Source organism: Octopus bimaculoides, chromosome 14 (genome assembly GCF_046866305.1).
Source record: "Octopus bimaculoides isolate indiv1 chromosome 14, ASM4686630v1, whole genome shotgun sequence".
Lineage (NCBI taxonomy): Eukaryota > Metazoa > Mollusca > Cephalopoda > Octopoda > Octopodidae > Octopus > Octopus bimaculoides.
This window is the reverse complement of record NC_142941.1, coordinates 4,389,376-4,514,375: the sequence shown is the minus strand read 5'-3', so window position 1 is coordinate 4,514,375 and position 125,000 is coordinate 4,389,376. Positions and strand designations below refer to the sequence as shown.

Genomic DNA, 125,000 nt, shown 5'->3' with positions numbered 1-125,000 from the left:
TGTATGTATATATGTAGCTACATGTCAGTGTTTGCGAAAGTTGATGTGTGTGTGTGTTTCTATTGTCACTTCTGTGAATGTACGCGGTTGTCCGTCTGGTCGCGTGTGTGACATGACTTTGCATGTCTTCAACTTTATATATATACATACATATATATATTTGTGTGTATAGATACATACATACACGCATATTTGACACACATGTTCGTGGGTGTATATACGTGTGTGTGTGTGTGTGCGTGCTCTTTACTCTATTTCTCCATCCGGCCAATCTTGTCTCTGTTTACCTGGCTGTGTGTGTGTGGGCAGATTTTAAGCTTGATGTTGCCTACACAACTACTTGTGCGGGTGTATGCATGCTAGCATACATATATACATAATAGTGTAGAAGTCTTCCCATATATACTTATCTATCTATCTATATATTTATATTTATTTATATATATATATATATATATATATACACATACACATTTGTGTATATGGTTTACCTGTGTGTGTTGCTATACACGTACAGGAATTAGTATACGTCTGTGAGTGGGTGTACATGTATATCAGATGTGTGGGTGTAGTTACACATATACAGATGAGTGTGTGTGTGTGTGTAGTAATTTCTTTAAAAGTTTTTTTTTTTCAACGTATGGTTGTAGATGGTGAAGTGCATGACCATCAAAACCTGGGATGTAGGATCTGTTCACACCTGAAACATTTTCTTTAAACACTGTATGTATGAGAGAGAGACAGGGTTAATCTTTCTATTCTGATATAAATCCACATATCCTATATTTTTCACACATTATACAACAGCTTGTATGTGTGTGTAAAAATGTACTCAATACCTGAAACAGAGTGTGTGTGTGTAAAGTGTATATATTGTGAAAATTGATGGATTTTCATGGTTCCGATTGTTCAGGCTCTCAGAAAGGCTTTATTTTTTAATTTTTTTATAGAAGACCTGGTCTTCATGCCTTCACAGACCCATTATAAGTTAAAAAGTGGTTATTTCTATTGAAAAATAGGAACTGTAAACTAGCCAGAAAAGTGGTTGGGTACCTTGGTTCAAACAGCTCATCCTACAGATCCAACGAGGGAGAAATTGTGCGGGGTCGATTTAACCCAACATCATTATCATCATCATCGTCATTATTATTATTATTATTATTATTGTTGTTGTTGTTAAGGCTGTGAGCTGGCAGAGTCGTTAGCATGCTGCACTAGATGCTAAGCGGTATTTCGCCCGTCGCTACGTTCTGAGTTCAAATTCCGCCGAGGTCAACTTTGCCTTCCATCCTTTCGCGGTCGATAAATTAAGTACCAGTGAAATCCTGGAAATTGATGTAATTTCAGGCCTCGTGCCTATAATAGAAAGGATTATTATTATTAATAGATGGAATCGACTTGCTCCCTTCCCTTCATTGTTAGGTCTTGTAGCTCTCTTAGAAAATTATTATCTTGGAGAAGGCACAGTATCCGTGGAACTTTTCTAGGGGTTTCGTTCTGATAAGAAGTTAGGGTCTTAGATGAGAAGGGCCGTAGCTTAAACTTTTATTCTCTTTTTGGAGCTTAAAAATCGGCAGGGTTTTTTGAATAACTGATCCTCCAAGTTCCCTACCTCGTGGGAACGGAAAACAGGGTTTTTTCTGATTTCTTTGTAAGGAATTACGATTACGAACGGATTTGTTTTTGGTTTTTTTTTTTTTGGTTTTTTTTTTATTTCCTTTTTCTTTTTCATGATTTTCGTTTTGCCTCTTTTTCTCTTTTCCATGGCGTATAAGACTTTAAGGGACTGCTATTCTAAAACGCCGTCGATTAATCTTACGGGAGTGGAAGGGCTCGTATAAAGATATTTATGTTGAAATACTAGGGAGTGGGGACTGCACGCGCTTCTCAGGAGTGCCTAAGCCACCCCGATTACGGCTCTGGTCTTACAATTTCCGTCTCTCGTGATATCCCTTACAAGGATGTGGTAGAAGACTGCTAAGGTGTCCCTCAGGAGAAGCGAACTTCTTAACCACAGGGTCATACCTGCACCCGTTCCTGCTAGAAATAGCAGCCAAATCTTTTCTAAACCCTACCGCATTAAATAAATACGGATTCGTTGAACAATGCAAGTGCTTGATACACAAAAAGACGGGATGGTCACGGCTGGAACATCTTTGATCAAAGGTCTGCTGGATCAGAGCTGACCTAGGGCTAAAAAAAACAATACTAGTTTCCTTTGTGTTTAAAGGACACATTGGATAATGTATTCCTAGGTACACAAAACTTGTTTATAAGATGGACCGACTGCGTCTACTGCTGACCTGCGGTTAAACAACAACCAGGGACCCCTATATGGTTGTTCGACTTGCTAGAAATAGTACGTAAATCTGTAAACACTAGACAATGTACTGCCGGTTGTGCAAGAAGCCGGGGGTGGCCTTGGGGGAAGAGCTGAAGGTAAAAACCCACAGCGGGAGTGTTAGGGAGTGTACCTGGTTTCTCGACCTGCTAGAAATAGCCACCGAATTACCGTCGAATCATAATACTGTATTGTATTAAATAAGGACAATGTAGTTGTGAATATCCGTGAAGCGGAGTGGTCGCGGTAGGAAACTCCTCAGAGTTTGTCTTGAAACCAAACAAGTAAAGAAGGGGATTATGTAATCCTAGAGACATTACGAGATGGCCACGGCCGGAATGCCTTGCTTTTTTGTCCAACAGCGTTCGTACACGCATAAATACACGTACAAATAGACATACATACGCACGTACACACACACATAGATAGATAGATACGTACGTACGTAAAGATATTGCCCTATTTTCTCTCCTCCCACCTCCACTTCCTTTAATACTGACCATTTCCACTTACAGGTCATATCACACACACACATACACGCGCAATATACTGCCACGCACACACGCAGTTTCATGTCTCTGCTTTCGCTTTAACAAAGGACAGCGTGTGTGTGTGTGCGCGCTCCTACAGAAGGGACTGTCTTTCTGTGCTGCCAGATGCTTATTGTGGTCTTTACACGCATAATACATATGTATGTTTACACGTGCATTTATATATATCTACATGTTTACGTGTGTATGTACATATAAATATATTTTGTAAACATAATAAATATATTTTGTTATGTACATTACACACACGTATGTATTTTATACATTCATATATATTCTTTTACTTGTTTCAGTCATTTGACTGCGGCCATGCTGGAGCACCGCCTTTAGTCGAATCAAATCGACCCCAGGACTTATTCTTTGTAAGCCTAGTACTTATTCTATCGGTCTCTTTTGCCGAACCGCTAAGTTACGGGGACCTAAGCACACCAGCATCGGTTGTCAAGCGATGTTGGGGGGACAAACACAGATACACAACATATACACACATACATATATATATATATATATACATATATACGACGGGCTTCTTTCAGTTTCCGTCTACCAAATCCACTCACAAGGCTTTGGTCGGCCCGAGGCTATAGTAGAAGACACTTGCCCAAGGTGTCACGCAGTGGGACTGAACCTGGAACCATATGGTTCGTAAGCAAGCTACTTACCACACAGCCACTCCTACGTCTATATATATAATATATATATATAATCCTTTAAGGTTTACTTTTCCATGCTTGCATGGGACCGAGGACTGGTGAAACCGGATGGCTACACCAGGCTCCAATCTGATTTGGCAGAGTTTCTACTGCTTGATGCCCTTCCTAACGCCAACCACTCAGAGAGTGTAGTGGGTGCTTTTAACCCTAACCCTAACCACTCAGAGAGTGTAGTGGGTGCTTTTAACCCTAACCCTAACCACTCAGAGAGTGTAGTGGGTGCTTTTACGTGTCGCCCCACCCGCACGAAGGCCAGTCAGGAGGTACTGGCAACGGCCACGCTCGAAATGGTGTATTTCACGTGCCACCTGCACAGGAACCAGTCCAGGGGCACCGGCAATGATCGGTCTTATTGTTGTCGTATCCCTTAAAGGAGTCAATGAAGTGTAAATGGCATGATCAACATTTGATCGGGCAAGCTTATCAACAGTGGAACCCTCTCTCTGGATATTGGCCAATTTCCAAGGAAAGAGAACTGTGGATGTTAATGAGACTTGCTTAAGGATTATATTGACCTTGATATGGTGTGGAACTCTAAGGTTAGAATCTAAGTAGCGATACACTGGATTGTTTAACCCTAGGTCATTCCCAGTCCATTAGATTTATGATCAAAAACAGTCCAGTCCTGGACATCAAATCTTTTATTTAAGCAGTGTTCAAGAAACGCATTATTCAAAGTTGATATTGTCATTTAGCCCCAGGTCATTGAGGATCCACCAGATGGTCACAAGTGAAGCATCTTTGATTAGAGATGAAACACTTTACATCTACGTCAGTCTCCCTTTAATCACTTATGTGTGTGTATATAGGACCCTGTTGTCCAGTATGTTCTTAGTTTTCTTTGGCTCTTTCTGTATTGTAATCTGAAGAAAGATTTGGCTGTTATTTCCAGCAAGTCCCTCTTCCTCTTTCATGGCAAAGGGTGTGGTATTTATGATTAGGCTTATTTTCAAAAGCTTTCTCTCCACATTTTTTTTTTTTTACTTTTCTTTTGTTTCATTTCCCTTGTATTGAACCTGTGGCTGACTGTTTAGTATTTAGGTGCAAGTGTCATGACCCAGAGGTCATAAGGTCAACATCCCTGTTTGCCATAGCATGATAGCTTGGGACAAACAATATTTTGTAACCCCACCACCACCCACTTTCAAACAGGTGTTTATGTGTCTCTTCCTTGTGTGTGTGTGTCTGACAGATAATCCACTGAGGTTTCAAAAACAGCTCTAAGCAACAATAATAGTACAATGTCCCAAACAAGCCAGGAGTAAATGTGTCAAGCAGCTCTGTCCTGCTAGAAATAGCAATGAAATCTCTCTCGAAAGTCACACCATGGCTCTGTAGCATTCAGATTACTCTTGTCAAATGTGATGGCTTATTTGTTCACATCATTTTAAATCAATCATGCATTAAATATATTGTAGCTGAGGGGATTTCCATGATGAGATTCTTTGTATGTAGAATGAGTTTGTAGGGGAGGTGTGACTGGGGTTGATCTCTGTTAGGGCATCATGTGATAAGCTGTAAATGAGTGGCACTGTCATACAAGCGGTGTTGTCATTCATTTCTAGTGTTCTATGCAAACATGTCCTGCCAAGGAAAAAAATATAAAGCTTATCTTGAAAACAAGGGAGGAATGAGAGTCGGACGAGCATCCTACTGTGAAACATCTGCTTCGATAATCTCCGACCCATGCAGGCATGGAAAAGTGGTCGTTAAAACGATGATGATGATGATGATGATATACTTATAATGTATGTTATGTATATGTTAATTATAACAATAGAAAACTCATCAAGAAGATAAATTTACACACACATGTATGTGTGTATATACTTGTATACACACTGACACACTCTTAAGATTAAAAAGCTAAAGTTAAAGCCAGCCAGAGGCCATATATATACATGTGTGTGTGTGTGTGTGTATATATATATAGATATATTATATATAAGATTTTATATATATATATATACGCACACACTAACATGTATATACATACATGCACACACACATTGTAAAGCTGGCTGAGGAAGGGTGTGTGGGTTGGCATGTGGTGGGGTGGGGTGAGTGCTTTGTGATTATCTTTACTGACCTGGCAGTAAATGTGATTATTTGATGTGTGTGTGTGTGTGTGTGCCTTCCCAACTGACTTGCCTGTAAATGTGGCTGTGGTGTGTTTGCATGGCTGTCTACAAATGAGTATGTGCTTAAGACCGTCTGTCTGTGTGTGTGTGTGTGTGTGTGTGTGTGTGCCTTGCTGTGGTCTGATCTACTCATAAATATGTCTGTCTGTGTGTATATGCTTATATGTATAATGCTGAAGGTCTTGTTTCTCAGGAAATGTGTATGACTATATGTATGTATGTATATGTGATATTTTGGACATTATATTTCATATAACACATTTTTTATAACACACACACTTAAATATGAATCCTATGTGTGTGATTATATATATATGTGTGTGTGTGTGTGTATGCGTTTTCCACGATATTTATGTATATATGTCTATATGTGTGTGTGGGTGGGTGTTATGTGAATGCTGTCTTATTGACTGATATGCCACCCTCAACAGTATATAAGGTTGTGTGTTTATATATATATATATATACACAGTGGGTGTGTGTATGTTCCCATATGAGATCAACCAGGCCATAATGTGTGTGGGGGTTGGGTTGTATTCAGTAGTGGTAGTAGTGGTGGTGGTAACAGCAGTGGTTATAAGTATTGATTGATTTGTCAATAAAAGACATATGTGGGGGGGGGGGGTGGAAGTCTGTGTGTGCACGCGCATGTGCTTCATCCATAAGAGGGGGAAGGTCGTGAAGGTCTTGGAAGCATTATTGATGGACTTGGGAACTTTACTATTCCAAACAAACCATAAAGAAGAGAAATTGAGGAACAAAAATAAAGAAAAATGATAAAATCAAAGCACAATCTTCCAAGTGAAAATATATATATATATATATATATATATATATATATATATATATATATATATATATATGGGGTCGATTTGCTCAACTAAAGGCGGTGCTCCAGCATGGCCGCAATCAAATGACCGAAACAAGTAAAAGAGTTTTTATATATATATATATATATATTGTTACAGGCGTAACTAATAAGTCTGCTTCCCAACCACATGGTTCTGGGTTCAGTCTTACGGCATGGCACTTCAGATAAGTGTCTTCTTCTATAGCTTTGGGTCAACCAAAGACTTGTGGCTGGATTTCATAGACAGAAACTGAGAGAAGCCCATCGTGTGTGTGTGTGTGTGTGTGTTTGTATGTATAGACAGCCAAACAGTCAGACGAGCAGCCAGGCATATTTGAGTTAATCCAACTTGTAACAAGGAAGACTGTGCTTTTGAGGAGCCTTTGCATGGTCACTTAAGATGCTAGAAATAGAAGCAAAATTTCCTTAAAATTACATCCTGCTACTTTGGTAAAATGCAGTTTGAGGTGCCATGCGATGAGACTGAACCCAGAAGTATAACCAATTTATTGCACAAATTTTAATAGCAAAATCTTATCTGGACCCCCAAGGGTCATGTGGACGCTGGTTTTGAAGTGTTGGATTAAACAAACTAAAATGCGATTGTCGTCATTTGTTGAGGTGACCCTTGTATCGAGGTTGTAATATCAAAGTTGAAACTGATGTAACGATGAATCATTGTGAAGAAGAAAACGAATTAAAATATAACAAAAAACATATAAAACAGCATAGTTTAATGTGGTTTAGATTAGATTGTTGAGATTAAAGAAAGACAGGAAGACTTTGTATGCCATTTACCAAACACACAAAGACTTTTTCATCATCTCCAAAATTTAAAACACATGATAGATATACGTGTTTTCACTGGACTAGGAATGTATGCATGTAGAAGCCATCCTTAAACTTCAATGTGAGCTAATGAAGAGGGCCATGACATGGTTACTCACATTGCTAAGAATAGCAGCTAAATGTACAAGGAATGTATGTAAAAGCCAGCCCTTTGCGTCAATGTGTCTTGATTGAAGGGGTCCTCAACATGGTTGCTCAAATTTTTAGAAATAGCAGCTAAATGTGTAAGAAATGTATATATGTAGAAGCAAGCCCTAGGCTTCGATGTGAGCCAGTGAAAGTGTGTTTCTCTACTTAGTTGCTCAGATTGTTAAGAATAGCAGCTAAATGTACAAAGAATGTATCTACAGGCCTCTACATGGTTACTTAAGCTGCTTGGAATAGCAGCTAATCACCCCAGTTTTTTCACTGCCTTTTCAAAAGAAGGACATGTTGGGTAGATACGATGTGTCTGGTGAATAGAATCCAAAGTTTTCCTATCTCTATAATCTCAAAAATCTAATCTAGATCCACCATGCCTGAAATAAATGATTGCATGGTCATGCTGTGAGGCTTCTTATCATGTCTGCTTAATCAGGCCTGAAGAAGAAGGATTAACCCTTTAGGCTTCAGATGATTCTGTAAAATGTAAAGTTTATTAATTCACATTGCTTTGAATTAATCATGTATTATCTTGTGTCTTCAAGATTTCAATGGTGTGCTTGTATATATTTAGAATGACATTGTAGGGTAGGTGTGTGAGGCTGGGTCTGGTCAGTTCCAAAACAGGTGGAATATTTGGGCCGGATATGGCCAGATTAAGTGCTAAAGGGTTAAAACAACATCGGTTTGAGCAAAGACAGTCTACTGAGGTAACTTAACCTCCAAGAATGGTAGCCACATCTCCCTCATTGAAACAAACTGTCTTGAAGACCAGTAAGAACACATTAGCTAATGCAGTCTTAGATGCACAATGCCCCCAAATAGACAGAATCGTTGTGTCTGAAACACTTGAATGTAGGCCATCTATGTATGTATATACAAATCGTTTGTTTGAAAAACAGTAAGGGTGAGTAACAGGAAAGGCATGCTGCTGTAAAATGATCCTGCTCAGTTATCTCCCTTCTAAGCCATGCAATCATGGGGGGAAAAAATAGAAAAAAAACTCAGAAACATGTCCTTGAATGCAGGCTAGGCTGGGTGGAGGTGCTTGTCTCCCCCACGTAGACATAAGGACACAGGAAATGTGTCACGGCCGACAGGAAGCGGTGCAGCTTCCTAGGGCTAAATAGCAGTAGTATGATTCCCTTATTGGGACTGTCACGTTAAGTTGACAGTATACAACTACTTTACATATATATATATATATATATATATATATATATATATATATATATATATATATATATATATACACACACACACACACACAAGCGCAAATCAGTCATTAGACTGTGACCATACTGGGGCACCACCTTGAATTTTTAGTCAAATGAATTCATCCTAGTACTTAGTTTGTTTTAAGCCCAGGACTTACTCTTTTGGTGAACTGCTAAGTTACGCAGCATTAATACACCAAAACCAATTGTCAAGCAGTGGCAAAGGGACACACACATATATATATATATATATATCACGGGCTTCTTTCAGTTTCCATCTACCAAATCCACTCACAAGGCTTGTCATCATGGTTGGCCTGAGGTTATAGTAGAAGACACTTGGCCTTGCCAAAGGTACCACACAGTTTAGTTCTTTTTGTTAGAAAAAAGGGGAAAAAAGGACTTAGAAGTACGCAACACAACTTTGTGTCGGAAGCAATGGAGAGTCTTGGATATGTGTTTCTTGATGCCAGAGATAAACGGTGGATCGCATTCCTCAGACTCTTCGTGATTTCTGCCACTGACAGCCATTCCGTATCTTTGGCTTCCATCCCTCTGATGTGAACGGTGAAGGGTCAACAGGATGAAACCCAGGGTCCGGTAATGCAATCCCAGTTTATCTCTGATAAACAAACTTACACAGATGTTATAAGTATGTGTGTGTAGAACATGGATATATGTATGTGTGTGTATGTGTATATATATGAAATGTACTTGTGTGTGTGTGTATAAACATGTGGATATTTACAAATGTATATGTGTGTATATATATATATATATATATATATATATATATATATCTGTGTGTGTGTGTGTGTGTATATATGCGTGTGTGTATATAGTATATACATGTGTTTGTCATAGCTAATAAGGTGGCAGTGGTAATTTGGTCGGCTTCCGAGGGATGGTCCGTAGCCTAGAGAAAAAGATGAGTGTGTGCTGCACCGTGCCCATGGCCAGTCACCAGGGAGGGGTGAGAAGTGCACGGGAAGGGAGTGGGGGGGGGGGGTGTTGGAGGTGGTCTTCACATACATTAATTAACTTTGACACAGTTCTCCTGCCAGACCTCTACGCCAGTACCGCCACTGCCGAACCCAGCCCCTCTCCTTCCTGTGGCTAGTTTCTCTCCCTTAGCTTTTCATCAGGAACACACACCTCCGCCCCTACCTGCGACCCACCGCAATTCTGCTTGCGTTCTCTCTCTCTCTCTCTCTGTTCCCCACCCCCTGCCCTCTGTGCCCCCACGCCACACACTCCATCCTGCCACTCCACTCTTGCACATGCAGCCTCCCCCTCCGCCACCAACACCTGCCCCTTTTAACATCTCACCCCTCCGCCTTGGCCCCCCCCCATCCCACTGCGAACCTCTGTCTGATAGAACCTATTTGGTGCGGTGTTGTGGTGGTGGGCGTGGAGGGATTGTAGTGGTGTGAAACGGGAGGGGCGTGGTGTAGATTGGATGTTGTGGCGCTGGGGTGCAGAGCACGACTTGGAACGGAGTGGGAGAGGGGTGTTATTGTGGTATAGTAATTGAAGTGGTGGTGGTGGTGGTGTTGGCAAGAAAAGGAAGTGGTGTGGTCGTATATATATTACACACACACAGATAGATATATATATGACATATGTACATGTATCTAAGTGTATGTATGCATATATATTTGTGTATGTATGTATGCATATATATATCTATATATATATATGTGTGTGTGTGTGTGTATGTGTTTGTATATATCATATATTAGATGTGTGTGTATATATATCTTTATCTGTATTCTGTGGCAGTAAAGGTGTGGTGTGGTTCCGAGGTGCATTTACAGCTGGAGGTAGTGGTGTGGTGATGTGGGTGGGTGGGTGGGGTGAGATGGTAGGGTTCTGTAATGGGTGTTCACCAGTGCCGTCACCCCCACCACTCCCAACCCCCAGCCTTCCCCCCCCCCCCGCTTGCTCACACACGCACGCGCCATGTCTATGGGAGGCAGCATTTAGGCAATTTTGGAACCTTGCCCATCTTACCGGGCTAAACTTGTTCTGTGTGTGTGTGTGTGTGGTTAAGGTGGATATAAGGGTGGGTGTGGTGTATGTGTGTTTGTGTGCATATATGCAGGTGGTAGGGTAGCTGTGTAGGGTTAATGTAAAGCAGGGGGGAGGTGAGTGGGTGCTGGGTGTTTGGGGGAAGAAGGTAGGAGTAGGGGAGCAGATGGTTGGTGGTGGCATGGTTGTGGGTGTGGTGGTGGTGGTAGAGAAGGTGGGGTGAGGAGGGGGTTGCTCTGTTTTGGGTGTGTGTGTGTGTGTGTGTGTGTTTCTGATTTCATTTGTGTGCCTGTGTGTGTGTGTGTGCAAACAAGGACACCTACTCACATAGTCTCTTCCATATGCTTTCACAAAATATTTTACTAATGAATCTACATTCTTGTTGATGATGATGATCATCATCATCATGGCAGTGGTAATGGTATATATATATATATATGTATATATATATATATATATATATATATATATATATATTTATAAAATAGTAAGTTTGATTCATAACCACATAGTTCTTGGTTCAGTCCCACACTGTGACACCATGGCCAAGTGTCTGCTATGATGGCCCCAGGCCAACCAAAGCCTCGTAAGTGGATTTGGTTGACTGAAACTGAAAGAAACCCATCGTATGTATATATATATATATATATATATATGACCAGTGTTGGCTTGTTTACATCCCTGTAACTCAATCAGGACCCCCACCCTCCCATTGCTGCAAATGTGTAGACAAGACTAAGCTGGACAGTCTGGTTTGTTGTGGTCAAGTGTTCCATGCTGCACTCAACTAAGTGGTCTTATGGCTGCCAGTTACACCAGGTCTGCCCCAATCAAGCAGATCTGTAATGAAACATTTCATTCAATGTTTATTTTAATTGTGCACTTAACTCAAAGTTGCCCAATGTTCTAGTTCTGGCTAACAATCCCTCAAATTGTTATTAAAGATTGAGTTGAGAAAAAGACAAGCATGTCTCCATCATCATCATTTAATGTCTGGTTTTCCATGCTGGAGCTTGCAAGCAGGGTTAGACCTGGATTTGGCATGACCTTTACAGCTTGATGCCTTTCCTAACACCAACCACTTTACAGAGTGTGCTGGGCGCTTTTTACATGGTGCCAACACCAGAGTTTTTTTTTTTTTTTAACACTAACACATGTGAGTTCATAAGACAAAGACCTCTCAGTTGAAAAGTGGAACGAAGAGAAGTGGCTGTATGCCATCACATCATGGATTACAATTGTATTGTTGATGCCAAACTATACAATAACTTGGTAGAAAACGTGCAGAGTTCTAATCGTGTCTATGTTATGTATTGTATACATCTGGAGATGACTCACTGCCACTTGAGAAACTATAAACTTAACCCTTTGACATTCAGATAACTCTGCCTGGGTTAATGATTGTTTATTCTCATTGCTTTGAATTAATCATGCATTATCTCATAACTTCATGATTTTGATGATGTGATTCTCTATTTTTAGAATGACATTGTAGGGTTGGTGTAAGAGGTGAGATCTAGCCTATTTGGACCAAAAAGAAAACGCATAAAATATTTGGGCCAAATATGGCCAGTTTTATATGCTAAAGGGTTAAAGAAATCTCCACTTTCTCTATAAACATGATCAATGCAAAACATGGTTAAAAACCTGGTTCCCCAGGCTCTGTTGTATAAATTTGAAGAACTATCAAACCCACTCTAAGCTAAATGGGTATACAAAAAATGTCAGCTGTGGCCTGACAGTAGATGCAGGCGGGGGGGGGGGGGAGCAGGGACCAAGGATTGTTTAGTTCAGATTTGGAAGTAAGAGGAACTGTCGTCATAATCATCATTGTTATCATCATCATTAGTGCCAATAAAGAAACTTTTATGCTAGAAATGACAGTCAAATATCCTTCAGGATTCATTCTACAGCCTCAAAGCAAAATGAAAACTAAAAAAGACTTATTTGAATTGTGCAGACCGAGGTAAACTGTGGCTGGAAAAAAAAAACGAAGGGTTAGTCATAGTTGGAAGTTTTTGATCAGAATTGTGCTTCATCATGGTTGACATCATCATCATCATCATCGTTGTCATCATCATCATCGTCTTCCTCATTATCATTATAATTGTTGCCAACACCAAGATAACCAATTCTATGATCAACCACCACTACCACCACCGTCTCCATCACCATCATACCACCACCACTACTCCCTTCATACCATTACTAACAGATAAAGCTATAAATAGATTCACTGCTACCATCACTAATGAGAGAATATTGTATTTCCAAATTTGTTGTTGTTGTTGTTGTTGCTGCTGCTGCTGCTGCTACAGTTGTGGAGATGGTGGGGTGGGGTAGTAGCAAGGGTGGGTGGTGTACATCCTTGACAACCTCTCTTATTAATGTGACCAAATATTTCCCTCTCCTACTTTGGCTCTGCATTGGGTGGCTGCAGCGGTGGTGGTGGCAGTTATGATGATGATGGTGCTGGTAATGGTTATGGCTATGATGATGATGATGATGATAGTAACGGTGGTGGTGGTGGTGGTGTTTATTGTACTGTTTGTCATAGTAGTGGTAGTAGTATTGGTGGTAGTTGTCAGGATGGTGGGGAGGGGTTGTTGTAGAGAGAATGGTTGGCACCAAACTACTGCTTCATTGTGTTTACAAAGCACACTGCTGCACACACACACACACACACATGCATAACACCACCACAAGCACACAACACACAATATATTCCCCCACCACCACCACACCGCCGCCAACACTGCCACCGCGACACCCACTAACACCTTAACATACTTCGCACCATACTGCATTGCCACCCCACCCGCCCTCCGCTGCAACTTGTCACATTGCTGCACCTGCAACCCAGAACACTGCACCTCCAACACCATCACCACATTGCATGACCACCATTGCACCAAGACAAACGCCATCGTCTGCACTACCACTCTGATGTATATATGTGTGTGTATATATATATGTATATATATATATATATATATATATATATATATATATATATATATATATGTAGAGAGAGAGAGAGAGACTATACACCCAGCCCATTTGAAAGAAATAACAGTCAGAACTCCCTCAAATTATCCCCTACTGACAAGGAGCATTAAATAATGCAGTTACTCCGAGGTACATTTATACAGATGGGATGGTCGTGGTTGGGATTTGTGTGATTATAAGTCCACCTTGTCGAGTCCTGCTTAGGCTTGAATGAACAGCTACACTGCTTCACACCTGCAAGAAACAGCAGCCAAATTTACCTGAATACATACTCAGCTGAGCTGGAAATAGCAACCAAATCTCCCTCAATTTATATACTTGACCAAACTAGAAATAGCAGCTGAATTTTCCTCAATTCACACTCAATTGAGCATTTAATAGTAGCAACATCTTCATACTTGACCAAACTAGAAATAACAGCCAAATCTCCCTCAATTCGCATTCTATGAAGTCCCTCAATCGACGCTCAACCAAACTAGTAATAGCAACTAAATCTCCCTCAATTCACACTATAACTGTCTGAGAAAGCAGACACATTGGCTAACAACTCCACTATGCATTGACAGCTGATGAGGTGGTCATGTATGGAACCGTTTTGATCTTAGGTCTGGTCGACCAAGGCTGGTTTGGGGCTATACAACAGCAAGATAATTAGCACTCCCCTCCCCCCACCGCCCAGAACCTCACCTTCTGGAGTTAAGTAATGTAAATCTCATTAGTCTCAACATTCACCATGACCACCACCACCTAGTGCTTCCCCCCACCCCACCCCAGCCCTATCACACTGCCATCACCATTTCTCCTCCATGCTCAGTCACTCGCTCCCCCACCCGTCCCTCTTCCCCCTCCCCACAACACCTCTGATCCTCGAGTCCCCCCCACCCCTACCACCACCATCGCTACCACCTACCAACACATACACAAAACACACCCACACTCATCACCACCACCACCACTGCTGCCAGCACAGATACATTTTTTTTTTTACTCCACTGGCAATCCACCCCCTTCCACCGCCACCACCACTACAAAAGCATATCAGGAAAACACTCCACTACCACCACCATCACCAGCACATCACTGACAACACATTTACCAGAGCACTGTCACCACTACCACGACCGCCGCCTCCACCACCACCATTACTGCACTCCACTGTCTCTGCCACCGCCACTGTCACCACCAAGGAACAAACCACTAGCAACCCCCACCGCCTCTTCCTCCTCTGCCAGCACACAAACACACCACCACCACTGCTACTGCTGCCACAGGTCCCTTCCCCTTTCTCTTCCCCCCCCCCTGACGCTTCTTACCAACAACACAATATACCACCACCACCAACAACAAACTACACCAACCAGTGCTTCATCTCCACCGCCAACGCCGCCCAGAACTGTTCACCTCACTTAATAGCACTCCCTCCCCCTGCACTTCTTTTCCCCCCCACACACACAGAGACTACACTACCACCACCTCCACCACTAAATTTCTGTCACCCCTCCCTCCTTTTTCTCTCTCTAGTCCTCCAAGGAGGTCTCTCTCTCCCTATACTGTGTTGTGGCAGTGAGTCACACAGTTATACACACACATACACAGCAGACTGCTGTCTGTATGTGTGTGTGTATGGTGATGGTATGATGGTTAGGTTAGTGGTGAGTGTTTCACTGGTTGACAGAAAAGGAAGGAGAGGCAGAGGTAGGAGGAGGAGAGAGAATGGTGAAGGTTTGTGGGTTGGCTGGCAGGCTGGCTGGTGACTTGCTAAGGTCCACTGGGATAGGCCAGAGGCAACAAGAGCACCACCACACATAGCCAGGCATAATATTCATATATATATATATGTATTTATAATGATGATGATATATAAATATATGTACGCACACACTATATATATAAATATACAATGTATATGCGTGTGTGTATATACATACATATATATAATATATATATATATGTATATGTAATCTAAACTTGCAGATATATATATAGCTTCCCATGTATGTATGAGTATACACATATATTTTATCAACACATTCTACACACTTTCTCTCTCTATGTGTGGTGACGAAAGTTTGTAGAGGTGGTTCAAAACTCAGGAGCAGTGTGCATATATATATATATATATATATATATATATATACCGGAGTAAGCACATGAAATGTTATATTTCTGCTGCTTTTAAATAAAGTATATATATACATATATATATATATATATATATATATATATATATATATATATACACATGTAAGATAGTCTAGATGTATGTATAAACATGTGTGGAGTACATAGAAAGATAGATAGACAGATATAGATAGATATTATTAGAGAGAGAGAGAGGGAACAGGAGAGTTATACATACAAACTGTGTATGTTAAACTTCTGTAACCTTTACTGTGAAGGTCAGACTGACTTGTGAAACTCTGTGTGTGTGTGTGTGCATGAGCAGAGATAACATAGACAGAGTATTGAGAGGTGTTTCAGGAGACAGGGCAACCCAGCTAATGCTGGTGCTACAACAAAGTACACCCAGTAGTACTCTCTCTGTATAATGGTAAGTTACAGGAACATATATAATTATACTGGTCATCAACATTTGACATCTGTCTTTCCCCACGTGCTGGGCATGGCTTGAGCAGTTTGGCAGAGAATGGCAAGATTGCTTCAAGCACCACTGACCATCTTGGCATGGTTACTATGGCTGCATGTTTTTTACATGTCACCAGCACCGGCAAGGTCTGCATAAGCATGTTTGTGTGTAAGTGTGTGTGTGTGTGTGTATATATATATATATATATATGCATTCACACACACACAATGTAAAGGTGTAGGCATGACTGTGCGATAGGAAATTAGCTTAAAAAGTCTGTGGTCTTGGTTTCAATTTCAGTTCCACTGTGTGGAACCTTGAGCTTTTTTTTTTTTTAACTATAATCTTGGGCTGAGCAAAACACCAGATTTGGCTGGTAGAAACTGTAGAGAAGCCCATTGGGTTGATTGCAATTTAAAAAGATGACCGGCTTCTCTTGTCACAGACTGTGAGTTGTGTTAAAGGTACACATGTCTATAGAAATACTCAGCCAGTTAGACGTTAATTCTAGGGCGGGTAATTCAGTTGAGCTCAAACAACTGAATCCTTGTCGTCAGACAACAGAAACCCACCACCACCACTATCACTGCCAGCACTATCAACAAATACCTTATTTGACACTTGCATGGAAATGCACAGTAGTGCATCAGGTGTGCTAGTTTGTGAGCAAGTATGCACAGTGAATCAGTGGTATGCAGTAGATTTAATAATCCCCCGCCGTCACCGTCATTATCATCATATGATTGCAAACTGCACGTTTACCGTGCACTGTCTGTGCACCTCCTGCAATGTTCATAAGTCATGAATGTACTGTTGTACAGGAAGCTGCTGCATGAGGCTAGTCATATGCACACGTACGCATGCATGCGTGCATACACACGTTTATATACGCATTTATCATCTAGAGATATATCTGTGGTTAGAACTTAATGTGTCGCCAACAGATGCCGTCTGTTTGTGTGTGTGTGTGTGTTTGCTCCTTTTATGTATACGCTTGTTTTTCTATCTAACTGTATGTATGGTTTGTATTTATGTCTGTCTCAACCTGTCTTGTCTGTTTCTCAGTATATATATATATATATATATATTTATACATACATGTGTGTGTATACAGACACATACACATACATCTGTATCACCATCATAATATATAAATGTGTGTGTGTAAATATATATATATATATATATATATATACACATACACACACAGCACACACGAGTGTGTATGTTCATTTCCATTACAACTCAAAATATCTCCTGATGAATGTTTTTCCATTTATAATATTTAAAAAGAAAAAGAATTTAATTAGATATTTCGCTGGGGCATATTTTATCATAATTAATTGTGTAAACGAACTATTGTTAATTAAGCTGATGTAAATTACTGCACTAAAGTTGCTGTATACTATTTAGGAATGAGACAAAGTGAAACTGCTCACTGCCTTGCCCATACCATCAGAGCAATTTATATCCCTGTCTGAGAGTCGGGATCTGAGCCTCTATGTGGACACTTAACATGCTAAAAATAGCAGCCAGGTCTTTTTTGATCGAAGCCTGCCATCAGAAAATGATAAGGAAGGAGTAAACACACATTGGTTGATGTCGATGTGGAATTCTCTGCCTTTGTGTGTCAATTAATTTTAAAATAATGAAAAATTTAGTCAAATACCTTTCTGTTATTAAGCTGATGCTCAGAACGTAAATTAACATGGAATTTTGATGGATGGTTTTAATTTAGATCACTTTAACCCTTTTGTTACCATATTTGTGTTGAAATGTACTGCTTTTGTTTCAATTACTAATGAAAAAAATGCATCACACATTGAGCCACGTAGCAAGTCTTAGGGAAGCAGACTTAACCAAAAGGGTTAAGCCAGTTTCCTCAGTCAGCCCCAGCCTGGGACTAAACCATTGCAGTATTTCTCATTGCTTTGATCTTTCTTACATTCATTTGATCCAAATTCTAGATTAAATGGTGGTACGTATTTTTGCATGTAAAATTTAGTATCCTTGTAAACTGATAAGACAAAAAAAGTATGTTGTGATATGTTTTGTCAAATACATTTATATGCAGATGTGTGTGTATGTATGTATGTATATATATATATATATATATATATATATATATATATATATATATATATATATATATATATATATATATATATGTATATATATATATATATATATATGTATATATATATATATATATATGTGAATACCCGTCAGAGTGTAAGTATCTTGGATGTGTAATGTCAATGTGAATACCCGTCAGAGTGTAAGTATCTTGAGAGAAAAGCTGAACATTAGAAGCATCAGTTGTGGCGTGCAAGAGAGACGATTGCGCTGGTATGGACATGTGGTGAGAATGGAGGAGGATAGCTGCGTGAAAAAGTGCCACACCCTAACAGTTGAGGGAACCCGTGGAAGAGGTAGGCCCAGGAAGACCTGGGCTGAGGTGGTGAGGCAAGACCTTCGTACATTGGGCCTCACCGAGGCGATGACTACGGACCGAGACCTTTGGAAATGGGCTGTGCGTGAGAAGACCCGGCAAGCCAAGTAAGATCGTTGCCAGTGCCCCTGGACTGGTTCTTGTGCGGGTGGCACATGAGATGCACCATTTTGAGCGTGGCCGTTGCCAGTACCGCCTGACTGGCTCCTGTAGGATTTTCGAGCGAGATCGTTGCCAGTGCCCCTGGACTGGCTTGTGCGGGTGGCACATAAAAGACACCATTTCGAGCGTGGCCGTTTTCGTGCGGGTGACACGTAAAAGCACCCACTACACTCTCTGAGTGGTTGGCGTTAGGAAGGGCATCCAGCTGTAGAAACTCTGCCAAATCAGACTGGAGCCTGGTGTTGCCATCCGGTTTCACCAGTCCTCAGTCAAATCGTCCAACCCATGCTAGCATGGAAAGCGGACGTTAAACGATGATGATGATGATGATGATATATATATATATCTCCATGAATGTTAATGTGTTTTTTTTTTCTATTTTCAGGTATCTCCCTTTTATAACAAGTTAAATGGATCAGTTGCTGAAGTTCCTGTTAAAATAGAGAATTCAAATATTTATTTTTCCCTGTGAAGAGTATTGAATCCTGTTCTGTTGTTGTTCATCCATCTTTGAGTCAATTCGAGGTGAAATTCTCTAGAAACATGATGGATAAAACTAACCTGTCAAAAATAACCGAGGAAGCAATCATTAAGAAAAGTAACGAGGTAGCAACATCTGACCGACCTCCTTCACATGCCATTGCATATGAAAGACAATTTGCTCAACCCTACACAATACCAGCAGCTCATCGGAGACCACCGGCTACAAGCCCCAAACCACCACCACCCCACTTTACACATCAGATCTTGAGTAACCAATTCCTTCAGCGTTGTTACTTAAAGACACATGGATTATTTCCAACAAATCAGAAAATCTCTATTGATGATATTTACGGAAAACAGTTTATGCCGAACTGTTTCTTAACCCCGTCGTCATTACAAGAGTGTACTGGAGAGAACGGCTGCGCCATTACTAATGGAGTTCTTGAGAAACAACCGTCACTTGCTGCTGATGTCGCAGAGAAACGGAACAATGACTGCAATGCAATTGCTGGCAAGGAGAACAACTGCAGCGATACTTACTGTAATGCTGACCCCATCCATATTCAACACAAACCCATGGCCCTCTTCAAGAAGGACCTGACGTCTACCAGTATGGTGAGTCGTATTTCTACATCGGGTCACCTTCTGTTGTCATCGCAAACAGTGCCAGATAAACCATTCCATTGTGATCTGTGTCCCAAGAAGTTCACAAGAAGGAATACGTTGCAGATCCATAAACGGATTCACACGGGTGAGAAGTTGTTCCAGTGTAACTATTGTGCCAAACAGTTTGTTCACCGAGACAAGTTGCAGATTCACGAGAGGACACACACAGGAGAGAAACCATTCCACTGCAGTTATTGTCCGAAGCAGTTCTCCCGCAAAGATAAGCTGAAGATTCACGAGACTGTCCATACCGGTGCAAAACCCTATCACTGCGAGTTTTGTTTGAAACAGTTTTCACGAGGAGATAAACTCCAAATACATCGAAGGATTCACACTGGAGAAAGACCGTTTCCTTGCACCTATTGTGGCAAAAGATTCATTCAAAGAGAGAAACTGAAGATTCATGAGAGAATTCACACCGGAGAGCGTCCTTTCTCTTGCGATATTTGTTGTAAGCAGTTCTCTCGTGGGGACAAACTCCAGGTTCATCGTAGGACACATACTGGGGAGAAACCCTTTGCCTGTGACATTTGTCCCAAATCTTTTGCCCAAAAGGACAACTTGGTCATCCACAGACGTACTCACACAGGTGAGAAACCATTTGCTTGTGAGATCTGTACAAAATGCTTTTCCCGCCGTGATAAGCTGCAACTGCATCGGAAAATCCACACAGGGGACAGACCTTTTCAGTGTAATTATTGCCCGAAACAGTTCATCCAGAGAGATAAGCTTATGATACACGAAAGGACACATACTGGAGAGAAACCTTTCCACTGTGATCTTTGCAGCCGGCAGTTTGCCAGAAAGGACAAGCTTCAGGTCCATCGTCGGATTCACACTGGAGAGAAACCTTTCCACTGTGAATTCTGTTCCCGTGATTTTAATCGCAGTGACAAATTACAGATACACAGACGTATCCACTTAAATAATCTCAACAGCAACAACACACCTGACAAGAGCCACACCGAACCCTGTGATATCTGCATGAAGAAAGACTTGCTTGTGCAACAGCAGAGAATGCAGGTCAGCAACGGCACCGAGGACGCCCACATATTGGCCATGAATAACCACGAGAGCATCATTACGGTTCCTGCTGTTGCTCATCAGCACAACGAAGATCATTCAGCACTACACGAGTGCCATGTTTGTCTGCAGAAGTTCCCGGACAAGGAAGCTGTCCTGCTGCACATGAAGATACACACTGAACCTCTGTTGCAATGCGACATGTGCCCACGGCAATTTGCGTCTGCACTCAAGCTGCAGAGTCATCAGAAGAGTCATGGCTCTGTGAAAAACAATTTCTTGAAGCCAAATTCTTGCAAAAGTTTAAGAGAGTATACTCCGGTTAGCTCTATCCTCTGTCCCTGGTGATTGTACACTCTCTTCAATATATAGATTTATTATGTGTCTCCACACACACACACATATACAAACAAAAGATATATATATAAACTTGTATACACTCTTACATTTATACATGTATGCGTGTATAACCTTAAATATATATATATATATATATATATATATATATATATATATATAGATATATATATATATATATAAAATGAAAACTTGTTAAGACATTCACACTTGTGCACCACAGAGTCTGAAGCTCTCAGCTGTAGGAAGTCTTTTAGGGGTGGTTGTCACATGTTTTAGGGGTGGATGTCATATTTAGATTTGATCTCTGACTCAGACACCTGGTGATGTTTTTTTTTTTTTTCACTTTTTTTGTTGTTGTTTCTAGTTTATTATTGATATTATTATTATTATTATTGACGCCTCCTTCAACATCTTGCCACACTGACTGTTGTTGTATACACTGGGCCATGCCAGGATATATATATATATATATATATGTATGTATGTGTGTATAGATATATATATATATATATATATATATATATATATACATACATACAAACCTGTGCACACAAGGACAAAGGGCTCTGCTCTACTTCTTCAGACTTAAGAAAAACTGTAAATAGAAAGACTAAAAAAAAAATATATATACATATGTACACAAGCATACATAATATACACACAAACCCATATATATACACACACACACACACACTTTCCCCAATGCTGTTTCTACTCCTTGCTTACTCAACTACTAACAACGGCTATTCTATCTCTGGCCTGCTTTATATTAGTCCAACCCCTACATCCCCCATCACACACACACATATGTCCCCTTTTCTAAACCCCTTTACACCCCACCACCATCTGTATTAACCCTTTTTGATACCAGCCTATTTGAAGCCGCCTCCAGTTCTATGATACAAGTATCTCTCTTGTATGATCCCCCACCCCAGCACACATTTTGAGGCCTTCTACCAGTGTTAGAAACTGCTATGTTTGATACATATCCCAATTAACACAAACACACACAAACACACACACACACACACACTACACATGCTTTGACCACCTCAAGTCTTGAAGGAGCCAACTTTAGACTGTCTACTTGTACATTAGCACATTAAATTTAACCATTTAATTCCAAATGTTCTTCACATTTTACCAAAATTAAAAACAAACAGAGAAACTCAATGGTTTCTTGGAACCATAATTCGTTGTTTTTGTTCTTTATTTTTGTCATTGTTGTTTTTGTTGCCTGCTCCCATTCTAGAAGCTGTTTGCGAAGGCTGAACCCTCTTGGGCCGGGGCCTCTGTGGCCAACTTGACTCTACCTGAAAAAACAAAAGAAAAAAAAACAAATAGTTACATATACAGGAGTAACAACTGTAGGGAAGTGGCTGTGTGGTAAATAGCTTGCTTTCCAACCACATGGTTCCAGGTTCAGTCCCACTGCATGGCACATTGGGCAAGTGTCTTCTACTATAGCCTCGGGCCAACCAAAGCCTTGTGAGTGGATTTGGTAGACGGAAACTGAAAGAAGCCTGTCATATGTATGTGTTTGCCCCCCCCCCCCCCCCATCGCTTGACAACCGATGGTGGTGTCTTTATGTCCCCGTAACTTAGCGATTCGGCAAAAGAGACCGATGGAATAAGTACTAGGCTTACAAAGAACAAGTCCTGGGGTCGTTTTGTTTGACTAAAGGCAGTGCTCCAGCATGGCCGCAGTCAAATGACTGAAACAAGTAAAAGAGTAAAGAGCAAATAACAATAATAAGTATTGTTATATTTTGGGATGGTCATGTCTTTTTTTTGTTTGTTTTGTTTTTCCTTAACAACAATAGGCCTTTCTCTCAACTGCTGTATTTGTTCAATTGCTCTTGTCGCTGGTGTCAGTGCAAACCTTTCATCCAGAGATTAAATATCCTTGATGATTTCCTCAACTGCAAAGAGTCTCAGCCTTGCTTGTGTTACAAGACCCAAGTGCTAGGTTCATCACTAAAATTCTTTTTTTTTTTTTTTTGTTCTGTTTAAAAAAGTAAACAACAGCAATGGAGGGAACGAATGACTCATAAACACTTATAATTACAAAGCTACAATGTGACCAGTTGTCTATTTTTAGTCCACCAGGGATGACATTTTAAGCTGTTCCTCATACAGCAGGAACCTGGTGAGACAGTGTTAAAAATTCCTACCTCCAACTTGTTGATTTGGGTGACGTGTGTTGAATGAAGAAGAGTAATTTGAACCAGGATTTTTCAACCAGAGGTCACTTCCTGTTGCAAATTCCTTCTTGTTTTTATTTCTCAAGCCTGGGTCTCTCTAGCATTATTGGAAACTGCAGAGTAACCATTTGTAACGTCAGCAAGGAATGTAAACACATCTCTCTCTATATATATATATATGTCATCATCATCATTTAATGTCCACTTTCCATGCTGGCATGGGTTGGAAGGTTTGACTGATGACTGGCAAGCCAGAAGGCTGCATCAGACTCCAATCTGATCTGGCAAGATTTCTACATCTGGATGCCCTTCCTGATGCCAACCACTACAAGAATGTAGTAGGTACTTTTTACATGCTACCGGCATGGGAGCCAGTTGTGGGGGGGGGGGGGGGTACTGGCATCAACCACGTTCGGATGGTGCTTTTTACGTACCACTACCATGGGAGCCAGTCAAGGTCCTCACACGCCCACATGTACGTATCTGTCAGTGACATTTCTTTACAGAAGATGGCATTCAACTGGGATTCTTCTAGAATATATACAACACACAGGAGGGAGCCTCTGTGAATGGAATGGAACATTTTTGATTGTAAGATTGCTTGGTCAGAGATACATACTAGGTGCAGAGTGCTCCAGTATGGTCATGGCATTGTTGGGTAGGTGTTAAAAGCTGGATCTAGCCAGTTTGAATGCAAGATAGGTAGAAATTTGAGTTGCATATATTGCTGGCTTAAAATCTAAAGGGTTTGTTTACATCCCTGTAACATTAGCAGTTCAGTAAAAGGGACCAACCAAATAAATACCATGTTTACGAAAAAAAAAAAAAAATTCCTACTGCAGTCTATTCAACTAGAAATTCTTCAAGGTGGTGCCCCAGCATGGTCGCAGACTAATGACAGAAACAAGTAAATGATAAAGGATAATAAATCAACCTTGAATTTATTATCATTCCAAGTTGTCGGCTTCGGTTTCATAATGGGAATGCTTCAGACCTTGGGGTAAGCGAGTTACTTGCTATCGAACAATATCTGTAATCTTTGAACTCTCAATCACACCACTGCCACCACCTCTTTCGTCCCATCCCCCCCTCGTGATTTGCTATTTTGTTTCATTGTTGCTTTGGATATAATTAATCAACCTTTGATTCAGTAACTTTAATTAGTCAATGGTGATTGTTTGTTTCTGTCGTTTTAAGTATATCACAATCTGAAACAAGTTCAAACTACGTGAAGCGAGAACACTGTGAACCTGGTGAGATGACAGAAAATCATGGCTGAACTTAATTTACTTCATTCAGTGTGTTTTTGTTTTTGATTTTGTTTTGAACAGGAGGAGGAGGAGGAGGCATCATAGGTCTTTGAAGTCTGCATAGCACTGGCTACGATCTCGCTCAAATGTCTTTACATGTGCCACTGGCACAAGTGCCAGTAAGGTGACGCTGGGCACAGGTGCCGTCACGATTTCGCTTTCGCTTGCCCCAACAGGTCTTTGCAAGCTGAGTTTCGTGTCCAATGAAGGAGACGATGTTGGCATGGGTGCCAGTCGTATTTAGTTCGATTTCGATTTCACTTGCCTCAACAAAGAATTTAGTAAAATAACTTAGTTATCATTCAGCTAGTGTTAGGAACATAAATTGTGACTAAGGTTTGGTGGAAGATTTTAATTCAAAACTTATGAAAACAAGACAGTTGTACTCAGAGCCAGAGGCAGTTTCAGCCGGATTCGTAACGAAAGGGTTAAACAATGAAATTGCAGCAGTGAGCTGGCGGAACCATTGGTATGTTGGATAAAATGCCTAGCAGTATTTTTTCAAGCTTTTTATGTTCTGAGTTCAAATGTGGCTGGAGTCGACTTTGCCTTTTTGTCATTTCAGGGTCAATAAAATATGTACCAGTTGAACATCAGGGTGGATGTAATCAACCTATCTCCTCCCACAAATTTGCTGGCCTTGTGCTGAAAATTGGAAACCAGCATTAAATAATGTAATCCAAATGACTGGAATATCTTTGGTCATTGGTCTACTCAGCCTTGGTTGACCCAGGGCTAAACAACAACAACAGCATCTTTAATTAAGATCAGGTCTTTCGCCGTTGAAATTATTGGAAAAATTTCTGTGCTCTTGTCAGAATATTGAATTTGAGTGGACTGTTGTAGAATGTAGTAATGGTCGTGGGTGGGTTGGAGGTTTTTTTTTTATCGTATGTACTGGGGTGGAGAAAATGAGAAAGGTGTCCCCTGGAGGGAGAAAAGATGTCATCTCAACAATTTGTGGCCATGACATGTTCTGCTTTTTTTTTTTTTAAGTTTAGTTTTCCCAATGGAAACTGTGGCAACTCTGCTGTTGTTGTCGTTTTCATTAATAACATTATTAGGGAAATGCATGAACGTGACAAACTCTTGTATCATCTGCTTCTTCTCTCCCTCCCCCCTGCATCTCTTAAATATGGCTACCTTTGTGGTTAGTCAGGAAAGAAAGAAGGAAGGCAGTATTCTTACATTCCTGAGCTGGAAGTGCTGTTGTTGTTCTTGGTGGTGAAGGCATTGGCAGTGGTGGTGGTGGTAGTTGTGGTACCCATAGCAGTGGCAGTGACATGGTCTGGATGGGGGGTGGAGGTATGTTTGTTGGAAAGAAGAACAAGTGGGAAGTGTGTGAGGGTAAGGAAGAGATATTGATTAGGAGAGAGAGGGGGAGTAAGAGATTGAATGAGAGAGAGAGAGATTGTTTGGTTACATGAAAAAGGGGGGAACGTTGTGAGTGAAGGAAGAGGAGGAGGGGAGCAAATTGATTAGCAACGGTGGGAGGGGGAGAAGTGAAGGAGTGAACAAAGGAGAAGTTGGTTGATTGGAAAGTAAGAGGTGGGGAAGGAGAAGAGAGAGAAGTAGAATAGGAAGTGGGGAAGGGGGAGAGATGTTGCTTAATTGGAGGGGAAAAGGAGGACTGATTGGCAGAAAAGGTGAGTGTAAAGGATAGACAGACAGATAGATAGATAGGTAGGTAGCTAGAAAGATAGATAGATAGCAAGACAGACAAATAGATAGATAGACATATATACACATATGCATATATATATATGTGTGTGTGTGTACATAGAGATAAATAGTTAGGTATGTAGGTAGATAAGTAGATATATGCATATATACACACATGTATATAATATATATAGAGAGAGAGGGGGGAGTACATAGGTGAGTAGACAGAGAGAGTGAGATTGGAGGAAGGAGAGGAAGAAGAGATAATTTGGTTGAGGAAGAAAGAAGCAGGATGGAGAAGATGGTATTGGAAAATGTGGCAAAGGAATGGTTCGGGGTATGGAAGTGGGGCAGGGGACGGGGATTGGAGTAATTAAAATGTCTGAAAGTGTGAGAGTGTCAACCATGGAAGATAAAAATCTGGCAGAGTCTAAAGTGTGCAAGGAATGATTAATCTGAAGTGACTGCAAGACATAACTAACAGAGTAATAGTTGCTGTTATTGTTGTTGTACCCAGACAAAACTAATGCCACGGTGGTGGAAATTCCTGGACAAAACCCATAGCATGTTGGTTGAAATTGCCAGACATAACTAATGGAATATGGATGAATGTTCTCAGTGAAATTAATGACATAGAAATTACAGTTCCCAGACAAAACTAATGTCATAACTGTAAGAGTTCTCAGACATAACTAATACCATTTTGGTAACATTCCCTATAAAAAAATGTTTTGGCATAATAGTAGCAATAACCAGATATATCTAATGGAATGGTCATGGCAGTTACCAGACAAAACTAATGTATTAATCACAAGGCAAAACTAATGTCATGATGGTACTAAATTCAGACAGAACTATTTTACATATTGGTAAGAAATCCCAGACAAATCTGATGCCACAGTGAAATTGCCTACCAGACAAAACTAATGTTATAGTGGTAGCAATTACCAGACAAAACTAATGCAATAGTGGTGACAATTACCAGACAAGACTAATGTTATAATGGTTGCATGTACCAGGCTAAACTAATGTTATAGTGGTAACAAGCTACTCCAGACTGATGATGAGCAATGACTCTGAGACTAGGCTCTGGATGCTGGCTTTGCTGGGTGGAGGTGCTTATCTCCCCTGTTTGAGGACATACGGACCCAGATTTTCACCACTTACTTCTCCATACTCTCTAAACATGCTTCTTTGGCAATGTCCTACCACTTATATTATGGTGTTTGAACCTCAACGGTATGCCCTAGAACTTGCCATCATCTATATTTCTCTCTCTGTTCTTATATGACCATCCCATTTATATTCTGATCTGCGTCCCTTGTCAGTATGCCCGTGGTGAAAATCTGGGTATATGGATGGGGGGGAGTCTAACGGATAGCCATGATACAGAGAAACGGCCGTGGCTGTGTGCTAAGAAGATTTGCCTCACAACCACATGTTTCCAAATTCGGTCCCACTGCATGGCACCTTGGGCGAGTGCCTCCTACTGTCATCATCATCGTTTAACGTCCGCCTTCCATGCTAGCATGGGTTGGACGATTTGACTGAGGACTGGCGAAACCAGATGGCTACACCAGGCTCCAATCTGATTTGGCAGAGTTTCTACAGCTGGATGCCCTTCCTAATGCTAACCACTCAGAGTGTAGTGGGTGCTTTTATGTGCCACCAGCACGAGGGCCAGTCAGGCGGTACTGGCAACGGCCATATATATTATGTGTGTGTGTATGTATATGTATATATATATATATATATATGTATATGTATATATATATATATATATATGTATATGTATATATATATATATATATATATGTATATATATATACATATAAAGATGTGCATAGACGCGTATGTGTGGAAGAACTAAAAATGTTCATTTTGAAACTGATCTGCCAATCCTATTATGATCCTCCCTCACCGTGTATTTCAGTGAAAATAAGGCTGTGAAATAATCCAGTGTGTTCTAGAATTTTTAAAGCTAGCAGGATATGATCGGCATCTATGGTGGTGGTCGTGGTGGGGGTGGGGGAGATGTTTGGCTGGGTTTTTTTCTAATTTAAGGGTGATTGATGTCATTTCTACTTTATGATGGATGGATATACAAACAGTGTGAGAGGAAGCTAAACGTTCTATATTAGTTGACATATATACATATATATATATATATATATAAGTATATATATATATATATATATATATATATATATATATATATATATATATATTTGTGTGTGTAATATATTATATATGTATATATTGTGTGTGTGTGTGTGTGTGTTTTATGTGCATATATGCATGAATGTGGTGATTCTATTGAGTTTTATGCAAATGTGTGAAGATAGATGGTGTGTTTAGGTATCAAGCAGCATAGCATTTGAATATATATATGTGTACACATACACATATATATCATCATCATCATCATCGTTTAATGTTCGCTTTCGATGGTGGCATGGGATGGGCAGTTTGACCGGAGATGGCCAGCCAGAAGATTGTACCAGACACCTGTGTCAGTTCACGCATGAGTTTTACAGCTGGATGCTCTGCCTCACACCCACCACTCTATAATGTGGAGTGGATTCTTCTTATGCGGCACCAGCACTGGCAGAGTCACCAAGTAACTTGCAAGACAAAGATCCTTTGAAGGGAGGGGCATTGGAGGAGGAGGAGGAGGTCATCTTGTGTTGGATGATGAAAAGGTTATAGTGAGACAGAGAGACAGAAACAGGTGTCTTGCTGTTGAGGAGGTTCAAGGTTACCTGGTCGGAGGGAGAGAGAGAAAGAGAGTGAGACAGAGACAGACAGAGAAAGAGAGAGAGAGAGGGAGAGGAAATACAAAATTATGCAGGATGGCCACAATGATCCACCAGTACTGATCGTAGGTCTGCTTAATCAGAGTTAACCTGGGGTTAAACAACAACAACAACTTGCATAACAAGACTAAAGTGAAGTATTGAGACGGTGGGGGAGGGGAATGATCCTGTGTGTAGACACCTGTAGATTACTAAATCCTCGCTAAACTGACTGTTAATCCTGCCACTACTTAAAGAGCTCATTCACACACCACGACCCATAAGCTATTTATCTCCATGTACATTTCTGCCACACCACAACTTATGTGTGTGTGTATGAGAGAGAGGGGGGGGGTGATTGGGAAGGGGAAGAGAGAGTAGTAGAGAGGGAGAGATAGAGGTACAGCTGAGGGCCATCTTCTATCATCATCGTCGTCGTCATCATTCAACACTCATTTTTCCATGCTGGCATGGGTTGGTCAGTTTGACCGGAGTTAGGAAGCAGGAGAGTTGGACCAGGTTCTACAGTCTGTCTTGGCATGGTTTCTGCAGCCGAATGCCAAGCACTTTACGGAGTGTACTGGGTGCTTTTTTACATGCACCAGCAACAGTACTTCTTATGTGGCACCAGCCCCAATGCTTTTTATGTGGCACCTGCCCCAGTGCCTTTTACGTGGCACCAGCTTTAAAATCAAGTGAAGGCCAAGTCAACTAGAACAGTGATTCTCAACCCTTTTCGTCCAATGGACCGCTTTGATTTCTATTTTATGTATGTTGACCCTCAGCCAATTCTCTGTTAAAAAAAAAGAAAACATTATTGTATTTTTATAATTAAATATTATTAAGAATTGTATTAAAAAATTGTTAAAACATTTTGTGTATAGGTGCAGCAGTGGCTGTGTGGTAAGTAGCTTGCTTACCAACCAAATGGTTCTGGGTTCAGTCCCACTGCATGGCACCTTGCGCAAGTATCTTCTCCTATAGCCTCGGACCGACCAAAGCCTTGTGAATGGGTTTGGTAGACGGAAACTGAAAGAAGCACGTCATATATATGTGTGTCTGTGTCTGTGTTTGACCCCCCAACATTGCTTGATAACCGATGCTGGTGTGTTTACGTCACCATAACTTAGCGGTTCGACAAAACAGACTGTTTTTCCATGTAGGACCTGTTTTTTCCATGTAGGACCTGTTTTTCCATGTAGGACCTGCCCAGTTGTCACCTGGGTCTCCCTAGAATGGGAGAATTGTTTTGCTATATTCCTCTGCAAAATCGTTGCGATTTTCTCTGCTTAATGCCAATAACAAAAAGGGGTCGTATGGTGGACAAGGAGGTTAACGACCGAGTCCAGATCTTCAAACAAAGCGTTCAATAAGGGGAAGGAAAAAGCAACAGGGTTTCAAAACAGCTGAAATCTCTTAGGAAAGGAAAAAAGGATAGTCGTTTTTTTCTTTTTTTCTTTTTGTATTTCTGTGATCCCTGCAACGGAAATTGCGATTCTGAGGTTAACTAAACAAAACAATTTTTTTTTTTTCAACAATTCTAACTTTTTGCATTTTTGTCTCTCCCACCACACATTTCCGTAACCGTTTCCTTGCTCCAAGAGATCTGAGACAGCAGATCCAAAACTCCACCAAAAATCCCTCATATAAATATAGATATAATAAAGAGATTAAATGAGTGTGCGCCAGCATGGATATTAGGGCGATGGATCAACCCTCCCCCAGTTACGTTAACAGGTTAGATCGAAGCGAAAGCAAGGAACCTAACCACAACGAAGTAGTTCGTTTTCTTTCACCTGTCCTAAATTTGCCTGATATTGCTAGTCCACATTTTGGGATTTATCAGCAGATAAATTGACTTACCATATTTTTATAAAACTATATTCTAAATAATCGATATATAAAATATTAAATTTCTTTTTTTAATAAAAATGCTTTTATTTATTATTTATTTTTAAAAATACTGTTCACATTATTTTCTTTTCAACATCGATGCAAGTGTCATTTTGGTACCTCTTGAGGCAAATAGAGAAATCCTTATTTGTGAACACATATTTCGAATAACAATAATAATAATAATAACAACAATAATAATAATAATAATAATAATCATGATTATTTCTAATAAATATTTGCGTGTAGTCGGTTGCTTATCGTTAAAAGTTGCATTAGGGGGCGGAAGAAAAGTATAAGTGGAGGAGGGGGGGCACCGGTGTAAAAGTCCCGGGGAAAATATATCCGACATTTCGGGGCTAAAAGAAAAAAAAAATATAAACTGGCGAGTAGCCTTGAGACACGGGTCGAAGTGAATCGATGGAGGAGGCAAGAAATTAGTGAAATACACCAACGTCAGGTATAAAGTGCTAATTATTTTCGTCTGTTATCCACTGACATTATATTTAAGCGCCAGTGCCTGTGAAATTGTTCGTTGTTCTCGTGCATCCTTTAAATAATCCCTGTGAAATAACGCTTGTACCATGCTAGAAATTCACATAGCCACACAGGCAGACATACATTTAATTCTACATCTATCCTGGCCGTATGTCTGTCTATTGATTTCTCAATGCGTCTCCTTTTTCGTTGAGGTTTCTTCTACTTTGCTATCCACCTATCTGTCCGTCTGCATCCATGAATCTCTCTCTCTCTCTGTACATATATGCTGTTACACAATATACGTTTATTAAGTTCATATACCTAGACACACAGACAAATTAGCACCTGAGGATTTCCCAAATACACACACACACACATAAATGTGCGACACGTACATAGAAGTGTGTATATGTGTGTTTTATCGTATATATATGTGTATATATTAACGTGTTATATATGCACATCCACATATATGTATGCAAACGCATTTTGTATTGTAAAATTAATAGATCAATATGTCCCACAATATTTCTTTTATGCAGTTTTTTTTAATTAAAAACAAACGAGATGAGATTATGTGAGGTTCATCCATATCTGAACAGTATTAGTGACGTAATTTAAATGAAGAATATCCATGCAACCGGCAGTCGAGTCTTATTTATTATTAAACAATATTAAAAGCTTATGCATATAAAAATATACACCTTACATTTTGTATTATGCAAATAATTATTCATACATGATCGTAAAAACTATTGAATTTTATACAGACAGAAACGTTATATGCATGTGCATTTATATATATATATGTGGATGTGTGTATGTATGTATTTGCGTGTCCGTGTGTAAACATTTGAAGGTAGTGCCCCAGCATGGCCATACTGGAAGGCTTCAAATCAAGGAATAGAAATACACGTCAATCAGCATCTATTTATATATATTTATATACTAATAATTTATGCATAATTTATACACTAACTGTTACAGATCTTTCCTTAATTAAGTGCTAAAATTAATTAAACACAAGAGAATTTCTTTGATGCAAAAAAAAAAAAACTTTTTAGTTAATTCTCCCCAACTCGTTCCGAATTATCTCCCTTGCCAATGACCTGTTTCTCCAACCGCACTCCCCCTTCTTTTCCTTTCCCCCCACCACTACCACCCCCTTGTAATAAGGTCTTCGTTCTCTTTCCTCTCCCCCCACCCTTCCCATGACAACTCACAGAACTACCACATCACTCTCTATCTCTCACTATCTATTTATCTCCAAGCTGTTCTCATCCATCCACACTTTTTTCTCTCTCCTCCCCTTCCCCCCAATGCTTTTTTACTGCTGCCTTCGTCCTACACTTTCTCGTGTTTGTGTGTGTGTGTGTGTCTGGTACAAGATGATCTCCAGAGAGAGATAGGATGAGGGCGAGGTTAATCATTCTAGTTGTATATAAATATATTTGTATTTAATATCATACACATATAAGTATACATATACATATATATATATATATATATATATGTATATATGTATATATATACACATACATACATACGTACGTACATATGTACATATATACCTACCTACACATGCACACACAATTGTATGTATAATTTTCATATACATATGCATATAAACATATATGTATATACATATATATACACACAAAAGTATGTACACAAAAGTATGTATACATATTTATGCTTATATGTGTATATATATATATATATACACACACATACATACATACATGTGTGTGTATGTATGTTCATCTCCAGTTTAGATTTTGCTGTGCTGATTTTCTTTTCAAGGGTTGGACTATATGTACCCAACGGCAGTATTCGGCCACCCGCCCACCCTTATTCTACATCAATCCTGTGTAGCAACATCTTGATGATGGGTTTGTCTTTTCAAGGGGTGGTATTGGCTGGGTTTCCTCTGGGAGTGTTAAGTAAAACAGAAATATTAAAGGAAATATTGGTGTGGAAGAATATGGTGGTGGTGGTGGGGCATTTGTAGAAAGGAAGGGATTTGTTGCAAAGATAGGAATCACATTAGGGAAAACAGTGGGGTGGGTTAAGGGATGTTTGTGTACACACTCATACACATGTGGTTGGTGCCACATAGCAGCCAAGTACACTCTGTAATGTGGTTGGCATTAGGAAGGGCATCCCGCTATAGAAATCTTGCCAAAACAGACAATGGAACCCGGGTATGGTTGCCAGTTCCTGTCAAACCATCCGATCCATTCTAGCATGGAAGACAGATATTGAATGATGATGATGATGTATGTGTGTATGAGAGAGACATATATATATATGTGAATATTTGACACCCTTTCTGCTCGAAACACATGTCCACAACTGTCCCCTCATCTCTAGATAATAAGCTTTTCCTTATCCCTAACCACATGTCATCTTTAGAGGATTCTCAATCCTTGGTCTTATCTCCCATTTGTGTATGAAACTCTCTCATTTCCCATTCATTAATTATGATACATCCTCTAGAGATGGGAGGATTTCCATAAATTATGAATTTATGTCAAGTGGTGTATAATATACTTGTATTTGTCTATGTTGTCTAAATTGAAGTCACTGGTCAGTTTGAGTTTTTTCTTGTAACTCATGTTCATTTAATCATCATTATCGTTTATCGTCTGCCTTCTGTGCTGGCATGGGTGGGATGGTTTGGCAGAAACTGGCCAGGCAGAAGACTGCACCAGACTTTTATGTCTGTTTCACATGGTTTTTACAGCGGGATGCCCTTTCTAACACCAACCACTCAGCAGAGTGGACTTAGTGCTTTTTACGTGGCACAAGCACAGGCGAGGTCAGTTTTGGCAAGGTTTTTACAGCTGGATGCCCTAACCCTAACCCAACCACTTTACAGTGTGGGCTGTATGCTTTTTAAGTGGCACCTGCACTGACAGGGTGACCAAGTACTTGCAAGACAAAAAGAAACTCTTTTGCATGGGTGGGGGGCATTGGAGGAAATGATTTTGTGTTGGATGATGATAGGTTATAGTGAGACAGAGAGACAGAAACTGGTGTCTTGCTGCAGAGGAGGTTACCTGGCCAGAGAGAGAGAGAGAGAGATCAGGAATGAGTTCAGAAACAGGTGTGCTGCTGCAAAGGAAATGCATGGTGACCCAACCTGAGGGAAGAGCAGGAAAGAGATGGTGGCAAAGTGTCGGGCATACTCACAAGGGATAGGGATCAGAATATAAATGGGGGATGGTCAAATAAAAGAAGAGAGAGATATAGATGGTGGCAAGTGCCAGGGCATACTCTTGAGGTTCAAAGGTCATAATATAGGTGGCAGGACATTACCAAAGAGCGTGATTATAGAGTGGAGAGTGAAGTGCACGAGTGGTGAAAAACCTGGGTATATAGAGTGGGGGAGGAGCTATCAGACTGCAATGATACAGAGAAACAGAGCCCCATGAAGACAGGATTGGGGAGTGAGAGATAAGTATAGTGCATGAAGGAGGAAATGTGAGGAAGAGAAAAGATGTAGTTTGGCTTGTTGGGGGGGGGGGGGAGAAGTTTTCTTGTTACATGTGGGTGGAACACAGCGCTTCTTTGACATAGTGGTTAGGATGTTGTACTCATGACTGCCAGATCATAGGTTTCATTCCCAGACTGGGCATCGTGTTGTGTTCTTGAGCAAGACACTTCATTTCCACCTTGCTGTAGTGCTGTGTGAGGACTGGCATGACAAAGAATAGACCCAACATTTCCTCTGCTTGTCTTGAGAAGACGAATCATGAAGCAAAGTGAAAACAGTCGTGGCAGATACTGGTGTCACAGAAATGGCACCTATGCCGGTGGCACGTAAAAGGACTCATTACACTCTTGGAGTGGCTAGTGTTAGGAAAGGCATCCAGCTGTAGAAACCATGCCAGATCAGACTGGAATCTGATGTAGCCCCTCATCTGTCCAGCCCATGCCAGCATGGACAACGGATGTTTAATGATGATGATGATGAAATGCATATACATATAAATGTGTGTGTATATATTGAGCAAATTTCACGTTGTTCTTTGTAAGTTTTGCTAAAAGCACTGACGAGGTGCATCAAGAAGATTGTGTGATTTGACCAAATGATTGTGCAATTCTGTCAGCTGATTTACTGAAACATGTGTATGTTTAATAAAGCCTAAAATTAACAAATAGGTTTCTCTATTTTTTTTATTGTATGGGATGAAGTAGAGAAAAACTGAGCTCAAAAGGCTGAACCTCACAAGTTACTGTTACAACTGGCAACAACATGAAGAAAACCCGCTCTCTCTGACAAAAAAAATGTTTGGCAGAAAGAGCATTAACAAGGGGAACATTGATGGCTGAGATACTTATGCTGTTTTTGTTTTCTCAGTGCTCCTCCCATGGTGCTTTCACTGCTTATGTCTTCCAGCTCCATCTCTACAGTCCCTGTTCCCCTGCCAAACCCCTGCTGGCCAGCCTTGTCACGCTGGGTTGCCCTGAGAACTATGTTAAAGGTACATGCGTCTGTGGAGTACTCGGCCACTTGCATGTTAATTTCACAAGCAGGCTGTCCCATTGATCGGATCAGCTGAACTCTCATTATCGTAACTGATGGAGTACCTCTTCTCAAAGCTCTGCCTCTATCAGAACACCCTCTCAGTTCTCCATCTTTGACCCCCCCCCCTCCATGACATTCCCTACATACGCACCTCTCTATTTCTCCATCACTCTTTCTCTTTCCAGATACCAAACCCATCTGTGTCTCCCCCTCTCCCCTACATGTTCATACCCTTATCATGTGGGGTGGCTCCAGTTTCCCCTACATAGCCAATCCTGTCACCTTTATCCCTCTGTCTCTTTCTTTCTCCCTAATTCCTTTCCCACCCCTTCTCCTCTCCTCCCTCCCTCCTGTAGTTTCTATTCTTTTACTCCCTCCACTACCACCCTCTCACAGCTATCAATCTCCTCCTCTCTTCACACTTCACCCCCTCACATCAGCACACACACACACACACACACGCTCTCCCTTCCTCTCTCTAGTACTCTCCTCTTGAGGCCCTCAGTCTTACAAGGCTCAGGGCCACCTCACTGGTGCTGGTGCCACAAGAAAAACACATCCAGCACACTCTGTGAGCTGGTTGACATTAAGAAGGGCATCCAGCCATAGAAACCTATGCCAGTACAGACATGGGAAGAAGATATTGTCCTCTGAATCATCACACCCTGTCAGGTTGTCCAACCCAAGCTAACCTGAGCCACTCCCGCCTCTTCATTTGGCATTCAATTATGATGATGATGATGATGATGATATAAAGGAATATGTGTATGTATATGTATATATGTGTGTGTGTGTATGCGCATTTGTATACATATATACATGTAAGCTTTTATATATAGATGTGTGTGTGTATACAAAGATATGTATGTACACATATATATACACTGGTGTATATGAGTGTTGGATAGGAAGTGGTGTTGAAAGCCTTTTATATTGTGTTTATTCCAACATCACACCACCGCCGCCGCCACCACCTCTTCCCCCCCCCAGCCCGCCTACTTCAGTGCAACCATGGCGACCACCCCTCCACTTCAGTCATTACCACCACTTCCACCACTCCAACCACCTCCTTCATATCACTCCATCATCATCATCATCATGGCTACCAGTCTGAAGGCCACCCCACTCCCACCCCCATGAAACCACCCTTACCCCCTCTCCCTCACTTGCCATATCTTCCATCATTACTAACTTTCCCATCTCCCCTCCCCCCACACACTCGTGTGTGTGTGTACACATATCTGTGTGTGTATATATATATATATATATATATATATATTCTGTATATATACACACACACATACAAACAGCCATACATGTACAAATAGAAAGATATACATCTACACACACATACATACTAGAATCACCACTACTGCTACTACGACCATTGCTACCTTCTCTTCACAGCACATCTCCCACTACCGTTACCTCCTCCCCTTGCCACAGCTGCTTACATGACACGCCCTCCCCCACCCTGTTACCTCAACCAGATTTTTTTTCTCCACCCCACCCTGTATCGCCTGCCACCTTCTTTTTCTCCTTCCGCCACCCCTGTACCTATGGCCAACATCACCACCGCCACCACCACCGGTTCTCCATGCTACCAGCATACACACCCTAACCACCCACCACCTTCGTTTCACTTCCCCCCTTCCCCACTGTTGTATACTAAGACCACCATCGCCACCGCCTCCTTGACTAACTGTGTTGTTTTGTTTAAATCCTGTGAGAGGAGATGGTGGGGGACGTGTGTATGGTTGAGTGAGTGGGTATACACTTTGGGGTGGGAGGGGAGATATAGGCCCGTCCGGGTGGGGGAGGGGGAACATGAGCGTATGTGTGTGTGTGTATATATATATATACACACACCACACACTAGTATATATTAGTGTGTGGTGGTGATGGTGTAGGGAGATGATGTATGTGTGTATGGTGTTAGCGGTGTGTGGTGTGTGTGTGTAGTTGTGATGATGATGATGTATGTGTGTGGGTGTATATAGTAGAAGTGTGTATGTGTGAATAGAGGTCTTTGTAGTTAGTCTGGGTGAATAGCTGGCAGCCGGTGGGGGGGGGATTATTGCGATGGTGGCACTGGTGGTGATGTTCTGGAAAATATTACAGTTGTTGTTGTTAGGGTGGTGGTGGTGGTGGGGATGTATTAGCAGGACGAAGGTATTGGTGGTGGTAGTTGAAGTGGTGTGCTTTGAAAGATTTGTTGTAGGTAGTTTGTGTTGGTAGTAATGGTTGTAGTAGTGGCAAGTGTAGATAGTGGTTGTGATGATGTATGTAGAAGTACTGGTAGTAGTAGTGGTGGAAGTAGATGAAGTGATGTACTGGAGAATGGCAGTAATGCTAATGATGGTAGTGGTGGTGGTAGTAGTCATGGTTAATGGTGGCAGTGGTCATAATGGTTGCAATTGTGGTGTAAGACTGATGGTGGTGGTGGTGGTGGTGGTAGTAAAAGCAGTTAGCAGTTGTGATGATGTATATGGAAGGAAAGAAGGTGTATTTCAATAGTGTGACCATCCCATCGTTTATATTCAGGACTAAACTAATGTTGTCCACTGTATGGAGGGAATTTGGTTGCTATTTTTAGATGTTGCACTGGCCACATAGAAACTCCCTTTATTGGTTCGTGTTGTAGTTGGTCGGTGGTGTTACTCTTAATAGGAAGGTGGGATCTCTTCAGTTTGGCTCACAGATTTTTTAATTATTTTTTTTTAAACTTGACAGTTCAAAACTTTGTATACTGGTGTAATTTCTCATGCCGAACACAGTTAACTTTCAACATTTTTGACAAAATTTCGTATTTTAGAAGTTATTTTGTGTTAAAGTTGCCATATTTGGGTATTTTAACCAATCAACGATGTGCCTTCAGTTGAAGAAACCTACTGCTGTTTGCAAAAGTATTCAAAGAGCAACAACTTCCAGATCATCTCTACTAAATGTAAAGAACTCACCGAATAATCCACACATGGTCAAAAAATACATTTAGTAGAGATGATCCAGAAGTTGTTGCTCTCTGATTACTTTTGCAAACAGCATTAGGTTTCTTCAACTGAATGCACGTCGTCGATTGGTTAAAATTACTCAAAAATGACAACTTTAACACAAAATAACTTCTAAAATACAAAAGGCAATCTGTCCAATACTTAAAAATTCTACCAAATTCTTACTTGAAACACATCTGATACTCACTGGTTGTAATCTATATGGTTTTTGCTCAATGTCTGTTTCTCCATGCTAGCATGGATTAAATGGGAGGACATTGATGGCTGAATGCTTTTTCTGTCACCAACCTTTACATGTTTTTCAAGTAAGAGACTTTTTTTTATTGCAGAGGAATTTGAAAGCTTAGAGCTAGCAGACAATTCTTCTGTTGCCCAATCACAAATGATGACATAGCTTTTTATAGCTTAAATATAAACAATAGCATCACTGCCAGTTGGCATGACTCAGCATAAGTTGTAAACATACAGGCTTACACACACGTATGTATGAAAGTACATATGTATATATGAGATCTTATCAAAAATATCAGGACTGTTGCTACAGTAACGGAGCTAAAGTACACAAAGAGAAGCCGCCTGGCACAGCTTGACTTTGAACTCTAACGTTCTTGCTTTCTTTCTTTGTTCATAGCAGTGGTTGAAAGTAAAGTGTGTCAAATGTGGTTGTCTCAAAAAGAAGATCAGGTTTTCAGCTGCTCATGAACTTCTTGATTGTGTTGAGGAAGAGGAAACCTGTTTGCAAGCAGTTATAACAGGTGACGAATCCTGGGTCTATGGCTATGATCGTGAAACCAAAGCTCGGTCTTTGCAGTGAGAGACCCCAACAAGATTTCAAGACATTGAGGAGATCCAAGAGAATACGACAAGGCAGCTGCTTGCTATCCCCCCAAAACGAGTTCCAGGAATGCTTCCATCAATGAAAACGATGCTGGATCAAGTGTGTGACTTCGGAAGGGGATTGCTTTGAAGGAGATATTCAGAAACAGTACTTTGGAGTAAAGATTATTTGCCAACATAACATGGCAGTCCTGGTTTAGGACAAATGTTGCTGATAGATAGATAGATAGATAAATAGATAGATAGATAGATAGACAGACAGACAGGCAGACAGACAGATGAAGCGATTACCCTACATGTGGCATATGGCCTGTAGAGACCCTTACTGCTAGAAAAGGGGACAGTGAATGATGATGATGATGATGGTGAATGTTAGCTCAGATTGATCAAATACACAGTAAGAAGTGTTACCTTGATTAGACCAGTTTCTTATCCAGGAGAAATCTATCCCTCCTCAATTTAAAACCAGAGAACAGGCCAATGAAGGGATTTCTATATGATCATCTGATCTGCTAGAAATAACAACTAAATCTACCTCTAATCGCATCTTACTATGTCAAAGATGGTACAAATTTGATAACGTAGTGGTAGACATAGCCATAAAAAGGGGTTGATGGCCTGACTGATGATACCATCCGGGGATCAGTATTATCAACCCAGGGTTAAACAAGACAGCCATGAATCTTGAGCCAAGTACTGGTCATTTAAGTTGGTGGTGAAGGAAGGGGTGGCTGCTGGTGATGAGGGTTGAAGTGGTGGTCATAGCAATGATGGCCAAAGGAGGTGAGAAAATGGTGGTGGTGGTGGTTAAAGTGGTAGTCACAGAAGTGGTGGAGCTGGCAGTTCTCATGGTTGAAGTGGTGCTGGCAATAGGGCTGGTGTGTAGGTGTGGTAGTGCTTGTGGCGGCGGTGGCGTTAGTGGTGGTGGTTCAATTGATGATGAGGAAGTGTCCATCCATTAATTGTAGAAGATGAGGTGACTGAGAGTGGCAGATGGTCAAACTGACAGTAAAGAGAGAGAGAGAGGGAGAAGTGGACAATCAATTGCAGTGGGGGTGGGGATGGAGTATCATGGGCGGTGGCCACAGCAGTTTGTGTTTTGCCACCATTGCAGCAATGACCATGGTCAAGATGACCAGATGACCAAGACACTTCCTTCCTTCCTTCCAGTTCAGACCACCTAGCTGTAAGTACCACAGGGTGTCATGTAACTGGAACCATTTCCTCCTACACCTTGCTGCTTCAGTCAGTTTCCTCTGAGGTGGGGGCCTTTCTGATGCCCCCCCCACCGAGAGGGATTCTTGCATTATTTGGCAACAGACTCCCACCCACCCAACCTCCGGTCCTGTCAAGTCACATTTTCTTAATAAGGCCAGGATATGCTCAAACAGGAAGAATCAACCAAACTTTTGTCCTTAAATTATTTCAGTCATTAATTAGACTGTGGCCATGCTGGGGCACCAGTTTTAAGCTTTTAATCAGCACTTACTTTTAAGTCAATTATTCATTCTGTCGATTTCTTTTGCTGCGCTGCTATGTTACATGGGATGTAAACAAACCAACACTGAATGTAAAGTAGTGATGGGAGATGCACAAATGAAAAGACACACGCACACACACACAAACAGGGGCTTCCACACAGTTTCTATGTACCAAATTCACTCCCAAATCATTGATTGGCCTGGAGCCGTAAGTAGAAGACGCTTACCCAATGGTTTCACGTGGTGTTCCGATTTAACTTGGTAGGGAATCTAAGAGCTCAGTGGTTAGGGGTAATCGGCTCACAATTGTGAGGTCATGAGTTCGATTCTGGGCGGCGCATTGTGTCTTTGAGCAAGACACTTTATTTCACGTTGCTCCAGTTCACTCATCTGTAGAAATGAGTAGGACCTGTAACTCAAGAGGCCAGCCTTGTCACGGTGAATCTCCGTGAGAACCACATTAAGGGTACGTGTGTCTGTGGAGTACTCAGCCACTTGCACGTTAATTTCACGAGCAGGTTGTTCTATTGATCAAATCAACTGGAATACTCGTCGTCGTTAGCGACGGAGAACAGGGCCTGTGGGGAAGTATAGTGGTTTAACCGTGGTGGTTGAGGAGATGGCGGTGGGTATACCAGTTTAATGTGGTGTCGATGGTGGAGGTATTATATAGTTTAGTGCGGGGTGTATGAACTGGTTTAATACGATTGTGGCGGCGGCGGTGGTGGTGGTGGTGGTGGTGTGAAGTGGTTTACCATGGCAGCCACGGCGGTGGCTGCGGCTGTTGAACGTGTTTAAGAATGGGGGTTTGTGGTTTAGCGTAGGAGGGCAGCGAGGTTCAGTACGATGATAGTGGTAGTTGTGGGTGGGCAGGGGGAGGGGGAATGGTTTAGGGTTGTGCGCGTATGTGTGTGTATTAGTTAGTCACCTCAGCCTTGCCTCTTCGAAGTGGAAGGAGCTGAGAGAAGAAACCGGCTGCTCTTACCAGCTGCTGCTATGTCCGGAATGTTGTTGTCCTGGCCTGTAAGATAACCACCACACCCACTGGGTATGTCGCCAACTGACAGAGTGCACACAGACAGACATGGGTTGGAGATTGACGCAAGCGTATTTTGTACACACACACACATATATATATATATATATATATATATATATATATATATATATATATATATATATATATATGGTGGTGCTCCAGCATGATCGCAGCCGCATGGCTGAAATGAATAAAAGAGTACAAGAATATATATACACACGCACACACATGATATACAGAGATAAATGTGCCAGGATGTTTAATTACGGGTGGGACAAGTGAAACGATGTCTTAAGGGTGGCTAGCTTATTACTAATTTATATATCATTTCTAATAATCAGATACACATACGTACACATGTACACACACATCTCTCTCTCTCTCTCTCTCTCTCTATCTATATATATATATATATATATATATATGAAATAGGGATCGCTCAGTCGGAATTTGAGAGGCTGAGGGGTCCGATTCTCTGCAGCAGCTTGCTGACCGCTTTTATTCTCAGGCGTGGCTGTATCGTAAGAATCTCGCTTCCCAACGACACGGCTCTGGGTTCAATCGATTGCGTGGTACCTTGGGCCAGCGTCCTCTACTAATAATCTCAGACTGACCAAAGCCTTCTAAGTGGATTTGGGAGACGGAAACCGAAAGAAGCTTGTTTGTCCCCCCACCATTGCTTCTCAGCCGGTGTTGCTGTGCTTACGTACCCATAACTTAGCAGCCGACCGATAGAATAAGTGCGAGGCTTTAAAAAAAAATATGGGCTAAATATTCTTCAAGCTGTGCCCCAGTATGGCCGCAGTTTAAAGCAAAAAAATATATACATAAGCGCGTATATTAGATTATTCTTCAAATGTGTGTATATTTCTCGTATGCTGCCAGTAGTTATGAAGTCCGTCACAAACAGAAAAATATAGTGAACAGCACAACCATTTGTTAGATAGATAGATAGATAAATAAAATGTATGTATACATTCTGTTTAAAGCCTGTATGGGCCGTGGAAAGGTCAGTAGGTTATGTGAGCAATGCTGCATAAATCCATGCTGGGGTCAAATGTCACGTGTACTTTGTTTAAGCTCGTACTTACATGCGTCTACACACACGCTCACACACATTTATATATATATATATATATATATATATATATATATATATATATATATATATATATATATATATATATATATATATATATATATATATGGTAATAGCTAAGTCAATCCATGGATCCAAGTGTAGGAATAATTTATGCAGCTAGTACAGATGACCAAAGGTGGACAATATACAGTAAAACGAGTTTATTAACATCGCACGTTACTTCGTCCCATATCGAAATTAAAGGAATTTCGATAAACAGACGGTCACCATACAACTCATGGTTTAGCGACTAAATTTACAAATATGCGAATAAATTTTTTTTTAATGTACCACTTCCATTCCTTATCTATCTATCTATTTATCTATCTATCTATCTATCTATCTGTCTGTCTGTCTATCTGTCGTCTGCCTTTTTGTCTGTCGTCTGTTTTTCTATCTCTCTCTCTCTCTCTCTCTCTCTCTATATATATATATATATATATATATATATAATGTTTTATTAGGCATACAATTTTAAATGGCTGCGCGTAGACCATAGTCTTGTTAGAAATAGCAGTCGTATCTACATCGAATCCCATTCTACTGTCTTAATAAAAGAAAGACATATTGGACAATGTAGTTCTTATATACACACGAGACAGGTATTATAATACCTTCGATGACAGGCCGACCCAATCAGAGTATGTCGGGGAAGAAATAAGATATTTATTCCCCGACATACTGTAAACCACACATCTCTGCTTGATGTTTACAGCTGTTTTTCATCTCCAATTTTGCTTCTGTAACTCATTCACTGGTTTTATTTTTAACTTTCGTAGTTTTAATTTATTATATTGTTTCACGGTAAAGTTTTTTTTATTAAAAATCTACGTAAATAAATTTCATATCTCCCACCAACAACTCTCTCTGTCTCTCCCTCCCTGTCTCTGTCTTTCTCTTTCTCTCTCTCTCTCTCTTTCTTTCTTTTACAACTTACTGTATAGAAATTCTTATTTCAAGCCGCCGCTAACATCGAAGTTATTTTACTTACAATGTTTGTTTGTAATTTTTTTAGTTGTCTCCCTTACCTGTTTTAACCAGAATACATCGTTAATAATTTTCCTTCTCGTTTGCTTTTAGTTTAAATTAATTAGAATTTTGGTATAAGTATAGTTTGGTGCCTCCTGACTATGTTTCCTCCCGACTTTCTGAAAAAGCATATCTTTTGCGAAATTTCACACGAATACATCTTCGAAGTTCGTAAAATTCTGAGAAAAGAATTCCTGCCTTCATTTCCACAATTCCCGTAACGGTTGAAAGAATTATTATTATCGTTTTTTCCACGTGTAACCTTTCCTTTTTCGAAGCGCTCCCCCTTTGGGAGTTCTACTTATTTATTTATCTATTTATTTATTATATCTTTCTCCGTTTTCTTCCTCTGTTTAGACGAACTTTCCTACCTTTTCGGACAAAACCTTTTGTAACCTTCGTCCTGTCTTTGTCCTTATATGTTTTTAATTGATATTAGCCCTTGTGGCCAATAAAAAGAACGAATTATTATTATTATTATTATTATTATTATTATTATTATTATTATTATTATTATTATTATAAGACGATGAGATGGCAGAATTGTTAGCCTTGCCAGAGAAGATGCTTAGTGACATTTCATCCGTTTTTATGAAGAAATTCCATCTGGGTCAACTTAGCCTTTCATCCTTTCAGGGTTGATGAAATCTGTACCAGTAGAGTACTGGGGGTCAAAAATCATTGCCAGTGGCATTTGAACTCAGAACATCGAGTTTGGAGAAATACGACATAGCGTTTCTCCCTGGACAGTTATGGCTCTGCCGGCTCACTGCCTTAATCTTATCTCTAAATTAAAATCAATCATTATTTTAGTTATCATCATCGTTAATAATGTTATCATTTTCTCCTTTCAGGATATTGGATCAACTTGTATACACTCCGAGAGAATCCATTGCTGACCATCCAGTGCAACAAAAGAACAAGACCTGCTGTCTGTTTATATATTTCCCATGACGGTTCCTGATCCTCTACGGGAAATGGGATAAACTCCAATTATTATTTTGTGCTGATATTACATTCCACTGATTACATTGTGCTAGCATCCAGAAATGACCCTCCCCAACTAATACATATATATACACTAATATATATGCTATGATTTTTATGTTATGTACAGAAATATCTGGTTCTCATCTGTGAACTATATACAGAAATATAAGAATATATACGCTACCATTTTAGTGGGGATATTTGACAAGGGTCTATAACTAGCATGCTTTAATAAAGGAGAAAAAACATTTTGACCCCTGCTATTTCACAAGATAACACTTTTTGCCATTCCAAAATAAAACTGACCCCTTTCGTATAATTTGATCACTCCTTCTCTCCTGTATAATCACTCTGTTAAGAGTTGTTGCCTAACAAGCAGACCTATGATCAAAAGTACTCCAGCCATGACCATCCTGTCTTTTTAGGGGATGTCTAGGACCACATTTTTTAATGCTTCCTTTCCTTATTTAAGACAGTAGGCTGTGGTTTAAGGGATAACTGGCTGTTACTTTTCGCAAGTCAAGTGATTACTTACAGACTTTTGTTAAGGGCATAAAGATGATTGTATATGTAAGGAATAGTTTAGGGGTTAGCTACTCTGTGGAACCCCTATTTTGTGTGTTCCCTAAATGGACTAATCTCCATATCTTTTAATCCTGCATTAACCCTACCGCTTACCCATCTTTTAGTTGGCCCCTTCCCTCACCATGGTCTGCAGTCAGTGCCCTTTCTCTGTGTTTATGTTTGGGCTGACTGCAATTGATCAGCCCCTAATTAAACCTCATCCACAAAATTGTTCAAGAGTTGGTCTTCATGAAAGTATACTGCTCCTGTCTACTTGAATAACTGTCATTCGCGTCTGTCACCCCAGTATATAACTGGTATGGTTTATACATAGTTCCTTCTCCGTAGACCATAGACAGTTATAAGGTCTGTCTAGGCTGTGATTAAACTGAAACTGTGAATGTTTCTAGTCTAATACTCCTCTATTTCGAGTCATAGTGTAGTAAATATATAACTCTATACAATTATATATATATATATTATAACCATATACAGTCACATGTAGTTGTTGATGAAATATAGTCACTCTATGTATGTTAAGATGTCTATTTAATTACGTTATATTTTGGTAACTTTATATGTAAGTCCCTCACCAGACTCATAGTCATCGTCACATCATCATTATCATCAGTGTTATCAATATCGTCATCAAGATCATTGTCAGCATACGTTCGTAGCAATTACGCCTCAGACTCATAAACAGAACACTCAGCATGTATGCAAACCAAGAGGTTCAATTCTCACCCGTTGTCGGAAGCAATCACTCCTATGGCTTTGGTCCATTCACAACCCCGAGCCCATCAACACCACCCTTGTCCACCCCATACACCTACGTCAGCTACCGGCAGTCGTACATCGACAAGAAACCCTACAAATGTAATGTCTGCCGTAAGCGGTTTACCCTCCGTGCATATCTGAAGAAACACGAATTGGCTCCCGAATTAGGGAAGCATTTCATCTGTGTCTTCTGCTGTAAAGCGTTCCCAGAAAGGGACAAACTAAAGATCCATGAAAGGACACACACAGGAGAACGCCCGTTTGCATGTGATATCTGCCCTATGGCTTTTGCTCGTAAAGACAAGCTAAAAAACCATGCCAGAACTCATTCAGGAGAAAAACCATTTGTCTGCCATATTTGCCCAAAAGCTTTTTCTCGAAATGACAAACTGAAAATCCATCAACGAACCCATTCTGGGGAGAAGCCATTTTGTTGTCAGATTTGTACGAAAGCTTTCTCTCGGAAAGACCACCTAAACAAGCATGAACGCACTCATACCAACCATTACAGTTGCTCTCAAACTATTCATCCTCACGACAAAACCAATATGACTTCGGTACTCTCGAATGCAAAGTGTGGCAATCTTTTAAAAAAGGAATTTCTCCATGGAGACAGACATGACATTTCACACCATTTGACCCCGGTTTCTGCTGACGAACTATGTAAAACGATTCCAATTAGTGGTTTGAACACTCCTGTTTTAATGAATGCTGCAGGTGTCAGCGCAGCACAACATCATTCTTATCAAGCTGCATCAGTGTCTTCGTCTTCTCACCAACCAGCATCAGCCACTTCAACATCCAAGACGACGACTCTTCTAAAACAGCCGGTTCTCTCAACCCTGAACCTCGACAACATTGCATCATCCCTGTGTTCCCATCAGAAAAGTGTCTCACAGCCACAGAGGTCCACAACCACCACGGCTTCTATAGCTTCAGCTGCACACCAACAGCCTCCACAACAACAACAGCAACAGCAACAGCAGCAGATGCCCTCACAAGCTCACTACGACTGGAAACGGAACACTTCCCCAGCGTCTTCGTGGACATGGAATGGCTGCCCCAGTACCTTGACCATTCCCTCCTACACAGTTGGTCAGAGAAAAGGTGACAATCAAGGATCCTCTGACAATAACATCCAATCATTGATGTGAAAACAATAAAGAGAACAGCTACACTTTCACACACACACACACGTTTTGTTCACAAGACTCGATTATCTTTCAGTCACATTACAACCACTCTAAAATGCATGCATCCAACAGTCTGGTCAGGGGATGCTGCAAGCTGGACCCCCCACCCCCACCCATGTATTTATGCCTATTCATCTCCAGCAAGAAATTTTCTCCATAACAAAATGCAGTGAATGGCTATCTTAGGGGGTTCAAATAGTCCCCCAGGCGTATTTGAACTGGTAACCAGTTCTTATTACAACTAATAGTTTCACCACAATCTATTCTAATCCACCTTTCTACTTTATTATGACCAAACCATAAAAATGGTTTAGAACGATTTACCTGATGAAGAGATCAGGGTGAAACTATTAGTTGTAATGTGACTAGAGAATAATCCAGCAACTGAATAAAAACATTATACATTTCTCTCTTGAGTTCTCTTTTGAGTTCTCAGTTCTCATTGTTAAAATTATTTTGCCCTCGCCCCCCTTTTATATATATATTTGTTTTGGTAAGTGACTTGATCTGAGATTGTGCATTAAAAAATGAAATAATTACATCATAAAAGAGTCATTTTAGCAATTAAATAAAATACACCAAAAGAAACTGGTATTTTTTTTTTCTTTTATTTGTTTTGGTCATTTTGACTGTGGCCATGCTGGAGCACCGCCTTTAGTCATGCAAATCAACCCCAGGACTTATTCTTTGTAAGCCTAGTACTTATTCTGTCGTTCTCTTTGCTGAACCGCTAAGTTACAGGTATGTAAATACACCAGTATCAATTGTCAAGTGATGGTGGGGGGACAAACATACACACACATATATATATATGCGACGGGCTTCTTTGAGTTTCCATCTACCAGATCCACTCCCAAGGCTATAGTACAAGACCAAGGTGTCACGCAGGAGGTCAACTTTGCTTTTCAATCTTTCGGGGTCAATAAATTAAGTACCAGTGAAACACTGGGATCAGTGTAATCAGCTAGTGCCCTCCGTAACAATATCAAGCCTTATGCCTGTAGTAGAAAGAATTATTATTATTATTATCATTAGTAAGCTGGTAGATTTGTTGGCACATTCAACAGAATGCTTGGTGGCATTTCTTCCTCTTTACATTCTGGAATCAAATTCTGCCAAAGTAGACTTTGCCTTTCATCCTTTTAGGTGCCAATGAATTAAGTACCAGTTGATCACTGGGGTTGTTATAATTAGTTTACCCTCTTCCTTAAAATTGCTGGCCTTACACCAAAATTTTGAAATCATCATCATCATCATCATCATTATTATTATTATTATTATTATTATTATTGAAGGTGGTGAGCTGGTAGTATTGTTAGCACACCGGACGAAATGCTTAGCAGTATTTCGTCTGCCGCTATGTTCTGAGTTCAAATACCACCAAGGTTGACTTTGCCTTTCATCCTTTCAGGGTCGATTAAATTAGTACCAGTTACGCACTGGGGTCGATGTAATCCAGCTACCCAATATTACACCTCGTGATGTCTCCTGTTACATATCAGTCACACCTCCAGCTCTCCCATGTTACATGTCAGTAACACATCAGTCGTACTCCCATAGAGGTCGATGGATTTTTTAAACATTGAATAGTTACGAGGGCCCCATAGATTGGAATAGAAAGGAAAAGCGTCCATAGGTAAAAATTGGTCGAGAAACACTGCATTAGGTTGTTAGTCCCCTGAGGGAGAACACAAGAATCTTACCTGTGTTGTCGATATTTACATCTTCCGTTTTAGCATAGTCCAGGGGGCGTGAAGAGGATGAATGGTCTGTCTCTGTCTACAAAGGAGATAATAGGGCAAGAGACTGTAAGCTAATGGCAGTTCAATCAAGGTTGTCAATATGGTGGGAGGGATGGGGAGGTGGAGTCATTGGCCAGCAACGACTAATTGTTGATGTGTTGTGTGTGAAGTAATATAATTAAACGGCTCATATTTCTAATTAAATTGTCCTTCTTAGAAACATAGAATTATTGAAGAGAGTGTGAGCAATTCATTGATAATAAGTGAATAATCGTGACATATTGGTTCTTTAATTGTTAGCAAGTGTTTAGAAGTGTTTGTCTCCCTCAGTTACCAATTTAAAAGGAGAAATGGCCAGCATAAACAATATGTCTTGTGTGATAGTCTTAATAGTTTTATCAAATTTGTAGCATAATTGAATGCGTCGTGCTCAAAATTAAATTGTCTTTCTTAGAAAGAGAGCCATTTAAGATGGTGAGAACAATATATTGATAATGATAATTGGAGAAATGTAACATGATAGTTCTATAGAACTGCTATGGAGGGCTCAGAGACAGCCACATAGAATACGTGTGTGTGTGTGTATGCGTTTCTCTGTGTGTGTGTGTGTTATTTTGTCAAAAATTGTGATGACTCAAATTAGAATTGTGGAATCACTGCAATAAAATGATATTGCTGAAATAAAGCTGTGCCAGCCATGGCCTTCACCACATCATAGGTAAAATACAAGATAGACAAAGCCAACAGTTAACCATTCTCTGCCTTAGCTGAAAAGTACAGGAAGTTTTTTTTGCTAGAAAACAGCTGATTGGCGAGCTCGTGTTGCAACTTGATATGCCTTATATAGAGAGAACTAACTAGATAAGGAGATACATTGGCTCCTTACTTTTGTATCATTGTGGTGGACCATTGTATGCGCCTTGCACTGGAGAAACACCAGGACTCTGGCTTTACTGTAGCGCTGGCTCAGGGCAGGAGGGACAAGGCTAAAAAGATATCAGATGCTGAATTTGCTGAAGACATAGTTCTCACCAACATAACCAACACATAAAAAAAAAACCCTACAAGGTGAGAAGAAAGACGATCATCATCATCATCATCATTGTCGTCGTTTACCATCCACTTTCCATGCTAGCATGGGTTGGACGATTTGACTGAGGACTAGCAAGCCAGAAGGCTGCACCAGGCTCCAATCTGATCTTTCAATGTTTCTACAGCTGGATGCCCTTCCTAATGCCAACCACTCCGCGAGTGTAGTCGGTGCTTTTACATGCCCCCGGCATAAGGGCCAGTCAGGTGGTACTGGCAACGACTATGCTCAAAAGGTATTTTTATGTGCTACCTGCACAAGGGCCAGTCTGACGGTACTGGCAATGGCCATGCTCAAAATGGTGTTTTTTATGTACAATACTTAACACTATTAATTACAGCTTAAACATGGAATTAGGCATTTGCAAGTGTTGAAGAATTCCCACAGACTTCTAAAGCTGTCAGGACAGAGGAACTCCCAGAACTTTTCGACTTCATTATCTCGTATTTTTATCATTTTGATAATGCAACTGTTTATTTTTGGAATGACGTTGTAGGATTGATGGGCGAGGTTGGATCTGGCCAATTTGGACATAAAATATGTAGAATATTTTGGCCAGAAATGACCAGTTTAAATTCTGAAGGGTTAATGTGGATGTACAGTTTATAAAGGGTGTTACTGATGTAAGATCTTTCAGATTTATTACAAATCCATTTGGTACACTACATAAGCCTGTTGTTGAATCAGTTGGCTAACATACATATATATATATATATATAGAGAGAGAGAGAGAGAATGTTACCATTAGTTCCATGTCAATATTGCCACTAAGCAATATTGGCATTTCTTCAAACCCGGCCAAAGAAGTGGCCATTTGAGAGTGGCCGTTGCCAGTACTGCCTGACTGGCCCTCGTGCTGGTGGCACGTAAAAGCACCCACTGCACGGCCAGATCAGATTGGAGCCTGGTGCAGCCATCTGGCTCACTAGTCCCCAGTCAAACCGTCCAACCCATGCCAGCATGGAAAGCAGACGTTAAACGATGATGATGATACATATACATATATATATATATATATATATATACACACATTATATATATACATATTTCATATATATATATATATATATATATATATATATATATATATATATTTCATATATATATATATATATATGTACATATATGCACACAAACACACGCAAGGTGTACAAGTGATGTGCTTATATTTTCCTGTTTAGTGTTAACGGTTGTCTGGAACAGTACTTAAAATTCGATAAGATTTAACTCGAGTGAAACAGTGACCTGTAGAAACAGAATTCAAACTAAGTCTGCTGTAAAGAGAAATCAGAGGGAGAAAAAAAAAACCATGCAAGACAAACGGTGTTCGTAATAAAAGTCCTTTCATTGAAAAAACACTCCATATGAAATACGTACTACCTCCGTCTGTTCTAATTAGTAGTTCCGATTGATATAAAATATGATATTGTTTTATTTGATAATATGCATTTTCATGAAGGAAAATATGTAAATATAGTTGGTATATGTAAGATATGAGGTATGGAATATTTAATCCGGCTGTCTGTCTGTGTGTCGTATTTCTAACGTTTTTTCTTTATTGTTATTATCTCCCCCTTTGTTTACTTCGATGGTTGTGTAAAAAAACTCTAGCTTCTTCTCTCCCGGTCACATTGTCTGCCTAAATCGGACCCCTATCTGCCGAATATGTGTGCCATTTCATTGATTGACCAATGCCGAAATGTCCAGTGGCGTTACTTGCCAACTGACGCCTGCCGTAGCTGAGATATTCGGACAGATTGGACGAAGGTTCAATCGATGTTGTTCTCGGCTGAGGTGAGTTTTGTGTTCTTAAAGCAATTCTAAAGTCGGTGATCACATTACGTATCGCCACTTCTTTTATTTAATTCTCTACATATCAACTTCCCTTTCAAATATATCCAGTAAGACTTCCTCTTTACACATATAACCTAACACATACACAACACTTGCAGATATATATATATATATATATATATAAAGAGAGAGACACATATATAGGCCAAATGTAATAAAGATAGTGATCAGGTTTCGCTTCTTGCCCTAGAAATATCGACCAGACAAGCCGCTCTTTTCTCACTTCTCCCCACTCCTCCATTTTACAACTTCATTCGTCTGTGAACTCCAGACAATATTTTTCCTAAAATCATTCACAAACCACGTTTCCTTTTTTTCCCCACCACCAACATCTTTCCTCTTAGGTACTCACTCCCTATTAAGTGATTATATATATGTATTTATATGTTATATGTATGTTTCTATGTACCAATATAACCTTATAGTATATAGTTTTTCAGAGTTTACATGTCATGAAAGAAATATAAATATTCAGGCCAGAATAAGTTTTCAGTGGTTATTTTTAATACGTTGGCTCCGCTATTAATAAAACTTGTCCAACTACAATTACACCTATAAATACGTACAGACACACATACATACATATATTGTAAAGTATGAATGTATTGTATCGTTGTGTGCCGTGGCTAATCCAATAATTTAAATATTGACTACTTCATGTACGGATATCGATTTTGACGAAGGCTTTTCCTTAGTTCAAAAATAGTTTGATATTTATTTCCCTCTCTTTTTTTTTTCTTTTTGTCTATTTTGTGTCGTGTAATCGAGGCGGTACATTCCCCACAATCACATTAGTCCTTGATCCACAAATACACTACTAGGACATCGATGTTAATTAGTGAAGTTTTGTGTGGATAATTTTCAGTTTCTCAACAAATTTTTCAAATCAACTCAAGACGACGCGAATATTTATTCAACGATCAATTACGGTGTATATCTGTACCTGAACATATATACTTAAATATATGTATACAACAATCACCATCATCATAGTTTTAACGTCCGCTTTTCCATGCCTGCATGGACCAGGCGAAGTTTATTCAGGTTAAGATTCTATAAGCGGGTGCACTTTCTGTCGCCGACCCTCACCTGTTTTCGAAACAAGGTAATAGTTCTCCATGGCTATACATGTTCTCGCAGAATATTTGAATATGTATAGCTATAGATGTATGTCTGTATTTTTAAAAATTCTTTTGTTTCAGTCAAGTCATTTGACTACTGCCATACTGGAGCACCGCCTTTGGTCGAACAAATCGAGGACTTATTCTTTGTAAGCCTAGTACTTACTCTATCGGTCTCTTTTGCCGAACCGCTAAGTTACGGGGACATAAACACACCGACATCGGTTGTCAAGCGATGGTGGGGGAACAAAATATATATATATATATATATACACGACGGGCTTCTTTCAGTTTCTCTCTACCAAAGCTACTCAAGGCTTTGGTCAGCTCGAGACTATAGTAGGAGACACTTGCCCAAGGTGCCACGCAGTGGGACTGATCATGGAATTATGTGGTTGGGAAGCAAGCTTCTTACCACACAGCCACGCCTACGCCTATGTATATATATATATATATATATATATATATATATATATATATATATATATATATATATATATATATAGGTACTACTAAAGCAGCACGGTCCCGAGCGCGCGGTCGCGCTAGCTAGTCGTGAGTGGTTGATCCTAGCCCTGACCCTGTCCCTAACCCTAACCCTAACCCTATCCCTAACCGGTGTGTGCAAATGAATACGTGTTTAGGGTTGGGGTTGGGATCGACCACTCACAACTGGCTGGCGTGGACGCGCGACTGCGCGTTCGGGACCGTGCTGCTTTAGTAGTACCATATATATATATATATATATATATATATATATATATATATTTCCTTCTTTTTTCCATGTTCTCCTCTCTATCCTTTCTATCAAAGAGCACAGGCTCAAAATGTCGAAGACTTTTCCATTCTTCTTGAGTGTCAAACTAACACACCTGCTTGTAGTTCCCTCACCTGTCTTTGTCTTTTGTTTTCTGTACATTTTAACTATATATTTATAGTTGACAACCAATTTTGGTGTGTTTATGTCCCCATAATGTAGCAGTTCAGCAAAAGAGACTGATGGAATAAGTACCAGGCTTACAAAAAGAATAGATCCTGAGGTCAATTTCTTCAACTGAAAAACCCTATAAGGTGGTGCTCCAGCATGACCACAGTCACATTACTGAAATGAATAAATGTATAAAATATATTTCCAGTATGGCTGCAGTGAAATGATTGAAACAAGTAAAAGAACCGTCCAACCCACGCCAGCATGGAAAACGGACGTTAAACGATGATGATGATGATATACTTATATAAAATAAAGTGAGAGACTCATCAGATTAAAGTAAATTTGTTTTTATTACAACTGAACATAAAAACAAATATTAACATATCTGTCTGTCTGTTATGATCGAGAAGGTGAATCACAATGACCTTTCTGTGTGCCCAGTTTGTGGCAGACGATGCCTTTCTTTTGCTGGGCTCAAATCTAATTTGTGAACCCATGGAAAACGAACCTCTACCAACTATTCTATATGTCTGTGCACACCTTTGAATGCAATGTATGCCAGAAGGTTTGCAAATCTAACGGAGGCCTCAAAAGACATTTTAAGATCCACAAAGATCAGAACTTATCTGCAACTCATGGTGGTCCAAATCAGATATGCAATCTATGTGGGTATCCTTTCAAAACATTGTCTGGTTTAAAAAACCACATCAGATGCCATGATGGTTCTAAGGTGTGGGTACAGGAGATGGTCAGACTCTGTATAAGGAGTAGACCAAACGGGGTCGATGCCAGTACCCCCTGACTGGCCCCTGTGCTGGTGGCACGTAAAAAGCACTATCCGAATGTGATTGATGCCAGTACCCCCTGACTGGCCCCTGTGCCAGTGGAACATAAATAGCACCCACTACACTCTCGGACTGGTTGGCATTAGGAAGTGCATCCAGCTGTAGAAACATTGCTGGATCAGATTGGAGCCTGTTGCAGCCTCCTGGCTTGCCAGCCCTCAGTCAAACTGTCCAACCCATGCCAGCATGGAAAGCGGACATTAAACAATGATGATCATGATGATGATGCTAACTTAGGCTTAGTCCACCTCACCTTGTGTTTTAAGGTCTGTTGTTGGTAAAGGAAAAAGATACAACAAAAATGAAAGTGCATACACAATACAAATGCGGAGACCTTTGGCGATTTGGTTGTTATTTTTACCAGATTAATAACCATGTAGAAGGCCTCTCCACCATTGCCACTCCTCTCTCTCTGTCCAGTGGTTCAACAGTATTTATTTGTGTGAGAGTGGTCAGTTTGGTGATCAACAAACTTCTCTAGACTGTCACTTCATAAGAAGGCGGTAGTGGTAGTGGTGGTGGTAATTAATGTGTCACTCAGTGCACCTCTCTATCAGTCCTTTCTCTCTCGCTCTCTTTCCACTGTTTAGTAACTGATTCACCTCCCCCCCCCCCACACCGTGTCATTAATAGTCACTGAAGTTTTATAACCCGAGGTCAGTCCTATGACAGGCAGGTAGTTGTTGTTGTATAGCTCAATCTTTTATGAATTTGTTTTGCTAGATTCCCGATGTGTAACAGATCTTCTTACATTTGGCGATGGTCAACAATACCTGGGGCAATCCTGATCCACAAAGTCATTTGCTGTGTGTGTGTGTGTGTGTTACCTGGTGTCACCTAATCGTTCAATATGCTAGAAATAGCAGCCAAACTCTCTCTCCCATCAAACCCTGCTATTATTCAGGTGCAGTGTACACAGGCCAACATTATCCAGCATTGTTGTTGTTGTCATTGTTGTTTAACCCCAGGCCAACCTTGATCCAGCTACCCTTTGTCGTGAAGATGGATTGGTCAAACAGTTGGGAGATCCACAGATTTGCCGCTACTGCTATTGTTGTTTAACCCAAGGTCGAACCTAAACCAGCTGACCTGTCGTCAAAGACGTTCCAACCATGATCAGCCCTGTTTCTTTCAGGCATAACATATCTAGGATTACATTGTCTGTTATGTCATTTTTTCACATGCAGAGTATGATTGAACGAAGATCTAACAGGTATTTCTAGCAAAATCGTGTGACCTTGTACATGTTCCCTTGTTAACCGACATTTTATAATAGCTGTTATTGCTGCTGCTGCTACTGCTGCTGTTGAGGCTCAAGCCAACCTTAACTGAACATACCTGTAATCAAACATATTGAAAAATATTTTGGTCAGTTTTTTGGTATTGTTTGTTTTTTGTCTGTATAATTTCTGAGGCAATTTTGCTCGTCTCCCTGTCTTTTCTGGATGGGACGTCCAGCTGGCTGGACGTCATTTCTCTCACCTCCCAATATCTTTTTTTCTCTTCTACTTATTCTGTATCCTTTCAAAATCTCTCCCAGCCGTTACCCATTACAATTCATCTTCGTCTAACAGCCCTAAACATCTGTCTTCATCGATCGTTTCTGTACGTCCACTCTGTTGCTGTTTGTTCGTTCGAAGCCCTAACTCTCCACAAATTTTATAGTTTTAAAATTTCTGGATGCTGCTGTCTTCTGAAGTTTTCCTGTCTTGTCGTTAAAAGCACAAAACAGGTAGTAATAAATAGTTGCCAACTGAGGAGGAGTTAGAGTTCTTTTGGTTTTTTTGTCATGTACTTGTCTCTCGTTGCGTGTTTACGTATTTTTCATTCCTTGATGTTCTGTACTTAATATGTATTTTTTTCATTTTTATTTTATATATATAATACACTCTTGGAGTGGTTGGTGTTAGGAAGGGCATCCAGCTGTAGAAACTGTGTCAGATCAGATTGAAGCCTGGTGCAGCCATCTGGCTCACCAGTCCTCAGTCAAACCATCCAACACATGCCAGCATGGAGAGCAGATGTTAAATGATGATGATGATGACGATGATGTGTTTGTTAACCACATTAAAAAAAAAATTATTTTGATTTTACAAATATCTTTTCTTCTATTTCAGATTGAAAACAGCTAAACTTATATCTAAACTTCACCGAGCTCCATCACAACCAAACAGATTTTTGTATTTGCATATACACCCTGCATAGACTCTTTGGATTAAGGTGTTTATATATATATATATATATATATATATATATATATATATATACACACATATACATCCTGCATTTTACCCTTTGAGAGAAAAGGAGTTTTTGGGGTTTTTTTCCCCTCAGGATTTTTCTGTTTGGAAAGCCTCCTTACAGATTAGTTGAGACCCCTCAGGAAGAGAACTGTGAAACTACACCTGCTACCTGACACATACATCTTTATACATACATACATATTGATTTATAGGACATATTGTGTTGTGTGTCTATATATATAGACAATTATAGATGTTATATGCAGGCATACATATACACATCTATACATACAGATTTTTACATGGAAGACAGTCTCACTCTGTGATCCCAAGAATTCTCACATAGTGCCATCAGATACAGGTTTGTCCAACTCACTTGATTATCATAAGTATTGCCCTTCAATCTACACACACACACAAATACACGTGTATTGACGCTCAACAGCTTCGCATAAAAACACATTTACACACACATGTATATATAGTGAATGGTGATACTGTACTGGCTGATTTTTTTTCAATACTTGAAGAATTCAGAATTGTCTGAAGTGGTTCAACTTTTATTCCACAAGTGTTCTGGTGTCGTTGAGGCACGTGACAATTTATAGATGCTCCATAGTGATTAAGAAACCCAGTTCTTCAATCATTAATCACAGATCACTAAATTATCAGATTATCATTAACATCATCATCATTATTGATACTGATAATCAACAACAGTAATTAAAAGCAAATAACTTTCCAAGAATTTAATCCTACATTGAACTGCCATTTCCTAAGATAATCCATGAATATCTTGGTTCAGTGAAGATTCTTGAGTTGGATTTTGGATGTTAATATCCAAACAACAAAGGAAGAGGAATTAGAAATTGTCTTATTATTGTCTACCATTTTCTTGTTCTTTGTTGTTTAACAACAAAACTAAAGTAAAAAAAGACATCATCCATGTTCTACAAGATGTCGTTTTCTTCCAAGAATCGTTAACTAAATACAACTGAGTCTTTTCTTGAATTACATCCTGACATGGCTGTGTGCAGCCATTAGACTGAACTACGTCTGTTATCTTTCCTGTATGTGTTAGATAGGGAGTTGCGATGGAGGGAAATAGTTGCAATCATATTGGCCATCATCATCACAATCACCATCACCATAACCATCACCATGGACACACTCTTCACAACAGCAGCAGCGGTAATCAACAAGCTGTCGTGCTGGCTGCTGCTAATATTGCAGGGGACAGTGGCATGGCTCTGTCGGTGGCACCGGGGGCAACATCCGACAAGCAGTACAAGTGTGACATCTGTGGCAAGTGCCTGTCGCGAAGAGACCACTTGAAGCTCCACAAGAGGATTCACACCGGTGAGCGCCCTTTCAAGTGTCAGATCTGCGGCTGCGCGTTCTACCGCAGCGACCACCTGGCACGGCACCGAGGCACGCATCAGCTGGAGAAGCGATTCAGCTGCGAGATCTGTCGCAAAACGTTTGTGCACCGGTCGTACCTGAAGGTGCACCAGAGGATCCACACGGGCGAGCGGCCGTTCAGGTGTCAGATCTGTGGGTTCGCCTTCTCCCGCAAAGACCACCTCGTCAAACACAATCGGCCAAACAAGAACGGCATCAAAATAAGCTGCGTGCCGCTACGCAACAACAGCAACAACAACAACAACAACGTTACACTGGCAACAACAACAGCAATCACAACAGAAGCCTCCCCAACACCAATCAGCAGCAGTAACAACAACAACAGCAGTACTGGTGGTGGTGGTGGTGGTAGTAGTAGTAATAGTAACAGTAGTAGTAGTAGTAGTAGTAGTTCTTCAAATACCAATAATAAACCTAACAAAGACAAACAGACTAGCAGCACTACAGTTGCCGCTAACAGTAACTCCGGAGTGAATACCAGTTGTGCTGTCAGTGTGAATACATCACAACACGCAGTGGTTGCTAGCCAACAAGCAAGTGCCTCGGTTGTCGACATCTCCAGCCAACCACAGCACTCGGGAGTGAATGTTAGCCACCACCTCAACTCGAACGTGGTGGCGAGCAGCACTCAAGCCACCTACCCGGCCGGCACTCAAGTCTATCCGCTCTACACCCAGATGAATCCTGTCACACATATCTTTCCGAGCACAATACAGATATCTCCGGCGACCACACAGATCTTCCCTACCATTCAAATGTACCAAGGAGCCGTCACCGTCTCTGCCCCAGCGGCAGCACAGCTTTATCAGACGAAATAAAAATAAAAAACAAAAACAAAAACAGACAGAAAACAAATGAAATTTTAAACCCCCGAGGAAGTTTTCAAAAAAAAGAAACGAAAAAATGTAAAAACTGAAATATAAAACAACAAACTTGGAAATGAAATTTGGAAAACAAAAAAAACAAATTGAATAAAAATTTTCCAATTTTAAACGGAAAATGAAGAAATTAAATATGGTTCGTTGTGTTGAATTGAAAAGAGAATTGATTATTGAAATGTGACAGGGTTTTGTCACAAACCCCTTAAGTAAACAGCCCTCTACACACACACTCACACCCCTACTCGGCACGCACACACTCTGAACTTGTGGTTTCCCATTGTCTGCAAACTGTAGATATTTAATCATCAGTTAATCCAAGTGGATTACCACCATTTCAATAGGTTATGAATTTACAACCTCAACAAACTAGACTTTCATATTCCTTTCTGACAATGTGACTCTTAACCTTCACCCTGCTAAGACGACTCTCATACTCCAGTCTGACAGTGTGACTCTCATACTCCAGTCCGACAGTGTGACTCGCACTCCACTCCAACAGTGTGACTCTGATAGCATGACTCTCATACTCCACTCCACTAGTGTGACTCTCATACTCCACTCCAACAGTGTGACTCTGATATTCCACTCCAACAGTGTGACTCATACTCAAGTCCGACAGTGATTCTCATGTCACTCCAGCAGCATAACTCTCATACTCCACTCCAACAGTGTGACTCTCATACTCCACTCCAACAGTGTGACTCATACTCCACTTGAACAGTGTGGCTCAGTGTGACTTATACTCAAGTCCGACAGAGTGATTCTCATATGTCATTCCAGCAGCATAACTCTCATACTCCACTCCAACAGTGTGACTCTCATATTCAACTCCAACAATTTGATTCTCATACTTGATTCTGACAGGCGTCTGCTTCCAAAACATTGTTACATCAGTCAATTCTGTTGATGTTGGTTTGGTATCAGATGTTGGTGGAGGAGAGATGGAAGAGAGAGAGAGGGACAGAGAGAGAGAAAGAGGGGGTAATGGTAGTTCCATGGTTCACAAAACTTTGCTAATTTTCTCAATATGTTTTTTGTGAGAAAACAAAAGTTCCATTCTACAATTCACCACTTCTGCTAAACATGCAGAGACAGATATGCTTTAAGGTGGTGCCCCTGCATGGCCACAGTCACTGTATGTGTGTGCATGTTTGTATAAGCTAATAATGTATGCATGTATGTATATATGTGTACATATATATATAAATGAAATATATAATACACTTAAAGTATTATACATATAATGTGTATCATGGTAAAATGAACATTTTATACATGTATATATATGCCATGTAAAAAGCACTGGTGCTGGTACCACATGAAATACTCTGGCGATGGTGCCATGTAAAAAACACAGGCAGTGATGCCACATAAAAAGCACCCAGTACACTCTGTAGAGTGGTTGGCGTCAGGAAGGACATCCAGCCATAGAAGCCATGTAAAAATGAACTTTGGGACCTGGTGCAGCTCTTTGGCTTTCCAGCTCTTGTTAAACCATCCAAGTCATGTCAGCATGGAAAACAGATGTTAAATGATGACAACGATATGTGTGTGTGTGTGTGAATATATATATGTATATATATGCAGTGTATGAGGATAAAAAAGCCAGGGTGTTGATCCGCTAAAAACTGATTAACATATTGCAAACAGTCTTCTCATTCCCCACCCCCCTGCTAAATGCTATCTCCCTCCCTCCCTCCTTCCACCTCTCTCTGTCTCTCTTTCGTGGATGTAACTCAACTCTTCTGGGGTCAGTTCTTGCACACTCTTAAAACCTGCTCTAGCCTGGTCACAGATGGGCTGTGAATGACAAGATTGGATTTTGTTATTTTTGGGTTTTTTTTAATCAACCAGGCTTTGTTTCTCTAGTTTTATATTATTATTATTATGTATACATATGGGGTGGGTTTTTTTCCTTCTCTTTCTCGCCATTATTTTGGGTGAGGGGGCAGTCAATGGATAACGTGAGGGTGTGTGGAGCCAATGGACAAGAGTCGGTGTCAGATACTGGACAATATAAATGACTGCTAGGTTTTATTTTATTTTATTTTTTAATGGCAAAAATAAATAATTTGAAAAAGAGAAAAAAAATAACCATTTGCTGTTTGTACATGAATTTCCTGTTGTATATATTTATATGTCTCCTCTTCTTCCTTTTGCATATTTTTCTATGCTTGCATGTATTAGAGAAGCCATCTCGACCATATTATAGTCCTTCATCAGCTTCTTAATGATGTCCGACCTCCTCCACTTCTTCACTCGACTATCATCCTTCATATTCATCTTATAATCCTGTTCAGATGTCTTGTCTTGCAAGGTACTTGACCTTGTTGGTACCACATAAAAATCATTGGTGATGGTACCACATAGAAACCACTGGTGATGGTACCACCTAAAAAGCACTAGCAATGGTACCACATAAGAAGCACTAGTGATGGTACCACATAAAAACCACTGGCGATGGTACCACATAAAAAGTGCTGGTGCTGGGGCCACATAGAAAGCACCCAATACACTCTAAAGTGGTTGACATTAGAAAGAGCATCCAGCTGTAGGAACCTTGCCAAAACAATAGACCCTAGAGTGGCTGTCATCCTTACCAGCTCCTGTCCAAACCATGCCAGCATGGGGAATGGACATTGCAAAAAAAAAAAAAAAAACTTGAATCATACCAACACAATCTTCTCTCATGTTTGGTATTTGATTTCTTTCATACCAAGCTTATTTTTCTTATTCATCTTCCCATCATTCCTCCACCAGAGCACCCATCCCCTTTACACCCCTTCCTCATCTTCTGTATCTTAATGTCCAAAGTTTGTTGTAATGCAGCAACATCACACATCATACAATCTGTTCTTCATTTTAAGAAAGGATTTCCCTCATTACCAGCAGAACTAATTAACTGCCTGAACTTTCTGAAACCCATCTTCTACTCTGCTTTTTGAGGTTACCAAGGTAACAGAAACTACAACGTTACGGTCTTCCACCATATGAAGTAATTTAAAACACGGCTGCCCCTACTGCCATCTACCCCTGTACATCTGCTGCATACAAAGTCCCGCTTCTCTATTAGATTTACTTGTGATTCCTATAGTTTCCATTAAATACTCGGGTATAAAAGTCCCACCAAAATTGTTTCTGTCGATTAAATATGACCGATTCCCAGAGAGCCCTAAAGTTTTTTATTGTTCTTGTTAAATCTTGTCTTTTCTTTTCTAGATTTACTGTTGGATTTTTATTGTAGACCCTGCTTCCATTTCTTAAAGGACTTAATCTCTAAATCTTTTGGCCAACTCAGCTATAACAACCAGGCGTTGATATATAAGAATTCTCAAAGACAGCCAGCCTTGAAGTTTTCTGTCAGGACTTAGAAGAACTACATCAAATAACAGGGGACTGAGAACTGAACTCCCTTCATAGACCTCATTTCTAGCTTCCTCTTTACTTTTAGCACCCCTGTACCTGCTTGATCAACTCTCAAAAACCATTCATATACACCAGTGGTTCTCAAACATTTTGGGGCCACCACCCACTTCATGGCCACATAATACCCTCAGTGCCCCTTATCAGCTGTCATATACTGGACGTGATGCTGGGCCAAAGAATGGGAAAAATCAGTTGAGAGGATGCCTATGTCTACTTGCAACAACATGAACACCTTAAACAGTTAATGAAAATATAAGAGGACGTGTAACCGGCCCACTTCTGAGTACCCCTCATTCATTGGACAATGAATTTTGCTTGTGAAGACCTATTGAGGCAAGTTTAAACAAACTAAAATCGCTGACGTGGTCAATGACAGTGGGCGAGTGGTTAAGAAGCTTGCTTTGTAAGAATATGGTCTCAGGTTCAGACCCACTGGAGCAACTTGGGCAAATGTCTTCTACAATAGCTCTGGGCTAACCAATGCCTTGTCAGTGAATTTGGTAGATGGAAACTATGCAGAAAACCATTGTATGTGTGTGTTTATGCCCTCCAGCTTTTGATAACTGGCACTGATTTGCCTAAATTCCTGTAACTGAGCAGTTCAGCAAAAGACCCCAATTGAATAAGTACCAGACTTTAAAAAATGAGGTCAATTTGTTTAAAAAAAAAAAAAATCCATCGAGATGTTGCTCCAGGTTGGCCACAGTCCAATGGCTTAAACATGTAAAATAAAAAGATAAAACAAAAAACAAAAAAAGAAACAAGATTTTTGATCAGTTATATTTTTATATATATTTTGTTACTGTAAGTTCCAGAAAATTCTCACAGACATTTTGACAATATCTACAATAATAAAATGTTTTTTAATCAGTTTTAAGATGTCACCCAGTCCGATCTAAAGTTCTTCATTATTTTGGATAAGTTTGGCCTTCACCAAACTCCTTTGACAATTTTTCATGTTGGATGGCAGCCCTCATCCTCACTTTATTTCACACTCTCTCTCTCTCTTTCACGATTTTGTTACCTGCTCTGGTCTATAACAAGGTGAATGTGACAGGGGAAGGGGTCGGGGCCAGTGCCTTGTCCAGGGGGAAATCAAAAGCAGCACTAAGGATGAGACATGAGAATCGGGACTCGTTAGCCAAAGTGGTGGTCATATCCATTCCACTACTTCAACTCCTTTATGATTGTATATATATATATATATGTGTGTGTGTCTGTATATATACATGTGTGTGTGTATATATATATATGCATATATATATATATATATATATATATATACACACACACACACACATGCATCTGTTAGGCTTATACACATGGGCGTTTTTATTTAACAGCCCTGCTTTTATTTAAAATTACACATTAGGGAAAAATGTAAAATTTGAGATGGACTTGAATGACTGAAAGCTCGAGAAGAAAAGATTGACATACACAAAGTCCTGAGTTAGAAATATGTGTTTTGGGTTGTCTCAGAAATGGTTTCCAGAGAGTTTTAGAAGGAAACCAGAAAATTTTCGGTTCGTTTTATATATGTGGGGGGATTTTCGTCCTTAGAAGGCCATTCAAGAAACAATATAATAACCACAAGGAGTGATTCAACTGAATGTTCAAGTTTTGTTTTAAAGGATGAATATTTGAAGCTGTTTCACTGGCCTCATCTGTGATATTATTATTGTTGTCTTAATTGATGGCCATGATGAACCAAGAAATATCAGACAAAAACTTTGTTAAACTTAAGTGAAATTTCAGTAATTCCCACTTCAATCTTCTGCAGGTTTCCAGCATGAGGTTATTACTGTTTTTTTTTTTCTTTTTCACTTCTCCCTTCTTTTGCAGTTCTACCAATAATGTACATAGCATTAATCTTAGACAGGTTTTGGTGTCAGACACCAAGTTTAGCCCTGTAGCATTCATGTTATTCTGTCACATGTGATGCTTATTTATTCACATTGTTCTGAATCAATGATGTATTATGTTGTTGCTTTGAGATTTTGATGCTGTAATTCCTTATTTATAGAATGACACTGTAGAATAGGTATGAGAGGTCAGACCTGGCCGTTTTCAACATAAATCACATAAGATATTTGGGCCAGGTATGGGTGGTTTAAACGCTGAAGGTTTAACCTTTTTGTTGCCAAATTTCTGTTGAAATACAGTTTGTGTCAATTAATTATGAAAATTACGAAGAATCTAGTAAAACGACTGTCATTATTCAGTTGGTGTTTGGAACAAATCAACATGGAATTTTGATGGAAGATTTAAATTTAGATCACAATAAGAAAGTTTGTATCATAGAACCAGGTCTGATCTCAGGCAGGTTGGTACCAAAAAAGGTGTCACAAAACTTTTTAACAACTTATCACCATCTTGGTTACATCCAATACTTCACATGTCGTATGAGCCATGCCTGGTAGAAAAACTTCTAAGTTGTACACTTTACACTTGCAACTTTTAAAATGTATGAAATTATTTCACTTTTGTTCTTCACATTTTCAAAATCCCTGTAGCAAGTCCTTGAACTTCCCAAAATTTCGTTTTAAGATTTTATTGATTGATAGATTTAATTATTTTCAATCATAGATAACTATGTCTGGTCTGTTGTCATTAATATCTCCACCAATGTTAATAAGACCATACAAAATCTTTGGCTGAAGGTGGTCTCTGCTGTCAGGATGTGGAAGTAACATTTACCATGAATTTCTCTTGAATGTTGTCCAATAAACATATTCGGTCGGCTCGAATACCACTCATGCCAAGACTGGACATTCAGCAATGATATTGTTAACTGTTTCACCATCAGAACACAGCCGGCACTTTGTGCTATTGGTGGTTTTAATTTAAAAAATTTTTTTTTAATTTTTTTTTATAATGAATCTTGTAGGTAAGGCCAGATCTCATGGCAATCATTTTTATTTGTAATGAATCTTCTAGGTAAAGCCTAGTCTTGTGCCATTGTTTGTGTTTTCTTCAATTATTGTTTAAAACATCCACATGAGAGTCACTCCGACGAGTAAGAAGCTAAAACTTTCTTCTCATGAAATATCCTCACAGATGTCTACAAAAGCCTTCACTTCTTCCTATTCACCTGGAGATACACAACTGCTCCACTCTTTGTTTCTGCATAATATATTCAAAGGTCAGTAAGCAGCTTACTTGTTTTAACAGTTCACCCCACCAAAAACGTTTATTATATAGATCAAGCTTCATTACGTCAACTCTAAAATAATCCGACACCTGAAACACTTTTGATTGTCATCATTTGATTCTGTTTTCTTTGACCATCTTTATTTTCAGCGTCACTGCCATCGACATACCATAGCAACTGTCTTCTGTTTCCTCTCATCCACCATTTATCATGGAAGTTTCTCTTCTGCTTCACTGATTTGTCATGTTAAAACTTTTCATCTTTCAGTGTTGAGCTCTTTGCATATTTGTTAAACACTTATTTCATATCAATGTCTCTTTCTGTCCAGCAGATATGATGTGGCTATTATTATTATTTCACTTAGCCCCAAATCAATTCTGAACCAGCAGACATATAATCAAAGGAGCTCCAGCTGGGACAACCCCATCCTTTTGTGTATTTAAGGATTACACTACCCATTGTGTCCTTTTTTTTTAAGTGTATGTCAGGGAATTTGGCTGTTATTTTAACAGGCTGATGAACTGCATAGATGTACCCCTATTGGATAGGCAGGGCAGATTCAGATTTGTCTCAACATTTTCAGAGCAAGTGATTAATTAAGCAGTTGGATCTCCCTTGTCAATTAATTAACGATGCACTTGCTCCACTGTAAATTTATAATCAATCTCTTGATTTATGTTGTGGATGTTTGACCATTATTTTTAGACATTTCACATGATTACATCCTCTTGATTATCCATACTAGCTAGCATGGGTTGGATAGTTCTGTAAATGCAGACATCTGCAAGTATTTTTTTTTTTTCAAGCATTCATTTTATAGCTGGATCCCAATTACTTTTTAGAATCATAGCCAATACATATTTTTTTCTTTTCTTTTTTCCATCAAACAGGCAAGTAGAACAATGCCAAGTGTTAAGGTGCTAAATTAATCTGTAACAAACCCAATGTATTATCAAAATTAGGGGTAGATAGATTGCCACAGCAATGTACTCATTGGGGTGTATTCCTTGATATTCTTACACGATGTGGGTTTCAGAAAATTATTTCTCACTGGTTTATGTGTCTTTTCATGATTTTGTAACTTCTCGACAGTTGCAAATTCCCGATTACAAACCTGGCAGCATAAATGTGAGGTGTCGTTATTGGTGAGGGGTGGTGGTGGTGGTGGTGGTGGCGGAGGTGGTGGTGGTGCATGATTTAATTGCTGGTGACTCATCAACATTTCTTTTGATTCACATTGCTTGTGGCATATGTCGCAGTTGAACGAAACTTTCTCAATCATGTGAGTTTTCCGATGAATCTGCAATTTGTCCTTTCTGGCAAACTGGCGCGAACAGATTTCGCAGTGGAAAGGCTTCTCGCCGGTATGTATCCTCCGGTGAATTTTCAAGTTGTCTCGCTGTGCAAACTGCTTCGGGCAAAGGTCGCAGTGGAAGGGCTTCTCACCAGTGTGCGTCTTCTTGTGGATTTGCAGCCTGTCTTTACGAGCAAACTTCTTTGAACAAATCTCACAGTGAAACGGCTTCTCGCCTGTGTGAGTTCGTTCATGGATCTGAAGTTTGTCCCTTTGAACAAACTGCTTTGAACAATACTTACAATGGAACAATTTCTCACCCGTGTGAGTCCTGCGATGCAACTGGAGCTTATCACTCCGAGAGAACTGCTTGGGACAGAATTCACAGGAGAAGGGCTTCTCTCCTGTATGGGTTCTTCTATGTATGACTAAATTATCTCTTTGAGCAAAAGTCTTCGGACAGTATTCACAATGGAACGGTTTCTCTCCCGTATGTGTTCTACGATGGATTTGCAACTTATCACCGCGAGCAAATCGCTTTGAACATACTTCACAAGAAAATGGTTTCTCCCCAGTATGGGTCCTTCTGTGTATAACCAAGTTATCACGCTGGACAAAGTTTTTCGGACAGTATTCACAGTGGAATGGTTTCTCTCCTGTGTGAGTTCTACGATGAATTTGAAGCTTATCACCGCGAGCAAATTGCTTGAAACAAATGTCACACGAATATGGACGTTCTCCCGTGTGGATCCTTGTGTGAATCTTAAGTTTTTCTCTTTGGACAAACCGTTTGTCGCAGTAGCTGCAGTGATAAGGTTTTAATCCCGTGTGAGAGCACTCGTGAATCTTTAATTTGTCCTTACGAGAAAACTGTTTCGTGCAGTAAGTGCAATGAAACGGTTTCTCTCCCGTATGAGTCCGCTCATGTATTTGAAGTTTATCTCGGTGCACGAATCGCTTGTCGCAGTAGCTGCAATGGAACAGCTTCTCACCTGTGTGAATGCGTTTGTGCATTTGTAACGTATTCCTACGTGCAAACTGTTTTGGACAAAGGTCACAGTGGAAGGGTTTCTCGATGGGTGGAGGGGGTTGCAGAAGGAGCATGTGATGGGGCTGCTGAAGTGGCACCTTTGTGTTTGGTGAAGAGGGTGGCTGTGTTTTCACAGCATGCTGTACCTGAGCTACTTGCTTTGGATAAACCGATGTGTTGCCGTTACTGCTGCTGGTGTTGTTGTTGTTGTTGTTGTTATTGTTGCTGTTAGTGTTGTTATTGTTGTTGTTGCTGCTGCTGGATACGCTATTGCGATGGTTGGTGTTGCCGCAGCTGCTGTTACTGGTCAGGTTAACACTACAGCTACTACTACCACCACCAACACCACCACAACTACCTCCACCACCACCACCACCACCGCCAATGCTACAGCTGCCACCACCCCCAACACTACAACTACTCCCACCACCACAACCACTACTCACTATGCTATTGTTGTTAGCAGCCTGGCAGTGTTTCGGCTGGTACGTGCCCCCATGCAAGTGTTTCATGTAGTCGTTAACATCCATTGCCTGTTTATCGAAGTTCTGCAGCCGTTCGTGCGTTTGCAGGAAACACCGCTGCGTGAACTGGTTCATGTAGCTGGCGGCGCAGTGGAAAGCCTTCTCGGAGCAACTGCCCGCAGCAGTAGTGCCAGCTGCTGGGAAAATACCATGAGACTGTAAGTAGCAACGCTGAGCAAACTGGTTGCTGTATATCTCACTGCACCACGACTTGTCGGGGACGTGAGGGAAGCGTTGAGCCTGCCATGGATAATGCTGCATGAACTGCTTTGAATGCATGTTGATGGCGGCAGTGACATGGCTCGGACTATTCGCACAGCTGGTACCATTGCTGCTGCTTGCTGAACAAATGCTATGAGGGTGGTTCCGATCGCTGGTGTTGGAGACCAGGTTTTTCCCCGATTTATCAGATGAAGTCTTCTCCATCCTTGTTTTCCAAACTTAAGGTGTTTTCCTTTCACCCAACCCCTAATATATATATATGTGTATATATATATATACGTGTCTCCTGATCCTTTTTTACCTCACGAACACAACAATAACACCAACATCAAGTATTTTGGTAAGAGAGAGAGAGGAAGGGAAAGAGAGAGTTATGTTTTGTTTGAGTTTTTTGAAAAAAAAAAAAAAAAGAAAAAAAAAAGGAATCAGTTTTCTTTCTCTTATGTAAACTCTGAAACGAACATATCTAAGTCAGTTTGGCCAAGGATTTTCCAGTTTTAGCGATCTCTACTGACCTCATGTCAACATATAACTAGAAATATCATTGTTAGTTAAGTAGCAGAAGCTAACATATTATTTAAATGTTCTGGGTCAGAAAAGTGATTTTTTTTTTCTCTTTTAATCAATTGAAACTACACCTGTGACGATAAGAAGAGTAATTAGCATTAGTGACAGTTCTTGTCATGACAGGCAAGGGAGAGAACTCTGCAATTTAAATTGATTAGAAATCAAATGGAGAGGCATGCAGTGTTATTTACAAGTACACGTCTTTGGGAGATATGGATCCATTATCAACATGTACATGAGATGAGTATGGATGAGAAATGAGTGGAGTATGAGTGAAGAGTTCCCTGTGTGAGTTTTGTCGAGTTTACTTGTTTATGTTATAAAGAAATGAAGAAGAGTCAATTAATTAGACAGCTGGGCAAACAGGTACACAAGCAGACTGCTGTACGCACACACACACACACATATATATATATATTTGTGTGTGTATGTGGAACTGGTCAAATGTCCAAAAGTTCAAGTCCAGTCTGCAGAACCTGTAATAAAAATAGAAAAAAAAAACATTATTAAATAAACTGAAAAATAAACTACATTACAAGGTTTATACAGGTTTATACACACATACACACACGTGCGCATACATAACATTTTCATCATTATTTGATGTCTGCTTTCCAATTTGAAGAGGTTGAAGACGTTTGGCAAGTCAAGTTCCAATGTCATTTTTGGCAGATTGTCTATGGTCGGATTCCCTTGCTTATTACCAATCACTTTACAGAGCATTGGGTGGGGGGTGGGGGCAGCACTGTGGATAATACCTTGCAACTTGTAAAACTAAAACAACCCCACCGCCGCCTGGCTTTACCCGAAAGGATGGAAAGTCATGTTGACTTCAGTGGTGTTTGAACTCAGAATGCGACAAGTAGAAGAAAAGAAGTCATTTGTCAGTTACCATAGTGACCCTGCCAGCTCTCTTCTACCCCTTAGCAACAATAATGATAATCCTTTCTACTGTAGGTACAAGGCCTGCAATTTGTGGGGAGGGGTATAGTTGATCACATCGAACCCCAGTACTTGACTGGTACTCAATTTATTGACCCCAAAAAAGATAAAAAGCAAAATCAACCTCAGCAGGATTTGAACTCAGAACGTAGTGGCAAGTGATATACTGCTAAACATTTCGCCCAGTGTGCTAACGATTCTGCCGCCTCACCGCCTTAACAACAACAACAACTATTTCAAAATTTGGTGCAAGGCCAGCAATTTCAAGGGACGCGGTAAAACGATTACATCGACCCCAGTACATAACCGGTACTTATTTTATCAATTCTGAAACGACCCTGGTGACATCTGAACTCTACAACAACAAGAATAATCCTTTCGGTTATAGGCACAGGGTCTGAAATTTTGGGGGATGGGGCCAGTCGATTACAGTGACCGTAGTACGCCTATTTCATCAATCCCGAAAGGATAAAAAGCAAAGTCCCATATTTTAGTCAGCCTATCATTTCTTCCAGGGTCAATAAAATGAAATACCAGTCATGTACTGGGGCCAATATAATCAACTGCACCTTCTCCTTAAATCTCTGATCTTGTTCCTATATATGAAATGAATTTAATTTAATATTACATCATCCTCCTCCTTTGATGTCCATTAAAGGATGATGATGATGACGACGACAATTTTAATTAGATGGAATAGGTTGGTTCTTTATAACGAGTAACTCAATTACAGATAGAGTTTCAGAAAGACACACCCACATGTCATTCTCAATTGACAGCCTTGCAGGAAATTTGTCTTAGGTTATAAAACATTACTGCAAACCTCTATTCACACCAAGAAACACAGACAGAAAGAACAAAAGTGTTGTCCAGACATTTTCCCGACAAAGAAGTCATCTTCAGTTGATTGTGTGTGATTACTTCAAAATTCCAGTGTTTTTTTTCTCTTTTTGCCACAGACTTTGAGTACCCCAAAATTTTCTCTTATATTCTTTTACTTGTTTCAGTCATTTGACTGCAGCCATGCTGGAGCACTGCCTGAAAGGTTTTTAGTCCAAAAAATCGACCCCAGGACTTGTTCTTTGTAAGCCTAGTACTTATTCTATTGGTCTGTTTTACCAAACTGCTAAGTTATAGGGACATAAACACACCCGCATTGGTTGTCAAGTGATGACGGGGTACAAACATAGACACACACATAAATATATACATAAATAGATATATGACAGGCTTCTTTCAGTTTCCGTCTACCAAATCCACTCACAAGACTTTGATTGGCCTGAGGCTAGAGAACTTTGTTGTTGAGGCAAGTGGAATATTTTGTGTCTGATGTTTTGACCTTTTTGTCAAAATATTTCTGTTGAAACACACTGAGTGTTGTTTAAATCAATTTCGAATATGATGAAGAATTTAGCAAAACCACTTTGTCCATCTTAAAAAAGCTGATGTTTTAAACATAAATTAAACATGCAATTGTGATGGAAGGTTTGTAATTTAGATCATTTTAACCCTTTTGTTACAATACCACTGTTGAAATAAACTAACTCTGATTCAATTAATTTTGAACTGTCTAGTAAATGATTAGCGCAAATTAAGGCTAGTGTTTGGAACATAAATTAATACAAAATCCTGATGGAAGAAGGTTAGTTAGATTACTTTAACCCTTTAGTTACCATATTTCTCTTGAAATACCACTGTCTCAGTTAATTTTGAAAATAATGAAGGTATTTTAAAAAAATACTTTTTGTCATCATTATTAATAGTATTTGGAACAAATTAATATGAAATTTTGATGGAAGTTTTTAATTTAGATCACTTTAACCTTGTTTCTGCTGAAATAAACTACTTTTGCTTTCAATTAATTTGGAGAATAATGAAGAATTTAGAAATATAATTTGCCAAAAATTCAGCTGTGTTTTGAACATAAATTAACATGAAATTTTCATGGAAGGTTTTTAATTTAGATCACTGTCACCCTCTTAACATATTTCTATTTAAATACAAGTCTTTGTTACAATAAATTTTGAAAATAATGAACAATTTAGTAGCATAACTTCATTTGGAACATAAATTAACACGAAAATTTTAATGGAAAGAAATTCGTAATAAAGAGGACAGAGGTAGCAGTTTCAAAGAGTTTTGTATCAAAAAGGTTTAAATTAAAACAGTAAATAATTTTACAGCTGGTGTTCACATGACCTTTGAGGGTCCTTATAAGATTTTGTCAGTTAAAATATTATTATTATTATTCTACAATACACAAAATGATATTTTAACATTTTTTAAATACAATTCCTGATAATATTCAATTACAAGAATTCTTTTAAACCTCAAATGGCCATGAAGGTCCACAAGAATAAAATAGGAATCAAAGGGGGGAAAAAACAATTGAGGGGCAATGATTTTGAATCAAGAAGTTTTTATCAAAGAGACAGGGGGCAGTCTCAGAGTTTTGTATTAAAAGCAATATTAAAACAGAAAATAAATAAGCTTGGAAGGGTTTTTTGAAGAGACCCTTGGACAATGTTCTCTTGATGTGTTTGAGCCCCTTGGTCAAGTGTAATTAATAGGGGTTTCTTTTTATTATATTGTTCCAAGATGGCTCTGTATTTTCTTCTGAATCTTGCAAGAATGTGATTTGGCTGCTATGTCTAGCAGAGGTTGTTGGGTGACAAACATAAAGAGATAGTTGTGTGGTGGTGGTGGTGGTCATTCTTGGGTCTCAAGACTAAGGAGCTATTGGCAGAATGTGTGGTAAATGGATGGTGGTGCCAGGGGTGGCTATTGTCAAGGTAAGAAGGGTGAAGACAATGGCAGTGGTGGGCGATGGGGTGGGGGGAATTGGTAGTTATTAGCAGCAGGGTATAAATTATTGGAAAGGATGAAGAGGAGGAAATTGGAGGTAGTGGCTATTGGCAAGGTATATTATGGTAGGAAGGATTGGTGATGACAACAATGGTAGTTAGTAGTGGCTACTGTGTGTGGTGGGGGTGATGATGGCTGTTGGCAAGGTATGTGGTTTGAATGGTAGTGGTAGTGGTGGTGCTGGTGTGGGAGGGGAGCTATTGGCAGGATGTAGAGTGGTGGTGGTGGTGATGGTGATGGTGGTAGAGGAGACTATTGGCATTGATGGAGGTGGTTGTTGGCAGAACGCTATATGATGGTGGCGGCGGCGGCGGCATTGGCAGTGGTGGTGGTAGTGGTGACTATTGGCAGGATGTGCCATAGTGATTGTGGTGTGGTGGTGGGAGTGGAAAAGGGGGGGGGGAAGAGGAGTTGTAGACGGTGAAGGTTGGCAACATAAAACAAGCAAACTGTATGATGATGGCGGCGGGGGTGGTGGTGATGGCGGTGTGGGTTGATGGTGTCCATGGCAACGTAGAGGTGGGGAGGGGAGGTTCGTGGGTGGGTGCTGGCAGCTTCACAAACAGAGAAGTGGATGGAGGTAGCGTTGGATATGTGTGTGTGTGTGTGTGTGTGTGTGTGTTAGTAGTATCAATGGCAACAGGAGGCAATGGACTGGGGTGGGGGGAAGGACTTTTGATGCGGTGGCGGCGGGGGTGGGGTGAGTGGTGATAGAATAGCGTTGGCAATAGTGGTGGTGGTGATGGAAGAAAAGGAGGGGAGTGACGGTGATGACAGCTGTGGTGGTGGCGGTGAAGGGAACAGGGGATGTGTGAAGAATGATGATGCATAATGATGGCAGTAGTTGGCGGTGGTGGAGATGGTGGCAGCGGCGGTGCAGCGTAACGGTTGAGGACTTGATGGTAGAGTGGTGGTGCGTGTGTGTGAAAGAGATGACAAGCAAGATGGAGTGAAGCTATGGCATCAGAGAGAAGAAAAAAAACATCTAGGAATGAGAATAGAGATAATGAGAGAGAGGGAGAGAGAGTTTGAGTAATGTAAAAATCTGGCTTCACAATCAATGATCAATCAATAAAGTATGGAGGTGGAGGAGGAAGCGGTGGAGGTGTTGTGTGAATGGCAGGAATTATAGGTGGTGGTGGCGGTGGTGTTGTACTGTGACATCCCCATCCCGTTGGTAAAGGAGGAAAAATCAATAGACAGACAGCTATGTCCATAGTCAACACAGAGAAAAACAGAGAGAGATTAAGAGATGAAAGCGAGAGAGGGAGAAAATGTGAAGGACAAATGTGAGAAAGAGAAAGATTGGCAAGTGACAGGGGAGGGAGAGAGAGTAGAGGGGAAAGTAAGAAATAGAGAGTGAGGGGAGTAAAGACAGAGTGAAAGCCTGTGCATACACACACGTTAACATACGCATATGTTACAGTAGTGTGTTTATGCGTGTGTTAAACGTACATATAAACTAGGACACGCATACATACATATATATATACATACACACTAGGCTGAGGGAATCCTCAGCAAGGGAGAGTGTGTAGAGGAGAGTAAGAGAGAGAGAGAAACAATTAGCCAGACAGACAGAGTCGTACACCTCCTCCCCTTCTCTCAACCATTCATACACCAACACCTCACAAAGAAAGAGAGTAGTGGTAAGAGAGGAATCAGTCGTCGGCAGTGAGTGAGGGGGAAATAAACGAAGTGGAAGGAAGATCTTACAGAGAACAACAACCTTCCCACCTCTTTCATCTCCCCCAACACCACCACCACATCAACTACTGAAATCTGTCTTCCCCCCCCCCCCCTGCTACGTCCTAATAATAATTATTACTCTCACCACTCCCTTCCTCCTCCCACTCGCGTTCCACTAATTACAAGCTTCTCCGCCGCCGCTACCATCTCCTCTTACTCCCCCCACCGACTCCACTTCATCTTTCCCCCTCCACCTTCCACTGTCTAATTACACCCACAGTCGTCACCACCACCATTCAACCTCTCCTCTTACTCCCACGTACTCTCTTTCTTTCTAATTTCACTCAGGCAATTTTTTTTTCATCTCCAAACACTTCGTTCTGTATATATCTCTCCGCACTCTCCTTATAACATAAACGTGTGTATGTATGTATATACACACATACACAGTTCGTGAACAGCCAGGGGCGAAACTCCAGAGTAGACTGCCAACTTTTGATCTATTTATCTATCTATCTATCTACCTACCTATCAGTATGTCTTTCTTTTCCCCGTTTCCTCCCCCTCTTGCTGTTACCTCACTACACCCCCCGAACTTTCTTCCCCTCTCTATCTACCTACTTACCCACCACCGCCGCCACCACATTAATTATCACCCAAACCAGTGCAGCCTCGTTTCCAATCAGCGTCGTTCTCTGAAGACGGAAAAGACCTCAATGACTCTTCCTTGCTTTCAGTCCACAAACATGTCGAGATGACGGCCAACTGGCTAGCTTTCATATCTGTGCAACACGCCACATATCATGAAGTAAGTTGCTGGACTTTAAAATTCAGTTAAATTTTGCTGCTTTAAATTTTCACATTTTATACACGTTTGTCTGATACCGTTGCCTTTCTGGTCAGGTTTGGAAACTGGCTGCGTTGGAACTTCGCCTCGCAGGTTCGATCCTATTGTGTGACATGTTAGACAATTGGAATAAAGTTCGGTAGACAGGAATTACGCAGACGCCTGTGAGTGTTGAGGATAGAGAAAATATTGTTGACAAAAACTTAAGTACTGTGATTTAGAAATGACGTGCCATTTGAGATGTTTCTGCATTGAGTTAAAAATAGACAGACACTGACTTGTCACTCTAAATGCAAAAGAACTATACTACTGGTTCATAAGAAACCTGTAACCAACGCCACTATTATTCACCATTTCTAATATAAAATAAAAACAGAATAAATGGGCAAAATATGAGAGAGATAGCTTTAAAATTGCTAGATATAGTAACTTAAACAGCTCAAAACGGTATGTATGGGGTAGTTTGACCTTCTAGAAACAGCAACCAAATTTCCCAGTAATCACTATCTCAAAGTTTAGACAAAACAGTCCAACGTGATCCTAAAGGGTTGCTTTGCACAATCAGGGATGGCTGAGAGCTAAACAATTTTATGAACAGATTCAAAAAGCACAAATTTTTCAAGGCAATCAATACATTACATTCAGACCTTCAGCGAGGGACACCACTTCGTGGCCTTGCTAATTCTACCCAGTTCAGTCTCCTTATTTTCAATATAAGTCACAGACCTATTGAGACAAATCTATAATTTACTATGAATGCTTTCAAAAATATATATATATTTAACTATGGCACAGTAGTTGGCTGGTTAACAATAGGACAGCCATTTAGGTATAAAAAACAAAGCAATAAGCAGCAGCAACAACAACAATAAAATCCATATTGGGAAGCTGGGTGTAATATGTATAAAAGTGTTTATTACACATCTGGGTGTTCCCTACTGACCACTGAACTGTGAGGTGAGGGGTGGAAGTTGTTTATATTCTCAGCCAGGTATACTATAGATGCCTTGGTCAAAGTCAAGTTACAATGGCTGTAATGGTGGTCAGAGGTAAAGCCTGAACTTCTGACCTTATTATGATCAAGTAGACCCACATGTAAAGACAAAAAACAAACAAACAATAAATCAGTGTTCTTTTATTTTATGAACAAAAAGTGAAAATGGAAATACTGACATCATCAGATAATCTCCAGAGCTGGCATACATGAATATTTTGTCCCAATTTTTTTCTCCCAGATTCCTGTACCCAACAATGGAAATCGCAGATTTAAAGAAAAAAAAAAAAGAAAAAGTTTTTTAGAACTTTGTTGAAATTTTTCCTAAATACTAAGTTTAGAGTTAAAAATTATAAAAATCATATTTTAAATCCGAAAATTTTTTTTTTAAATTTCAATTTTTTTAATATCGATCAAGAGCTTGCAATTATTGTGATAAAAAGGGGAAAAAATGCCAAGAAATCAGTCACCAATATTCTTTTCTACTCTGCCCAGTCAATTAAATCGACTCCAGTATGCAACTGGTACTTAGTTTATCAATCCCCAAAAGGATAAAAGGCAAAATTGATCTCAGCAGAATTTGACTGACGAAATACTGTTAAGCGTGATGGAGAAGAAATCTGGTGTTTAAGAATACAAAAAGATTTCAGTCAAAAATGTCTCCGGTAGCATAGGAACTTATCCAAACTTCACTGTAACATATTTCGTTCTTACGGATGACCAACAGTTTTTTACAGAACCTGTTTTCTTTTCATATGAATGTGAAAGCTAATGTCATATAACTTCATTGCAATTAAATACTACTGGAGATGATCAGCCATATTATCTAGGGCAAGGTCAACCACTGGAGATGGTTTCATAGATTAGCCATGTCTAAGACTGTGACCTACTAGAGATGGACTTGGGTATCAAATACATTTAGAACAGGTAACCCAGTGGAGATGTGTCTGGTGCGATAGCTACGTCGAGGACAGGGAACCTAATGAAGAGCAGTAATTTCAGGAGAGGGGCCAAGTCAGTTACATCGAACCCCCAGTACACAACAGCTATTTTATTGACCCTGAAAGGATGAAAAGGTAAAGTGGATGTCGGTGGAATTTGAACTCAGAACGTAAAGACAGACAAAATGTTGTTTTTGCCCGGGGTGCTAACGATTCTGCCAGCTTGCAGAATGATGACGATGATGATGATTTCTTTATCCACAAAGGGTTCACACAGGGAATAATAAACTCCTTACATAGTAATAATAATCATTACTGCAAAACGCAAACTGTCAATCAAGAACATATTCTATAATGTAGTCCTAGATAAACAACGGGCTGAATATGTATTTGATTAGGGGTCTGTTTGATCAGGGACGACCTAGGGTTAAACAACAACAGCTCCACCCTACTCTTAACATAAAAATAATTACTTCAACTGACCTGACCTCCAAAATTTAATGACTGCAGTGACCTTCAAGCTGACATCCAAATAAATGCAGTGACCTTTGACCCCAAATCACTCCACCCCAGCTCCTCCATAAATATACTCCCAGCTGGGGTTAAGAAGGAGATGCAGTTCTTCAAACAGACCCAGTCTTAATTGTTTCCCTTCCCCAGGGTCAGAAACCCTAGTTGTGCTCACCCAAACCGAACGGAGCCACTATATGGTTGCATGACCTGCTAGAAATGGCAGTCTACTAAATCACACCACACTATGGAATTTAAGGAGGCAAATTTCCAATGTCCAGATGCCCTTCCTCCTGCCAATCCCCATCAGTTTCTAAGCAAGACAAGCATTTTTTAAAAATTTTTTACCATTGGAAGACTGGAAACAAATAACATCGAATGTGTATGGCAGAGAGTGTGTGTGTGTGTGTGTGTTATCATTCACTTGTATCAGTCATTAGACTGTGGCCATACTGAAAGGATAAAAAGTAAAGTGGACCTTGGTGGAATTTGAACTCAGAACATGAAGACAGACAAAATGGTCTTTTTGCCCGGCGTGCTAACGACTCTGCCAGCTCGCAGAATGATGACAAAGTTTTAGTCAAATGAATCCACCTCAGTATTTTATTTATATTTTGTTTGTTTTACAGCCTGATACTCATTCCATTGGTCCCCTGTGCCGAACTGCTAAGTTACAGGGACATAAGCACAACATTGATTGTCAAACAGTAGTGGAACACACAGATACGATGGGTTTCTTTCAGTTTCTATCGACTAAATCCACTCACAAGGTTTTGGTCAGCATGAGGCTATAAATGATGACATTTGTCCAAGGTGCCACGCAATGGGATTGAACCCAGAACCCAGTGGTTGGGAAGCATGAACTCAGAACATTGAAGACCAAAATAAATACATTTTAACTGACGCTGTAACAGTTCTGTTAGTTTGACGCCATGGCTATCAATGGTCTTCCTTCAAGCATCATAAAAATGAAATTAAAAAATAAAAAACCTTAGGTGAAAATATTAAAGTTAAAAAAAAAAAAATCAAAGTGTGTTTTGGAGAGTAAAGTTAACTAATGATTTGCAGCCTATCCCGGAGACAAGAACTCTGTTGGTTTTCCTTTCTTTCGATTCATTTAACACTATGTAAATCATAGATGCCTCTCAACACATGGACCCCCATCCACCCAACATCACCTACTCCAAGCTCTGTGGTTAATGGAGACATTGATTAGCTAATTAGCTAACTTATTAATTAATTAGTGTTTTCAAGACACACACACACACACAGTCCAGGCACCACCCACCTACCCACACTCACCTACTCCACCTCCTTTACTGGTTGAGTGTCATGGCAACAGGGGGAGGGGAGGGTCCTTCCTGCAGAAGAAGCAACTAATTAGATTAATAATAATAATAATAATAATAATAATATTAACAGTAAGCCACAAGGGCAAATAAATGGATGAGGAGACATTACAAAGCCAGGGTGGATTATTCTTAAATCACAAAAGGGTATATATGTGTATGTGTGTATATGTATGTATGTATATATATGGTGTATATATACATCCACACACTTAGTCAAACAGACATGCACACAAACTAGTACATAAAACATACAGGAACACATACATACATATATATATATATATATATATATATATATATATATATATATACACACACACACACACACACACGTACACAGCACGAAGATGGATGCAATCACACGTGTACACACATATATATACACCCACATAATTACAGACACACACTTGCATGCATTTAAATGTGTGCATCCGTGCACATGTGTGTGTGAGCATAAATATGTCAGTAAGTTTATGTGTGCGCGCGCGTGCATGCGGCTGTCTGTGTGTCCAAAGAGGGGTTAAGTGAAAGGCTACAAAGGCTGCATCTCTCATGGAGGCTGACAGATGGGATGGATGGGGTAGGGGGTGGGGGTGGGCTTCACTGCTGCAGGAGGAGTGATGGTAGGTGGGGAGACATGATGGCTGCTCTGGAGATGGTGGTGGAGGCGGCAGTGGTGGCCCTGATCTTGATGAGGAAGGAAGGAGGGGTGAGGTGGTGGTGTTTGTGGTGATTGTACTTGCCAGGGAAGCAGTGGTGATGGTGGTGGCGGCTGTGTTTATTGGCAAGGGAGTAGTGGTGGTGGTGGCGGTGGTTGGCTGATGCTGGTATTATTTGATAATGAAGGGGGAGGAGTAGTAATCATGGAGATGGTATTAATAATAGGTAGAGGGGGAACAATAGCAGAGATAATGGAGGTGGCGGCGGCGGCGGTGGCGGTGGAATGACAAATGGTGGGAGGCAGGAGTGAAAGTGAGAGAGGCTGCAAGTAACAAACAAGAGTGTATGGAGTTTGATGGATCCTAGGCAGCAAGCAGCATGGTGGTGGTGGATGGGGGGGGAGGAAGATGATGGAGGTGAGGGTGTTGAGTAGAATGGGCCAGGTGTGGTGTGAAGGGTGGTGGGTGGGTGCGGATAGGAAAGAGAATAAGGTTTGGTGGTGGTCAGGTGTGGAGGAGAGTGTGACGGGGGTGGGTGGGTGGGCATGACATGGATGTAGTGGTGATGGCGGTGGTGGTAGCGGTGAGGGGGGGACTGGTTGTTTGGTGTAGTAGGTGGGAGGAGAAGGGGATGAAGGGAAAAGTGGCATCCCTGCTGCTCTGCTACAGTGAGGATGGTGGTGGTGGTGATGGAGGCAGCAAGGGAAGGTGAGAAAGGCAGATGGGACTTGGTGGTGGTGGTCATGGGAAGTAATATGCTGGTGTAGGGAAGGATGGGGGTGGTGGGGGTGACAGTGTTGAGGAGTAAGGAGAGCCAGACAGATGGGATGTGATGATGGTCATGTGGTGTTAACTGTGATAATGAGGATGAGATGTCATGGTGAAGATGATGATGGTGATGATGATGACTGATAATGAGTGAAGATGGCAGTGGTGGTGTCTCAGTAATGGTTGAATGGTGAAGGTGGTATGGTAGTTGTTTACTCCCAAGTCATCCTTGGTCAAACACATTCCAGTTATGGCCACCCCATTTTTTTCCCCATTGTGTGCAGGTACTACTCATTTACCCAACATCTGTTTTCCTAACATAAAGTGTGAGGAAGGAAAATTTTACTGTTATTTCTAGTAGAGACTTCTGATAATGGAATGACAATTATATGCTACTACTATTACTGCTGCTGCTAATGATGATGATGATAATTCTTTTATTCTTTTGTTTCAGTCATTTGACTGCGGCCATGCTGGAGCAAATCGACCCCAGGACTTGTTAGTAAGGCCTAGTACTTATTCTATCAGTCTATTTTGCCGAACCGCTAAGTTACAGGGACAAAAACACACCAACATCGGTTGTCAAGCGATGGTGGGGGGGATAAATATACGACAGGCTTCTTTCAGTTTCCATCAACAAAATCCACTCACAAGGCTTTGGTCTGCCCGAGGCCATAGTAGCAGACACTTGCCCAAGGTGCCACGCAGTGGGACTGAAACCACGGTTGCCTGATCAACAGGGCAAGAGCATTTCTCTCTTTGTATGCTCAGAACTGGTCCTTTCACACTGGCCATTCTTCCAACATTCACCCCATCTTTCAACAAACTTGCTACAAGGAAACACTCCCCTCTCCACCCTCAACTTCCTTGGAAATGATAATAATAATAATGATGATGATGATGGTTTCAAATTTTAGCACAAGGCCAGCAGATTCAGGGATGAGGGTAAGTTGACCTGAGCGGAATTTAAACTCAGAACTTCCAGATGACCAAATTGCGACAAAGCACTTTGTCCAGTGTGCTCACAATTCTGCCAGCTCACTGCCATAATAATGATAACAATAATTAATAATGATAACAATAATTAATAATGATAACAATACTAATGGAAATGTTTCAAATTTTGGCAGAGGGCCATTAGCTTTTGAAAGGGAAGGAATAAGTGGATTATGTTGACCCCCAGAACTTGACTGGTTTTTATTTCATTGACCCTGAAAGGATGAAAGACAAAGTTGACCATGGCAGAATTTGAACCCAGAATGTAAAGACAGACAAAGTGCCACTAAGCATTTGGTCTGGCACAGTAACAATTCTGCCACCACTACCACCAATAATAATAATAATAATAATAATAATAGTAATAATAATAATGGTTTCAAATTTTGCCACAAGGGCAACAATTTGGAGGGAGGAGATGAGTCGATTACATTGTCCCCAGTACTTGACTGCTGCTTATTTTATTGACCTCAAAGCATGAAAAGTGAAGTCGACCTTGGAACTCAGAAGATAAAGATGGCCAAAATGCTGCTAAGCACTCTACCCAGCGTTCTAACGATTCTGCCAGCCAACGGTCTTAATAATAATAATAATAAATAATAATGATGATGATGATGATGATAATGATAGCAAGATGCTAACTGGTGGGTGATGGTATAGGAGTGTTAACATTAGTGACATTGAGTAAGGTGGTGGTGGTGGTGGTGGTCTTGGAGTGGCATGGTAACTAGTGGTAGCCACATGGTAAATTGGCAGTGGTGATGATGGTCATGTGTCAGTGGGAATGTAGTGATGATGGTGGTGGTGGTGGTGGATGGTGCACCTCCACCGTCCCACCCATCCACTGACGGTGACGATGATGACGGAAGTGTATGGATGGCTGGGTAGATGGAGACAGAGAGAAAGTGGGTGGAGGGCGGGGCAGATGCAGACAGGGATGGAAGATGTGTGGTGTGGGGTGGGGATGGAGAACACTAGCCAGACAGATGGCAGTGGTGTGGGGTGGAGAGGAGGAGGGTCAGTGACAGAGGAGACAAGCATATATGCAGATTGTGTCAGCATCACTACTACCAACCGAACTCACTACACTGCCTACCTACCCATCCACCCTTGGTCTTTATACAAAAAAAAAATTATTTTTCTTTCAAACTAAAACAGTTACTGTTAATTTTGTCTTACCTTAACTATGGTCACCACCACCACCCACACCACCCACCATCACCAACAACCTTCTCCCACCACCACCATTAACACCATGTTACTTTTTACTCCCTCCACACACCACCACCACCTTCGCCTACCTCACCTCTCCACTTCCCACCACTTCACTTCAGTCCAAGCTGGCCTCCAGGCAGGGATGATCGGAAAGAAGCGGGGGGGGGGGTGAACACAGACAGATATTTGCATGTGCGCGCGCGCGCAAGTGTCTGTATGAGTAAGTGGGTGTGTGTGGAGGTCTTTTCTCTCTCTCCTGTCTTTCCTAGGACACAACAGAGGGACGGACAGACAGACAGAAGCTGCAATAGAATTAGAAGTATTAGTGGTGATGGTGGTGATATGCAATAATAGTTGCAACAATAGGTGGTTGGGAGGGGGGGGGAGATTACATGTGCATATAACACAACAGCAGACATGTATACCATACGCACAGCAATATATATATATATATATATATACACACACACAAACATATATATATATATATACATACACACGCATATAAATATATATATATATATACATACACACACATACATTCATGCTTTATATATGTATGTATACAGCCATACACACACACACACACATATATATATATGTATATACACAAATACATCCATATATATATACATACACTCACCTCACACACAGGTATACACATATACACAATAATATAATTATGGGTAGGAAGAGTTGGCCTGAAATTTTCCAATAGCAAGGTGAGAGAGAATGAGAGAATATAGAGAGAAAGAGAGAGTATGGAGAAAGAAATAGGGGGGAGTGAACAGAGAGCGACAGATAGAGAAAAGGAGAGAGTAGGTAATGGTGGTGGCGGGGGTAGTAGTGAGGGGAATGGAAGTGGTAAAGAACAACAGAGAAGGAGGGGATTCTTGGCACAAACTATATGAGATGTGTACCTGTGTGTGTGTATATTATGTGAGGGTATGCGTGTATATAAGCAGGTGAGTGAATATATGTGCATGTACGAAGTGGGATGTGATTGTATGAAGTGAAGAAGGATTTGTAACACAAGGAGGAAAGCTTTGCTGAGGAGCAAAGAATGTGTGACTGACCCCATGGAACTGTTGAAATATCAATTGAAGCACAAGGGACCCTTTAAGGACCAGAGGAATACTTTTAGCCCTACATATTTTTCTTCATTAATTATAAGGAATCCGCAACCACTGGGCCACAATCTTCTCGTACCACTTACCCAAATTTGAACCTGTGACCTACAAGTAGCAGGTAGCCCTGTACCTTTGACAACAGGCTGTCAGATCTCATCTGGAAGGTCTTGGTTGACCCTGCACTGGAACTGAACTCAAAACCATGGGTTTTTAGGAGGAGACATTTTCATAGCTAGCACCCCCACCCCTCCGAACGCATCATCACCACTACCACCACCAGGAACACCCCACCCCTGCATCACCTCAGACCCATCCTATCTGTCTGGTCTCTTATTTTCAATGCAGCCACCCATCCCAGCCCCCTTTTTTTCCACCTCCCTCACTCTATTGCCACAGTAGCAGCAGGATAGGAAGGGGTACCTCACAGAGGGGAAAGGAAAAACCCCAACCCTTTTCAGCAAACATCCAACTCCACCCTCCACCACCTCCTCTATACCATACATCCCACCAAACACTCCTCTACACCCAGGGCCTATACTCCTTACTACCATTATCCACCCCCCAAATACAACTTCCAAAGGAGGAGGAAGAGGAGAGAATTAGCAGGGGTAACATGTAATTACTGGGAATTTTACTAAACAGTTGACTGACAGTTTGTTTGTTGTGTAAAGTCCCTGCTTATGTTTATAGTATGGGGTCATTAGGAAGGTATACAACACCATGGGGGGGGGGGTAATAAAGTATATCAATATCATCATCGTTTACTGTCCGTTTTCCATGCTGGCATGGGTTGGACTGCTTGACAAGAAGATGGCCAGCCAGGGAGTTGTCCACTCTCCAATTGTTGGTTTTGACTTGGTTTCTACGGCCAGATGCCCTTCCCAACGCCAACCACTTAACACAGTGTATTGGGTGTTTTTTTTTTACACGCCACCAACACAGGTACACTAACTCAGCACCGGCGCAAGTGTGTTTTACGTGGCACCAACACCTGCAAGGGACAGATCTGTATGGATGGAAGAATGTGATTTTTACTTAGCTTGACACATCTTCTCAACCACAGCAAATCCACACACACACACAGTACAGGGTTGTTACTAATGTATATATAGTGTAGGGGTCATTGAAAACGTCTGTGTATATCTATATGTTATTAAGTTCAAATTTATAGAAAAACAAACACAAAGACAGGTGTATGAACAATAAGCAAGTGTATTAGTTTGACACTCAGGAAAAATGAAAAAAGTGTTTTACATTTCGAGCCTATGCTCTTCATCAGAAAGGAATAAGAAGAAATAACTCCTCTCTCACTAACTAGGGGCTCTTTCAGCTGCCTCTCCCATCCTGTGCACAGCCACCCTTCATTCCAATGGCTGTGTCCTCCATACCTACTGGACAGGGGAACCCCCTACACCCAACCTCAACTGGGAAAAGCCACGACTGCCGTCCCTTTCCCTTGCAATTCTGCAGAAGGCTCTCATACTTGGATCAGTTTCATGGGCTCATAGAGCGAACGTAACTCATCAACCACTTGGCGACATCTAAACATGCCCATGATCAACCAGACCATTATTGAATGTCACACAGCACTAGTCACAATACGCTTTGCATAGTTTTAGCTTTCAAATGATGCCACCCCTCTGGTTAGGCAAGTGGGCCAACATCCGTCCTGATCGGAAGGCTATTCTCTCGCGAGGTTAATCCTTTTGCAGCTGAGTAGACTGCACCAGTGTGAAATGAAGTGCCTTGTTCTAGAACACAACGTGACTATAGACTTGATAAATTAAGGTTATAATGCACCTGGCACATTAAGTAAAGTGGTTGGCATTAGGAAGGGCATCAAGCTGTAGAAAACGGGGCAAAATGAAATGCACAAACGCAAGTCAAAGAGGGCAGACATTGCTTTTAGGAGGGAACTTATAGGAGTGCAACAACCTGTCTAATCCATGCCAGCATGGAAAGCAGACATGATGATGATGATCATCATCATCATCACTATCATGTATGTTAGTGTTTACATCACTTACTACAAAATAATCATGCTGAACCTCCTCAAACAAAAGTGGACCCTTAGTATTTTTTAATTTTTATTTTTCATTTTCATGGCTTAATTAGAGGTGGTGAAGGGAGCCACTTGTAGCGTAATTGAGAGCTTCCGGATCTTGGGGAGGGAAGAGGAAAGTATCCTCTGAGTGAAATCCTGGAGCAAGTTCTTGAAATGCATCAGATTCTATTAAAGGGCTGAAGATTAGAGGACTTGAAAAAAAAATTTTTAATATAAAAATACACAGGCACAGGAATGGCTGTGTGGTAAGTAGCTTGCTTACCAACCACATGGTCCCGGGTTCATTCCCACTGCATGGCACACTGGGCAAGTATTTTCTACTATAGCCTCAGGCATGATCTATGTCCTTATATTTTCGAACAAAGGCATTTAGCACCCCCACTCAGCTCAACACACTATCTGTGTATCACGATTCCCGGGTTATTTCCCTTCATCAGCATAGAATAATTATTCGGCTAGAAGTGGCACTGCCAAATTCCTGTTCCAAATATATAGCTTTCAAAGTGACAATGAGTCACTGATCTATAAAATAGAAAATTAGTATTTGTAAATCTCACAATGAGAGATATTCATTCAACAACAGTACTTTGGAGTAAAGATTATTTGCCAACATAACATGGCTGTCCTGGTTTAGGACGAATGTTACTGTAATTTAGCCCCAGGAGACATCATCTTCAGCTGGCTATACGACACAATCTGTGTCCTTATATTTTCAAACAAGGCAACATTCGTCCTAAACCAGGACTGCCATGTTATGTTGGCAAATAATCTTTACTCCAAAGTACTGTTGCTGAATATCTGTTGTTAAGAGATTTACAAATAGTAATTTTCAAAGTTCAATTATTATTACAATTGTATGTCAGCCATATTTTCTGATATTAACCATGGTAACCAAAGTTAGTCATCATATGATGGATAGCACTCTAGTAATAATGATACAATTAGGAATAATAATAATTCTTTTTTAATTTTGGCACAAGGCCAATAATTTTGAGGGGAGGGGTGAGTTAGAAGGTTGCTCATATGGCAATAGATTTTTTTCTTACAAGTGTACAAATGAAAAACAAAAAAGATAGAAAATCAAAAATATCAAATGATATAAAAAATAATAAAATACAACAGCATGTATGAAAAAAGAAGAAAAAGAAAAGGAAAAAGGTGGAAGACAAAAATTAGTTGAAACTGGTTGGGAGAAGACAGAAAGATTAGTCTACCAAGAATAAAGAGAAAAAAATACTATAGGAGTGGTCAAAACATGTTGAGTTCTTGTCAAAAGATGACCTTTGTGAATCCTTAGATCTGAGGTAGCCTCATCCTTCACAGCTGGCACAGTGTGCCCCCCTCCATAAAAGACTTTCTCACCTCACTTTCCTGAGCTTCAAACTAATACACTTGCTTGTTTATACACCTGTCTTCATCTTTTGTTTTTGTGAAAATTTCAATATATATATATATACATACATACACACACACATATATATACATATACATACAGACATATTTATATAGTGAAAGGCATGTGGCTTAGTGGTTAGGCTGTTGCACTCACAATCCCTCAATTGGGCAGCACATTGTGTTCTTGAACAAAACACTTAATTTCACCTTGCTTAATTTCACCTTGCTCAATCGGCAAGGGGTGAAAGGTTGACCTGCTTGCCTAACCAGCAGGGTGGTGACAATTGAAGGCTAAAACAATGATGATGATGATGATGATTTTAGCACAAGGCCAGCAGTTTCTGGGCAGGAGGTAAGTGACTACATATCAACCCCAGTGCCCCTTTCTGAACCCCAGGAAATAATAATGATAACGATAATAATACATGTGAGTGCACACCCACACACACCTGATTATAATGAAACCCCTAGAATTTGATTGGTAACAAAGCTCAGGGATTTGTTTTTCTTTATCTTTAGATACTCCCCTCCAGCAACTGCTTGAACTTTCTGAGATAAGTAACCCCATTCCCACCCTAAAAGGGCAGTGAAGAATTGAGATAGGGTGGATAGGTAAGCAGGGAGGTAGGCAGGAAACTAAAAATAAAAAACTACACTTCACATAGACACACCATGTGTCAGGTCTTGTATGTAGGTCAGTGAAAATACTTGAGGTCTGTAGAACTAGAGCTGAGGGGGGGAGTAGTAGGAGGTCTCCACACACACACACACATCAAACAATAACAACAAAGCAAAAGTATTCATAAAGCCAGAGATATGTCAGCCTGGCTTTGGTTAACCTCATTGATAATTAAATACCACTCAAGCAAGTATTTCACGCTTGACTTAATCCTAAGGAGCGCTCACCTCTGCACAGGAAAAACCTTTGCTCTCAGCTTAATTCATTATGCCAGTATGTAAATTTACAGAACTGTCCAACCCATATAAGCAAAGAACAATTGATGACTCAAATCTCAGAAACAATGAGGAATTAAACATAAACAGCAACATTATTGTGTTGAATATCACAGTTTAGATCAGATCAGAGCATCAGATGTTGTTAAACACCACTGGTCACAATGCGCTTCCAATTCCATTTTGATTGCACCATTCCTTTCCACCTTGACTCAAATTGCTTAACTAGATCAACTTCCTATCATCGTAGAGGCCTTTCCCGATCACCTGGATGCCATTCGATAACTGCACAAGTCCACCTGCTGTCTGTAAACCTTGTGGCAGAATTCGTGCTTTTGGTACTCTGCAATCATAGTGTTCACTCTGATCTGTTCTCGATGTTGAATATAGACTGACCCTAAGTGTAACCCTGTTATGGAAATCTGCTCTCACACAAAAACAGAGAGAATGAGAGAGCCACACAAGTTTTTATAGCACTGCTATTTTGGCGTCACTGATTTGACACTGACGTATTCAACATCAGACACTCTAACGCTTCTCTCTCTCTCCCTCCCTCTTTATGTGTGTGAGCTTATTTCTCTTTACATATATGAAGAGATGGAAAGTATTTATGTCCACTGTATTCCACCTGAGAATCGAACTCTGTGAGGTGGGGTGGCTGTTGCAGCCAAGTGTTGCTGGCCATTCTCCAAGAGAACACCTTTGCAGTCACGTCCGAGAGGCAGGACTAGACACACCATTTGGTCTGGGGTATGCAACCCGTTGCTCCTCTCCCCACATCTTCTGCTGCTCAGTTCCCACCCCACCTCATGTCTTCTTTCTCTTTGTTTCCTCAGCAAGGTAAGCTGCGGGTTTTTCTCTCAACAAGACCAATGATGCATGAGTTAGGGGAAGGTGTGGGGGGGGGGGCGCATGAAATAATCTGGTGTTCATTCTTGTTTGAGAGAGAGGGAGTGCTGTCTCGAAACAAAAAAATTGAGAAAGATATAAAAAGAGAAACCAGTTAGAGACAACTGAAACCCTTTCACACACAAATTATTCTATCAAATCTCAGGCTTATTTACTCTCATTATTTTTAATTCTTTCGTTTACTCTTTGACTTGTTTCAGTAATTTGACTGTGACCATGCTGCAGCACTGCCTTTAGTCGAACAAATTGACTCCAGTACTTATTCTATCGGTCACTTTTGCCGAACCGCTATGTTACGGGGGACGTGAACACACCAGCATCAGTTGTCAAGCGATGGTGGGGGACAAACACGGACACACATATATATACATACACGATGGGCTGTAGCTTTAATATTTCGATAATGTGATTGTTTACTTTTAGAATGACATTGTAGGGTAGGTGTGAGAGGCCAGATCTAGCTGGTTTGAACATACAACGGGGAGAATATTTGAGCCAGATATGACTGGTTTAAACAGTAAAAGATTAAACCAATCAGTACCTATGCATTTGCAATTTTCTGTGAAAACCTGCCCAGACAAGAGAAAACATTAACTTGCTTGAAAACAGGTGAGAGTTGATGACAGGAAGAGCATCCAGCCATAGAAAATCAGCCTCATCAAGTTGTCTGACCAATGCAAAGGTAAAAAAAATAGATGTTAAAATGGTCATCATCATCAACTGCAACAGCAGTAACCCCCCTGAACCGCTTAGCATTTAAACTGACCATCTCCAGCCCAAATATCCTACCTGTTGTATGTATGTTCTATCCAGCCTATCACACCTACCCTTCAATGCCATAATAAAATATGCAATCACATCATCAAAATAATGCAGGATTAATTAAAAGCAATGCAAATGGGAAAGAAATTAGATTTGACAGAATAATCTGAATGCTAAGAGGATTAAGCCATTGGAACATCTCTGATCAGTGGTGGGACTTGTATCCCTAGCAGAGTTTGAACCTAGAATAACCATTACAAGGAATGTTGATTATTTAAAAAAAACTGCCAGGCCTGGTGTGAACTGGAAACCGTACTTATCTAAAGGGAAAATAATTGATGCTGTTAACCAGCAGGAAATTAGTCAGAAAGAACAATATTGGCAGCGAATCGAAGCAATGTTTGATGTTTCTGGTCAGAGTTTGATACGAATGGAAAGTCGCACAGTGCTAGCAATGGGAATAGTTTTCACATTTTGTAGAATATTTCAACCGTTCCCCCCCCCCCCCCCATCTCGTTCTGAATAAACAAGACTTGGAGAAGCAATGGTTCACCACCAGGGAATGATTATTGGAAATGGAGTTTATACCAGTCCTGGCAGATATTGTTCGAGAAATGAATTTTAACACATACAAACTTGGTGAAATTCAATACTATTCAATTATTCTGGTCTGCACACCTGATGTGAGTAAACATGACAAAGAACATGTTCATAATGAGATGAAACCATTGGGAATAAGGTGTAAGAGGCTAAAGGTATCACACGAGAACATCATTTCTTGAGATTTGTTCTGCTAAAAGAGAGAACTACGGCTGCCTTTATGACAGAAATTCCTCCAGGATAAGAAGACTCGTTACCAATTGAGATTCTGTGGGATCAAGATTGATGATTATAATAATTATTATTTCAAATTTTTGCCATAAGGGCAGCTTGGGTGAGGGTGGGGGTTTGTCGATTACATCAACCCCAGTGTTCAACTGATACTTATTTAATCGACCCCAAAAGGATGAAAGGCAAAGTCGACCTTGATGGAAATTGAACTCAGAATGTAGCAACAGGTGAATTACCACTAAGCATTTCATCCAGTGTACTAGCGATTCTGCCAGCTTGCCATCTTGGTGGTTATAATAATAATAATAATAATGGGAGTTACGTTAAGTACAATTTTAACAACACATACCATAAAATGGAGACTATTCAACACAGAGGCCAGATTGTTAACCCTCATTATGCAGCCTTCTTCCTTCTAGATTCCAAATATTTACAACCCTTTAGTATTTAAACTGGACATATCATCATCAACCCTAAACATTACTGTCTTGAATCCCAGGGACTAATCACACAGATTCCATGATGTGTAAGCGACCAAAGTTCACAACATGTCCCCTTAAACGGTATACCAATCCGTCGCAGGGTCACCCATTCACAGCTGAGTGGCTGGAACCACATGAAGTGCTTTGCTCAAAATCACAATTCAGTGCCTGGTCTGGGAATCGAAACCACAACCTTGCACTCACGAGTGCAACACCCTAACCTCTAGGCCACTGCCTTCACCTTCCATTTTTATGGATTGACAAAATAGAGAACCAATCAAGTACTGCATTTAATAGTATCAGCTATCCACCTCCCCTCAAAATTTCTGGCCTTCTGCAAAATAGCATTGCCCTTGACAGAGGTAAGGATAAGTTCCTTTCCAAGTCATATTAACTCAAGGGGCCAGTTCCCCAGTTTCTATGGTGACTATAGTCCCTTCTTGGATGGGATACCAGCCCATCACAGGTACTACTCCTTTTTGTCAGCTGGTCAGACTGGAGCAACGTGAAATGAAGTGTTTTGCTCCAGAACACAACACATCACCAATCCAAGGACCAAAACCACAACACCCTTAACTGCTGAGCCACACGCCTCCACCTTGGCACAGGTAAGCACTCTATCGTATGCCATTTACCTCAGAATGGTTTATACTTCGGACAAATATCAATGAATTATTATTTATTCTTGTAATCAGAAATAAATTTAGAAATTTCAACTGTTCGTTTCTTTTTTTTTCCTGCAAAGCATCTGTTTTTGAAAATTGAAATTAATCATTTTTTCCGCACAAGCCTTGCAAATACCGACACAGATATTCTCTACATACATGTGCGACTTTAATATATTATCTGTTGCGGTCTCAATTGTTTGATACTGCTTAACAAGTTTATATATATATATATATATATGTAGACACACACACACGTGATATTGCCCATTGCAGCATGGAACATGGATGTTAAATAATGGTGGTAATAGTATCAATCAATTATAATGTTTTAATATTCGTTTCTACTCTAGGCACAAGGCCTGAAATTTTGGGGAAGGGGGCCAGTCGATTAGATCGACCCCATTATGCTACTGGTACTTAATTTATCAACCTTGAAAGGATGAAAGACAAAGTCGACCTTGGCAGAATTTGAACTCAGAACTTAAAGACAGACAAAATACCGCTAAGTATTCTGTCCGGCGTGCGAATGAGAAGTTTGCTCCCCAACCATATAGCTTTGGGTTCAAATCCCACTGCCTGGCACATCGGGTAAGTGCCTTCTACTGACATCACATCGTAGTCGTAAACAAGAGTCACTGTTATGCAAGCAGTGTTACTGTTTCCAATCTTCCACGAAAATATGTCCAGCCAAAAAGAAGTGATACCCTACTTGGAAACAGGTATGGGTTGGTGACAACTGGTGTTGGTGTGTTTACGTCCCCATAACTTAGTGGTTCAGCAAAAGGGGTTCAATGGAATAAGTACTAAGCTTTAAAAAATAAGTCCTAGGGTTGATTTGTTCCGACTAGAACCCTTGAAGGCGGTGCCCCAGCATGGCCACAGTCAAACGACTGAAACAGATAAAATAAAAAAAGAAATCATTGCAGAGCTGTTTGTTGTTTTAACCTTTTTGCATTGAGACCTTATTCACATTGTAGTGTAGGTGTGAGAGGTCAGATCTGGCCAGTGTGAACATGAAATGGGTAAAATATTTCAGCTGAATATGGCCGGATTAAATGCTTAAGGATTAAGAGGTGGATGACAGTTAGTTTCCCTGTGTGGAATATCCGTTTCTACTCTAGGAACAAGGCTCAAAATTTTGGAGGAAGGGCCCAGTCGATTAGATCAACCCCAGTACACAACTGGTCCCAAATTTATCGACCCCCTAAAGGATAAAAGGCAAAATTCAACCTTGGCGGAATTTGAACTCAGAATGTAAAGACAGCCAAAATACTAAGCATTTCACATAACGTGCTAACAATTCTGCCAACTTGCTATTTTACATGCGTGGAATATTAATCCTAAGAGGATGGTATTAACCTTAAAAGATGTTCTCCATGCAAATGTAGGTTGGTAGTCGAGAGAGAAGAGATGTTTTCTGTATTACATTATACTATATGTAATATAATGGTTATATTGTTTCATACAGTTTTAGTATTGCTTGATGCAGTTTTAACATTGTTTGGTGAAGTTGAACCCTTTTGTTACCATATTTCTGTTGAGATGCTCTGTGTTTCTTCCAATCACTTTAAATATAACAAAGAATTTAGTAAAATAACTTAGTTATCATTCAGCTAGTGTTAAGAACATAAATTGTGACTAAGGTTTGGTGGAAGATTTTAATTCAGAACTTATGAAAACAAGACATTTGTACTCAGAGCCAGAATTGGTTTCAGCCAGGTTGGTAATGAAAGGGTTAAGAATTGTTTGATACAGTTGTTTGATACAATTTTTATGATTATTATCCTCATCATCTAACATCAGCTTTCCTTGCTGGCATGGGTTGGACAGTTTGACAGGAGCTGGCAAACCTGAGAGTTGCAACAGGCTCCAACTGTTTGTTTTGGTATGGTTTCTATGGCTGGATACTCTTCCTAATGCTAACCACTTTGGAAAAACTACTGGGTGCTTTTGAAATATTGTTTGATACAGTTTTAATATTGATTAATAAAGTTTGATAGTTATATATTGTTTGATAGAGTTTTGTATTAAGACAGTTTCATATTGTTTTATACAATTAAATATTGTGTAATATTTGTCTGATAAAGTTAAATATTTTCTGGTACAGTTTGATAGTTAATATGACGATGATCCAAAACAACACTTTGTTCAATAACATCTCAACAATGACAACCAATAATTAAGGTTTCAATCCCTAGTTGAACTACCACATCTGTGAACCAAAAAGTGAGTCTAGAAATAGCTACCAAATTTTCTCAAATCACATCATACAGTCTTAAAAAAAGGGATATACACATTATATAATGTAGTCCAACAGGTAACATATTCACAATGGGCATACCTTTAATCATAGATCTGCTGCACCATGTCTGACCTGAGGTCAAACAACTTCAAAACTTTCACAAAGAATTCAATCATGACATGAACACCACAAATTCCTTATTTTACTCTCGAAAATAAACTGTAAATTTTATTCATTTATTTTCTTTTTCAAAGTCATCAGTCTTAATTTTGGCTACTAACAACCCCATCATCTTCATCCACATAAGTCTTACATATTGCATATTGTTTTACTTGTTTCAGTCTGTGGACATGCTGGAGCCCAAGGCAAAAGAAAGAGGCAAGATATCATGCCATGGTACTGAACCTGGAACCACGTGGTTAGGAAGTAAGCTTCTTTATTTCTACCACACAACCACACCTGCTCCTGTATTGCATATATTTATCTTTAAATTGATGTGCATAAAATTCCCCCTCCTTCTAAATACACACACACATATTCAATTCTTATGATCAAAACCTGCAAAACACAAGACAAGAGGGAAGGATCTTAACTTTCTATCTTTGTATCACAGAGGCTGGTTATGTCTCAATTACTTTGGACAGTAGTGGTGGTGGTGGTGGTGGAAGTGGTCAGCAGGTTTGGAGTGGAGAATAGCCGTTGACCTAGCCCAAGGGGTCATGAAGCCAACCAAAGACTTACTGCAAGTGTGCCTTTTCTATCACCATTGTAAGGTTACTGGTAGTTAAAGCAAAGGGGTTGATGGTCAGTTTGTACGAAAGGGAAGAGAGGGGAAGAAGAAAGAATGAGAGAACAAGGAGAGAGAGAGAGAAGGAAAGGGTGTCAGTGAGGAGAGAACGTGATGTGATTGAGAGATAACTGAGAGAGAAAAGATGCGAGTGAGAGACGCGAAGGGAAGGACACGACACGTTAATTACACAAGTCTCCAACACACAGACACACCACACATATATATATATATATATATATATACACCTTTTATTTTTTACTTGTCTCAGTCCTGAGTCTGCAGCCATGCTGGAGCACCACCTTGGATTATAATCGAACCGATCGACCCCCAGCACTTTCTATCTTTTTTTGTAAAGCTTCGTTACTTATTCTATCGGTTTCTTCAGCCCAATCGCTAGCTTACGGGGACGAAAACACACCAACACCGATTGTCGAGCGCGGTGGTAGAGAACAGAACATATAAATAAAATGGAGTCCCACCATGACCAGAGCTAATAAAAAATACTAGGTATTTGTATATATACATAATATATTATATACATACACATATATAGATAGAGAGAGAAAAGTAGAGGGAGGTTTTAAGTGTTATGTAACCAGGTGGTCCTTTATCATTTATCATACTTCAGGGATCCATTCCCTCTGACCCTCAAAAAAGAGAGGGTCAGGCATATATACTTTGTAAACGTAGATTACACAAACATTTATGCCATATTTTTAATATATATATATATATATATATATATATATATATATATATATATATATATATATATATTTTACTTGCAGACTGTAGAGGAAGAAGGAACGATAGCCATGACCTTTGGAGGTCCTCCAAGACCACTGAACTCGTTGCAGTATCTCCACATCCTCATCCTCACAAATACACACATATGGACATAATTATGTCTCAATAGATATTATATATGTATATATATATATATATATACATTGAAATATATTTAGCAGAAGCAACAAAGTGACTCAAGAGCCGAGAGTTTCGTGCGTTAGCACTTAATTAAACTAGTTACAGACCAAGGGTTGTAAATTTATAAATTTATATACCGGCGATAAATAGTATTTCCGTGGAATATATACACATATATATATATGGCAAAGGTAAAGAATACGGAGTGGAGAACATACATATTCTTTTAGTGGTTTCAGTCGGACTACGGTCATGCTGGAGCACCGCCTTAAATAACATGGTAACTTTTAAAGAAATCAACATTATCGTACCGGCTCTGTCAACTGTTTACCACAGGCATGCATACATATATAAATATATATATATATGCATGTAGGTAGGTATATGTGTGGAATCGACAGATAAGGAAACCGATACACGAACGAACAAATAAGTACACGCGCGCGTACACACTCACACAGACAGACGAGAGGTTTTTGGCATGGCCAGACCACGTAGTTTGTGGAGGGCGCGAAGGTATACAATCAAATATCATAACCCAAGCGAATGAATAAGTAATGTCGACCTTGGTGGGATTTGAGCTCAAATCGTAACGGCATATAACTAAACCCCGCGAAGTATTTTCTCGGATCACATACACGCATACATAAGTGTAGTACCCGAAACTCTGGACCCTTGAGTCACTTTAGAACCTATTGTGTGTATAAATATATATATGTGTTGTCTGTGTGTGTATAGACGTGTACATGTGTGTACGTATATTTACACATGCATGTAAATGAGAGAAAGAGATAGATGTGTAAGTAAGGATGAGCTAATAAATGGATGCGGGAAGAGGGCAAAGGAGTGAGAGAAGATAGGAACCAGTCACCTCTGTCACCAACGCTGGTTGCGGTGGCGGGGGTAGTGGACTGTGTCACCTGTCACACCTAATGGGTTGGTGGAAGGGAAGGAGAGAGAGAGAGAGACATGCATAGACAGAGAGATACATAGATGTATAGACAGACACACAAATAGATAAATAGATGGATAGAGAGATATATGAGGAAAAGATTGAACGAAAGAAGAAAGCAGAGAATTGAGAGAATAAAAAAGGAACGAAATGTAGATGTAGACGAACAGGTAGATGGAGACATAGATCGATGAATAGATAAACAGACAGACAAATAGATAAATGGATAGGTAGATAGATAGATAAATATTTAGATGCATAGAGATAGATGATAGATAGATAGATAGATAGATGAACAGATAGAGAGATAGATAAAGATTGAATGATAGGTAGATCGATCGAGGTAAACAGGTATATACATAGAGATAAATATACAAAGAAAAGAAAATAGCAAAGGTGAATCAATAGGGTTGCGTCAGGGTGTGTGCAGAGGAGAAGCGAGGATAGCCAGGTCAATGAATGGAGTGGGCAATGGCTAGTGGTGTGAGAAAAATGAGTAGATATTGAAGTCTTCCTTACCTCGCTACTGTTTCATCACTGACCAAGTGTCATCATATTGGACTGGAGACCAGGACCGAGTCGGCATCTTGCTCAGAACCACCTACTGCGTGGATCAGACGGTTCTCTGGAGACGGTCTGAATATGGTGAGGTGGTGAGAGTGAGATGGCGGTGGCGCTGATGATGATAATCGTGGTGGTGGTGGTGGTGGTGTGTTGTTTGCAGGGGACTGATATGTATGTATGGTGTGCTAGTGTATGTGTGTGTGTGTGTGGTTTGTATGGAAGGGCTGGCCTTGTGTAGAGAAGAGGTGAGAGTGGTGTATGTGTGAGCTTGCAGGGGACTATGCGTATAGTAGTATGCTGGCGGTGATGGTGGTAGTGGTGGTGGAACTATGGTTTGTGTGTGTGTGTGTGTGTGTGCGCGCGAAGGGGTTGGTATGTTTAGTGTGGCTGTGAGACTATGGTGTGTTGATAGAGAGGGGCTGGTATGTCTAGCATGGTGGTGAAACCGTGGTCTGTATATAAAGGTAGGGGGTTGGTATGGTTTATGTGGCGATGGTGGCGGTGGCGGTGAGCCAGTGGTGTGTATATGAAAGTGTACGTGGGGCGGGGAGCCGGTATATTTAGTAAGGTGGTGAAACTGTAGTGTGGACGGGAAGGTGGGGCTGGTACGCTTCTGTGGTGGTGAAACAGTGGTGTATAACAGGAGAACTGGAGGTTGGTATGTTTAGCACGGTGGTGAAACCGTGGTGTGTATATAGAGGTAGGGTTGGTATGTTTGTGTGTTGGTGGTGGTAGTGGTGGTGGTGAAACCGGTGCTGTATGTATGTGTGTGTATATATATATATATACACGAGGTGGGGCTATGGTATGTTTAGTGTTGGTCGTTTGTAAGGGACTTAGTATGTGAGCGAGGTGGTGTGTTTGGAGGATGGTGTCGGTGGTGGTATGTGTAGCAAGGTGGTGGTGAGACTTGTGTGTATAGAACGAGGAGGAGGTGGAGTTGAGCGGGAGTAGAGAGGGGACTGGGTAATATGAGTATGTGATCTCTGTGTGTATGCGTATGTGTGTGTGTATAGATTGAAGTAAGGGATTAGTATGGTGTGTATAAATATATTTGTGTGTGTGTGTGTGTAGGAGGGAAGAGTAAGGCGGTGTGGCAGTGAGGTGAAAACCTGGTGTTTGTGTGTCGAGAGAATAGGAGGGTTAGAGATAGGCGAGCGTGGTGTGTAGTGGTTGATGTGTGTGTGTGTGTGTATTTGAGTAGAGACAGAGAGATAGTGTGTGGTGGTTCTATATATGTATGTGTGTGTGTGGAGAGACTGGTGGTTGTGTGCGTGCATATAGTGTGAGGCAGTGATGGTAGGTGTGTGTGTGTGTATATATATATATATATATATATATATATATGTGTGTGTGTGTGTGTATAAGGATGAGTGAGAAGGAAGGGAGGTTAGGGTATGTAGTTTCTTAAGTGCTGTGGGGTGTACATGTCAGTGTGTATTAGATGTATGAGTATGGCGAGTGTCTGGCGGTGAAAAATGGTTGAACGTGGTGTGGCTTAGTCTGGTTTGGTGTATGGCGTGGTGGTCTGTTGTGGAGCGCGTGGAGTGGATGTGTGGTATTGTTGTACGGTACAGTGTGTGGTGGTGCAATACAGATGTGTGAAAGGGTGGGAGTGTACTTTGGTATAGAGCAGGGTAGATGTTGTATGGTGTGTGTGAATGCGTGCATGTGGACGAGGTTGTGGCAAAAATATGTTGTGGTTTCGTGTCCTTGTTTGTGCGTGTTTAGCTGCAGGTCAGCCGTGACCGAGCGGACCTACGACCACAGGCGTTCCAGCCGTGAGCATCCCGTCAGTTTTCGAAGGTGCTAGGAAGTGCGATTGGAGGGAAATGCGGCTGCTTTTTCTAGCAGGTGAAGCGACCACGTAATGGCTCTCTCTCTCTCTCTCATTGGTTTGGTGGTGGTTCTGTGTGTGTGTGTGTGTGTGCAGAGAGCAAGTCGACGGCGGGGGGTGTACTAAGAGGGGAGAGTGGTTTCGATTCCGCGTGTATCTGTGTGCATGCATGCGTGTGTGTGTGTGTGCGAAGAGGAAAGAAAGACTAAAGTAATGAATAGTCTACGTTATGTGTGTGTGTATGCGTGCTATATATCTGTATGTGTGTAGTTTTACTTAAGTGTCGGGTAGCTGTGTGTGAAGGGGACGAGATAACGGCAATGGTGTGTGGGTGAGGATGCGTACATGGAGGGGATGTGCGCGTGTATTCGTGTTTGTACGTAGCGTATAATACATGCATACATATATATAGACAGATATGTGTTTGTATACATATATATGTGTGTGTGTGTGTGTGTGTATGTTATGCTGTATATGAGTAGGGAGAAAAGTGGTTAGGGTGTGTATATTTTTTGTGTGTGTGTGTAGTATGTTGAGTGCAGTGGGAGGGGGGCAAGAGAGAGAGAGAGAGTGAAAGATAAAGAGCAGGAAAGTAAGGGTGGGTGTCTCTAGTATGGTGTTAATGTGTACATAAGACAGTGTAGAGTGTTGGAGGGGCGGGTCACTGAGGTGTGTGTGTATAACAGTCTATTTATGTGTCTTGTTAAGGTAGAGGCGGAGGCCTAACACCGCGCGCGCTCGTCTCTGTGTGTGTGTATGTGTATACATGTATATGTTTACATGTGTATATATATATATATATATGTATACATCTTTGTAAGTGTGTGTGTGTGTGCATCCTATACAAGTATGAATGTGTGTGTATCTATATTTTGTATATGCATGTATATGTGTATATGATACCGACACAATTTGTGTGTGTATGTGTGTGTGTCTGTGGTTGCCACAGTGTGGTTCTAGCCTAAAAGTGTGTGTGTGTTTATGTCTAATATATATGACAATTAGCCCTTATGTGCGTGTGTATGTAAATACTACAATACAATACTATGCATATGTGTTTGTCTGTGTGTGTGTGTGTGGTTGTAATATGGTTGTCACTGTAATACCATCCTGAAAGTGTGTGTATGTATAAGCTTGATGTCTCTCTAAATATATATATATATATATATGCGTGCATTTGTATACTGTGTATGCATGTTCACATTTGTATGTGTATGCATACGTGCATATATATATATATATATATATATATATATGTATGTATGTTTGTATGTATAAAGATACAGAGATGACACTGACCGTGTGTGTGTATATGTGTTGTGTGGGAGATGTCAATGTTTATGATATTGAAGCTGTGTGTTTGTATATGTATATAGATGTTTGTATATAGAGTGCCGACTGTCCTATATATGTATATGTCTGTGCGTACATGTGTATGAGCATGAGACAGCAAATATATATATGTATATAACTACATATATATATAGACATATGCATATATTTGTGTGTGTGTGTGTGTGCGTGTATTTAATTGTTAGTCTTTTAGTATATATGGCAGAGGCTGGAAGTGAAAGAGGGGGGGGGGTAGGTAAATGTGTGTGTGTGTGTTTGTGGACGAGAGAGAGAGAGAACGCGTGTTGTTAACACTGTGAGATTGTATGTACGTGTTTATGTCAAGTGGAGAATGCGTGTGTTTATACATGTTGTGTATGTGTGTTTGTAATTTTTGTAAAAGAGAGATAGAGAGAGAGAGGGAAAGGAAAAAGGGTGGGCAGATTTCCAAGTATAGGCAGTAATATTGTGGATACCCTGTTCGTGTGGCTGTGTGTATGAGAGCATCTACATTATAGACACACTCATATATGTGTGTGTGTGTGTTTATGTATGTGTGCTATATTATATATATATATATATATAATGTGTGAGGTTTGTGTGGAAGAGAATAGAGAAAGAAGACAGAGAGGAGAGAAGACAGACAGGCGGACGGATGGACGGACAGAGACAACCATTACAACCACACACGCACATAAGGACTAATTGTCATATATAATATACACAAACACACACTTGATACAAGAGAAGTGTTATGGACAGACTGGTACACAAGAGATGGAGAGAAAGAGAGAGACAGGACACAAAGACTAAAAAGACAGCAAGAGACCGACGGGAGGGGGGAGGGAGGGAGGGAGGAAAGAGAAAATAAAGTGAAATAGGAGTAGAGAGAGAGTGAGTAAAAGAGCCTTTTCAGACAGATAGCCACAAGTAGTTATAACTTATATGGTGATCTACACTTGTCTGTGTGTATCTGTTATATGTATACATACACACACACACATATATGTCTATCTATCTATCCATACATCTATCTACTGATATATATATTCTTTTACTCTTTTACTTGTTTGTCATTTGACTGCGGCCATGCTGGAGCACCGCCTTTAGTCGATCAAGTCGACCCCAGGATTTATTCTTTGGCAGCCTAGTATTTATTCTATCGGTCTCTTGTGCCGAACCGCTAAGTTACGGGGACGTAAACACACCACCATTGGTTGTCAAGCGATGTTGGGGGGGGGGGGCAAACAGACACACTAACGACCTCGAGTCCACTAGGCCATTGCGCCTCCACATATCTATATACATATATATGTGTGTGTATATATATATATATATATATATATATATATATATATATATACACACATGCATAAATGGATACAGGACGTCGCCAACGGTGCAAATAACATGAAATACGTAAACAAAAAGAAAACAAAAAGGAAATCAGGACAAGTAAATACAGAGAAAGGACCTTTCATCAGTTGTCGGCTGTCTAACCATCATTTCGAGCATTCAACATATGTGTGTATGTGTGTGTGTGTGTGTGTGTGTGTGTAGATAGACAGGCAGACAGATAGTCTTGGTGCAACAAACAAGAAGTAGAACAGTTCTGTATTTTAGAGATGAGGAATTATGTACATTATTTACATTTGAAGGATATTTATCCTCATCTTGTTTGTTGTTAACACAACATTTCAGCTGATATACCCTTCAGCTTTCATCAGGTGTCTTGGGGGAATTTTGAACCTGGGTTCCCATTCCTAAGGTATTTTTCAATGTTGTTGTTATTATTATTATTATTATTCAGGTCACTGCCTGGAATCGAACTCGGAATCTTGGGGTTAGTAGCCCGCGCTCTTTACCACTATACCATATGCCCGGGGACGCCATAGAACATAGTGCCAAAGATGAAAGAGGAATTCACTTCAGGAATATTAGCTACGATATTTATCGTAGTGCTATGGGTGCTACTCCGAGTTTCGCATGTATCGGCGACCTTGGAGCTCATCACCTGCTAATATAAAAAACTTTGTGATCTGTCATAGAAAATGTATATGGAGAGAAACAGAAGATATGCAAAAAATTATATATATATATATATATATATATATATATTTAAATCGGAAAATATATTTTCTTTTCTCCTCTAGGCACAAGGCCCGAAATTTTGGGGGAGGGAGTCAGTCGATTAGATCGACCCCAGTACGCAATTGGTACTTAATTTATCGACCCCGAAAGGATGAAAGGCAAAGTTGACATCGACAGAATTTGAACTCAGAACGTAAAGACACACGAAATACCGTTAAGCATTTCGCAGCGTGCTAACGTTTCTGCCAGCTCGCCGCCTTAATAAATCGTTAAAATTTGTTTTGCCAACTAAATATGGCGGTGTGTATGTATGTATGTATGTATGTATGTAAATACAATTAAGATTCAGTTGAATTAGGTACTTAAATTGTGGTACCTTGTTAAGTCTGAGTAACATGCATACTCAACAATGCTCAATGAATATCAGACTTGGCGCATAGGTGCCGGCCACATGATATTCGACAGTGTATGCAGAGAATGAGACCCAACTGAGTGAAGAAATCCGCTCTTAGCTATTCAGACATGTATTTCATATTAATAATACTGTCTACAACATTTACGAAGCGTAGATACCAGGATAAGTGAATAAAAGTGAGTAACCAAGCGGTACAGGTTTCAATTCATTACGGCCGTTTCCGACGGCTTCTTTAATTGAGTAATGAGAACATTACGTCATTGTAAAGAAACCGTTTTCGTTTATCTCCAAACATAAAGGACAGTTCAACTTATTCAACATAATTAACAAATTCACAGAGTAAAAATATTTACATTGATTCTGCTATCATTCAGTTGACAGAATGAATTTATCAGAATAGTGTGTATTTGGTCAGAACAAAGAAGAATTCGGGGGTTATTAGAGTTTATAGTAGGAGGAGGAGGAGGAGATAAATGACATAAGTGACCCAATTATCTAACACTTCTAGCAATAGAGGACGGATCGGCTCCGATCGTCTAGATTTTAATTTTATGTTTGTTTATGTGTATTGGTCAGTGGTGAGGGAAACAATGTCAGATCGTATGTATATGTGGAGGACTCTTCATTAGGTCTTGGGCCCAACAGTGACACTTCATGCATTGAGTACATATTAAATTTTATTAAACTTGAACAATATTTTTCAAGCAATGAATAATTTTCATCAAAAACAATGATATAATTTGTCGACTTGGAACTTATTGCAAAGCTGCATGATAAACAACAATACCACCACCATCACCACCACATCTGCCATACACACACCATTCAGACTTTTGACGCCGCCACCATCAATACCTTTGACTTCGCCGCCTTTCCCTCCACCACCATCACCACTGTCTCTCACATCACTTACTCTCGCCGTCATCTCTGACCGCCTCGGCTACGACAACTACCACCGTCGCCTCCACCCCTATCACAACTACAGCTCATACTATTACTATCACCCCCTTACAGTGATAAGCAGCTTGCTTACCAACCACATGGTTCTGGGTTCAATCCCACTGCGTAGCTCCTTGGGCAAGTGCTTTCTACTATAGCCTCGGACCGACCAAAGCCTTCTGAGTAGGTTTGGTAAGCGGAAACTGAAAGAAGCCTGTCATATGTGTGTGTTTATGTGTGCGTCTGTGTTTGTACCCTCACCATCGCTTGACAACCGATGTTGGTGTGTTTACGTCCCTGTAACTTAGCAGTTCGGCAAATGAGTTCCGATAGAAGAAACACTCGGCTTACAAAGAATAAGTCCTGGGGTTGATTTGTTCGACCAAAGGCGGTGCTCCTGCTTGGCCGCACTCATCTGACTGAAACAAATAAAAGAATGTATATATGTGTATATATATAACAAACTGTCCGATGAATGGGAATGTGTGCTTTTAAATAAAGTATATATATATATATATATATATATATATATATATATACATACATACACACACATTGACACACTCTTGTGCACATGTTAAAAGTTCTGTCACCAGCGAAGAAAAAAAGCAAGTTAACACACCGCAAAACTTAAAAAGACAAATAGATTGATATTTATTTTTTTCTTTTTGGTAAACTGGGATACAATCCATTTCCTGTAATTCAGACAATATTTCAATGTATCAGTTTTCTCCTTTTTCTTCTTCTCTTTCTCTGTCTGTTATATATGTATCTAGGTATGTATGTATCTATGTCTATACAGATGTACGTCTGAAGATGTCTATTGCATCTATCTTGACATCTATCTAATCTCCCACCCGCTTTCTTTCTCTCTCTTTCTTCCTCTCTCTTTCTTTCTCTGTCTGTCTTTCTCACTCTCTCTCTCTCTCTCTCACACACACACATATATATATATACATTATATAGGTACATACATATATATGTATATACGTCTTGTACATATATATACGTATGTATTATATGAATTATACATGTGTGTGTAAGTGTGTATAAATGTATGTGTATACGTATATATATATACACATATATAAATATGTGTGTGTATATATATATGTATATATATATATATATATGTGTGTGTGTGTGTGTGTGTGTGTGTATTTATATTTATGTGTATATATATATATATATATATATATATATATATATATATATATATATATATATATATATATATATATATACATATATAAAGAAAATATTGCATTTAAGGTAATGCTCGCATTACTTAAATAGATTGAAGTAGCATGAAACGTGCGTACTGCAATCACCTTTGAAATCCGTGTTGCTTATTTTTTTATTTTAATCACCTATCGTTTTGGGATGCGATATTCGGGTGCCTACGCATAAGTACCATATTCAAGCCTTGAATCTATATATACATATATATATATATACATTTATATAAAACAACAAATTGGCGCTCAGGAAAAATGGAAGAGTCTTTGAAGTTTCAAGCCTTGTCTCTTAAGTAAAAAATAAATAATAAAGAAAGACTTGTTGAGTAATATTAAGAAAGTGATATAGAACCAGTGCGTGTGTTATTTGCATAGTGTTTGTTGGCACTCCGTCGCTTACGACGTCGAGGGTTCCAGTTCATCCAATCAACAGAACAGCCTGCTCGTGAAATTAACGTGCAAGTGGCTGAGCACTCCACAGACACGCGTACCCTTAACGCAGTTCTCGGGGATGTTCAGCGTGACACAGTGTGACAAGGCTGACCCTTTGAATTACAGGCACAACAGAGACAGGAAGAAAGAGTGAGAGAAAGTCGTGGTGGAAGAATACAGCAGGGTTCGCCACCATCCCCTGCCGGAGCCTCGTGGAGATTTAGGTGTTTTCACTCACAACGCCCGGTCTGGGAATTGAAACCGCGATCCTATGACCGCGAGTTTGCTGCCCTAACCACCGGGCCATTGCGCCTCCACATTTGCATAATGACCCTCTGAAGATACAACAATAAAGGTAAATTATATACTTTTGACTGTTATGTAATCCCCTGTCAATCGATGATAACATTGCTTCAAGAACAGCCAAAGTATTTTGTGACGATAGCTACTATCGTCAGACACAGATCAAAGTCACATGGATTGTAATCTTCAATTAAAAAGACGATTTGGGAAAAAACAAACTTTAGTTGAGGATTATAGAAGGTGAAATCTTGACCATTGTCATATAATATATATTAAAATACAAAAGTATACAATTTAACTCTACGTTCAGAGTATACCGCACTTTGATACAGAAACAATTTGGGTTTTTTCGAAATTAACAGTTGCATGAGTTGACACGGGTTATAAATATATTTGTATATACGTATGTATATATATATATATATATATATATATATATATATATATATATATATATATATATATATATATATATATATCAGTGTTTTGCGCGCGTGTGTGTGTGTTTGTGTAGATCCTGTGTGAACGAATGGCCGTATTTGCCTGCATATGAGACACTCTCTCATATGTAGACATGTATAAACATTTATGATAAATACATATTGATATCGTGAACTTATTTGTAACAGTCTGATTTTTTTTAGTAAACGGTAGTTTGCATTTGGTTTTTATTATAAAATTTAGTAATTATATTTATGTTTATTAATTTCATGTTTTGCGTTTAAAACAAATCTTGGTACTACTAAAGCAGCACGGTCCCGAACGCGCAGTCGCGCGTCCGCGCTAGCTAGTCGTGAGTGGTCGATCCTAACCCTAACCCTAACCCTAAACACGTATTCATTTGCACACGCGGGTTAGTGATAGCGTTAGGGTTAGGGATAGGGTTAGGGTTAGGGACAGGGTTAGGGTTAGGGATAGGATCGACCACTCAAGACTAGCTAGCGCGGACGCGCGACTGCGCGTTCGGGTCCGTGCTGCTTTAGTAGTACCCAAATCTTTTATAATTGTATGAATAATTTAAGAAATTGTCGTTGATATATTAATTAGATTAATTGGATCTTATTTTACGAATACATTTTATAGAAAACAAGCAAATTTAATATGCTTCATCATGTTCTTATCGAAAGATATTTTAAAGTGAGTTTTATAGCGTAAATGTATGACTATAAGCACGTAAATACGATGTTGTGTCACCATACTGGGATAAAGTATGAAACCATACACTTGTCATATATTAATTATGTTGTACTAGAACCATATTTAGACTTTATCTTCTTTTAAATCAACTATACGGTTGTCTATCTGGTACTTTTTGGTAATCTCACCGCCCACCCCCATTAAAAAATTGCCATTAAAAAATTGGGTTATATCCCCACTAAAATATTGAGTTTATATGGCGACAAGAGACTGAATTAAGAGTTTAGATCCTTTTGATTCAATACTTCAACACGTTGTTGACTTTTGGCCCCCTCAATAGGCAGGGTAGGATTTTATTATAAAAATGTTATTAGATTCAATAAGATGTTTAATCTTTTCGCTTTTTACGTTTATTAATTTTTCATTTTTTTTGTTTTATTGAGGGTTAAATTTTTTTTTTTTTTGTTAGGAGAGATAACCCAATTTTTTAATGGGGGTGAGATAACCAAAAAATACCGTCTATCTTTGGGCCAGCGTATAAATTCTCCACCTGGACGGGACGCCGGTCCATCACAGGACTACTCCTTTTTGCCAGCTGAGTGGACTGGAGCAATGGGAAATGAAGTGTTTTGCTCAAGAACACGAGGCACCGGTCTACAGGAATCAAAACCACAATCTTACGATCATGAGTCCAACACCCTAACCACTAAGCCATGCGCCTCCACTTATGTATATATATATATATTTACTTCGAAGCGACGACAGCAGTAACTATGGGCAGATTTTCTTGTTTCCGGAAAATGTTCGCCATTAATTTCTTCATATTTACAACATTGTGGATTTTATTAAATTTTAGTTTCAATAAATGTTTTCGAGTTGATAAGCTCCACTTGTGTGTTACTAGGCATTTTGAAAATGTTTTACTTTCACCAAATGAAAATGAGCTTATAAATGAGAATACTCAATCTTGTTCAACAAAATCAGTAAACAGACTTTCAAATACATTTTTTTTGTAAAAATCACCATTATCTTCAGAACATTCACTCTGCTCTTTAAGTGCAACAACTGGTTCAAAATCTCATTTTGCCACTGCGATGACCAGTTCTAACTTCATCTTGAATGTTTAACATACATTTATAAATTAGCTATAAGCGACATAATCTAGTTTCAGCAACGTCTGAATGTTATGTGCAGGAAATTTTAGCTGCTTCTCCATTGATGTCATTTACTAAGCTAGAAAACAATGTTCTTTTTTTCTTTTTTATCGAGTCTAACTTGATTTGTAAAGCAAGGTATCGTTCATATGCTAGAAATCTCTTCGTGACGCCTGCCTTTTAGATTTTGTAGGTAAAACGTTAATATCTATCTACTTTCATGCAGTTGAAGCCAGTTTTCCCCCCACGTTTACGTGGATGAATCAGACAATCCATTTTTATCTCATAAAAATATTCATTTTTTTAAAAAACTCATTTTACTCTCGCTGACAATTACGAATAGCATTCTTTCAAAACGTACTCAGAGTCTGACGTCTGGAAAGCCAGCACAGCTCACAATGGTGGGCAAGATCACCATATTGCTAATCTCTAACATCCAGCAGCATCAACTGAATTCTCCTTTGATTTTTATTCAAGTATTTCACAACTATTTGTACCACATGCTGCAAGTTTAAGGTTTTTGCACCACCCGACTCTTGATATTATAATGTTAATGCGGTGATCTTTTACCGGAAGATAAAGTTGCAGTCCCAACAGTTTTACTTATCACCGACGGTGTCTGCCAGAGAAAACACTGACAATTTTACTGAAATTTATATCAATAGATTTTTCCAAGCATGACTTTACTTCGTCAAATATATTCGATCCTCTTGTTTTTTTTTTCTTCCTGTTTTTTCTTTTTTCTTTTCTTCTTCCTTTGAAGCGACTCAAGATCTATAAGTTCTTCAAAGACGTTAAAATTGACATCAATTCCCACTATAAAAATGTTAAACTCAGCCATATCCCCCCCCACACACACACCAACAGATTCATCCAAAACTAAAGACAAAAAGACAAAAAATATAAATATGGAAAAGGTTTTTCAGTTACTCAGACACACAAGAGAGTATTTCAGTGCGTCTTATAAATTTTGGCTTTGACGGAATAATTTCGTCTACCTTTCTTTCGATATTTTTATCACCAAGATATCCTGCAAATATTTAAAGACAAGACCTAACAATTTCTTCTCCATCAAAGAACAACTTTTGTTTGTCGGCCAACGCTAAAGCAATTTCACAGGATTCTTCTTTCATTGCCAAACTTCCACAACTTCTTTCGATCTATTTTGTCTATTGATTTTCTTCCATTTTCTTAATTCTTTCCGTAACCCAGACCCAAATGCTAGTTTCAGTTTTCCTTCTGTTTTATTTTGATTTTACATTATGTAGTGTCTGTCAAGATCGTCTGCATCTTGGAATGGCAACCTATTTTCACAAACGATTCACAACGGCCTTATTTAAGGACCAGCTATAAACAAGAGCCCCATTTCCCATAGTTTATTAAATTCACGTTAGCTATCAATTTCTGCTTTTCTTTTGCACTGAAAAATAAAACCAAGGATTCATTTTCGTAAAACGTACAATCCATTAACTTTTGCGATTTGCGCGTTTTTCGAAGCCGTGCCTTGTTTATACGAAACAAAGCACAACCTTTGTAGAGTAACTAGCAATGTTTCTTCTAATTTTTCTTGTGGATGTGTAAATTTTGTATCTCTATGCAAAGCTTGGGCGTTCGTTGTAAAAGGTGAGCGTGCACACAAGTGCACAGCCTACAGATTGTCAATTGTAAACTGACTGGCAAAAACCTGCCGTGGGCCGGCGTTGGTTGATGCCTCAAAATCAAACAAACATCTAAAGTGTTTCGAACAATTATCGACAGGTGTACAATGCACCACTTTCTACTTCTAAACTTCCCGTGCACCAATTTTGGCGCATGCGCCACAATATTGTCACCACTGGTTAAAAGGATAGATTGCTTATTCAAACATTCACATATACACACTAAAAAAAAAAAACACGGAGACACTCAAAAACACATACACATACACGCTTAAAAACACATTGGTCCTCCGTCGGTTTCGGCGATGGGGCTTCCAGTTGATTCGATCAAAGGTAAGCCTGCTCGTGAAATTAATGTGCAAGTGGCTAGGCACTCTATAGACATGCATAGCCTTCATGTAGTTCTCATGGAGATCTTTGCCAGCTGAGTGGACGGGAGCAACGTGAAATAAAGCGTCTTGCTCAAGGACACAACGCGTTGTCAGGTATCGAAACTCAGGCCACGCGCCTTCAACAAAAATACACACACACTGTAATTTTAACATTTGTCAGCATGGGTTAGACGAGATTTTTTATTAACAGACCTATATGCACACATACGTACACACATACAAACACACATACACAATTTTCCATGCATACATACACACATACATACAGACGCATATACACATACAGACATGCATACATATACGCACGCACACATACATACCGGCACGTACATGCATACATACGTACACATACTAATATACATGTACACAGAGACGCGCTCACATAAACACACACTCTCATACACACACACACACATGCAGGATTACACTCTCTCACATACATATAGATAGACAAACAGACATGTACACAATCACACACACATACACATACATACACGCACATACATATACACATAAATACTCACACCGTAACCATGACCACCACACACACACACACACACACACACACACACTCTTCCACACCACACTCTCAATGATTACATGTACACACCCCTCCAATTAACCAAAACACTACACTCCCCCACACACCTCTATACACAAAATTGTAGCACGCCAACACATACACCCCCCTTGTTTCCACTCCCGGACATAGATATATTCGTATTAATTTACGTCTGTATACCCCACCCCTTACTTCCTTCCGTCTTAATTCTCTCTTCCCCCTACACCCACAGAACAGCATTCCCATGCAGTTTTTAACCCTTCATCCATTTTCTTTTTACAATTTCTATTTCTCAATTTCATATGCCCTTTCTTTTCCTTCTAATGACGAAAGACTGACTTCTGAAACGTTATGGTGCTTTCTCTTTCATTAGAACGTTGAGCTAACAACGTTTTCAACAAAATTTGTTTTCTTTTTAATGTTCATTCTGTTCACATTATGCATATATGAATGTATACAAACGTGTATGCATGAATGTACGTATGTATGTCTGGGCATCTATCTATCTATCTATCTATCTATCTATACACATATATATATATATATATGTATGTATATATATATATGTATGTATGTATGTATATGTATATGTTTGTGTGTCTGTTTGTCCTCCCAACATCGCTTGACAACCGATGCTGGTGTGTTTACGTCCCCGTCACTTAGCGGTTCGGCAAGAGAGCCCGATAGAATAAGTACTAGGCTTACAAAGAATAGGTCCTGGGGTCGATTTGCTCGACCAAAGGCGGTGCTCCAGCATGGCCGCAGTCAAATGACTGAAACGAAATCTAAACAGAAACACACTTACATATATATTCTTTGACTTGTTTCAGTCATTTGACTGTGGCCATGCTGGAGCACCGCCTTTAGTCGAACAAATCGACTCCAGGACTTATTCTTTGTAAGCCTTGTCAAACCGCTAAGTTACAGGGACGTAAACACACCAACATCGGTTGTCAGGCGATGGGGAGGGGGTAAACACACACACACAGATGATGGGCTCCTTTCAATATCCGTCTACCAAACCCATTCACAAAGCTTTGGCCGGCCCGAGGCTATAGTAGAAGACACTTGCCCAAGGTGGGACTGAACCCGGAACCATGTGGTTGGAAAGAAAGCTTCTTACCAGAGCCACGCCTGCGCCTATATATAGGGAGAGAGTGAGAGAGAGACAAAGACAGATAAACACGCACATAAATTCGTGTGTGTGTATGTAATTCTGTATATGCGGGTAATATAGAAGCATGTGTGTATGTATATGCATGAAAGCATGTTGTATAACACTATATGTGACCATACACGTGTAACTGTCTCATAATACCGATCTTAAACACACACACACAACCACACATACATACACACACACAACCACACATACATACACACACACATCACACAAGCATGTGTAGTTAATTTATGAACAGTCTTCTAGTGTACGCGCGTGTGTGTGTGTATGTGTGGTTATACAGGCCTGTCCAAAGTCTATCACCAACAGAAACATTAATGTCTCTAACTCTCTCTCTCTCTTCTCTCACTCTCTCATCTCTCCTCAGAGTCTTCCAACTCCACCGCCACCACCCTCCACTCCCCCATTGACATGTGATGTAGTCGGAGGTGAGTAAGCGGGGAGGCGGAGGAGGAGTGGGGGGGGGCCCGCCTCTTGATGCCTTGTCACTTTAGCCAATGGGTTGCTAGGTAGGTAGTCTAGTTGGGAGTTGCGGGGTGGGTGGGTGAGTGGGGACGGGAGGGTCGGTTAGTAGGTTGGCTGTGTGGAGTTTGACGAAGAGGTGGTGTATTGTGCTGGAAAGGTGTGTCGCCTGTTTGTGTGTGTGTGTGTGTGTATAGATAGATAGATAGATACACACAAACATAGACATATATATATATGTACACACATATATGTGTGTAGTGTGTATACATACATACATACATATATATGTGTGTGTGGTGTGTATACATATATATATATAAAAGTATATATATATATATATATATATATATATATATATATATATATATATATATATATGTATACATATATATATATATAAAAGTATATATATATATATGTATACATATATATATAAAAGTATATATATATATATATATATATATATATATACTTTTATATATATATAAAAGTATATATATATATATATATATATATATATATATACTTTTATATATATATAAAAGTATATATATATATATATATATATATACTTTTATATATATATATATATGTATACACACCACACACACATATATATGTATGTATGTATACACACTACACACATATGTGTGTACATATATATATATGTCTGTGTATATATATATATATATATATATATATATATTGGTGTGTGTATATGTATATATGTTTGTGTATATATATATATATATTTATATACTGTGTGTGTACATATATAAGTGGCAGGGTGTATACTTGTGTATATGTATATATATATATATATATACACACATATAATTCACCTACACCCACATATATGCACATGTTTGTATGTTATGTGTGTGTGTGTATCTGTGCATGTGTGTATTAGCGTATATGTGTCTAAATGTATGTATGTGTGACAGATATGATTTTGAGGAGGATGTGTAGTGGCCTTGTCACTGTCCCCGCAACCCGAAAAAAAAAGCAAACCCTCCTACCGCATCTCAGCTGACTAGATGGGTAGATGTGTATGTGGGTGTGTGGGGGAGTAACTAAATAAATGGGTAGATGAGGAGGGTAAACAGATAGCTTCGGGTCGATATTTACCCCTAGATAGACTGGTCCATAGTATGATGGGGTGGGTAATTACATAGGCAGGTAGGTCGGGTGGGTAAAACAAGTTTGGACAATAGGAATGTCTGTACAAGGCTGGGTGGAGGGCTTGATTGGTGGGTAAGCAGCGAGGTGGATATTTAGGTAGATATGTGAAAAGATAAGGGGGTAGGCTGGCAGGTAAGGTGGAAAGGTAAGTTAAGGGTGGGTATGTAAATAGATGGGTAGATGTGTCTTTGTACCTAATATCATTATACCATGCGGTGGTGGGGAGGCACACATATAAATCCTCTCTCTCACATACACACAGGCTGCTCCCCACCCTGTCAAACGTGTGTGTGTTGGAAGGTGTATGTATATATATGTGTGTGTGTGTGTATACATCATTCACACACACACATATATGTATGTATGTGTATACATACGTCACTGCTCATATATTTAAACATGACATCAAACATCATACATACCACACAACACTCCTTGGTACCACACACACACACATACATACATAGATCCACAGACAGACAGCCAGACTGACAGACAAATATATGTATGCGTATATATATATATATATATATATGTATGTATGTATAGATAGATAGATAGATAGATAGAAGGATGGATGGATAGATAGATAGATAGATAGATAGATAGATAGGTGGATGGAGAGCTAGAAAAACAGATAGGTAGATAGGCAGACAAAAACAAAAGTGAGAGATATAAGTGTATTAAATATTGTACCAGATGATCTTTTGAAATTGTTCTCACATTCAGGGAAATGAGAACCATTTGCTTAATGACAATTGAAACCAAGTCGAAATGAGAAGCCAAGACATTGGCTTAGTGGTTAGAAGTGCTCAGTCCACAATTGTAAGGAAGTCAGTTCAATACTTAGTTGTGTGTTGGGTCCTTGAGCAAGACACTTCATTTCATGTTGCTCCTGTCCACTCAGCTGGCAAAAATGAACTGTACCTGTTCTATATTTGAGAGATGAGGAATTATGTACATTATTTACATTATTTACATTATTTACATTTGATGGATATTTGTCCTCATCTTGTTTGTTGTTAACACATTTCAGATGATGTTCGCTCCAGCCAGGTTCTCATTCCTAAGGTATTTTTCAATGTTGTTGTTATTATTATTATTATTATTATTATTATCATTCAGGTCACTGCCTGGAATCGAACTTGGAATCTTGGGGTTGGTAGCCCGTGCTCTTAACCACTATGCCATATGCCCATGGGCAATTATGGAGTGAGCTGTTCCTGTAATGCAAAGGGCCAGCTTTGTCACCCTCTATTGGCCACCTTTGTCATGCTGAATCTCCCCGAGAACTCCATTAAGAGTATGTGTGTCTGTGGAGCACTCAGCCACTTGCACATTAATTTCACGAGCAGGCTGTTCTGTTCATCGGATCAACTGGAACCTTCTTCATTGTAACCTATGGATTACCAGTTAAAGTACCACTCATGAAACTACGGTCAGTTCTCTTTCTTTCTTTTTCTTTTTCTACTTTTTTTCTGTCTTGAAAAAAAAAATTCAGCTGTTGTCAGACCTAGAGAGCGATCAGAGCCATGAGGACATGCTGTACATTATGATACCTCTTCTATCTCCATCAAGGAGTATAGAACCCAAAACAAGGCAAGACATACACACGTGTGTGTGTGTGTGTCTTTGTGCATTTGTGCGCTGATCTTGTACCCAGCTGAATACTTAGATATGCTCCTATATGTACATGCCCTACAACCTACTCCCTCCTTCATCTCCCCTCTACAGACTCACATTCCCTTCTGGCCCCTAAACCTCACCCATTTTTTCTTTCTTTTACCCTCATACCTTCCTTCACTCTCCTCTACGTCTACTGTACTTTTTTTATGATGAAGGACTAGCGTTCGAAACATTAAGACTCCTTTTTAAGCATTAAGACAATAAAATATTTGTTAAACAAAATTCCTATGTTGTCTTCTTTCATTTTATGTTCCTTGTTTACATTATATATATGCATGTGTGTGTGTGTGTGTGTGTTTATATATGAGTAAGTGAACAAATACAGCGTTCTGCCTAGTTCAGGAATTGAACCTATGACTTCTTGATCGTGAACCGAACACCTTATTGATTAATGACTGGACCATGCAACTTCCCATGGTCACTGTAGTGAATGACTGATGAAAGTAGAAAGAGGAGACAGGAAGCTGAATAATGGGGAGTGGTTGGAGTGTGTTAATGAATGATTTCTGATCAGTCAGCCAGCCTTGCATGTGGTCTACGATGTGTATGTGTGCATAGTAGTAGTAGTAGTAGTAGTAGTAGTAGTAGTAGTAGTAGTAGCAGTAGCAGCAGCAGCCCTGTCTCAGGTATGGGAGCTTTATGGGGGAGATGAGAAATGACCAGGATTTCTGGTGATCTGTGGATCTCATAAAGATTTACCATCCTCAGAGAAATTGAGTTGTGGAATCACTAAGCACATTGTAGTCTTTGCTCCCCCACCCACCATTACAGTGACTCACCACCCAGGAACTGAATTCCCCCCCCCCACCCTACATAACACACTCTACCTGCCTTCCCCCACCCACCTCAGCTCTTGCAGACTACCCAACCATATCATCTCACCCCCTTGTCCTCCCACCTCCCCACTACCTGTATTGTCATTACTCTCCTGCCACTTGCCTCCCACCCTTACTCTTTACTGCCTCCCTCTATTTTTCCCAAGTCATAACACATTGTTCATCCACCCTTTTGCCATCAGTCTCCCCATCCTCTCACCTTCTGCTCCCCATGCAATCTTGCAAAACAACCGCCCATGCACTTCCATTCCTCTTGTGCCTTGGTAGGGCCACCTGAGCTCCTCATCGCCACTCTTTCTGATCATTCTGTTTTCTCTCCCTTCTTTTCCCCTACAAAATGTGAGTAGCCATGCAGATCCTCCGAAAGAACTTACTTTGACACCCTCTTCTCACAGTCTACCCCCTTGTTCCCTAACATTAAGGTCTCACGCCCATCTTCTCCAGGGTTCATAGTTCTGTGAACTGCAATGGCAACCTCACCTGTATTGGTGGAACCGGAAAAGGCACCCAGTCCTAGGTGTAAAGTGGTTTGTATCAGGAAGAGCAACAAGGTGTAGAAAACATTCCAAAATTTGACACTGGAGTAAAATGCAGTCCTGGGTCTCATCGAATCCTGTCGAACTAACGAAACCATGCCAGCATGGAACGCAGATGTGAAACGATGAAAACGACAGTGACAATGATGATGATGATGAAAATATATATATATTGTCATTCAATAGTTGAAATGAGGAGTAGATAGACAGCCAACAACTGATGAAGGGTCGTTCTTTATGTTACTTGTCCTGTTTTCCTTTTGTTTCTCTCATTGTTTGCGTATTTCTGTACCCAAATATACATATGTATATATATGGCCCTGCTCAGTATGTAGAAAAGGAGTAGGTAGTAACTCTATAAGATGTACCCGGTGCAAGCTATGGACACATAAGAGGTGCAGCAACATCAAAGGCAGGTTAACTAGCAAGTTAGTTTTTGTTTGTGGCAGATGTTCAGGTGCAATAAAGACTGCAAACAAACAGGAAACAACTTCTATCTCATTCCAGGGTGAAAAACTAGAGGTAGTCGATAGCTTCCGCTATCTGGGCGACCAAGTTAGTAGTGGGGGTGGGTGCGCTGAAAGTGTAGCTGCTAGAATAAGAATAGCCTGGGCAAAGTTTAGAGAGCTCTTACCCCTGCTGGCGACAAAGGGACTCTCACTCAGAGTAAAAGGCAGACTGTATGACGCATGCGTACGAACAACCATGCTACATGGCAGTGAAACATGGGCTGTAACTGCTGAGGACATACGTAAGCTCGCAAGGAATGAAGCCAGTATGCTCCGTTGGATGTGTAATGTCAATGTGAATACCCGTCAGAGTGTAAGTATCTTGAGAGAAAAGCTGAACATTAGAAGCATCAGTTGTGGCGTGCAAGAGAGACGATTGCGCTGGTATGGACATGTGGTGAGAATGGAGGAGGATAGCTGCGTGAAAAAGTGCCACACCCTAACAGTTGAGGGAACCCGTGGAAGAGGTAGGCCCAGGAAGACCTGGGCTGAGGTGGTGAGGCAAGACCTTCGTACATTGGGCCTCACCGAGGCGATGACTACGGACCGAGACCTTTGGAAATGGGCTGTGCGTGAGAAGACCCGGCAAGCCAAGTAAGATCGTTGCCAGTGCCCCTGGACTGGTTCTTGTGCGGGTGGCACATGAGATGCACCATTTTGAGCGTGGCCGTTGCCAGTACCGCCTGACTGGCTCCTGTAGGATTTTCGAGCGAGATCGTTGCCAGTGCCCCTGGACTGGCTTGTGCGGGTGGCACATAAAAGACACCATTTCGAGCGTGGCCGTTTTCGTGCGGGTGACACGTAAAAGCACCCACTACACTCTCTGAGTGGTTGGCGTTAGGAAGGGCATCCAGCTGTAGAAACTCTGCCAAATCAGACTGGAGCCTGGTGTTGCCATCCGGTTTCACCAGTCCTCAGTCAAATCGTCCAACCCATGCTAGCATGGAAAGCGGACGTTAAACGATGATGATGATGATGATGATGATATATATATATATATATATAGATATATATAGATATAGATATATGTAAAACAGGTCTAATAGTGAGGGAACAACAAACAAGCAGGTGTATTAGTTTGTCGCTCCGGAAGAATGGAAAAGTCTTTGACATTTCGAGACTATGCTCTTCGACAGAAAGGGTTGAGAGGAATAAAATGGAGAGAGAAAGAAAAAAAAAACAAAGAGAGATCCTCCTCCTCCTCCTCCTCCTCCTCCTCCTCCTCCTCATCCTCCTCCTCCTCCTCCTCCTCCTCCTCCTCATCATCATTTAACATCTGTTTTCCATCATAGTGGTCTGGGCTGGACAGTTTGAACAAGACTGTCCAGCTGGAGAGCTACACTACTCTCCAGTTGTCTCTTTTGGCCTGGTTTCCACAACCAGATGCTCTTTCTAATGCCAACCACTTTACAGAGTGAATTGGGTCTTTTTTTTACATGTCATCAGCACTAGCACAGGCTTCCATCAACTAAATTCACTCACAGATCATTGGTCGGCCCAGGGCTATAGCAGAAGACACTTGTTCAATGTTCCACACAATGGGAATGAACCCTGAACCACAAGGTTGCCAAGTGACTGGCAGAAGTCTTTGAGAGGAAATGTTTTAGGTTGTTAAACGGTAGACTTGGAACAGCACCCAGCCTAACGCCACCGCCTGGTGTCTTAGATGACTTCAGAAGAATCTGCTTCTGTTGCAAGAATTGGTGGGTGGGTGTTTGGGGTGGGACAGGGGCTGAGGATGACTTCCTCTGTTCCTTTCTTCCTTCCATTTATCTCCCCCCCCCAGGGCCCTTGAATGGGGTCATGGAAACTGCCCTTTTCTCTTTAGATTAGGCCATAAAAAATATGAAAATAAATATAAAAGATAAACATACACTACATATACTGATGAACACACATACACACATTGCACATACATGCATACACTCATACATGTGAACATTTCACACTTATACATATATATATATATTTATATATGTGTGTGTGTGTGTGTGTATGTATACACATGCACTTACAAATAGACACACACACACAGAGACATAGAAGCATTACACATGCACTACACACAAACACACTCAGAGAGGAATATGAAATACATGATATACACAGAGGTATTACAAATGCACTCACACACACACACACACACACACACACTTATATACACATGCACTAACGCATACAGAGAAATAGGGAAAGAGATATAGAGGGAAGAGGGGGAAGTCCGGGTAGGGGAGTGACGTATGTGTGTGTGTGTGGGGGGGGTGATGGGCTAGAAGTAGGAGTGAGTGGAAGGGTACAGGAGAATCAGGTAGGGGTGTGGGCAAATAAGAAGAACAACAACAGTAATAACTCAGCAGTCGTTCCCCTCCCCCCTCGCCCCCCCACCCTCATAATTTCCTACCCTTCTTCTTCACAGTAACGCCCAGCTTGGTGTATATAAGCTCCTTGCTTGTTTTCCTGTTTTTGCCCACCCACCCACACGCACACATGTGTACATACACACATGTACATACACACCACACCACATCACACACACAACACTAGACACAATTATAAAATTATAAACACTTACCCACCCAGACATACAAATATACAGAAACATAAGTGTGTGGGTGGGTGTGTTTGTGCCTGTATGCATGTGTGGATATATGAATATATATGTGGGTATGTGTGTATCTGTGTGTATATATATATATGTATAATATATTATATATGTATTATTATAAATTATACATACACACACACACACACACACACATATTCAAGTCTATATATATGTTTGTATATATATATACATACATATATATACATACATACATATATATATATATATATATATATATATATATATATATATATATATATATATATATATATATATATATTTATATATATATATATATATATATATATATATATATATATATATATAATATATAATGATGCGGATATTAAATGGTGATGATGTTGATGATGATATATCTATATACATAGGCGCAGGCCTCAGTGGATGTATTTGAAAGCAGTCCTGGGAGTATTTGTCAAGCTCTCACTTTAACGAAAACTCTTTGAAGTCCGATGGGATTCTCCCTACCTCCTACATCATGAGATGATCTCAATTCAATCAGGTTCCAACTTAAAAAACTTCACTTTGAGGTCATGTTTGAGTCTATACAACTGTAAAATAGTAGGATGGTCAGACATTACAATTCTGCCTTAATACGTATTGTCCAACCCATACCAGCATGGAAAGAGCAGACAAAATTGTATATGTGTGCTTTGGTGAAAGTCATATATCTGCATAGCAGTTACTCCAGCAACCTACGTGCAGTTGTTGATTTCAAGCAACTTGCCTGCTGATGGGCTTCTACCTTTCTGCTACACTGAATCCACCAGTTAGGATCCAATGGAACAATAAAGGACTTACCACCAGTATTTTCAAGAGAAAGTATTATTAACATCAGCATTCCTTTTGATCCAAGAACAGGGTAGACTCAAATTATCATACCTATTTTATTTCAGCAACCAAATTTAGAGACTAAGTTTATGAAACCAATGGAATGAATGCCTTATGGTAACTTGAAACATTGTTGATAGGACATTTCTGTATTGTAACTGAAGAGGCAACTACAGTAACTCTTTCCTTGAGAAGTTGCATATTTGAATGAAACTGCTGGTCGTCCACTTGTGACCAAGGAAGACCATTGCTGACCTTCAGGAACATCGAGCCGGAGTCAGCAAAGCTTGTGCAGAGTTTTAGGTCCAATAAGGCTTGCACAGCACCTCATAAACCCTCTCCACTCTATTGGCATTATCCAGAGACAAGCCGGAGCAAGATGAGTGGTGCTAATATGAGTTGCAGGCTCAGGGATGTGGGAGCACCGTGATCTCTAGCACAAACCAAAGATCCCCAAAATGTCCAATGCAGTGGGGTGGGGGGAATATATATATATATATATATATATATATAAATGTCAATGTGAATACCCGTCAGAGTGTAAGTATCTTGAGAGAAAAGCTGAACATTAGAAGCATCAGTTGTGGTGTGCAAGAGAGACGATTGCGCTGGTATGGACATGTGGTGAGAATGGATGAGGATAGCTGCGTGAAAAAGTGCCACACCCTAACAGTTGAGGGAACCCATGGAAGAGGTAGGCCCAGGAAGACCTGGGCTGAGGTGGTGAGGCAAGACCTTCATACATTGGGCCTCACCGAGGCGATGACTACTGACCAAGACCTTTGGAAATGTGCTGTGCGTGAGAAGACCCGGCAAGCCAAGTAAGATCGTTGCCAGTGCCCCTGGACTGGCTCTTGTGCGGGTGGCACATGAGATGCACCATTTTGAGCGTGGGCCCGTTGCCAGTACCGCCTGACTGGCTCCCGTAGGATTTTCGAGTGAGATCGTTGCCAGTGCCCCTGGACTGGCTTGTGCGGGTGGCACATAAAAGACACCATTTCAAGCGTGGCCGTTTTCGTGCGGGTGACACGTAAAAGCACCCACTACACTCTCTGAGTGGTTGGCGTTAGGAAGGGCATCCAGCTGTAGAAACTCTGCCAAATTAGATTGGAGCCTGGTGTTGCCATCCGGTTTCACCAGTCCTCAGTCAAATCGTCCAACCCATGCTAGCATGGAAAGCGGACGTTAAACGATGATGATGATGATGATGATGATATATGTCTATATATATATATATATATATATATATATATACACACACACACACACACACACACACACACATACACACACACACATACATACATACACACACACACATACACGTATGCACACATCCATACTATGTCATTGATGTAGTAAAGCTTCTCTTGAACCGTCTCGACACAAACAAAGAGGCTTTGTTGTTTTGTCGCTTGGATAGCAGCCATCTTGAATTCTGCAAAGAGCTTAAATAAATATAAAACCATCATAGATAGACAAACATAAACTCATACATACATTCATGGAGACACACCCACCATACACATACACACACACATGTCAGTGTGTGTGCACACGTGTGTTCAAATATATGTGTATATACCATCATCATCATCATCATCATCAACATTTAACATCTGTATTCTTTGCTGGTTCTTGGATGGTTTGATAGGACCCAATGGATTGAAAAACTGCATCATGGCTCCAATATCTGCTCTGATATGATTTCTACAGCTGGATTCTCTTCCTAATGCCGACCACCTGACACCAAGTATTGAGTGCTTTGCTTCATACGACGATGCAGTTTGCAAGATTGCAAACCTTGATGTGTGTATATATATATATATATATATATATATATATATATACACACACACACACACACATATCACCATCATCATCATCGCTATCACCATCATCATCACCATCATCATCATCATCATCATCATCATCATCATCATCATCATCATCATCATTTAACGACCGTTTTCCTTACTGGCGTGGGTTGGATGGTTTTGGCAGGAGCTGGTAAGGCCAGGGGGGTTGCACCAGGTCCCATTGTATGTTCTGATATTGTTTCTACAGGTGGATCCCCCTTCCCTAATGTCAACCATCTTACAGACTGTCATGGATGGTTTTGACAGGGCACCAGCATCACTACTTTTTATGTGGCATCAGCACAGGTGCTTTTCACATAGCAGTCTCTCTCTCCCTCTCTCTCCCTCTCTCTCTCTCCCTCTCTTTCTCTCTGTATATCTATATTATACTAAATCTCAAAGTTTGTCTGTTTTCCTGCCCTTTGATGGTAAAGATTACAAATAGTTATTTCCACCTTTAAGAAAAAAAAATCAGTTAAAAAAAACTGA

General features: G+C 40.2%; 4 protein-coding genes and 1 long non-coding RNA gene across 8 annotated transcripts in view; 4 read left to right on the top strand and 1 right to left on the bottom strand.

Annotated features, from left to right (window-relative positions):
* The window catches only part of LOC106870059 (uncharacterized), a 24,711-nt gene extending 1,943 nt beyond the window's left edge, over positions 1 to 22,768 (top strand). The window contains exon 2 of the mRNA XM_014916027.3: positions 19,430 to 22,768. Within this exon, the coding sequence (XP_014771513.2) occupies positions 19,588 to 21,564 (1,977 nt within the window). The 5' untranslated portion in view covers positions 19,430 to 19,587 and the 3' untranslated portion in view covers positions 21,565 to 22,768. The remainder of the gene's footprint in view (positions 1 to 19,429) is intronic.
* A 9,019-nt stretch (positions 22,769 to 31,787) lies between these two features.
* Positions 31,788 to 49,104, top strand: LOC128249412 (uncharacterized). The gene is made up of 2 exons (XM_052972974.2): positions 31,788 to 31,900; positions 45,847 to 49,104. The coding sequence occupies exon 2, from the start codon at positions 47,260 to 47,262 to the stop codon at positions 48,475 to 48,477; it is 1,218 nt and encodes a 405-aa protein (XP_052828934.2). The 5' UTR covers positions 31,788 to 31,900; positions 45,847 to 47,259; the 3' UTR covers positions 48,478 to 49,104.
* A 3,803-nt stretch (positions 49,105 to 52,907) lies between these two features.
* On the top strand, positions 52,908 to 62,755 carry LOC106870105 (uncharacterized). The gene is made up of 2 exons (XM_014916091.3): positions 52,908 to 53,142; positions 58,217 to 62,755. The coding sequence occupies exon 2, from the start codon at positions 59,437 to 59,439 to the stop codon at positions 60,580 to 60,582; it is 1,146 nt and encodes a 381-aa protein (XP_014771577.1). The 5' UTR covers positions 52,908 to 53,142; positions 58,217 to 59,436; the 3' UTR covers positions 60,583 to 62,755.
* Positions 62,756 to 64,837: 2,082 nt separating this feature from the next.
* Positions 64,838 to 102,013, bottom strand: LOC106870080 (uncharacterized). Its single transcript, XM_014916056.3, has 2 exons — positions 99,264 to 102,013; positions 64,838 to 71,335 (listed from the first exon to the last, which is right to left on the bottom strand). Exon 2 carries the CDS (start codon positions 70,494 to 70,496, stop codon positions 68,181 to 68,183), a length of 2,316 nt encoding a protein of 771 aa, XP_014771542.2. The 5' UTR covers positions 70,497 to 71,335; positions 99,264 to 102,013; the 3' UTR covers positions 64,838 to 68,180.
* Positions 76,761 to 97,939, top strand: LOC149132598 (uncharacterized). Of its 4 annotated transcripts, none has more exons than XR_016244361.1 (4): positions 76,761 to 77,163; positions 82,881 to 82,924; positions 96,417 to 96,501; positions 97,654 to 97,939. It is a non-coding gene; the product is annotated as an uncharacterized LOC149132598 (long non-coding RNA). The 4 variants fall into 4 exon arrangements; XR_016244362.1 differs by having other exon boundaries at positions 82,881 to 82,928; XR_016244363.1 differs by lacking the exon at positions 82,881 to 82,924.
* Positions 102,014 to 125,000: the final 22,987 nt, after the last annotated feature.

What these genes read in the sequence shown, in the direction of transcription:
- LOC106870105 (XM_014916091.3), top strand. Translation starts at nt 59,437, where the DNA reads ATGGAGGGAAATAGTTGCAATCATATTGGCCATCATCATCACAATCAC.
- LOC128249412 (XM_052972974.2), top strand. Translation starts at nt 47,260, where the DNA reads ATGTATGCAAACCAAGAGGTTCAATTCTCACCCGTTGTCGGAAGCAAT.
- LOC106870080 (XM_014916056.3), bottom strand. Translation starts at nt 70,496, where the DNA reads ATGGAGAAGACTTCATCTGATAAATCGGGGAAAAACCTGGTCTCCAAC.